This window comes from Thalassophryne amazonica, chromosome 13 (genome assembly GCF_902500255.1).
Source record: "Thalassophryne amazonica chromosome 13, fThaAma1.1, whole genome shotgun sequence".
Taxonomy (NCBI): domain Eukaryota; kingdom Metazoa; phylum Chordata; class Actinopteri; order Batrachoidiformes; family Batrachoididae; genus Thalassophryne; species Thalassophryne amazonica.
This window is the reverse complement of record NC_047115.1, coordinates 95,807,331-95,933,704: the sequence shown is the minus strand read 5'-3', so window position 1 is coordinate 95,933,704 and position 126,374 is coordinate 95,807,331. Positions and strand designations below refer to the sequence as shown.

The following is a 126,374-nucleotide window of genomic DNA, read 5'->3' as shown; positions in this document are numbered from 1 at the left end:
CAGTACCTCCTCTTCAGCGGCCCACACAACAAGACCTCATATTCAGCGGTATTAATATTCGCGTTTACATTATGAATATGTACATATATGTACGTTATGTATTAAAATAGTGGTATTTAATTTGCGACCTTGTTTAAACTCGTGAAATTCGCATAATAAATCCCACGTGAATATTTGCACCTTTACAGTAATTGCAACAGGAAGGAGAGCTCCCTTTATTTCTCAGCTTATACATACAAACATGTTTTACAAACCAGACAAGTGTAATTGTGTGTCTACATGGGTATTTACAAGCCTACTAATCTGTTTGGTATCCGAGGAGGACAGGGACCAGGGAGCAAAAATTCTCAACCCCCATGGGAAAAGTTTATCTAGCAGTTTCCCCCTTCATCACTTAAGGGCAGTGATTTCAACCTTTTTGAGCCGCGGCACCCTTTTTATATTTACAAAATCCTGCGGCACACCACCAACCAAAATAATGTTATAATGCTATTAGCTGTTGTACGGCTGGGGGTGCCTGCTGCCTTTTGTTTCTGTCTTCTGTTCTGTCTTTTGTTTTTCCTTCCAGGTGGCTTGCGTTCAGGACTGAGTGGCTGTGTGGCCGAGTTATTAGGACCTCACCCTGATCACCTGAGGCTGGTCATGTGCAGCTCGTCAGGACTCACAGCTGTGGTGCATCTCTATGGATTGGGGCATGGTTGCATTTAAGGCTGGAGTACACAGTGTGTATTTGCCAGAGACTCGACCTTGTGACCAGACGGGTGAGATCGTCGTCTCGAGAGCCATCTCATCATCATGGATGCAGAGACCGTACCAGGTTTTGATGCCATGGTCTGTGAAAGAGGAGGGAGTGAGGTCTCACGCTCGTCAGCACACTTCTGAGGTACAGTAGGTTTTGTGACTAACATTAATACAGTCAGTAAATGTGGTGTCCCTCACACCTTATTATATTGAGCTGTTATGTTAGTCGTTTAATCAGCTTCCACTGCAGTGGATAATGTGAACTGGGTGTTCCATGCCTGCAGGGTGGGAAGCTGATTAGTGATTAAGCCAGGAAGTGTTTGCTGTTTATGTACACCTTTGAGTGGTCTCTCTGTGTGTGGAGTGTGGACTCACATGATGGTTTCTTCTTTCACAGACTCGGTTTGTCGCAGCCACCTGGGGGGTGTCGACGGGGTCCTTGGGTCTGAACTGTTTCTGGCTCCGGACCGTTGTGCTGCTGGGAGCGCACCGTAATTCCACCTCGCCAGACCGCGCACTCATTTGTTTATAATTTAACACATGACTGTTATGTTATTAAATTCTGTTATCCTTTGTACCGTGCTTCTGCTTATTTTATACTGGGTCTTACTTCAAACGCTGGTCGGTACTCCGCCCGCGTCCGACACATAACAATTACCTCTGGTTTTGGCGCAAAACCCAATTATCGCAGTAGAAAATCGATACAGAAAACACCGCATTTCGAAAATCCTCAAGCATTTTGCACTCTGATCTCAGTAGGGCTGTCACGATTAGGAATTTCTGGAGACGATTATTTGTCAGACAAATAATTGCGATTGACAAATATATTGTCTATTTTTTTTTTCTTTTTTTTCCCCCTTCTTTATATTCTACTATTGTAGTATAATTACACAACTCTGGAAGAAGTTTGGGTTCTGTGAGTGGAGAACTGGGAATGGTGCAACATTTTATTTTTATCTTCATTTTACATAAAGTCCCAACTTTTTCTGATTTGTGGTTGTTTCTGTTGCATTTCTGAAATTGTTTCTCCTCATCAGTCATGTTTTGTGCTTAAAACACTGCATTAAGCTCAAGATTGAACAAATAAATACCTTGGAAAATAACAGCTGTTAAAGTTCAGAGTTCTCACCTGCTTTTTGTGATCTGTGCGTCTGAAACATTGTTTTTTTTTTTTTGTGCTCAGTTCATTCATATATTCTCATTTTTTTAAATATGTTTTTAAAGATATTGACCTTTTATTTCATCTCATGATCTCATAAATTCAGCACACGACGCGCACATGGTGTGAACAGGATGGTAACGGCAGAATCACACCTTTAGAGAAAGTTCAGAGAGAAGTAACGGCAGCTTCACGTTTCCGTTTTGTTAACGTTCACTCGGGTTAAAATCCTCTCTCTGCTCCGCGCTCGCTGCGCACTGAACGTGTCCGCGCCTGCAGTCAGGAATCTCCCTCACGCACCCCCTCCCTCACAGTCTGCAGCCTGTTAACTCTGCGCGCGCAGCACACACAGGCATAGACACAGACACACCACAGCCGACAGCTCCGCATTTTAGACGGCTTTTGAAGAAGACGGCACTGTTTTAATCGGCCGTCAGCCTCCTTGTTATTGTCCCGCCTTAAGACGAGAGCGAGGCTGCAGCACGTTAGACGGCAGATTCTGAGTCGTTTATGCTTTGTGGATAAAATAAATAATTCACGGTAATCGCGAATATGAAAAATAATCACGAATATGAAAAAATACCCACGGCACCCCTGATGATCAATCACGGCACCCTAGGGTGCCGCGGCACCCCGGTTGAGAATCACTGACTTAAGGGATTACTCTGGGCAGAGGAAATTGAAACTTGAGGGTGTGTGATAATAGCTGTGTAAACAGTTAGTGCTTGTTGCTTATTATCAATGAAAAGAAAATACATAACATTGATATCCAGATCAGAAAAAAATCAGCAGAATTCTCGGGGGGGGGGGGGGGCCCTCTATATACGGGCATGAGTAAAACACCCGCATACATATGACCCATGATGCAGTACACAAATTACAGGTATTTCTCTGTTGTCATACTTTATTGGCTATACATCATGTTGAGCTGTAAAAAGTCTTTGTCCATTGTTCAGATTGTATCCAGACATTTTTTTTTTTTTTTTTTTGCATGTAATCTTGCTCAGATTTATTCCTCTACTTTCCATGTCCAGGTTTGTGATCGTCAGCAGCAAAAGGCCCACGACATCATCTCCTGTGGAGACCATGTCACCAGAGACCCAAAGCCCACCCATAGATTATTTCACCCGTCTCAAGTGCCAGCCTGCCAAGGCCATGACAGTTTTCACCACCTATGAGTGAGTGATCATAAATAAACGCTCTTGAATCTAAAATCCTTTCTCCAGCATCCTTCGTAAGACCACATGAGCAACAAACTGTGTTGTCATCATTTATCTTATTCAAGGCTCCAGAACATAAAGGGATATTGTTCAGTATAGCTGTGTTATTAAGGGCTTTTGTGATTACATGTTCTTCAACGGGGTGCGAGGTGGCACAGTATCTGCACGTGGATTGTAGTGTTGGGCCAGTCTGGACCAAAAAGTCCAGGGCCATATTTTGCTCCAATCCAACCCTGTTGCAGCCCCCACCCTTAATTGTCAGTGATTTGGCCGGTCAGGGCTGAAAAACTGCTATGTCCACCTCTTCTGCCATGTTCTGTAGTAGTCAGACGACGTCCCGGATCAACACAGCGTTCAGTTTGGAAATGATCTGGTCGTTTCAGCCTGTCGATCGCCGCTCGGAGCGGGGGCGTGCCCTCCGCCACACCATCTTTAAACCAGTTGTAACACTCCTTAATCTGTGTGATCCCCATAGAATCGTCCTGAAAGCCGTCTGAATCTTCCGAATGGTTTCCACCTGGCTGTCCTCTCACAGTTTCTGGGAAAATTTGATGCAGCAAAGCTCCAAATCGTTCATTTCCTCACAATAAAAACCGACGAGGGTGTGTGACCAGTGCTCACTTTCAAAGCCTGCCCACAGGTGAATGATGCAACCGACAAGGCGTGAAAAAAAAATCAAGCATGCGCACGAAGGTTCAAGCTTGGCTGATGCAAGCGCACATGATCAACTCCATATAGTTTTTTTTTTTAAATAAAAAGGTTGGATAGTTTTCTAACAGACTTCAAGTAAGCTCACTGGTGTGGTTAGTCTTTCACCAGATGTTTGTGCCTTGTGCCACTTTCCACGCTGTACCTGTGTGCCATAGTCCTGCCTGCCTCCTTGTGTGATTTCCCTAGGTTGCCAACCGTCCCTTGAAAACGGAATCGTCCTTATTTGGAAATAAAAGTGTGCGTTCCGTATTGACCTGAACGGGACGCAGTTTGTCCCGTATTTCTGTGAGAATCAAAAAGTCTGGCGCTTTATATGGAAACATACGGTAAATTTGATCCCAGCCTCTCTCCTGTTCTTCACCAATGAGCTGACAGACACGAGTTGACGATACAGAATCACTCTTATCTCATTGGTCGAGGGACATCTGCTCGTAAGAAGGTGTCCCTTATTTATTTTTCAGAGAGTTGGCAACCCTAGATTCCCCCCCCCCCCCCCCCCATCCCTGTCTGCATATATAGTAATGGTAAATGCCACACTGGCAGAACTATTTATATACATACACTCAACAAAAATATAAACCACAACAATTTTGGTTTTTGCTCCCATTTGGTATGAGATGAACTCAAAGATCTAAACTTTTTTCCACATACACAATATCACCATTTCCCTCAAATATTGTTCACAAACCAGTCTAAATCTGTGATAGTGAGCACTTCTCCTTTGCTGAGATAATCCATCCCACCTCACAGGTGTGCCATATCAAGGCTGATTAGACACCATGATTAGTGCACAGGTGTGCCTTAGACTGCCCACAATAAAGGCCACTCTGAAAGGTGCAGTTTCGTTTTACTGGGGGGATACCAGTCAGTATCTGGTGTGACCACCATTTGCCTCATGCCAACACATCTCCTTTGCATAGAGTTGATCAGGTTGTCAATTGTGGCCTGTGGAATGTTGGTCCACTCCTCTTCAATGGCTGTGTGAAGTTGCTGGATATTGGTAGGAACTGGTACACGCTGTCATATACGCCGGTCCAGAGCATCCCAAACATGCTCAATGGGTGACATGTCCGGTGAGTATGCCGGCCATGCAAGAACTGGGACATTTTCAGCTTCCAAGAATTGTGTACAGATCCTTGCAACATGGGGCCGTGCATTATCCTGCTGCAACATGAGGTGATGTTCTTGGATGTATGGCACAACAATGGGCCTCAGCATCTCGTCACGGTATCTCTGTGCATTCAAAATGCCATCAATAAAATGCACCTGTGTTCTTCGTCCATAACAGACGCCTGCCCATACCATAACCCCACCGCCACCATGGGCCACTCGATCCACAACACTGACATCAGAAAGCCACTCACCCACACCGCCACACACGCTGTCTGCCATCTGCCCTGGACAGTGTGAACCGGGATTCATCCGTGAAGAGAACACCTCTCCAATGTGCCAAACGCTAGTGAATGTGAGCATTTGCCCACTCAAGTCGGTTACGACGACGAACTGGAGTCAGGTCGAGACCCCGATGAGGACGACGAGCATGCAGATGAGCTTCCCTGAGACGGTCTCTGACAGTTTGTGAAGAAATTCTTTGGTTATGCAAACCGATTGTTTCAGCAGCTGTCCAGTGGCTGGTCTCAGACGATCTTGGAGGTGAACATGCTGGATGTAGAGGTCCTGGGCTGGTGTGGTTACATGTGGTCTGCGGTTGTGAGGCTGGTTGGATGTACTGCCAAATTCTCTGAAACGCCTTTGGAGACGGCTTATGGTAGAGAAATGAACATTCATACACGAGCAACAGCTCTGGTTGACATTCCTGCTGTCAGCATGCCAATTGCACGCTCCCTCAAATCTTGCGACATCTGTGGCATTGTGCTGTGTGATAAAACTGCACCTTTCAGAGTGGCGTTTTTGTGGGCAGTCTAAGGCACACCTGTGCACTAATCATGGTGTCTAATCAGCATCTTGATATGGCACACCTGTGAGGTGGGATGGATTATCTCAGCAAAGGAGAAGTGCTCACTATCACAGATTTAGACTGGTTTGTGAACAATATTTGAGGGAAATGGTGATATTGTGTATGTGGAAAAAGTTTTAGATCTTTGAGTTCATCTCATGGGAGCAAAACCAAAAGTGCTGCGTTTAGATTTTTGTTGAGTGTAAATACACATATATGCGATTTGTTCTTGCAAGACAGATAGTATGTAGTGTGTGAGTGAACATGGTGTGTGTGTGTGAGACCCCCATCCGCCCTTCCCAATCAGCCTACAATATCGTACTCAAAGCCAACAGACAACTTCTATCAGGAGGGACCGACCACCAACAACATGAAGACAGACAAGAATGAAAGACAAGTGGCGACAGCAATATCCGTGAAGTGATGAAAAGTGAGACACCAAGGAGACGGGACCCCAACCATACATACTAGGACAAACAACCATGCATGAACAAGCAGTGACAGCAACGGTCTGTGTCAGGAATTTGGCCAGGTCAGGGCGCAGAGCCCATGTTTTCCCCCTTTTTGTGTGTTTCCCGTCTGCTTCAGCTTTGATTTATTAATATTTATTTTCATCATGATTTATTCTGTTATGTTTTCTTGTCACTTTGTTCTTTTTGTTATGATTTATGTTAGTTCTACATTCTGTAGTCAGTTGTGTTTTCCTTTATTGTTCATTAATTTATCATTTTCATCAGCTTTTTTTTTTTTGCTGTTTTCATTTCTGTTATTCGTAATATTTTAATGTCAGGTTTTGTTATCACTTAGTTTCTGTTCTACTTATAGTTTATGTCTACCTGTTCCAGTTTAGTTTTGTCGTGTTTAATTTCTTATAATTCTCTGATCAGTTTGTAGGTAGTTTATCCTCTAGTTTGCTTTTCTGTCCTGTTCAAGTCCGTATTGCCAGTTCATGTTTAGTTTTGTATCAGTTCTCATGTTCATGTTTGGTTCCTGTTCACAGTAATATTATATTCAGTCATAGCTTTGTTGCTATTTCTGTTTCACTCCACGTCCTGCACCTGCATTCATGTCTTCGTCTCTCACACTCAGTTAATTATGTTCACACCTCTGCACCTGCCCTGTGTCTTTGTCTTTCCTTTTGTTTCTGTCTGCTTTGTCACGCATCACTGTAGCTTACATCACTTCTCTTTGAGCACTCTCTTCCTTCCCATCTTGCACAGCATCTAATCTTTGTTCACTAGCCACGCCCCCATTTTTGGAGTCTTCCTCTCACGTGCACCTCGTTGACACCACCTGCCCCTTGTTTCACTCTAATTAGTTCACATGCATTTATACCCCACAGTCCTGCACTTCACTGCCAGATTGTTGTCGCCTTGTGCACACTCTCCAGCCTCCTTGTTTCCAGTCCTGATTAGTCCTGCCGTGTACCAGTACCTTGATCTGTATTTTTCGACCATGCCTTTTTGCCTCAACCTTTATGCCAGTTTTGCTTGTGCCTCTGACCCCTGCCTGGAGATGACTATGTTTTTGCCTCACCCCGCTTGTACCTCTGCTCCGTGATCTGATCTGTGTACTGAACCTCCGCCCAAAATAAACCTGACGACTGCTTCTACCTCAAAGCCTCGTTTGGGAGTTTGCATCATGGGTCCACCCACTCCTGGTGTCAGGCAGCCATCCACCCTGACAGTCTGTTGTCTAATTAGTGAGCATTCATACCTTAATCTAGGACACCAGAGTCTTGATCTCCTTGAGAGCACTCAAAACCGAATCGTGCTGACGGCTACAAACGCATAACTATCCACACACAGAGACCCAGATCACAGCTAAATATCCGATTGCTCCTGTGGCTGGTGTGTTGGGCCAAAACAAAAGTACAGAACCTTACCATATGACGTGGACCGCTCTGGCATGTCAGGAGCCATACGGCTGATTGCACCCAACAGACGGAAATGGGTCTAGGATGCAGGGCCCCAGGAGATGCAAGGATAAAAGGGACAATAGAAGGGCACCCACCAGAGCCACTGGGGCAAACCACCAGGGGAACAGCCCAGGTGGGCCAGAATGCACCCCCACACTGCTCCCCCCCCCATGGAGGCACAAGGAGCAACCCCACACACCAGAGGGAGCACACAGGTTGCCGGCATAGGCCCACAAAAGGGGATGCCCCAAAACCACACCACACGGGCCACAAACCCCAAAGGTAGGAGCAAGCAGTGAAAGGGACAAGGGGACAAGGAGCCAGCATGACCAAACCCAAAGCCCGTGCACAGACCACTGAGCCCAACCAGGGCAGGATCCAGCCCCCAGACAAGGGGCAGGACCCCCCGCGGTACCCACCCCAAACACCAAAACCTTGTTTGGGTGGTCAGGAGACCACCCAAACAAGAGTGGGACAACACCCCACCCCACGGACATCATGGTCCCCATCCCCAGCAGTCGTCCACCCCCCACCTCAGCATTCCAGGCATCCCCGGCCATCCAGGGCCGACCCCACATGCCACACTCACCCTACCTAAAGCCCCTGTCACGGTGGCGTATTCGTAGAGCTGCTCATTACAGCGTATCATCTACGCTGTAATGAGCAGCTCTCCGCCCACTTCACGAGGAGTTTTTTCTTGATACTCAGCAGTATTTTGAGGGCTACGCATGTAGGACGGAAGAAATTAAACATGTTTAATTTTCTTCAGTATACAGCACAGCATGGAGCCTTCACGCAAATACATGCAGTGCCATGCGCTGTCTGCGCTATTGTGAGCCCGCCCACACAACACAGTACTGTGCGCCACTTCACATCTCCCTGTTGTTCTTCTGGAGCTATAAATACTGCAAGATCGTTGCTTCACTTTATCATACAGGACTCATTATCTGGAATGATCTAAAGATGGATTTAAAGCAACATTAAAGTCCCCTCCAATGATGACAACTGCTGAATTGGCCATTAAATTACAAAAATAAATTATACGCTGAAAATTCAGCAGCTTTTGTTGATTCCAGTTCTGATGCTAAGTTGATGTTGTCCTCTCTTGTCAGGTCCCTGCACCTCAGACTCTCTGGTGGTGCGCGCTGTGGATGGCCATGAATCGGGTTGTATTACTCTCAGGACTCAGTCCGTTTCTATGATTGTGTCGGAGAACCACTCAGAATTAATCAGCTTTCACGTATTTGATAATATGACTCACCCGATAATCCTGGGGCGTCCCTGGCTGCAACAACACAGTCCTAACTTTAATTGGTCTAAAGGTGAAATTGTTTCTTGGGGGCCTGCCTGTAAAAAGCCCTGATTGTTAAAACCCGCTTGTTCTCAGCCAGATTCCAAACCCAATCTCGCGGGATTGCCGCCATGCTATCATGATTTGGCTCCAGTATTCAGCAAAAGCAAAGCTAAATCTCTGCCTCTGCACCGGGAATAAGATTGGGAATACTATTGAGCTTCTCCCCGGGGCAAGCCCACCTCGAGGGAAGCTTTTTTTTCTGTCCGCACCTGAATTAATGAATACATACAGGCGTCTTTGGCGGCGGGATTGATTAGGGGTTCTTTTCTTTGACAAAAAAAGATAAGACGCTGCGCCCGTGTATTGATTATCGTAGGCTTAACGACATTACAGTTAAGAACCGCTCTCCTCTGCCACTCATTTCTTCGGCATTCGAGTTGTTACAAGGGGCCAAAATCTTCACCAAACTTGATCTGTGTAATGCTTATCATCTAGTCAGAATAAAGCAAGGTGATGAATGGAAAACTGCTTTTAACACCCCGTCTGGTCACTACGAATATTTAATCATGCCTTTTGGTCTCACCAATGCTCCCACTGTTTTCCAGAATTTAGTCAATGATGTGCTGTGGGAATACTTAAATTTGTTTTTGTATACTTGGATGACATACTTATTTTCTCTCCCAGTCCAGAAACCCACACCGGTCATGTGTGCACCGTATTACAGACTTTGCTGCACCATAACCTCTTTATCAAAGCCGAAAAATTTGAATTTCATAAACTACTGTTTCATTCCTGGGTTTTGTTATAGCAGAGGGAGAGATGAAGATGGACCCAGATAAGGTGGTGACTGTGTAACGGAGGCAAGCAGGTGTTGCTGTGCAGATGTAGTTAGTAAACCTCACTCCCAACAGCTCAAAAAGGATTCTCTGGTCACAAGGCCAGAGCCCTGGGTTTTAGCCTTCTGGTTAGAGAGTCCGACTTCCATGCCAGAGATTGTGAGTTTGCGTCCCGAGGGGAGCGAATGGGTGGAGTCATAACAACACAATGCAGAGTGCAGCTGCTACAACTGTGCATGACTGGGCAGTTCTGACCTTGCGGAAGGAGGCACAAAGATTCCTGGATTTCGCCAACTTCTACCATAAATTCATTTGTAACTTCAGCACCGTCGCCACTCCACTGCATGAAGTCACATCGTCCCTCCGGCCGTTTGTCTGGACACCGGAGTGTGACGAGGCTTTTAGGGTCCTAACGAAATGCTTCACTGCAGCCCCGTTTGTCACGATGTTGCGTTAGCACACAACTTGCCGCCATGCTACGCTAACACTTCATCCAATAAGCCTTTTCACACTCTGGGAATGCACATGCGCGACCAGATTGGTTCAAAGGTTGAGAGGTGTAAAAACGTGAACAGACACTCGTCAGTCAGTGACAGCGTCAGTCAAACAACTGTCTAAATCCATAATAAATTAATAAATCCAGAATTTTACAGGCGCTTATAAGAAGGAGTGAAAATGTAACTGTTTTACCAAGACATTACAATATAATATGATAAAAAAATTACCTTTGAGATTATCCCAAATGCTTTTTCCACCCCAAGAAGCACACAAGAAAAGCTGCTGGAGAAAATTCCTCTGTGCTTCCGGGGTGATTAGAGATGTTTTTATCAGTCAATCTCTGAGAGCAAGTGATTAATCTGCTACAAAATAATTATTTTATATCACACAGCATCCAACGGGTCGCATGGGCCCAGCGAATTGTGCGGCAGTGCCATCGAGTCATGCTGCTCTCATCCAGCCAGCCGGACTTGAGTTCAGATATTGGGTCGGGGAGTGATTTGCCATTGTCATCTGACATTTTATTTTATTCTTCACAAATTTATTTCACACTCTTGGAAATAAGAATGTAGTGCAGGAGAGTTATAGAGGTCCACAAAGCAAAACAGTGATCAGCTGATTCTTTGTTTATGAACAGACTCTGGGTCGTCAGTGGGTCAAGTTGGCAAAACCTGAATTTTCAGTTCATGTGCAGCATAAGCTTCAGTTTTTCTTCCTTGGACACCAAAACCACATTTTCACAAAAAAACTTTCAAGGAATCAACACTCCAATGGGAAAAATAATCAAAATCTCAATTTAGTGCAGCAGATAAGCAAAGGAACACTTCAGTTAATGATGCAAGCAAGAAATTTTGCACAATAGCTCAGTAGAACCTTCTCTTTCAAAAAGTTTGGGTACCCACAAAAAATTTCAAGATGGCTGCCATTTTTCAAGACGGTCGCCGGCTATACTAATTTATGATGATTTCTGCACACAATGGATGAAACAAATGCACCATTTCTTAGCTAAAGTGTGTTTTTGGGCTTGTACAATAGTTAAAATCATCAACAGTATAAGAAATCATTTTGAAAAGCATATTGTTCAAATTGCTGTGGCAAAATCGTCTTTTTAGCAATTACGATTTCAAGCAATAGATTGAAAATTTCTGATGTATCTGCATATCTCACATTATAAGGTTTTATCAAATAAAAATATAAATTATATGGACACATATATATCATATATACATGTATATGTATACTTCAAATCATGTGTGTATATATATATATATATGTGTGTGTTGTGTGTGTGTGTGTTTGTGTATGCAAATTCCTCTTTCAGATGTGTTTCTAGATATATATAGAAATAAAAACGTACCTACAAATATAGACTCAGACTCAGATTGGAAGTGAATTGGAGTCAATTGCATTGCCATTCAGGTGTATATTTGTTGATCTGTACTGTAGTGATAGACACAATTTTGACAAAAAATATATAAATAAAGAAACTTTTGACCATCTGCTACAATGATACATTGCTTATATTGCAAAGAACTCGACAAGATAAAGAAAGCTTTGGCAGTTCCAAAGAAAAAAGAGGATCTCCAAACAAGTGACTCAGAATTAGAAGAGGATCAATACGAATTGTGAGAGCACATTAAAAAAGTAGATACATGGCTACCAAAACGAGATTGTGAGGCTACCTACACATCACACTTGCAACTACACAAACCTGTGCAGAGAAGCCCAAGTCTGTAGCACTTACACCTGCCACTACAGCGAGACTTACAGCCACACTTTGTCAGCTGTTCACAGCTCTTTGCTATTGGGGAATTGGCAGTCCAGAAGACTTTCCATTGATCCCCATCCTTCTCCCAACCCAGTCAGCTGGACTTTCTTCTTCTGGCTGGCGCAGAATTGCTTGGGCCCAGACACAACCTGCCTGATATGCCGAGCTTTTGTGTGTTGAAGCAGAGCTGCTCTAGTTGGAGGGATGGCTTCATATGGCCTCTGCTTTCTGGCAAACAGGTCAAGTCTGGCCTCATCCACACTATGGAGGTTGCTGGACCTGTCATACATGAGAACCACAAACCTCTGCAGGATATTGAGATCATTCTCTTCGATCACTGGTGGGTACTGGCTCAGTTTGGAGAAGACTGTGGTGGCCTCTGGGAATATATCCCATGTCTGCCAAGCTGTCTTCTTGCCCTTGTTTCTGAAGGCTGAGACCACATCGCAACCTGTAAAAGCATGGAAGAACAACATACCTTTGGCCTTCTCTTGGCCAATGCTGTTGTACAAGTTGTGAATCCCAATCCATCGAAGGCTTACGAAGGCCGAGGGGCTATCCTTTTACCACCTTTGTCAAGTATGCACATTGATGTATGGGATACAACTAGGTTCGGTTACCCTACACCTAGCCCGATCATTCATCCAATGTCATTTAAGTCCCGTGTGATCTGTACACCATCTGGGTAAGTACATGGGTAACCCATGTATAGCCCCTCACCCTTGGCTCGGCTCTCCCGCCTGGCACACCCTGTCAATTCAGGTGCGGCTGTCTAACTAAATCTACCAACTACTTTCTACTAGCTAATTGATTTGGGGCTGCTAGACAGCATTTGGGACACTATTCTATGCTAAACTACACTACAACTAGCGCTAGCATACCATTTTGGTGTTAGTAATACTACGTGTGCTGTGTTGAACAGCAGTGAAGTCACCAGTGTGCCCTGGTTGTGCATTGACTTTCACTCTTTTAAATATATTATAATACAAAATCAGCAACTTCACACCAAACTGAATTGTAAACCAATTGTGTGTGACATATTTAATGAAATGAACACTTCTGCATGACATAAAAACATCGCCAAGAGCCTTGTAATCATTCATGTGTTCTGATCGGAAATATGGCTGCCATATTTGTGTATACTTGTAAATCTATATACTATATTAATCAGTATACAAAATCCAGCATATATTTGCTTGGGTGTAGATTGAAAATAAAACCAATACAAACGCTTAGAAACATGACAAAAGTTGCGAGAGTTGCGATATGGAAAGTCGACTGCCATCTTGAAAAATAGCGGCCATCTTGAAATTTTGACTGGGTACCCATGAATTTTCACAAGTACACTATGGGGAATATCTGTGCCAAATTTTTTGCTTGCATCATTAACTGAAGTGTTCTAGTGAAAAATTATGAAAACTTGCTGCACTAATCATTCTTGCTGCCCCACAGTCAGTCATGATGTCTCTTGCTCTTTGACCTTGTGCATCAGATCCGGAAGTGTGCGAGACTGTGAAAAGGCTTATACTGAATATTCACAACATAGTTGTGATTTTCCTTTCAGGAATGTTTAAAACATATTTGTTTTAAACAAAGTAAGGCACTTTTTTGTGACAGTAAAGCTAATGCTAATAGCGGCCTTTGGAGTAAGCTAACGCTGAAGTTGCCACTTTACTTTCAGTAACTTTTCATCAGGAAGCTGTTTTGAAATGTCAAATGTGGAAAACAATAAGATAAATGATTGTAGTGTTTCATTATAAATTTGCTGATAAATTTGCTGAACTCACATACTGTGACATCACTAATGTGTAGCTTTCTGCTTTTTTCAGCTCCTCTTGTTTTGCTAGTTAGCATTGTGGTTATCGTCTACACTTTTTCCAGTTAGCACACTCGTTTTTCTAACGTGTTCTTCCTCCGTCTTTCTTGGGGACGGTCGACGTCGACGGGACTCTGCTGAGAAGTTCTCCTATGATCCGACACAGATGTGTGAGCTGCCTGTGAGTTTAAAGAGGCACGCGGAAAGATGTGGATTGCACTTTGTTGTCTGAGGGCGTCAGTTTGAATCCCTCTGATGTTTCCTCCTAGGTGCTGCAGAACTGCTGCACATTCTAACAGTACGCACTTTGTTCTCCTCCACTTTCTCTGCTCTTCTGTTCTTCTCTCTGCTGCAGAAACCCAGCGAGGTCCATCGCTTTGTGACGTTACGTGTGCTCAGCAACTGGGGTCACGCCGAGAACACGTGCATTTACACAGACGTCACATGATGTTTGAAACTGCCCAGAACAACGCCTGTATTTTTTATTGTACATTTATTCTGTATTTATTTTTAAAAAATAAATAATGAATTGGTTTTAAAGAACAAACAGTGGTGTTGAGTCTTCATCATGTGTTGGAGTATCAGTTCAAACTTTTCATGCAGCACGCCGGCCCTTTGTGGACTTTTATGACTCTACAGGTTCGTCTTGAAACAGATCACAGTGGACTCCTTTAATGCACCCCCCCCCCCCAACACAAACCCATTATAAAGTGTTTTTTTTTTTTATTGTGGGTGGAGTATTCATACATTTGTCTTTGTGTATGTTGATACTATGTACATTTATGTCCACAATTGTCGCTACAATTCTATATCCGCTCACATCTGACGAGTACATTACTTTTGGTCTTTTATTCTTAGGACCTTACATGGGGCACCAACACCAATCCCCTTGTGAAAAGGCACAGCAGCGTCTGTACTTTTTAAGGTCACTGAGGAAGGTCAACCTGTCCCAGGAACTGCTGCTGTCCTTCTATAGGTGTTCTGTAGAGAGCGTCCTCACCAACAACATCTTGGTGTGGTACAGGAGCTGCTCTCAGGCTGACAAGAAGGCTCTGGAGAGAGTCAGGAAGTCACCCAACCACTAACGATGAATGAAAAAAATGGTCAAAGCATATGTCTAGGAAATAAATCTATGGCTGGATAGAACTCTAAGGGTTGAAGTTTTTTCATACCAATGTCAATATTGGCCCTGCATTTTGTCATTAGCATAAAGTCGCTGCACCTGTTTGACACTCTTGGTCTGGTGCCAAAACTCAATAATTTTTGTTTGCTGTAGTATGGTTAATCTTGGCATTTTCCTGTGTCTTGCTTGGCATCAACATAAACTTCAGGGTATCTGCAAGTAAAAAAGAAACTAAGTGATTAAGTTTGTAGCATTTAAGTGTCAGAGTGTTTTAAATGTCTATTTTTTGGGACACCCTATATATCAGTGGGGAAATAAGTATTTGAATCTGTCATTTTTGCAGATTTTCCCACCTACAAAGAATGGAGAGGTCTTCAATTTTTATTGTAGGTTCACTTCAACTGTGAGAGACAGAATCTAAACAAAATCCAGTAAATCACACTATATGATTTTTAAATAATTAATTTGCATTTTATGCATAAATAAGTATTTGACCCCTTAGAAAAACAGAGCTTAACAACTGCTTCAGAAACATTTGTCTGCCATTACAGAGGTCAGATGTTTCCTGTAGTTCTTGACCAAATTTTCACACACTGCAGCAAGGCTTGTGGTCCACTCCTCCATACAGATCTTCTCCAATCTTTCAGGTTTGGAGTTTCAGCTCCCTCCAAAGATTTTCTTTTGAGTTCAGGTCTGGAGACTGGCCAGGCCACTCCAGGACCTTGAAATGCTTCTTACAGAGCCCCTTCTTAGTTGCCCTGGCTGTGTGTTTGAGGTCACTGACATGCTGGAAGACCCAGCCATGACCCATCTTCAATGCTGTTACTGAGGGAAGGAGGTTGTTTGCCAAAATCTTGCAATACATGACCCCATCCATCCTCCCTTCAATATGGTGCAGTCGTCCTGTCCCCTTTGCAGAAGAGCACCCCCGAGTATGTTTCCACCCCCATGCTTCACGGTTGGGATGGTTTTCTTGGGGTTGTTCTCATCCTCTATACATGGTAAGTGGAGTTGATTCAAAAAAGCTCTATTTTGGTCTCATCTGACCACATGACCTTCTCCCATGCCTCCTCTGGATCATCCAGATCGTCACTGGAAACTTCAAACGGGCCTGGACATGTGCTAGCATGAGCAGGGGGACCTTGCTGCCCTGCAGGATTTTAAACCACGACATCATGTGTTACTAATGTAATCTTTGTGACTGTGGTTCCAGCTCTCTTCAGGTCAGTGACCAGGTCCTCCTGTGTAGTTCTGAGCTTTCTCAGAATCATCCTTAATCCCACAAAGTGAGATCTTGCATGGAATCCCAGACCGAGGGAGATTGACAGTCATCCTGTGTTTCTTCCACTTTCTAATAAATAATCAGAACAGTTGTCTTCTAACAAGCTGCTTGCTTGTTGTCCTGTAGTCCATCCCAGCCTTGTGCAAGTCTACAGTTTTGTCCCTGGTGTCTCTTAGACAGCTCTTTGGTCTTGACTATGGTGGACAGGCTGGAGTGTGAGAAAAGGTGTCTTTTATACAGGTAACAAGTTCAAACAGGTGCAATTAATACAGGTAAAGAGTGCAGAATAAGGGCTTCTTAAAGAAAAATTAACAGGTCTGTGAGAGCCAAAATTCTTGCTGGTTGGTAGGTGTTCAAATACTTATTGTATGAATTTTATTGTATGTATCTTATTGTATGCTTATTATATGGTTTTCTGGATTTTAGTTTTTTTTAGATTCTGTCTCTCACAGTTGAAGTGTACCTACGATAAAAATTACAGACCTCTACATTCTTTGTAGGTGGGAAAACCTGCAAAACTGACAGGAGGTCAAACGCTTATTTTCCCACTGTGTGAATGTGTGTAATATATATATATATATATATATATATATATATATATATATGTGTGTGTGTGTGTGTGTGTGTATGTAAAAATTATATTGATACTGATTTATATAAATTTTCATTTTCTCTGATATATAACATATCTATTGTTGTTTTATATAGAAATATAATGACAGTATAATTAGTAATATTCCAGTATTATATATTGTAATTATTAATAATTAGAATATTATATAATTAGTCAGAATTCTGTTATATCCAAATATTTATATATAGCCTAATCATATATTGCCTCTTCAAATTACTAAAATAGTTGACTTTACTGCCACTATCTGCTTCTCGATCATATATTATTGTGTGTTTATATATGTGTAATGTGTGATTCCAGTGTTTGCAAAATACCTGTCTACAGTTTAGGTTATATCAGAATATTCTATTACCGTTAATCCCACTATGAATGTTAAAATGGGACAAACCATTTGTCCTGTATCATAGCTACATGTGATGTTTGCAGAAAAAAAAACATGTGAAAATCAGTTTAGTATTCAGAGAGTTATTGAGTGGAGCGGGTCAGATGACCGGTCTGATGGTGGCCCTACAGCTCGCCAGCGCCAATAGGCAGTAGCGGTCGATGCGTCTACTCTTTATAATGTCTATGGGGACATGTGTCAGTGGACTCTAGTTCTCATATGGCGTTCTGTGGTACAGAAGAAACTTTCTATTTTTGTGCATGTGCAGACAGAGTGTTGTGTGCTGGGGTGTTTGGCTGACTTGGTTTTTTGTTTTTTGTTTCTCCCACCAGGTGGTATGCATTCAGGACTGAGTGGCTGAGTATTAGGACCTCACCCTGAACACCTGAGGCTTGTTTTCATGTGCAGGTCATCAGGACTCACAGCTGTGGTGTATTCTGTCTTGATCAGAGATTGCTGCACTTAAACCTTGAATGCACAGTGTGTGATTGCCAGAGACTCGACCTTGTGAGCAGACGTGTGAGATCAGCATTGGGAGAACAATCTCACCATTACGGACGCAGAGACCGCTCCAGGTTTGACGCCACAGTCTGTGAAGGAGGATTGGGTGAGGTCTCACGCTCTTCAGCACACTTCCTGAGGTAATTTGGTTTTGGTGACTTTTATGAAGTAATGACAGTGGATTTGGTGTCCCTCACACCTTGTGTTAGTGAGCTGTCACGTTATGCTAATAGTCTAATCAGCTTCTGCTGCAGTGGAGATTTGAACTGAGTTGTTCTGTGCCTGCAGGGTGAGAAGCTGATATATATTTAAGCCAGGAAGTGTTTGCTGATTGTATGCACCTTTTGAGTTGTGTCTCTCTGGGTGGAGAGTGTTGGACTCACCTCATATTTTCTTTCTTCACAGACTTGGTTTGTCGCGGCCACCTGGGGGGTGTCGGCGGGGTCCCTGGGTCCGAACTGCTGTGGCTCCGGACCGTTTGCGCTGCTGAGAGCGCGCCGTGTTTTCACCTCACCAGACCGCGGTCATTTTTGGTTGTTTATCACTAAACTCACTATGATTATTAAATTCTGTTATCTTTTGAACCGTGCTCTGCTTATTTTATGCTGGGTCCTGTCAAACGCTGGGTCGGTGCTCCGACCGCGTCCGACACATAACACAGAGAATATACATGTCGGGTACGAGGTAATGTCAGTATGTGACATCTTAAATGAAAGCCCTGTAAACATCTTGTATTAGTCATACCTGGGGAAAAAAAAAATCTTTTTTGACTTACCATCAGATTGTTACGTTGCTGTGGTTTTTTGTAAAATATATTACAGATTAGCCAAAAAATAAAACTCAAAATGAGTGAATTTTGAAGTAAAAATTGTACTTGTTTCTTCCACTGGCAGATCTGCTTGTTAGTGTTTTTAACTTGAAAAACGTAATTATATTTTACTGAAATTTGACTCAAGATATTCTGTCTTATATTAAGTGTATAATTAGATAATTGGCTTTTTCACAGTTTTTGACTAAAATAAATGTAGTGAACAAACCTGCTCTGTTTCAGCGAACCTCAGGCATGAAAACAACATCCAGGACTTTGAGTCGTTTCTTCTCTTCTTTAAAACACTGGTTTCTTTTTGGTCCTCTTCGATTATTTTCTTTCATAGTAACTCAAATCTCTCTTCATTAGCAGCAGTTAGCCGCTGTTTCAAACTTCTCAGCTGTTGGACTTTTTGCTCGAACTTCGTCCTTCTTGCGGTCTGTTGCCTGTTTTTGGAGGCCCTTTAAGAAATATGTTCGCGGTTTACAGAGTGAAGATTAAGCTTTTCACATGAGGCTGTTCAACATCTCCAGCTAACTAGCTACAGCTTCAAAGCTAACAGGAAACCACTCATCCGTTTTGTTTCTCCAGAAGGAAAACATCCGGCCTGAAAGTTGATTACTGCCACCTCGTGGCTGGAGTGAGGATAGGGAATTTAAACGAACCGTGAATTACAGCAAAATGTTTTAACATGTTGGCCAGCGCCCACTCACAGCCTGTGATTTTACCTTTAAAGGAATCTACAAACCCTTTTTTTTGGTGCACTAGAGTACAAAGAAAACATTTGTCAGGTCAACCAGCTAAAACCGTTGGTGTTGCTGGAGCAGGAACTGCTGCATTTACCCTTTGCAGATCCTGAACAAATTCTCCATTCATCTGGTTAGCCTTCATCTCCGAGACTTTTGATTTGAAAAAAGTGGCGTGTGCACTCATGATGTTGTTGACAAATCAGGAAGAACTTATAAGATGACAGATGCAATTATTCACTGTGATTGAAGGGATTGAAGGGACAACACAGCAGCCCACACTGGCTGCAGCCCTGGAAGGAAACACAGGGGATCCTCCAGCAGGTCACAGTCAAAAGAGTCCACAACACTCGGGATCAACAGAATCTCATGTTGTTGAGATATAAAGGAGCATATCGGTGTCAACATCCAGGACAAGACATGTCCTACACAGGTCCAGAAGCCCATCAAGCCAGTGCTGATCCTTGACTGATGCAGAAGAGAGTCCCTGACTCCCCCTGAGTGGGACACCAGTCCACCACAGGTTACTTACTCTCAAGCTTGTACCCATTTACAACTGGGGGACAATGCAGCTGAGGTGGAAGATCCATGCAGCCAAGAAGGTGTATGGAGGGAAGATGGAGGAGCTGGCCCAGAACAACGTCAGAGACGTGTGGAGATGCCTCAAGACCGCCTCCAGATTTGGGCAGTGTGCAAGCAGGACTGCAGATGAAGATTCTCGGTTCACAGAGGAGCTAAACAGCTACTTTAACTGTTTTGGCTCCTCCACACCTGCCCCCCTGCCTGCTCCCGGCTCTCCACATGTCTCCAGCAGCCAGCCCTCCAGTCCCTCTGACCCCCCACCTTCTACCCCCCAGTCACCTCCACTGCACCCCAGACCTTGTCCCTACCTCTCCCTGGACTGTATTCAGCACCAGCCCACCTCAGCTTCCCCCTCCCTCCCCCCTCACTGTAACGCCGACTGAGGTGAGAGGCCAGCTCCTGCGGCTGAAGCAGAGGAAAGCAGCAGGACCTGATGGGATCCCCCCGAGGCTGCTGAGGACCTGTTGCAGATGAGCTCTGTGAGGTCCTCAGCCACATCTTCAACATGAGCCTCAGCCTGGGGTGGTCTCCACCCTGTGGAAGACCTCCTGTGTGGTCCCGGTTCCCAAAACACCACACGCCCAAGGAACCAGCCCACTTCAGACCAGTTGCCCTGACCTCCCACCTCATGAAGACCATGGAACGGCTCATCCTGTCTCACCTCCGCACCGTGTGTGAGCGACACCCTGGACCCACTGCAGTTTGCCTACAGCCCAACATCAGGGTAGATGACGCTGTCATCTACCTACTGCAGCGAGTGGCTCACCCACCTGGAGGACCGGCGGGAACGCTGTGAGAGTCATGTTTGATTTCTCCAGTGCTTTCAACACCATCAGAGCGGCGCTGCTGCGGGGGAAGCTGGAGGACGCAGGTGTGGATGGACACCTCGCCCCCTGGACCATCGACTACCTCACTGACTGCCCGCAGTACATGCAGCTGTCAGTCTGAAATGGTAAGATGCAGCACCGGGGCCCCCCAGGGCACCATCCTCTCACCTTTCCTCTTCACCCTGTACACCCTCGGACTTCACCTACAACACGGACATGCTGCCACCTCCACAAGTTCTCTGATGACTCACGTCATTGTGGGTCGTGTGTCTGAGGGGAATGAGCGGGAGTACTGGTCGGTCATCACAGACTTTCGTGGACTGGTGTGAGCGCAACCACTTGTGTCTCAACACCAGTAAGATGAAGGAGATGGTGATCGACTTCAGGAGGAAACCACCACCTCAGCCACCAGTGAACATCCAGGGGGAGGACATAAAGACTGTGGACAGTTTTGAATACCTGGGTGTTCACCTCAACAAGAAACTGGACTGGGACTCACACACTGACACCCTGTACAAAAAAGGTCAGAGTTGCCTCCACCTCTGATGAGACTGAGATCCTTTGGAGTGAGCAGGCCACTGCTTAAGACCTTCTACAACTCTGTCGTAGCTCTGCTCTCCTCTATGCTGTCGTCTGTTGGGACCCAGGCAGCACAGAGCGGGAGAGAAGAGAGCTGAACAAGCTGGTCAGGAAGTCCAGCTCTGTCCTGGGCTGTCCTCTGGAACTCTCTGGAGGAGGTGGCAGAGAGGAGGGGGTTAACAAAGCTCAACTCCATCATGGACAACTCCTCTCACCCTCTGCACCGGACTGTAGTGGAGCTGAACAGCTCGTTCAGTGACAGACGAGGCACCCTCAGTGCAAGAAGGAACAATACCACAGGTCGTTCCTCCCTGCTGCTGTCAGACTGAACAATAACACTGTGAATAACCACATGCAATAATATGTCCACAAATTACGTGCAATATTAATATGTCCACAAATCACGTGCAAGTTAATATGTCCACAAATCACGTGCAATGTTAATATGTCCACTATTAATATGTCCGCATTAAGATGCTCCTATCTCTTTTTCCATCCCAATCATGTTTATACACATGTACATATACATGTGTATGTGTATAGGTATATAGTGTATGAGTGTATGTATGTATATGTATGTGTATGTATATGTGTATGTACATGTAGTAGTAGTAGTAGTAGTATACTTTATTTCAAACTCGAAGTCCATAAAAATTAAAAAATTAAAATAAAATAAAATAATAATATATACAATACAGACAATAACACACAAAACATACAGTTTATAAAAGCCTGTTGTACCAGTGCTTCCACAGAGCTGACTGGTAATGCACAGAACTGACATAGGGGCTCCACCAGAGTCTGTACAAGGGACTTCTTACAATTATTTAGCCGGCACACAAATCTGTACATTAAATTTCTCATCAGCGCATCAAATGAGTTGACACGTGCCAGACAGAACAGCAGGCCTGGCACTGCTGAACCTAGGCTGGATGCGAAAAGCATCATATAGGCAACTTTAAGTTTTGTAATGTTGTCTTCCTATATTTGCACCACAATGGTGCTGTGTAGAGTGGTGAGCAATAGGTCCTGAACAACTGGATTTTTACATTTTCTGTGCACATGTGAAATTTTCTCACCAAAATATTGGCTTGGGCTAAAGTGTTCGGTGCTGGCGACTGATATCATCCTCATCACAAAGCTTATCTGTTATAAAGTGACCCAGTAGTTCGTGGTCACCACAGACTCTTAGTATTTGTCCAGAACAACTAAAAGTCTGAAAACAAAGGTCCTTGTCCTCTTTGGATCTACAAATAGTACAGTACTCTTTTTTGCATATACTTAATATCACATTCAAGCCCATAATCCGAGCAGACATTCAGCAAGCTGTTGAAAAACAGCAATGCTTGGTGAAAGGACGACCAGATCATTGGCATACATGTAATGATTGATCAGTTGTTACCAATCATACAACCTGTTTTACAGTGATTTAAGCGGCTTGGACAACTCATCATATACAGATTAAATAAAGCAGGAGACAACAGCCCCCCACCCCCCCCCCCCCCCCCCCCCCCCCCCCCCCGGCGGATGCCATTTTTGACACCAAAAGAGGCTGAGATGGTACTTCCCCACTTAACCTGCATCTTCTGACAAGAGTACCAGTAAACAAGTATTCTTATAATACTATCGGGCACATTCCTTTGCTTTAGTTTTACAAATAATTTTGAATGATTCACTCTGTCAAACGCTTTGGATGCATCAATAAACCCTAAGAGCATAGATGAGTTTTGTCTAAGATATGTCTGTGCTGTCTCCTTCAAGATGTAAATACATAAATCAGTCCCCAACTTTGATTTAAATCCAAACTGATTGTCAGATGTACTTATACAATGGCTCAGGCGATCCAGCAGTATATTTTCAAAAACTTTAGATATGACACTTGCTAAAGCTATTGACCTGTAATTGTCCAGACTCCCAACTTTACCAGCCTTATCCTTAATTACAGGCACTAAAGTGACAGACATTAAGGAGTCAGGAAGAAATCCATGGGTCAAAAACCTGGTAAAGCAGAGGGCCAACAGGACAGCAGCTTTCGGGCTAGCATATTTCAGGTGTTCTGCTGTATTTTATCAGAGCCGGTAGCCTTGTATTAGAAAGTTCATCTATTGCATCCTGGACTTCACACCAAGTACACTCAACAAAAATATAAACGCAACACTTTTGGTTTTGCTCCCATTTTGTATGAGATGAACTCAAAGATCTAAAACTTTTTCCACATACACAATATCACCATTTCTCTCAATATTGTTCATAACCAGTCTAAATCTGTGATAGTGAGCACTTCTCCTTTGCTGAGATAATCCATCCCACCTCACAGGTGTGCCATATCAAGATGCTGATTAGACACCATGATTAGTGCACAGGTGTGCCTTAGACTGCCCACAATAAAGGCCACTCTGAAAGGTGCAGTTTTATCACACAGCACAAGCCACAGATGTCGCAAGATTTGAGGGAGCATGCAATTGGCATGCTGACAGCAGGAATGTCAACCAGAGCTGTTGCTCGTGTATTGAATGTTCATTTCTCTACCATAAGCCGTCTCCAAAGGCGTTTCAGAGAATTTGGCAGTACATCCAACCAGCCTCACAACCGCAGACCACGTGTAACCACACCAGCCCAGGACCTCCACATCCAGCATGTTCACCTCCAAGATCGTCTGAGACCAGCCACTCGGACAGCTGCTGAAACAATCGGTTTGCATAACCAAAGAATTTCTGCACAAACTGTCAGAAACCGTCTCAGGGAAGCTCATCTGCATGCTCGTCGTCCTCATCGGGGTCTCGACCTGACTCCAGTTCGTCATCGTAACCGACTTGAGTGGGCAAATGCTCACATTCGTTGGCATTTGGCACGTTGGAGAGTTGTTCTCTTCACGGATGAATCCCAGTTCACACTGTTCAGGGCAGATGGCAGACAGCGTGTGTGGCGTCGTGTGGTGTGAGCGGTTTTCTGATGTCACTGTTGTGGATCGAGTGGCCCATGGTGGCGGTGGGGTTATGGTATGGGCAGGCGTCTGTTATGGACGAAGTGTTGGGAAAGTGTAGTGACACGGACCCACAACAGGGGGCGCAAATGAACGGTCAATAGATGAGCCAAAAGGTAACAATTTAATGTTGTGAATGTGCACAACGAATATACAGACAATCTCAGAATATCATTACAGTCAATCCACAAAGGTGACGTGTGGGCAGGCTCGAGGATAGAAGACGTCTGTCCTGAGAAGAGCCGGAACCACACGATTTCTGCCGCCCCAGAACCTGGTGAATACTGGAGCCGCCAAGTCCCGAATTCCCAGGTGATCACCGTCCCCGACTGTCGGATCTGGTACTGCTGGCGAAGAACAAAGACAGTCAAGTGCGGGTGTGTGTACACCCAGTAACAACAACGGTGGGAATGCCACCTCCACCTCTCACTCAATATGGTGCAGAGTACCGCAGTGATTCCTCAGGGGAAAAGAGTGCCGTCCAGCACTCACTCAGCCTCCACAGAAAAAGGAACCGGTACTCCTGCAAACACTCACAATATACAGATATATTGCAAAAAACACAAACGGCTGAGGATATTACCTCCAATGAAGTATGATATCTCGGCAACGAGGTGGAGATGACGTCTGGTCTTTCTTTATGGAGTGAGATGATGTTGAGTAGATGGGTGACAGCTGTCAAGAGGTAATGAGTGACAGCTGTCACCCCCGGCTGTGTCCATGGCGGCAGCGCCCTCTCGTGCCTGAAGCCCGCACTTCAGGCAGGGCGCCCACTGGTGGTGGGCCAGCAGTACCTCCTCTTCCGGCGGCCCACACACAACACGAAGAACACAGGTGCATTTTATTGATGGCATTTTGAATGCACAGAGATACTGTGACGAGATCCTGAGGCCCATTGTTGTGCCATACATCCAAGAACATCACCTCATGTTGCAGCAGGATAATGCATGGCCCCATGTTGCAAGGATCTGTACACAATTCTTGGAAGCTGAAAATGTCCCAGTTCTTGCATGGCCGGCATACTCACCGGACATGTCACCCATTGAGCATGTTTGGGATGCTCTGGACCGGCGTATACGACAACGTGTACCAGTTCCTGCCAATATCCAGCGACTTCGCACAGCCATTGAAGAGGAGTGGACCAACATTCCACAGGCCACAATTGACAACCTGATCAACTCTATGCAAAGGAGATGTGTTGCACTGCATGAGGCAAATGGTGGTCACACCAGATACTGACTGGTATCCCTCCCCAGTAAAACAAAACTGCACCTTTCAGAGTGGCCTTTTATTGTGGACAGTCTAAGGCACACCTGTGCACTAATCATGGTGTCTAATCAGCATCTTTATATGGCACACCTGTGAGGTGGGATGGATTATCTCAGCAAAGGAGAAGTGCTCACTATCACAGATTTAGACTGGTTTGTGAACAATATTTGAGGGAAATGGTGATATTGTGTATGTGGAAAAAGTTTTAGATCTTTGAGTTCATCTCATACAAAATGGGAGCAAAACCAAAAGTGTTGCGTTTATATTTTTGTTGAGTGTATATACACGAGGTCTGTGAGAAAAAGTATCCGCAGCCGCTCATGGCGCGAGACAAACAACACCTCCGTGTTGGAAGTCCCACAAGTTGGAACATGCCCAGCTGTTAAACAATTTCTCGGATACTCGACTGAAAAGCCACCGAAAGCCGTCTGAATCTTACGAATGGTTTCCAACACAGAGGTGGGCCGACGCGCGAAATCCTCCGCACGTCTTTCATTACAAATTCTCCTATAACTGTTGTGAAAGTGTAATGACACAGACCCACAACAGGGGGCGTAAATTAATGGACAATAGATGAGCCAAAAATACAACACTTTACTGTTGTGAAGCGTGCACAACGAAATACAGACAAATACAGAATTTGGACAGAGTCAAATGTACTAAGGTGACGTGTGGGCAGGCTCGAGGATAGAAGACGTCCGTCCAGAGAAGAGCCGGATCCCACACGATTTCCACTGCCACCGAACCCGGAGAATACTGGAGCCGCCAAGTTCCGAGTCCCCAGGTGGCCACCATCTCCGGCTGTCGGATCTGGTACTGCTGGCAGGAAGCAGAAACAGTTATGTGTGGGTGTGGGTACACCCAACAAATATAAGCAGTGTCAGTTCCTTAATGGTGGGTAAGACACCTCCACCTCCAAAACAGGAACACAAAAACAATACCAGTAGCACCTACTGAACACGGCTGAGAGTTTTACCTCCAAAGGCAAATGATATCTCGGCGACGAGGTGGAGATGTCGTCTGGCTTTTGTGTGTGTGGCTGATGACGAGGAGATTGGTGACAGCTGTCATAGTTGATGAGTGACAGCTGTCACCCCAGCTGTTCCTGAAAGGCGGCAGGGCCCTCTCGTACCTGAAGCCCGCACTTCAGGCAGGGCGCCCTCTGGTGGTGGTGGGCCAGCAGTACCTCCTCTTCAGCGGCTCACACAACAGTAACAGTGGAATGTGCCGCAAAAGTGCTATGTCCAGCTCTCTTGCCATTTCTGTGGTAGTCACATGATGTCCCGGATCAACACAGCATTCAGTTTAGAAATGATCTGGTCGTTCCAGCCTGTCGATGGCCGCTCGGAGCGCTGCGCGCCCTCCGCCGCTGTGGGCCATCTTTAAAAAGGTTTTAACACTCCTTAATCCGTGTGACGCAGACAGAATCGCCACCGAAATCCATCTGAATCTTTTGAATGGTTTCCAACTGGCTGTCTCTAACAGTTGCTGAAAAAAATTTCATGGAGTAAAGCGGCAGCCTCTCAGCCATTTCACTGACAATAAAAATCCGACAAGGGGGGTGGACCAGTGCTCACTCAAACCCTGCCCACAGGTGAATGACGCAACTGACAGGCGTGAAAAAACTCATGCATGCGCACGAAGGTTCAAGCTTGGCTGATACAATCACACGTGATTCAAATCCATATAGTTTTTGAAAAAAATAAAAAGGTCGGATAGTTTTCTCACAGACCTCGTATATATATATATATATATATATATATATATATATATATATATATATATATATATATATATATATATATATACAGTGAGGAAAATAAGTATAACACCCTGCGATTTTGCAAGTTCTCCCACTTAGAAATCATGGAGGGGTCTGAAATTAACATCTTAGGTGCATGTCCACTGTAAGAGATATAAACTAAAAAAAAAAAAAAAAAAAAAACGGAAATCACAATGTATGATTTTTTAAAATAATTTACTTGTATGTTACTGCTGCAAATAAGTATTTGAACACCTACCAACCAGCAAGAATTCTGTCTCACACAGACCTGTTAATTTTTCTTTAAGAAGCCCTCTTATTCTGCACTCTTTACCTGTATTAATTGCACCTGTTTGAACTTGTTACCTGTATAAAAGACACCTGTTCACACAATCAATCAATCACACTCCAACCTGTCCACCATAGCCAAGACCAAAGAGCTGTCTAAGGACACCAGGGACAAAACTGTAGACCTGCACAAGGCTGGGATGGACTACAGGACAACAGGCAAGCAGCTTGGTAGAAGACAACAACTGTTATGATTATTTATTAGAAAGTGGAAGAAACACAAGATGACTGTCAATCTCCCTCAGTCTGGGATTCCATGCAAGATCTCACTTTGTGGGGTAAGGATGATTCTGAGAAAGCTCAGAACTACACAGGAGGACCTGGTCAATGACCTGAAGAGAGCTGGGACCACAGTCACAAAGATTACATTAGTAACACATGATGCTGTCATGGTTTCAAGGATTCAAAGGAATTTTATTGTCATATGCACAGAAGAACATGTTCCCTGCACAATGAAATGTGTCTACTGCATTTAACCATCCTAATTGCCAGTAGGAGCAGAAGTCGCCATTAGGCGCCCGGGGACCAGCTCCAGATGTACATCCCTGCCTTGGGCAACAGCAGGGTTGATCAAACCAAGACCGACCCATAACAAACGACACACACACAACACACAACACACAGGCCGGCCCGGTACATAAACATATATTGAAAAGCAAAACACGAGGCAAAAGGAGAAAAAAAAAACCCTCATAGCCGCTGCATTACACAGCAGCAATGAGGAAAAAAATCCCCATCAGCACAGAAAAACAATAATCACACAGACAAAACAAGGACGCAGGATGACAACCAAGATTTGAAAGGTCCAGTTTATCAGAACACTCCGGAGGCAGCCTATTTGGCACCGTCAACGGCCTTGTCCGACAGTCCTGGAGGGGGAGGAGCTCAGCCCCGAGCAGTCCACTGTCACAGTCAACGTCAGAGCTGGAGAAGCTGAGGGGAGGGGGGAAGACCAGCGAGGGAGGCTTAAGTGTTGATCTTCTAAGGTGGTTTTATCACAGCGATCTTGAAGTGCAGCTGTGTTAGGGAGGCCAAATGAATAGCCAGATTAGCAGATGCCGGAAAAGATTCCACAGTTCTGAGAACAGAGTGGCTCTCAATGCATCTGAATGTAGAATGTGGTCTTCACAGACGGTCAAAGCGGGTTTCCAGGGCTGCGATTCTGCTCGAGATGTTTTCCAACGCGCGGTTAACCCCCGCCGACTGCGCAGCCACTGCCTTCCCAATCGAATCAATCATGTAGGGCAGCCTGGAAGGACCAATCAAAGCTGCTTCCACTTTCTTGATTATCCGGTAAACCAGCGCCATGCCCGCTCCACACAGCAGAAAGCCGGTCACCACCAAGCCGAATATATACACATCTTCGACGTCCTCCACAGAAAGCATGTAAAGGCACATGACCTGCCATCTCCTCCACGAGTCCATCACGTAACCCATCACATGCGTCCCGGCAGGACAGGTCGGGTCCTCCACCCCCGAATGTCTTGTAGAAAAAATAGTGTCAATTGCATTCAGAGACCACTTTAACAGATCCATTTTTGTCGTTTTCCAGAAGAGCAAAGCTGCAGCCTCACAGACAACATGCCACAGAAGCAGGAAAGATAAGGAGGGAGGGAGAAGAGAAAAGTGCGTCCGTCTCGGCCGAAGTGCAAGCTGGCAAAAAAAAAAAACCCCACGTGATTCAAATCCATATAGTTTTTTAAAAAAATAAAAAGGTCGGATAGTTTTCTAACAGACCTCGTATGTCGGTGAGCTGATGAGCTGCAGGTGCAGTGATCAGCTCCACGGCACGCCACCCGGAAGTCAGAGAGCAAGAGAAAGACAGGATCAGGCAAACACCAAGGCAGCACACAACAACTCTCACCATTTTTGATCATTTTGTTCTACCTATAATGATGTCCCCCAAATCAAGTCACCAGAGTTCAAGTGTTTAAACATGTCAACACACCAACACCCCCAGAGTCCAGTTTGTTCATGAAGGACTTTGATCTAACAACATAACTGATACGTCTGCTTTACATATTTATGTCAGACGGTGTTTATGGTTTATTGTCCTTTCAACAGTTTCACATTATGCAGTAAAAACTAATGAAACACTGATTAATTACTGTTACAGTAACAGGGCTGTATACAGGAATGTGAAAGGGGGGTTCAAATCCTTGATTTGGGGGTCCAGTGGGTCGCAGGGCCTCTGGTGGGGTCGAGGGGCAATGCCCTCATGGGGGGCTTAGGGGGGCAAAGCCCCCCGAAGCAGAAGCTTTTTGAGGATTTCGAGGGGTAAAAAGCTACATAAATTTCATTTGAAACCCAAAATGTATCATTTTAGGAAATACATTTTTATATACAAATAGTCCTTGCTTGGGATTGGATCAGTTGCCATAAGAACCACCCAGGAAGAACCAAGATAACATTAATGCAAACTTTATACCTGCCTGTCGGTTGCGAATGACACAACCAACAGGCGTGAAAAAACTCACACATGCACACAAAGGTTCAAGCTTGGCTGATGCAAGCGCACATGATTCAAATCCATATAGTTTTTGCAAAAAATAAAAAGGTCAGATAGTTTTCTAACAGACCTGTTGTGAAAGTGTAGGAACACGGACCCACAACAGGGGGCGCAAATGAACGGACAATGGAGGAGTCGAATAACACTGCTTTTACTGCTGTGAAACAGGCACAACAAATACAACCGATTACAATATTGAAATGGAGTCCAATTACAACGGTGTCGTGTGGGCAGGCTCGACGATAGGAGACGTCTGTCCAAGTCGAACCGGAACCAACCCGATTTCCTCTGCCTCCGAACCCCGGGAATACTGGAGCCGCCAAGTCCCGAATTCCCAGGTGGCCACTGCCTCCGCTCGTCGGATCAGGTACTGCTGGCAAGAAACAGAAACAGTCAGGTGTGGATGCGGCTGCACCCAGCAACACGGAGGGTGGAGAGTCCACCTCCACCTCTCGTCAACAACAATGTAGGAAGGTGAGTACTTATCCGAATGTTGTCTAGTAGTCAGCTGTCCTACAGATAATCAAACGAGAATACAATTAAAGTTACACGTGTGTGCAGGCTGAGATGGTTACCTCTTTGGTAAGGCGATATCTCGGCAAATGAGGTGGAGATGCCGTCCTGTTGATATACCTCCTTGTTAATTGGGATCAGCTGTCTCCAGTGATGGGTGGCAGCTGTCATCCTGGCTGCTCCTGTAAGGCGGCAGCGCCCTCCGGTGCCTGGAGCCCGCACTCCAGGCAGGGCGCCCTCTAGTGGCAGTGGGCCAGCAGTACCTCCTCTTCAGCGGCCCACACAACAAGACCTCATATTCAGCGGTATTAATATTCGCGTTTACATTATGAATATGTACATATATGTACGTTATGTATTAAAATAGTGGTATTTAATTTGGCGACCTTGTTTAACTCGTGAAATTCGCATAATAAATCCCACGTGAATATTTGCACCTTTACAGTAATTGCAACAGGAAGGAGAAGCTCCCTTTATTTCTCAGCTTATACATACAAACATGTTTTTACAAACCAGACAAGTGTAATTGTGTGTCTACATGGGTATTTACAAGCCTACTAATCTGTTTGGTATCCGAGGAGGACAGGGACCAGGGAGCAAAAATTCTCAACCCCCATGGGAAAAGTTTATCTAGCAGTTTCCCCTTTCATCACTTAAGGCAGTGATTTTCAACCTTTTTTGAGCCGCGGCACCCTTTTTATATTTACAAAATCCTGCGGCACACCACCAACCAAAATAATGTTATAATGCTATTACTGTTGTACGGCTGGGGGTGCCTGGCTGCCTTTTGTTTCTGTCTTCTGTTCTGTCTTTTGTTTTTCCTTCCAGGTGGCTTGCGTTCAGGACTGAGTGGCTGTGTGGCCGAGTTATTAGGACCTCACCCTGATCACCTGAGGCTGGTCATGTGCAGCTCGTCAGGACTCACAGCTGTGGTGCATCTCTATGGATTGGGGCATGGTTGCATTTAAGGCTGGAGTACACAGTGTGTATTTGCCAGAGACTCGACCTTGTGACCAGACGGGTGAGATCGTCGTCTCGAGAGCCATCTCATCATCATGGATGCAGAGACCGTACCAGGTTTTGATGCCATGGTCTGTGAAAGAGGAGGGAGTGAGGTCTCACGCTCGTCAGCACACTTCCTGAGGTACAGTAGGTTTTGTGACTAACATTAATACAGTCAGTAAATGTGGTGTCCCTCACACCTTATTATATTGAGCTGTTATGTTAGTCGTTTAATCAGCTTCCACTGCAGTGGATAATGTGAACTGGGTGTTCCATGCCTGCAGGGTGGGAAGCTGATTAGTGATTAAGCCAGGAAGTGTTTGCTGTTTATGTACACCTTTGAGTGGTCTCTCTGTGTGTGGAGTGTGGACTCACATGATGGTTTCTTCTTTCACAGACTCGGTTTGTCGCAGCCACCTGGGGGGTGTCGACGGGGTCCTTGGGTCTGAACTGTTTCTGGCTCCGGACCGTTTGTGCTGCTGGGAGCGCACCGTAATTCCACCTCGCCAGACCGCGCACTCATTTGTTTATAATTTAACACATGACTGTTATGTTATTAAATTCTGTTATCCTTTGTACCGTGCTCTGCTTATTTTATACTGGGTCTTACTTCAAACGCTGGTCGGTACTCCGCCCGCGTCCGACACATAACAATTACCTCTGGTTTTGCGCAAAACCCAATTATCGCAGTAGAAAATCGATACAGAAAACACCGCATTTCGAAAATCCTCAAGCATTTTGCACTCTGATCTCAAGTAGGGCTGTCACGATTAGGAATTTCTGGAGACGATTATTTGTCAGACAAATAATTGCGATTGACAAATATATTGTCTATTTTTTTTTCTTTTTTTCCCCCTTCTTTATATTCTACTATTGTAGTATAATTACACAACTCTGGAAGAACGTTTGGGTTCTGTGAGTGGAGAAACTGGGAATGGTGCAACATTTTTATTTTTATCTTCATTTTACATAAAGTCCCAACTTTTTCTGATTTGTGGTTGTTTCTGTTGCATTTCTGAAATTGTTTCTCCTCATCAGTCATGTTTTGTGCTTAAACACTGCATTAAGCTCAAGATTGAACAAATAAATACCTTTGGAAAATAACAGCTGTTAAAGTTCAGAGTTCTCACCTGCTTTTTGTGATCTGTGCGTCTGAACATTGTTTTTTTTTTTTTGTGGCTCAGTTCATTCATATATTCTCATTTTTTTAAATATGTTTTTAAAGATATTTGACCTTTTATTTCATCTCATGATCTCATAAATTCAGCACACGACGCGCACATGGTGTGAACAGGATGGTAACGGCAGAATCACACCTTTAGAGAAAGTTCAGAGAGAAGTAACGGCAGCTTCACGTTTCCGTTTTGTTAACGTTCACTCGGGTTAAAATCCTCTCTCTGCTCCGCGCTCGCTGCGCACTGAACGTGTCGCGCCTGCATTCAGGAATCTCCCTCACGCACCCCCTCCCTCACAGTCTGCAGCCTGTTAACTCTGCGCGCGCGCACACACAGGCATAGACACAGACACACACACCGACAGCTCCGCATTTTAGACGGCTTTTGAAGAAGACGGCACTGTTTTAATCGGCCGTCAGCCTCCTTGTTATTGTCCCGCCTTAAGACGAGAGCGAGGCTGCAGCACGTTAGACGTCAGATTCTGAGTCGTTTTATGCTTTGTGGATAAAATAAATAATTCACGGTAATCGCGAATATGAAAATAATCACGAATATGAAAAATACCCACGGCACCCCTGATGATCAATCACGGCACCCTAGGGTGCCGCGGCACCCCGGTTGAGAATCACTGACTTAAGGGATTACTCTGGCAGAGGAAATTGAAACTTGAGGGTGTGTGATAATAGCTGTGTAACAGTTAGTGCTTGTTGCTTATTATCAATGAAAAGAAAATACATAACATTGATATCCAGATCAGAAAAAAATCAGCAGAATTCTCGGGGGGGGGGGGGCCCTCTATATACGGGCATGAGTAAAACACCTGCATACATATGACTCATGATGCAGTACACAAATTACAGGTATTTCCTCTGTTGTCATACTTTATTGGCTATACATCATGTTGAGCTGTAAAAAGTCTTTGTCCATTGTTCAGATTGTATCCAGACATTTTTTTTTTTTTTTTTTTGCATGTAATCTTGCTCAGACTTATTCCTCTACTTTCCATGTCCAGGTTTGTGATCGTCAGCAGCAAAAGGCCCACGACATCATCTCCTGTGGAGACCATGTCACCAGAGACCCAAAGCCCACCCATAGATTATTTCACCCGTCTCAAGTGCCAGCCTGCCAATGCCAGGACAGTTTCACCACCTATGAGTGAGTGAGTCATAAATAAACGCTCTTGAATCTAAAATCCTTTCTCCAGCATCCTTCGTAAGACCACATGAGCAACAAACTGTGTTGTCATCATTTATCTTATTCAAGGCTCCAGAACATAAAGGGATATTGTTCAGTATAGCTGTGTTATTAAGGGCTTTTGTGATTACATGTTCTTCAACGGGGTGCGAGGTGGCACAGTATCTGCACGTGGATTGTAGTGTTGGGCCAGTCTGGACCAAAAAGTCCAGGGCCATATTTTTGCTCCAATCCAACCCTGTTGCAGCCCCACCCTTAATTGTCAGTGATTTGGCCGGGTCAGGGCTGAAAAACTGCTATGTCCACCTCTTCTGCCATTTCTGTAGTAGTCAGACGACGTCCCGGATCAACACAGCGTTCAGTTTGGAAATGATCTGGTCGTTTCAGCCTGTCGATCGCCGCTCGGAGCGGGGCGTGCCCTCCGCCACACCATCTTTAAACCAGTTGTAACACTCCTTAATCTGTGTGATCCCCATAGAATCGTCCCTGAAAGCCGTCTGAATCTTCCGAATGGTTTCCACCTGGCTGTCTCTCACAGTTTCTGGAAAAATTTGATGCAGCAAAGCTCCAAATCGTTCATTTTCCTCACAATAAAAATCCGACGAGGGGTGTGGACCAGTGCTCACTCAAAGCCTGCCCACAGGTGAATGATGCAACCGACAGGCGTGAAAAAAAATCAAGCATGCGCACGAAGGTTCAAGCTTGGCTGATGCAAGCGCACATGATTCAAATCCATATAGTTTTTTTTTTTAAATAAAAAGGTTGGATAGTTTTCTAACAGACTTCATATAAGCTCACTGGGTGTGTTAGTCTTTCACCAGATTGTTGTGCCTTGTGCCACTTTCCAGCTCTGTACCTGTGTTCCATAGTCCTGCCTGCCTCCTTGTGTGATTTCCCTAGGGTTGCCAACCGTCCCTTGAAAAACGGAATCGTCCCTTATTTGGAAATAAAAGTGTGCGTTCCGTATTGACCTGAAACGGGACGCAGTTTGTCCCGTATTTCTGTGAGAATCAAAAAGTCTGGCGCTTTATATGGAAACATACGGTAAATTTGATCCCAGCCTCTCTCCTGTTCTTCACCAATGAGCTGACAGACACGAGTTGACGATACAGAATCACTCTTATCTCATTGGTCGAGGGACATCTGCTCGTAAGAAGGTGTCCCTTATTTATTTTTCAGAGAGTTGGCAACCCTAGATTCCCCCCCCCCCCCCCCCCCATCCCTGTCTGCATATATAGTAATGGTAAATGCCACACTGGCAGAACTATTTATATACATACACTCAACAAAAATATAAACACAACACTTTTGGTTTTGCTCCCATTTGGTATGAGATGAACTCAAAGATCTAAAACTTTTTCCACATACACAATATCACCATTTCCCTCAAATATTGTTCACAAACCAGTCTAAATCTGTGATAGTGAGCACTTCTCCTTTGCTGAGATAATCCATCCCACCTCACAGGTGTGCCATATCAAGATGCTGATTAGACACCATGATTAGTGCACAGGTGTGCCTTAGACTGCCCACAATAAAAGGCCACTCTGAAAGGTGCAGTTTCGTTTTACTGGGGGGATACCAGTCAGTATCTGGTGTGACCACCATTTGCCTCATGCAGTGCAACACATCTCCTTTGCATAGAGTTGATCAGGTTGTCAATTGTGGCCTGTGGAATGTTGGTCCACTCCTCTTCAATGGCTGTGTGAAGTTGCTGGATATTGGTAGGAACTGGTACACGCTGTCATATACGCCGGTCCAGAGCATCCCAAACATGCTCAATGGGTGACATGTCCGGTGAGTATGCCGGCCATGCAAGAACTGGGACATTTTCAGCTTCCAAGAATTGTGTACAGATCCTTGCAACATGGGGCCGTGCATTATCCTGCTGCAACATGAGGTGATGTTCTTGGATGTATGGCACAACAATGGGCCTCAGCATCTCGTCACGGTATCTCTGTGCATTCAAAATGCCATCAATAAAATGCACCTGTGTTCTTCGTCCATAACAGACGCCTGCCCATACCATAACCCCACCGCCACCATGGGCCACTCGATCCACAACACTGACATCAGAAAGCCACTCACCCACACGACGCCACACACGCTGTCTGCCATCTGCCCTGGACAGTGTGAACCGGGATTCATCCGTGAAGAGAACACCTCTCCAATGTGCCAAACGCTAGTGAATGTGAGCATTTGCCCACTCAAGTCGGTTACGACGACGAACTGGAGTCAGGTCGAGACCCCGATGAGGACGACGAGCATGCAGATGAGCTTCCCTGAGACGGTCTCTGACAGTTTGTGAAGAAATTCTTTGGTTATGCAAACCGATTGTTTCAGCAGCTGTCCGAGTGGCTGGTCTCAGACGATCTTGGAGGTGAACATGCTGGATGTAGAGGTCCTGGGCTGGTGTGGTTACATGTGGTCTGCGGTTGTGAGGCTGGTTGGATGTACTGCCAAATTCTCTGAAACGCCTTTGGAGACGGCTTATGGTAGAGAAATGAACATTCAATACACGAGCAACAGCTCTGGTTGACATTCCTGCTGTCAGCATGCCAATTGCACGCTCCCTCAAATCTTGCGACATCTGTGGCATTGTGCTGTGTGATAAAACTGCACCTTTCAGAGTGGCGTTTTATTGTGGGCAGTCTAAGGCACACCTGTGCACTAATCATGGTGTCTAATCAGCATCTTGATATGGCACACCTGTGAGGTGGGATGGATTATCTCAGCAAAGGAGAAGTGCTCACTATCACAGATTTAGACTGGTTTGTGAACAATATTTGAGGGAAATGGTGATATTGTGTATGTGGAAAAAGTTTTAGATCTTTGAGTTCATCTCATGGGAGCAAAACCAAAAGTGCTGCGTTTAGATTTTTGTTGAGTGTAAATACACATATATGCGATTTGTTCTTGCAAGACAGATAGTATGTAGTGTGTGAGTGAACATGGTGTGTGTGTGTGAGACCCCCATCCGCCCTTCCCAATCAGCCTACAATATCGTACTCAAAGCCAACAGACAACTTCTATCAGGAGGGACCGACCACCAACAACATGAAGACAGACAAGAATGAAAGACAAGTGGCGACAGCAATATCCGTGAAGTGATGAAAAGTGAGACACCAAGGAGACGGGACCCCAACCATACAACATACTAGGACAAACAACCATGCATGAACAAGCAGTGACAGCAACGGTCTGTGTCAGGAATTTGGCCAGGTCAGGGCGCAGAGCCCATGTTTTCCCCCTTTTTGTTGTTTCCCGTCTGCTTCAGCTTTGATTTATTAATATTTATTTTCATCATGATTTATTCTGTTATGTTTTCTTGTCACTTTGTTCTTTTTGTTATGATTTATGTTAGTTCTACATTCTGTAGTCAGTTGTGTTTTCCTTTATTGTTCATTAATTTATCATTTTCATCAGCTTTTTTTTTTTTGCTGTTTTCATTTCTGTTATTCGTAATATTTTAATGTCAGGTTTTGTTATCACTTAGTTTCTGTTCTACTTATAGTTTATGTCTACCTGTTCCAGTTTAGTTTTGTCGTGTTTAATTTCTTATAATTCTCTGATCAGTTTGTAGGTAGTTTATCCTCTAGTTTGCTTTTCTGTCCTGTTCAAGTCCGTATTGCCAGTTCATGTTTAGTTTTGTATCAGTTCTCATGTTCATGTTTGGTTCCTGTTCACAGTAATATTATATTCAGTCATAGCTTTGTTGCTATTTCTGTTTCACTCCACGTCCTGCACCTGCATTCATGTCTTCGTCTCTCACACTCAGTTAATTATGTTCACACCTCTGCACCTGCCCTGTGTCTTTGTCTTTCCTTTTGTTTCTGTCTGCTTTGTCACGCATCACTGTAGCTTACATCACTTCTCTTTGAGCACTCTCTTCCTTCCCATCTTGCACAGCATCTAATCTTTGTTCACTAGCCACGCCCCCATTTTTGGAGTCTTCCTCTCACGTGCACCTCGTTGACACCACCTGCCCCTTGTTTCACTCTAATTAGTTCACATGCATTTATACCCCACAGTCCTGCACTTCACTGCCAGATTGTTGTCGCCTTGTGCACACTCTCCAGCCTCCTTGTTTCCAGTCCTGATTAGTCCTGCCGTGTACCAGTACCTTGATCTGTATTTTTCGACCATGCCTTTTTGCCTCAACCTTTATGCCAGTTTTGCTTGTGCCTCTGACCCCTGCCTGGAGATGACTATGTTTTTGCCTCACCCCGCTTGTACCTCTGCTCCGTGATCTGATCTGTGTACTGAACCTCCGCCCAAAATAAACCTGACGACTGCTTCTACCTCAAAGCCTCGTTTGGGAGTTTGCATCATGGGTCCACCCACTCCTGGTGTCAGGCAGCCATCCACCCTGACAGTCTGTTGTCTAATTAGTGAGCATTCATACCTTAATCTAGGACACCAGAGTCTTGATCTCCTTGAGAGCACTCAAAACCGAATCGTGCTGACGGCTACAAACGCATAACTATCCACACACAGAGACCCAGATCACAGCTAAATATCCGATTGCTCCTGTGGCTGGTGTGTTGGGCCAAAACAAAAGTACAGAACCTTACCATATGACGTGGACCGCTCTGGCATGTCAGGAGCCATACGGCTGATTGCACCCAACAGACGGAAATGGGTCTAGGATGCAGGGCCCCAGGAGATGCAAGGATAAAAGGGACAATAGAAGGGCACCCACCAGAGCCACTGGGGCAAACCACCAGGGGAACAGCCCAGGTGGGCCAGAATGCACCCCCACACTGCTCCCCCCCCCATGGAGGCACAAGGAGCAACCCCACACACCAGAGGGAGCACACAGGTTGCCGGCATAGGCCCACAAAAGGGGATGCCCCAAAACCACACCACACGGGCCACAAACCCCAAAGGTAGGAGCAAGCAGTGAAAGGGACAAGGGGACAAGGAGCCAGCATGACCAAACCCAAAGCCCGTGCACAGACCACTGAGCCCAACCAGGGCAGGATCCAGCCCCCAGACAAGGGGCAGGACCCCCCGCGGTACCCACCCCAAACACCAAAACCTTGTTTGGGTGGTCAGGAGACCACCCAAACAAGAGTGGGACAACACCCCACCCCACGGACATCATGGTCCCCATCCCCCAGCAGTCGTCCACCCCCCACCTCAGCATTCCAGGCATCCCCGGCCATCCAGGGCCGACCCCACATGCCACACTCACCCTACCTAAAGCCCCTGTCACGGTGGCGTATTCGTAGAGCTGCTCATTACAGCGTATCATCTACGCTGTAATGAGCAGCTCTCCGCCCACTTCACGAGGAGTTTTTTCTTGATACTCAGCAGTATTTTGAGGGCTACGCATGTAGGACGGAAGAAATTAAACATGTTTAATTTTCTTCAGTATACAGCACAGCATGGAGCCTTCACGCAAATACATGCAGTGCCATGCGCTGTCTGCGCTATTGTGAGCCCGCCCACACAACACAGTACTGTGCGCCACTTCACATCTCCCTGTTGTTCTTCTGGAGCTATAAATACTGCAAGATCGTTGCTTCACTTTATCATACAGGACTCATTATCTGGAATGATCTAAAGATGGATTTAAAGCAACATTAAAGTCCCCTCCAATGATGACAACTGCTGAATTGGCCATTAAATTACAAAAATAAATTATACGCTGAAAATTCAGCAGCTTTTGTTGATTCCAGTTCTGATGCTAAGTTGATGTTGTCCTCTCTTGTCAGGTCCCTGCACCTCAGACTCTCTGGTGGTGCGCGCTGTGGATGGCCATGAATCGGGTTGTATTACTCTCAGGACTCAGTCCGTTTCTATGATTGTGTCGGAGAACCACTCAGAATTAATCAGCTTTCACGTATTTGATAATATGACTCACCCGATAATCCTGGGGCGTCCCTGGCTGCAACAACACAGTCCTAACTTTAATTGGTCTAAAGGTGAAATTGTTTCTTGGGGGACCTGCCTGTAAAAAGCCCTGATTGTTAAAACCCGCTTGTTCTCAGCCAGATTCCAAACCCAATCTCGCGGGATTGCCGCCATGCTATCATGATTTGGCTCCAGTATTCAGCAAAAGCAAAGCTAAATCTCTGCCTCTGCACCGGGAATAAGATTGGGAATACTATTGAGCTTCTCCCCGGGGCAAGCCCACCTCGAGGGAAGCTTTTTTTTCTGTCCGCACCTGAATTAATGAATACATACAGGCGTCTTTGGCGGCGGGATTGATTAGGGGTTCTTTTCTTTGACAAAAAAAGATAAGACGCTGCGCCCGTGTATTGATTATCGTAGGCTTAACGACATTACAGTTAAGAACCGCTCTCCTCTGCCACTCATTTCTTCGGCATTCGAGTTGTTACAAGGGGCCAAAATCTTCACCAAACTTGATCTGTGTAATGCTTATCATCTAGTCAGAATAAAGCAAGGTGATGAATGGAAAACTGCTTTTAACACCCCGTCTGGTCACTACGAATATTTAATCATGCCTTTTGGTCTCACCAATGCTCCCACTGTTTTCCAGAATTTAGTCAATGATGTGCTGTGGGAATACTTAAATTTGTTTTTGTATACTTGGATGACATACTTATTTTCTCTCCCAGTCCAGAAACCCACACCGGTCATGTGTGCACCGTATTACAGACTTTGCTGCACCATAACCTCTTTATCAAAGCCGAAAAATTTGAATTTCATAAAACTACTGTTTCATTCCTGGGTTTTGTTATAGCAGAGGGAGAGATGAAGATGGACCCAGATAAGGTGGTGACTGTGTAACGGAGGCAAGCAGGTGTTGCTGTGCAGATGTAGTTAGTAAACCTCACTCCCAACAGCTCAAAAAGGATTCTCTGGTCACAAGGCCAGAGCCCTGGGTTTTAGCCTTCTGGTTAGAGAGTCCGACTTCCATGCCAGAGATTGTGAGTTTGCGTCCCGAGGGGAGCGAATGGGTGGAGTCATAACAACACAATGCAGAGTGCAGCTGCTACAACTGTGCATGACTGGGCAGTTCTGACCTTGCGGAAGGAGGCACAAAGATTCCTGGATTTCGCCAACTTCTACCATAAATTCATTTGTAACTTCAGCACCGTCGCCACTCCACTGCATGAAGTCACATCGTCCCTCCGGCCGTTTGTCTGGACACCGGAGTGTGACGAGGCTTTTAGGGTCCTAACGAAATGCTTCACTGCAGCCCCGTTTGTCACGATGTTGCGTTAGCACACAACTTGCCGCCATGCTACGCTAACACTTCATCCAATAAGCCTTTTCACACTCTGGGAATGCACATGCGCGACCAGATTGGTTCAAAGGTTGAGAGGTGTAAAAACGTGAACAGACACTCGTCAGTCAGTGACAGCGTCAGTCAAACAACTGTCTAAATCCATAATAAATTAATAAATCCAGAATTTTACAGGCGCTTATAAGAAGGAGTGAAAATGTAACTGTTTTACCAAGACATTACAATATAAATATGATAAAAAAATTACCTTTGAGATTATCCCAAATGCTTTTTCCACCCCAAGAAGCACACAAGAAAAGCTGCTGGAGAAAATTCCTCTGTGCTTCCGGGGTGATTAGAGATGGTTTTTATCAGTCAATCTCTGAGAGCAAGTGATTAATCTGCTACAAAATAATTATTTTATATCACACAGCATCCAACGGGTCGCATGGGCCCAGCGAATTGTGCGGCAGTGCCATCGAGTCATGCTGCTCTCATCCAGCCAGCCGGACTTGAGTTCAGATATTGGGTCGGGGAGTGATTTGCCATTGTCATCTGACATTTTATTTTATTCTTCACAAATTTATTTCACACTCTTGGAAATAAGAATGTAGTGCAGGAGAGTTATAGAGGTCCACAAAGCAAAACAGTGATCAGCTGATTCTTTGTTTATGAACAGACTCTGTCTGGGTCGTCAGTGGGTCAAGTTGGCAAAACCTGAATTTTCAGTTCATGTGCAGCATAAGCTTCAGTTTTTCTTCCTTGGACACCAAAACCACATTTTCACAAAAAAACTTTCAAGGAATCAACACTCCAATGGGAAAAATAATCAAAATCTCAATTTAGTGCAGCAGATAAGCAAAGGAACACTTCAGTTAATGATGCAAGCAAGAAATTTTGCACAATAGCTCAGTAGAACCTTCTCTTTCAAAAAGTTTGGGTACCCACAAAAAATTTCAAGATGGCTGCCATTTTTCAAGACGGTCGCCGGCTATACTAATTTATGATGATTTCTGCACACAATGGATGAAACAAATGCACCATTTCTTAGCTAAAGTGTGTTTTTGGGCTTGTACAATAGTTAAAATCATCAACAGTATAAGAAACATCATTTTGAAAAGCATATTGTTCAAATTGCTGTGGCAAAATCGTCTTTTTAGCAATTACGATTTCAAGCAATAGATTGAAAATTTCTGATGTATCTGCATATCTCACATTATAAGGTTTTATCAAAATAAAAAATATAAATTATATGGACACATATATATCATATATACATGTATATGTATACTTCAAATCATGTGTGTATATATATATATATGTGTGTGTGTGTGTGTGTGTGTGTGTGTGTTTGTGTATGCAAATTCCTCTTTCAGATGTGTTTCTAGATATATATAGAAATAAAAACGTACCTACAAATATAGACTCAGACTCAGAATTGGAAGTGAATTGGAGTCAATTGCATTGCCATTCAGGTGTATATTTGTTGATCTGTACTGTAGTGATAGACACAATGTTATGACAAAAAATATATAAATAAAGAAACTTTTGACCATCTGCTACAATGATACATTGCTTATATTGCAAAGAACTCGACAAGATAAAGAAAGCTTTGGCAGTTCCAAAGAAAAAAGAGGATCTCCAAACAAGTGACTCAGAATTAGAAGAGGATCAATACGAATTGTGAGAGCACATTATAAAAAAGTAGATACATGGCTACCAAAACGAGATTGTGAGGCTACCTACACATCACACTTGCAACTACACAAACCTGTGCAGAGAAGCCCAAGTCTGTAGCACTTACACCTGCCACTACAGCGAGACTTACAGCCACACTTTGTCAGCTGTTCACAGCTCTTTGCTATTGGAGAATTGGCAGTCCAGAAGACTTTCCATTGATCCCCATCCTTCTCCCAACCCCAGTCAGCTGGACTTTCTTCTTCTGGCTGGCGTAGAATTGCTTGGGCCCAGACACAACCTGCCTGATATGCCGAGCCTTTTGTGTGTTGAAGCAGAGCTGCTCTAGTTGGAGGGATGGCTTCATATGCCCTCTGCTTTCTGGCAAACAGGTCAAGTCTGGCCTCATCCACACTATGGAGGTTCCTGGACCTGTCATACATGAGAACCACAAACCTCTGCAGGATATTGAGATCATTCTCTTCGATCACTGGTGGGTACTGGCTCAGTTTGGAGAAGATTGTGGTGGCCTCTGGGAATATATCCCATGTCTGCCAAGCTGTCTTCTTGCCCTTGTTTCTGAAGGCTGAGACCACATCGCAACCTGTAAAAGCATGGAAGAACAACATACCTTTGGCCTTCTCTTGGCCAATGCTGTTGTACAAGTTGTGAATCCCAATCCATCGAAGGCTTAACGAAGGCCGAGGGGCTATCCTTTTACCACCTTTGTCAAATATGCACATTGATGTATGGGATACAACTAGGTTCGGTTACCCTACACCTAGCCCGATCATTCATCCAATGTCATTTAAGTCCCGTGTGATCTGTACACCATCTGGGTAAGTACATGGGTAACCCATGTATAGCCACCTCACCCTTGGCTCAGCTCTCCCACACTGGCACACCCTGTCAATTCAGGTGCGGCTGTCTAACTAAATCTACCAACTACTTTCTACTAGCTAATTGATTTGGGGCTGCTAGACAGCATTTGGGACACTATTCTATGCTAAACTACACTACAACTAGCGCTAGCATACCATTTTGGTGTTAGTAATACTACGTGTGGCTGTGTTGAACAGCAGTGAAGTCACCAGTGTGCCCTGGTTGTGCATTGACTTTCACTCTTTTAAATATATTATAATACAAAATCAGCAACTTCACACCAAACTGAATTGTAAACCAATTGTGTGTGACATATTTAATGAAATGAACACTTCTGCATGACATAAAAACATCGCCAAGAGCCTTGTGAATCATTCATGTGTTCTGATCGGAAATATGGCTGCCATATTTGTGTATACTTGTAAATCTATATACTATATTAATCACTATACAAATATCCAGCATATATTTGCTTGGGGGTGTAGATTGAGCAAATAAAACCAATACAAACGCTTAGAAACATGACAAAAGTTGCGAGAGTTGCGATATGGAAAGTCGACTGGTGCCATCTTGAAAAATAGCGGCCATCTTGAAATTTTGACTGGGTACCCAATGAATTTTCACAAGTACACTATGGGGAATATCTGTGCCAAATTTTTTGCTTGCATCATTAACTGAAGTGTTCTAGTGAAAAATTATGAAAACTTGCTGCACTAATCATTCTTGCTGCCCACACAGTCAGTCATGATGTCTCTTGCTCTTTGACCTTGTGCATCAGATCCGGAAGTGTGCGAGACTGTGAAAAGGCTTATACTGAATATTCACAACATAGTTGTGATTTTCCTTTCAGGAATGTTTAAAACATATTTGTTTTAAACAAAGTAAGGCACTTTTTTGTGACAGTAAAGCTAATGCTAATAGCGGCCTTTGGAGTAAGCTAACGCTGAAGTTGCCACTTTACTTTCAGTAACTTTTCATCAGGAAGCTGTTTTGAAATGTCAAATGTGGAAAACAATAAGATAAATGATTGTAGTGTTTCATTATAAATTTGCTGATAAATTTGCTGAACTCACATACTGTGACATCACTAATGTGTAGCTTTCTGCTTTTTTCAGCTCCTCTTGTTTTGCTAGTTAGCATTGTGGTTATCGTCTACACTTTTTCCAGTTAGCACACTCGTTTTTCTAACGTGTTCTTCCTCCGTCTTTCTTGGGGACGGTCGACGTCGACGGGACTCTGCTGAGAAGTTCTCCTATGATCCGACACAGATGTGTGAGCTGCCTGTGAGTTTAAAGAGGCACGCGGAAAGATGTGGATTGCACTTTGTTGTCTGAGGGCGTCAGTTTGAATCCCTCTGATGTTTCCTCCTAGGTGCTGCAGAACTGCTGCACATTCTAACAGTACGCACTTTGTTCTCCTCCACTTTCTCTGCTCTTCTGTTCTTCTCTCTGCTGCAGAAACCCAGCGAGGTCCATCGCTTTGTGACGTTACGTGTGCTCAGCAACTGGGGTCACGCCGAGAACACGTGCATTTACACAGACGTCACATGATGTTTGAAACTGCCCAGAACAACGCCTGTATTTTTTATTGTACATTTATTCTGTATTTATTTTTAAAAAATAAATAATGAATTGGTTTTAAAGAACAAACAGTGGTGTTGAGTCTTCATCATGTGTTGGAGTATCAGTTCAAACTTTTCATGCAGCACGCCGGCCCTTTGTGGACTTTTATGACTCTACAGGTTCGTCTTGAAACAGATCACAGTGGACTCCTTTAATGCACCCCCCCCCCCCCAACACAAACCCATTATAAAGTGTTTTTTTTTTTATTGTGGGTGGAGTATTCATACATTTGTCTTTGTGTATGTTGATACTATGTACATTTATGTCCACAATTGTCGCTACAATTCTATATCCGCTCACATCTGACGAGTACATTACTTTTGGTCTTTTACCGGAAGTGTGTTTTTGTTCTTGTTTGCTGACTTGACTTGCCCCCAGTTTCTGCGACAGAATGTGTTTAAACCTGCATCAAACCAATTTTTTTTTTAATTATCTGGCCTAAATGAAGTTTTGTAAGATCTGTTAATCACTATGTATGTTTTTTTTTTGTTTTTTTTTTTTTTTGTTTTGTAATCATTGCATTTTTCACCTTTAGTTCACTCTGGAACACACAGTTTACATTGCAGACTCTTGTAAGTTCACATATAGCCAGAGGTGTCAAATCCGGCTTCTGAAAGTAAAAACCCTCCCATGTGTTGCTCCACCTGTGCACCTAAACCAGGTGATCTTAATAATTAGTTCATCCACCTGCCTGAAGAGTTGAACTAATTACAATCAGCTGGTTTATTGGGAAGATGGAACAAATATGTGGCTGGATTTTTAATTTCTGAAGCTGAATTTGACACCTCTGCACATAGCAGTCCTATGGAGATACCTTTCAGCACACAAAAGGATCAAGGTCAAGGTCACGGGAAGGTCAAACACTAAAATCACTAAAACAACTTTCCTAGTCACAATATGTGCTTTTTTGCCTCCACATTTGGCATGAATATAGTGAATGACCACACCCATAAGCCATTACCTGGAATAAGCGATCGACCCTGACTTTCAGGGTTTACCTTGAGGTCAAAGATGACCTACAAATAGGTCAAATTTCATATGTGAGTAAAACATGTTGTGTCATACACCAAATTAAAGGGCTCCAGAATATATCAAAAGTTTTAAGTTATGACATCATGTAGTGACATCACGGCGAAAAAACTTGCAAACTTTTGAATTTTTGAGGGTGTGGAAAAAGCATGCAAATAATCATTGCAAACTCTTGTAAGTTCACATGTAGCAGTCCTATGGCGATACCTTTCAGCACACAAAAGGGCCAAGGTCAAAGGTCAAGGTCACAGGAAGGTCAAATGCTAAAAATCACAAAAAAAACCTTTGCTGGTCACAATTTGTGCTTTTTGCTTCCAAAGGTGCCATGAATATAGTGAGTGGCCATGTCCATCAGTCCCTCTTCATGGTGGCTGTTCCTTGTGATAGTCTCTCTTGTTCACCTTTTGGCAAGATACCCATCATCCTCAGGGTGACTGTTTTCAAGAGGCAACAGAGACAAGAGGCAAACGTTTACACAATTTTCAGAATCAAATCAATAAAATAAGGGGGGAGATAGAAAGAACTAGAGAGGAAGAGGTCACACAATTCTTAACAAAGCATTGAAGAGAACAGCAAAACACCCAGTGGCTCTCTGTGATCAGGGTCACAACCACGTCATCATAAAGTGAAGAAAATACGACAAGAAGAGATGTTCACGCTTCGAATTTACAGAAAGGACAGAAATATCACCCAGAAGTAGCAGAAGCTTGTGGGATTTTACCTTAACTATTTTTATTGTATTTTTCAGAACAACAATAACAAAAACAAACAAAAAACAAACCAGTGCCATGATAGTCTCTATATAATCAGGTAGAACCAAACCTAATCCGCTTCCATTCACATCTTCTTAATGAATGAAATGAAAGGCCTCCAGATATCTTCAAATTTGTGCTCTTTGTCCTTTAACATATATGTAATCCTTTCCAGTGAGACAGTCAGTGGCATTAGTCGTAGCCATTGTTCCAGTGTTGGTCTGTAACGTTTCTTCCATTGTAGGGACATCTCTTAGGTAAGGCTAAATCCAAAAGTGTCTGTTCATTCTGAGTGTAACTGTGCTTCTCAGGGTAGAGGCCAAATAAAATCAACTTAAGGTCCATTATCACACATTGGGAAACAATATTTTCCATCACATCTCTTATCTCTTCCCAAAAGAGCATTATTATTTTTTTTTACAAAACCACATACAATGTATCAGTGCTCCTCTGTGTTATCTTGAACATACATCAGGTACATCACCATTACATCTATTTATGTACTTGATCCCCTCAAGGCTGCGTTCTTTCTCCTCTACTCTTCTCCCTGTACACCAACGCAGTCCTGGCCAACCCCATTACCCTGTGTGACTTCCCAGTCACCATTGTGGAGTCCTTGTGGTCCTGGGTGATCCCCAGGACCTCAAGTGGGAGCTGAACATCAGCTCTCTCACCAAGAGAGCACAACAGAGGATGTACTTTCTGCTGCAGCTAAGGAAGTTCAACCTGCCAAAAACAATGATGGTGAACTTCTACACTGCCATCACTGAGGCCATCATCTCCTCCTCCATCACCGTCTGGTACTGCTAAGGACAGGAGCAGACTGCAGCGTATCATCCACGCAGCAGAGGTGATCGACTGCAATCTGCCATCCCTACAGGACCTGTACCTCCAGGGCCCTGACGGGAGCAAGGAAGATAGTGGCCGATCCCTCTCACCCGGGACATAAACTTTTTGTTACCCTCCCCTCTGGCTGATGGCTGGGGTCCATCAGAACTAAAACCTCAACACACAAAAACATCTTCTTTCCATCCTCAGCTAGACTAATAAATAATGCGTGAGACCCCCATTTAGCCTGCCCCCCCACCCCCACAAAGTACAGATTGATCATCCCTGCACTGAAAGGTACTGTACATCTGCATGTCTTTGCACAGCCCCATTCCACTATGTTATATTTATTTGACAGTGAACATAGTTTTGCCCATTTTATTTATTGGCTCCTTCACTTCTTACAGAAATATTTTTTCCTTTTATTTTTATTGTTGTTTATGCACCAGTGACACCAGATCAAATTCCTTGCATGTGAGAACTTACTCAGCAATAAGTTTCATTTTGATTCTGATTCTGTACATGCACCCACATCAACCATTTAAACTGAATATCATTAAGTTATAAAAATCAGAAATTACACCTTTTTTCCAATACGCCCTTTGTCAGCATTTTCTCTAATATTGTTTGGGCTGGTTTTGACAGTTGATAATTTTGACTCGTTGTAAAATTTATGATTTGGAGATATTTTAATGTACATTTTTTATTCAGGTGGAATTTATTTTGAACTCCTGGAAGCTCATTAGAACCTCCGAATCAGGTAGAAGCTTGTGGAATTTAGTCTGATTCATCCTCCGAACCAGGAGGTGGCAACAATATTACAAGTAGGCACTGACCGCCGTTGAATGAAAAGAAGAAGAGTTATTATTTAGGGATGCTAATTGTTAGCTAGCTAATGGAAAGAGTTGTAAATACTTTGTTTCATCATATGAGAGGTCGCAGTGATGGCTGCACAGTTTTCTCAGACGTTTAAATCGCTGCATCACGGCAGAGAGTGGGTGACTTTAGAACCAGCGCCTCGTGTTCCAACTGGACTGCAGCGGCACAAAGTAAGTCTGTACCGGGAGTTTGTGATTTCTGTTTTCCCAGTTTTGTGAACTGGAATTCTTTTTAATATTTTCCATGTCGCTGACATTAATGAGTGACATGAGTGATATATACACATTAATGTGTATATATCATCAAACAGTAATTTAAAATTGAATAATTGTTGCAGAATCTCAAAGTAATGATAGGCAATGTCGATATGATTTTTTTACAGCAATATTGTGCCATTTACGGTTTGTGGCTTCGTCTGGGTGGTGGTCTGCTTGAGCTAGAAATTATAAAGTACTCTTTAGCAAAGTCCTTAATCTGCAGAGTGGCAATCTCTGATTTCAGATGGACCAACACATCCCCAGAGTGGCAGTCTCTGATTTCAGATGGACCAACACAACCCCAGAGTGGCAATCTCTGATTTCAGATGGACCAACACAACCCCAGAGTGGCAATCTCTGATTTCAGATGGACCAACACAACCCCAGAGTGGCAATCTCTGATTTCAGATGGACCAACACAACCCCAGAGTGGCAGTCTCTGATTTCAGATGGACCAACACAACCCCAGAGTGGCAATCTCTGATTTCAGATGGACCAACACAACCCCAGAGTGGCAATCTCTGATTTCAGATGGACCAACACAACCCCAGAGTGGCAATCTCTGATTTCAGATGGACCAACACAACCCCAGAGTGGCAGTCTCTGATTTCAGATGGACCAACACAACCCCAGAGTGGCAGTCTCTGATTTCAGATGGACCAACACAACCCCAGAGTGGCAGTCTCTGATTTCAGATGGACCAACACAACCCCAGAGTGGCAGTCTCTGATTTCAGATGGACCAACACATCCCCAGAGTGGCAGTCTCTGATTTCAGATGGACCAACACAACCCCAGAGTGGCAGTCTCTGATTTCAGATGGACCAACACATCCCCAGAGTGGCAGTCTCTGATTTCAGATGGACCAACACAACCCCAGAGTGGCAATCTCTGATTTCAGATGGACCAACACAACCCCAGAGTGGCAGTCTCTGATTTCAGATGGACCAACACAACCCCAGAGTGGCAGTCTCTGATTTCAGATGGACCAACACATCCCCAGAGTGGCAGTCTCTGATTTCAGATGGACCAACACAACCCCAGGGGTGCAGACTCTGATTTCAGATGGACCAACACATCCCCAGAGTGGCAGTCTCTGATTTCAGATGGACCAACACAACCCCAGGGTTGCAGACTCTGATATCAGATGGACCAACACATCCCCAGAGTGGCAGTCTCTGATTTCAGATGGACCAACACAACCCCAGGGTTGCAGACTCTGATTTCAGATGGACCAACACATCCCCAGAGTGGCAGTCTCTGATTTCAGATGGACCAACACAACCCCAGGGTTGCAGACTCTGATTTCAGATGGACCAACACATCCCCAGAGTGGCAATCTCTGATTTCAGATGGACCAACACATCCCCAGAGTGGCAATCTCTGATTTCAGATGGACCAACACATCCCCAGAGTGGCAGTCTCTGATTTCAGATGGACCAACACAACCCCAGAGTGGCAATCTCTGATTTCAGATGGACCAACACAACCCCAGAGTGGCAATCTCTGATTTCAGATGGACCAACACAACCCCAGAGTGGCAATCTCTGATTTCAGATGGACCAACACAACCCCAGAGTGGCAGTCTCTGATTTCAGATGGACCAACACAACCCCAGAGTGGCAATCTCTGATTTCAGATGGACCAACACAACCCCAGAGTGGCAATCTCTGATTTCAGATGGACCAACACAACCCCAGAGTGGCAATCTCTGATTTCAGATGGACCAACACAACCCCAGAGTGGCAGTCTCTGATTTCAGATGGACCAACACAACCCCAGAGTGGCAGTCTCTGATTTCAGATGGACCAACACAACCCCAGAGTGGCAGTCTCTGATTTCAGATGGACCAACACAACCCCAGAGTGGCAGTCTCTGATTTCAGATGGACCAACACATCCCCAGAGTGGCAGTCTCTGATTTCAGATGGACCAACACAACCCCAGAGTGGCAGTCTCTGATTTCAGATGGACCAACACATCCCCAGAGTGGCAGTCTCTGATTTCAGATGGACCAACACAACCCCAGAGTGGCAATCTCTGATTTCAGATGGACCAACACAACCCCAGAGTGGCAGTCTCTGATTTCAGATGGACCAACACAACCCCAGAGTGGCAGTCTCTGATTTCAGATGGACCAACACATCCCCAGAGTGGCAGTCTCTGATTTCAGATGGACCAACACAACCCCAGGGGTGCAGACTCTGATTTCAGATGGACCAACACATCCCCAGAGTGGCAGTCTCTGATTTCAGATGGACCAACACAACCCCAGGGTTGCAGACTCTGATATCAGATGGACCAACACATCCCCAGAGTGGCAGTCTCTGATTTCAGATGGACCAACACAACCCCAGGGTTGCAGACTCTGATTTCAGATGGACCAACACATCCCCAGAGTGGCAGTCTCTGATTTCAGATGGACCAACACAACCCCAGGGTTGCAGACTCTGATTTCAGATGGACCAACACATCCCCAGAGTGGCAATCTCTGATTTCAGATGGACCAACACATCCCCAGAGTGGCAATCTCTGATTTCAGATGGACCAACACATCCCCAGAGTTGCAGACTCTGATTTCAGATGGACCAACACATCCCCAGAGTGGCAATCTCTGATTTCAGATGGACCAACACATCCCCAGAGTTGCAGACTCTGATTTCAGATGGACCAACACATCCCCAGAGTGGCAGTCTCTGATTTCAGATGGACCAACACATCCCCAGTGTGGCAGTCTCTGATTTCAGATGGACCAACAACCCCAGGGTTGCAGACTCTGATATCAGATGGACCAACACATCCCCAGAGTGGCAGTCTCTGATTTCAGATGGACCAACACATCCCCAGAGTGGCAGTCTCTGATTTCAGATGGACCAACACATCCCCAGGGTTGCAGTCTCTGATATCAGATGGACCAACACATCCCCAGAGTGGCAGTCTCTGATTTCAGATGGACCAACACAACCCCAGGGTTGCAGACTCTGATTTCAGATGGACCAACACATCCCCAGAGTGGCAATCTCTGATTTCAGATGGACCAACACATCCCCAGAGTGGCAGTCTCTGATTTCAGATGGACCAACACATCCCCAGAGTTGCAGACTCTGATTTCAGATGGACCAACACATCCCCAGAGTTGCAGACTCTGATTTCAACACATCCCCAGAGTTGCAGACTCTGATTTCAACACATCCCCAGAGTTGCAATCTCTGATTTCAACACATCCCCAGAGTTGCAATCTCTGATTTCAACACATCCCCAGAGTTGCAATCTCTGATTTCAACACATCCCCAGAGTTGCAATCTCTGATTTCAACACATCCCCAGAGTTGCAATCTCTGATTTCAACACATCCCCAGAGTTGCAATCTCTGATTTCAACTCATCCCCAGAGTTGCAATCTCTGATTTCAGATGGACCAACACATCCCCAGGGTTGCAGACTCTGATTTCAGATGGACCAACACATCCCCAGGGTTGCAGACTCTGATTTCAGATGGACCAACACATCCCCAGAGTTGCAGACTCTGATTTCAGATGGACCAACACATCCCCAGAGTTGCAGTCTCTGATTTCAGATGGACCAACACATCCCCAGGGTTGCATACTCTGATTTCAGATGGACCAACACATCCCCAGGGTTGCAGACTCTGATTTCAGATGGACCAACACATCCCCAGAGTTGCAGACTCTGATTTCAGATGGACCAACACATCCCCAGAGTTGCAATCTCTGATTTCAGATGGACCAACACATCCCCAGAGTTGCAATCTCTGATTTCAGATGGACCAACACATCCCCAGAGTGGCAATCTCTGATTTCAGATGGACCACCACATCCCCAGAGTGGCAGTCTCTGATTTCAGATGGACCAATCCATCCCCAGAGTGGTAGTCTCTGATTTCAGATGGACCAATCCATCCCCAGAGTGGTAATCTCTGATTTCAGGTGGACCAATCCATCCCCAGAGTGGTAATCTCTGATTTCAGGTGGACCAACACATCCCCAGAGTGGCAGTCTCTGATTTCAGATGGACCAACACAACCCCAGAGTGGCAATCTCTGATTTCAGATGGACCAACACAACCCCAGAGTGGCAGTCTCTGATTTCAGATGGACCAACACAACCCCAGAGTGGCAGTCTCTGATTTCAGATGGACCAACACATCCCCAGAGTGGCAGTCTCTGATTTCAGATGGACCAACACAACCCCAGGGTTGCAGACTCTGATTTCAGATGGACCAACACATCCCCAGAGTTGCAGTCTCTGATATCAGATGGACCAACACATCCCCAGAGTGGCAGTCTCTGATTTCAGATGGACCAACACATCCCCAGAGTGGCAGTCTCTGATTTCAGATGGACCAACACATCCCCAGAGTGGCAGACTCTGATTTCAGATGGACCAACACATCCCCAGAGTGGCAATCTCTGATTTCAGATGGACCAACACATCCCCAGAGTTGCAGTCTCTGATTTCAGATGGAACAACACATCCCCAGAGTGGCAGTCTCTGATTTCAGATGGAACAACACATCCCCAGAGTGGCAGTCTCTGATTTCAGATGGACCAACACATCCCCAGAGTGGCAGTCTCTGATTTCAGATGGACCAACACAACCCCAGGGTTGCAGACTCTGATTTCAGATGGACCAACACAACCCCAGGGTTGCAGTCTCTGATATCAGATGGACCAACACATCCCCAGAGTGGCAGTCTCTGATTTCAGATGGACCAACACAACCCCAGCGTTGCAGACTCTGATTTCAGATGGACCAACACATCCCCAGAGTGGCAATCTCTGATTTCAGATGGACCAACACATCCCCAGAGTGGCAATCTCTGATTTCAGATGGACCAACACATCCCCAGAGTGGCAGTCTCTGATTTCAGATGGACCAACACATCCCCAGAGTTGCAGACTCTGATTTCAGATGGACCAACACATCCCCAGAGTTGCAATCTCTGATTTCAACACATCCCCAGAGTTGCAATCTCTGATTTCAGATGGACCAACACATCCCCAGAGTTGCAGTCTCTGATTTCAGATGGACCAACACATCCCCAGGGTTGCAGACTCTGATTTCAGATGGACCAACACATCCCCAGAGTGGTAATCTCTGATTTCAGGTGGACCAACACATCCCTAGAGTGGCAATCTCTGATTTCAGGTGGACCAACACATCCCAATAGTTGCAATCTCTGATTTCAGATGGACCAACATAACCCCAGAATTGTGGCCCAGCCAGAGCCCAGACCTGAATCTGATTGAGCATCTCTGGAGAGATCTGAAAATGGCTGTGCACCGACGCTCCACATCCAACCTGATGGCGCTTGAGAGGTGCTGTGGCATCATATTCAAGAATACTTGAGGCAGTAATTGCTGCCAAAGGTGCATCAACAAAGTATTGAGCAAAGTGTGTGATTTCTTTTTTTTAAATTTTTTTATTTTTAAGAAATTTGCAGACATTTCAAAAACCTTTGTTCATGTTGTCATTACGGAGTGTTGGAAGTAGAATTTTGAGGGGCAAAAAATTATTTTACTCCATTTTGGTAAAAGGCTGTAACATAACAAAATGTGGACACAGTGAAGTGCTGTGAATACTTTCTGGTTCCACCGTACATGTTGCCATTTACCATTAAGCTTTTCTGAACTTGTGTCTTGCATCCCACAGGTATTGTTCTATGATAACATGCTTACAAGTGTGACATGTGACAACCCCCCAGCCGCTGTCATAATTGAGAAGCTGCTGCGCAAATCAGACAAGCAGCAGAACACGAACAGGCCAATGAGCAACATCAAGTTCACCATCATTTCTGAGGAAAGGATGCAGGCTGCAGTGACACTGGCCAAAAGAGATTTGAGACGATGGCGTCTTGAGGCTGTGAAGAAATCCTCAGTTATATCTTCACACGAAAACTCTGTTCTTAGTGTAGATGAGATGGATAGTTGCCAGGTATTTGATGTGAATTAATAATACATACATGCAACATTTATTTCCTTCACATTCCTTGTATGTCCTCAATGAGTTGCCCCTTCATTTAAGAACAGAAGTGGGTGTCATCTTGGTCTTTCCAGGATCCGTCAGATGCTACTGGAAAGGCAGAGATGAAGCTGTCCAATCCAGAACATATGGCAGTCAGATGTGGACCTGCAGTCATCTCTGATTACCATTCAACAAGCCAGTCACCCCCAACCACAGACCGTTGCCCAAAGCAAGTGGATGGACATCAGCAGCATCACTTAAAACAACAGATCCAGAAGCTGCATAATGAATTGGAAACCTATATTGAGAAATTGGAAAAAATGGCTGATTTAGGTGAGCCACAAAACCAGGATCTTACAGTAGTCTGGATTTTTTTAATCACCTATTAACCTGCCAGTCTTTAGCTCAGTAGGCTATCGTTTTTGTTCATGTTTGTGTTTTAGGTTGTTAGTAGGATTGCTCAACAACTAATTGGATGATGAAGTTAAACTTAAGTGAAAGGGATGACTCTGGCCTACTGTTAACTTTGTGGGCACTTCTTGTAAAAGGAATGATGTCAGTCAAATTTCTAATATTTGACTTTGCAAGATGGCCATTGTGAGTCTCTGTAGAGCTATGTGATGTAATAAATGCCTGTACAGTTTTGCATTTAATTGTTTACTCTACAAAATGCTGGTAAACAATGAGGAGACTCCACCTTCCCAGTGTCCACGAGGTATAGTTTTATGTTTCATGATCTGTTGATGTTTAATCAGCAGACAAGGAAATGGAGGAGCCTTTGGATTGTAATGAACTAAAGAAGATAGAACTCTGCAAGCAGATGCAGGCAGCCCGCTCAGCACGTATGATCTATGTTGTCCAACAGCAGGTATGGAAATATGTTCAATATTTCAAAGAAATCTTCGCTAAATTGTTAATTTATAGTCTTCTGCAAACAAAAACACTCTTCTACTCTTTAACAGGTTAATCGAATACAAGAAGACCTTGAGAAACCATGTAGCCAGCAAATGTGGGCGAATAAAAAGGTGTGTCTTCATCACCATCATCACAGGTTTTTATTGCTCCAGCTCTACTACTCAGTTAAAACTAGTGAATATATGTTTCCATTTCAGCCAGAAATGAACTGAATTATTCTTGCTGTCCCAGTTAAGGGCAATTGAGAGACTTTCAGCTGCCCACCGTGGGGCAGTTAGGGTCTTGAAGGTCATAATCCCTCAGCTCTCAGACCTGTCTCACAACGAGGTTCCTCCTTATTACAAAGAGCTGCAACAGCTGATTCGCCGGCTGTCTTTGTGTTCAGCTGAGTTGGAAGGGGACCAAGGATCATCTGTTTCTGAACAGACTCTGAACATCATACAGAAATTAGAGGTAAGGCACATACTTGCATTCAAAAGAACCCCATCTTCATGATCTGTGGTGCTCGGTTCAAGTCAGGGGTGGGCAGCGAGGGCTGAGACACCGCAGGTTTTCCTTGCAACCAGCCAGCTCAGCAAGTGGGCTGCTGATGAGCTTCTCCCCTGTACATAAACACCTGATCGTCAATGAAATCACCTGCTGAGCCACCTGATTATTAATGAAATCACCCGCTGAGGTGATTGGTAGTCAGGAAATCCTGCTGTGTCTCAGCCCTTCATGGCACATGATTGCCCCCCCGGTCTAAGCCCATAGTACAAGTGTATTCGGGGGATAGTCCACATTGCTGTTGAGAGGGCACATAATCTGTGTACAAAGCAGGGCACAGGTTCCAAAGGGGTTCTATTTTAACAATATATTGAAGTTGTTTAGGTGATTCAGGTGTCAAGTCCACGTTTAATGTCTTGTCATTCTTCTCCTTTTGTCCCTCTTTTAGACTTGTCATTCTGCCTTAAACAGACAAAAGATGATTCAACAGATGCCCATCCAAACACGTAGCTCCTCTCCTTCACGCTGGAAGTCCCCCAAACATCCTGCACCACCGTTGAATGAACTCATGGATCCTGTCACAAGTCATAGAGGACCTCGCAAAGCACAAACCTCCAAAACAAGTAATCGCGGTCAGTGCTTACGACACATATTATTAGAATGAACCCATATTTCTTCAGAGTAGGGTTTGGTAGAGATGTTTTCCATCTCTACCAATATAGTCTAACTTTTGCAGGAGCTAAAGGTTTGTCCAGTTCAGCATCACTGCTGTGGTCCAGTTTCAACATCTGTAAGTCACCTGTAGGGTGCATGGGTGACAAATTTTAGGGATGTTTACTAAAAATTTACAAATAATGGTATGCTGCTGAATCTCATATTAAAAAAAAAAAAAAATTAATGTAAAATACTTTTCCATGATTAAATAGTACCTCATTTGTTTAAAATTTAGGTGGCCTCCTGGATTCGATAAGAAAACCTAAAACAATTTAGTTATTTATTGATTTATTTTTCCCCCGTTTAACTGATGGTTGTTGACTGTTATTTGCTCTGAGACACAGGGCAGATAGTTGTCCTCAGACTTTGAGAACAGACTGTTTTGAAGGAATTTGCACACAGTCTGGGGAGGTGACTTTGCAAACATGGACAAACAAATGTCTGTAATGTGGGGCAAGACCTTGGAGACAGCTGGGGGGTTACATTGGAGCCACTTTTGTTCACAAAGGGATCTGTTTCTTCTCAGAGGACTCTCTGAACATCATTCAGAGCCATCACAGCACACAGTTTATTGACTGTTCTCCCTACCGCATATTGTCACATTTGAGCCACCATAGGGGGCACTGTTATTATTCACCTTATTTTCCTGAGATTTACAATCAACTGTACGTCCAGTCGCTCTGTAAGTGTTAAAAATACAGCAAATAAGTGTCAACCAGAATGGACAAACTCAGTAACAAATAATAAATGTATACCTTGCAGCACAACCAGATCCCGCTGATTTTTACTTTTCCTGAAGCGGCACACAGCAACCTGCGCTGGGTGCTATGTGCAGAATTCGACTGCCAACATTACCTTTGTATTGTTTTATTCTTTCATTTGTCCAAAAACAATAATCTGGGAAGTAAAGACATCGCTAACAGCTTCATAGTGCCCTGTCCTCGGCACAGCTGTTCTGTTTGACTCACTAACCCGCTGTCACGATCACTGTCAGTCTGCATGTTCACACTCTTGCAAAGTTGGATAAAATTGCCCGGCTTTCCCGTAGACACATAAAAAATATTGATGTCCAACACAGTAAAGAATGGGATCAGCAATTTGGCTGACTGGAGGTGGATGTTGATGATGAAATGCATTCTGGGTTATCCCTATATGCTGTATTGAGAATTCCACCTGTACTGAAAACTGAGAATTTGGGCTGTGAAGGTACTGTGGATAGACAGGGAGGCATTTTGCTGAAGGAAACTGAACAGGTAATGTGCCCTCTGGTCAGTGGTCTCGTGACATTTGATCTGGTTACAGTGGAACTGAAGTAGAGGTTTATTTGTGGAGTACACTTTATGAGTTTTCTTTATGGTTTGTATTTTGATCATACTGTGTTAACCAGACTTTATCATCATGAATATTGTGAAACTACCAGATTGAAAAGCAGTACAGTATCTTTAAAACTAGTATTATTACTAAAATCTTAATGATACCCATTTCTACTTTGTTCAACGCCTGCATGAGTGTTAGTTAAGGTTGTGGAGTCGAGGCAGATTTGTCACTGGGGTCAGGTTTACTGACCTTGACTTTGCAGACAATGGTAAATGGACTGCACTTACATCACACCTTTCCATCTGAATCAGAAGCTCAAAGTGCTTTACAGTGATGCCTCGCATTCACCCACTCTCTCTCTCTCTCACACAAACACACCAATGTCAGGATGCTGCCATGCAAGGTTCTCATTACACACCAGGAGCGACTGGGGGATTAAGGACCTTGCCCAAGGGTTCTTAGTGATTTTTCTGGTGTGGCAGGGATTTGAACTGAGGATCATCTGATCTCAAGCCCACTGCTTAACCACTAGGCCATCCCCTCTCCAGTGTTGTAATCTTATGTCATGGGTTAAAGTTCTCCGTCACCACGACTGATTTCCGTCATTTGGAAAATTTAACCGCACATACGCGCGCACGCGTGGTGTTATGCATGTTTTGGGGCCGAAATATGATAGTCTCACTGTCAAAGCAGCATCCCATTCTGCGCTAATCAAAACAGCAGCAATGTCAGTGTGGACTGTGGAGGAAGGGACTGTGTGAATTTTCACTCCTCTCCGCTCTGTTTCCTGCTTGCTATGAGCCACAGTCCTTCTCCTCCCTGTCTTTGTGGGAACATTTGGCAGACACTCCACAAGTAGAGCGGGGCGTGGCTTTGCTTTGAACCAGTGAAGCAATGCTTTGATCTGCTGCTTCGGTTCTTTGTTTTATTTCGCTTTATCTTAATTTTCCCTCGCTAAAACCCTAAAGAGCATATGTCTGTGAGTAATATTTACCTTTTTATGTTAAACCGACCTGTTATGGTCTTCTGAAACAGTTGATAGATGTATTTTATAACTTAAAAATGGGACCGATGCTAATATGTTAGCATGTCTATGGCATTTTCAATGTTAAAGTTAGCATTAAGCTGTAAAAGTCAAATGTATTACAAATTGTAATATTTTATTCACTTATTTTTATTTATATATCAATAATAATAATAGTAACAACAATATTAGTAATAATAACTAACAATGCCACAATACAGTTTTAGAGAAACAGACAAAAAGAATCTGATCAAACAAAACAAAAGATTAAACCAACTAACAAGGAACATAAATAAATAAATAAATATAGAAATAACTGTTTCCTGTGAACACTTAGTGACTCTTAAACCTCCACTTCATCCCTGTTTTATTTAAGTTTAATGACAATTTGTTTTGGTCAAACCACATCTAAGCTGTGTTTTTACACAAGAAAAAATAAAATGCAGTAAACTGCACATTTGTCTTTTTTCATGAAAATAACTTATTAAATATAACATATTACACTTTAGTCAGGGCTTTAAAATACTTTTGTGGACTCTTGCTGTAATATGTTGTCAGTTGTTGAGATAGCTGCTGTAGGCATCTAAAAATGCTCATAATCGGGTGAAACCTGATGGAAATCTCTTTGGTGTGTCAGTGATGTATGTACAACCCCTGGGAAAAATTATGGAATCACCGGCCTCGGAGGATGTTCATTCAGTTGTTTAATTTTGTAGAAAAAAAGCAGATCACAGACATGACACAAAACTAAAGTCATTTCAAATGGCAACTTTCTGGCTTTAAGAAACACTATAAGAAATCAAGAAAAAAAATTGTGGCAGTCAGTAACGGTTACTTTTTTAGACCAAGCAGAGGGGAAAAAAATATGGAATCACTCAATTCTGAGAAATAAATTATGGAATCACCCTGTAAATTTTCATCCCCAAAACTAACACCTGCATCAAATCAGATCTTCTCATTAGTCTGCATCTAAAAAGGAGTGATCACACCTTGGAGAGCTGTTGCATCAAGTGGACTGACATGAATCATGGCTCCAACACGAGAGATGTCAATTGAAACAAAGGAGAGGATTATCAAACTCTTAAAAGAGGGTAAATCATCACGCAATGTTGCAAAAGATATTGGTTGTTCACAGTCAGCTGTGTCTAAACTCTGGACCAAATACAAACAACATGGGAAGGTTGTTAAAGGCAAACATACTGGTAGACCAAGGAAGACATCAAAGCGTCAAGACAGAAAACTTAAAGCAATATGTCTCAAAAATCGAATATGCACAACAAAACAAATGAGGAATGAATGGGATGAAACTGGAGTCAACGTCTGTGACCGAACTGTAAGAAACGGCCTAAAGGAAATGGGATTTACATACAGAAAAGCTAAACGAAAGCCATCATTAACACCTAAACAGAAAAAAACCAGGTTACAATGGGCTAAGGAAAAGCAATCGTGGACTGTGGATGACTGGATGAAAGTCATATTCAGTGATGAATCTCGAATCTGCATTGGACAAGGTGATGATGCTGGAACTTTTGTTTGGTGGCGTTCCAATGAGATTTATAAAGATGACTGCCTGAAGAGAAGATGTAAATTTCCACAGTCATTGATGATATGGGGCTGCATGTCAGGTAAAGGCACTGGGGAGATGGCTGTCATTACATCATCAATAAATGCACAAGTTTACGTTGATATTTTGGACACTTTTCTTATCAAATCAATTGAAAGGATGTTTGGAAATGATGAAATCATTTTTCAAGATGATAATGCATCTTGCCATAGAGCAAAAACTGAAAACATTCCTTGCAAAAAGACACATAGGGTCAATGTCATGGCCTGCAAATAGTCCGGATCTTAATCCAATTGAAAATCTTTGGTGGAAGTTGAAGAAAATGGTCCATGACAAGGCTCCAACCTGCAAAGCTGATCTGGCAACAGCAATCAGAGAAAGTTGGAGCCAGATTGATGAAGAGTACTGTTTGTCACTCATTAAGTCCATGCCTCAGAGATTGCAAGCTGTTATAAAAGCCAGAGGTGGTGCAACAAAATACTAGTGATGTGTTGGAGCGTTCTTTTGTTTTTCATGATTCCATAATTTTTTCCTCAGAATTGAGTGATTCCATATTTTTTTCCTCTGCTTGGTCTAAAAAAGTAACCGTTACTGACTGCCACAATTTTTTTTCCTGATTTTTTTTTTATTTTTATAGTGTTTCTTAAAGCCAGAAAGTTGCCATTTGAAATGACTTTAGTTTTGTGTCATGTCTGTGATCTGCTTTTTTTCTACAAAATTAAACAACTGAATGAACATCCTCCGAGGCCGGTGATTCCATAATTTTTGCCAGGGGTTGTATGTGCAAAATAAAACAAAACACTACTCCAAGTATGTTTTTGACGAGAATATAACATCATAACTTTGTTACAAGGTCAAACGTTGATGTTGCGTGATAAAGGCCTTTTAATAACTCGCTTAAAGAAATAATGGCAAAACTCACATGTAAGTAAAAAACAAAAAATAAACAACGATTAATTAAAAAATAATCAGCCGATTACTAAAATAATCGTTAGTTGCAGCCCTAGTTTGTTTTACGAGTGAGAGCATTTTACCGATTAAATGTGAATAAGCCAGTTTTGAGTTTCTCAGTGCACATGCGTTTTCAAAACGGGTGACAGTGTTACTTTTTGCACAGCAGAACAATGTTGTCATTTGCTTTAGGCCCTAATTTTGTTTTTTATTGACTGTACAGCCAGTGACACAGCACCCTTTTGGCACATTAACCGGAATGGAACCGATCAGAATACTACAGAAGACAAATAATTTTTACTTGACAGTTTGAAGTGAGTTTTCTTTAAGAGCGCTTCATACTCATTAAAATTCACTAGAATATACAAAATTTAACTTGCTTTTTTAAAAAATTTCTGGAGGAGATGCCCCAGACCCCCCATAATCAATACTATGTTTTTACTTGACAGTTTGAAATGAGTTTTCTTTGTTTCAGAGGGCTTCATACCTATTAAAATTCACTAGAATATACAAAATTTAACTTGATCTTTTAAAAAATTTCTGGGGGAGATGCCCCAGACCTCCATAGTTTGAAGTGAGTTTTCTTTATTTCAGAGGGCTTCATACCCATTAAAATTCACCAGAATATACAAAAATTGACTTGTTCTTTTAAAAATTTTCTGGGGGAGCACCCCCAGATCCTCCAGAATCAAGGCTACACCCCCCCCAACACCCTTCCATGTACCTTTAAGTTCAGGTTTTGCATTCGTTTTATGCTTTGCCTCTCTCTCCTTAGAGGCTATTTAGAATAGATTTCTTTACTGTATAATGTATTTATTGTATTTATTGAGGAAAAAACAGTGTGTGCCCCCACTACGCCACATTTTAGGGAATTGCAGGCATTGATTTTTGCCAGGAAAAAATTTCATTCAGATGAAAATTTATTGCTTTAACCCATGTCTTATGTGGAATCAGTGGCTCATGTGGCTGCAGCACTAGAGAACCTCAGTGAATTAATGAATGGGTTTGCAGCTGTCACAGATAAAGACTAACATTTAGGATTTCATGGAGTTCTTAGACTGTGATAAGGCCTAGTCCAAAAATAATGAAGCCTAACTGCTGATTTGCATTGCATTTGTCATGAACAAGCCATTATTTTATTTAGCACCATCCAGATTTATCTGTGAGTTGCCTATAGTTTCTTTGACAGGTACTGAAAATTTTATGGAAAAATTCCGCAGGGTTCCAGAGATATGCATGAAATTTACCCCAAAAATAGCACTTTTTTTCCATCCATTTTGTGTGACATTGATATTTAGCGTTATCCTTTAAAGTTGAATGTTAAAGAAATAACCTTGTATTTTGACAGTTTTGTTGTGTGGGCCGCCAGAAGAGGAGGTACTGCTGGCCCACCACCAGAGGGCGCCCTGCCTGAAGTGCGGGCTTCAGGCACAAGAGGGCGCTGCCACCACGGACACAGCCGGGGGTGACAGCTGTCACTCATCAACTCATGACAGCTGTCACCCATCTACACTTCATCATACTACTCCATAAAACCCGGACGTCATCTCCACCTCATTGCCGAGATATCATCTACCTGTGAAGGTAATATTCTCTGCCGTACTAAGTAATTATAACTTACGTGTGCTCTGTTAGCAGCCGTTGTCCTGTGGTGCCTTGTCAGTTGGGTTGGCGGTTTGTGAGAGTGCCGACGTCTTCGCCTCTCACTCCTTCCAGATAAGTGCTATAACAGGAGCTGCATGAGTGTGTGATTAGAGGTGGAGGTGATTTTCCTCCTTCTGACTGTTTTTGTTACTGGGTGTGCACACACCCACATCTCACTGTTTGTGCTCCTCGCCAGCAGTACTAGATCCGAGGGACGGTGATCTCCTGGGAATTCGGGACTTGGCGGCTCCAGTATTCACCGGGTTCTGTGGCGGTGGAAATCGTGTGGTTCCGGCTCTTCTCAGGACAGACGTCTTCTATCCTCGAGCCTGCCCACACGTCACCTTTGTGGATTGACTGTAATTCGATTCTGAGATTGTCTGTATATTCGTTGTGCACATTCACAACATTAAATTGTTACCTTTTGGCTCATCTATTGACCGTTCATTTGCACCCCCTGTTGTGGGTCCGTGTCACTACACTTTCCCCAACAAGTTTGTTTGTGCTTCATACTAACACACAGTAATACATTTTTGTAAAGGTAGAAATGTCATTTCCTAGAAAAAACATAATGTTTCTAAAGCAAAGTAAAACTGTCGCAAGCGTAACGCTGAGAATAAGTCCTTGATTTATTTGTGCAAAACCTTAGCTATATCTCCTACTCTGCTTCAGTAGAATAATTATATTACCTGTTCAATAATACCAGGAACTAATGGACAGAATTTCTTTGTTTCAGGCTTCTGCAGACTAAAGAAGATACCTCCAACTGTTGTCGCAAGCATTACGCTCTAGCACAGCACTGATAATTTCTACCAATGACTGAACCGAGACCAATAGAAATATTGAAACTCTGATATATAACCATACCTAATATGATAACATTTCACAAAAAAGACCACTTTTAAATTTTGATGGTTATGTCACACTTTGGCTTCATTATTTTTGAACTAGGCCGTAAACACGTCTTTCTTAAAGCTCTGATTCTGAGGAAGAAAGACATCTGGGATAAGCTTAGGGACTCATGAGGTTGCTGAAAAGTGGTGTATAGATATTCCAATACCTTTGCCTGACCATGAACATTTAAGTCTTTAGAATCCATGTGCTTCCGGTCTGGTCTTGGTCTATGGGTGTGAGACCTGTACGCTGTCCAGTGCCCTAAAATGATGACTTGGTGCTTAGTATGTTTCTGCAAAAACCCCCGAGGTACTGCTGCAGTGACTTTGTGTGAAATAAGCAGTTCTGTACAGTAGTAAGGTCTACCACTTGTATGACGACATCAGTTACAGCCCTGTGTTTGCATTTTCCTGAGCGTGATCCAGGTTGCAGGTGCCTCAGTATTGAGTAGCACAGTAACTGGATGAAGACAGCAGAATGCTCACCTCCTATCCCCTGGTTCCTGCAGATACTTGGCTACTTTTGGGAGAGGATTTACCTCTGGCCTGCCAAGCTGGTTGCCAACTGTGACCGAACGGTCCGCCCTAAAATTCACTCCACCCTGCCTTCACTGAGCATGCGTCATTAGCCGCGGTTCATGGATTATAGCCTAGTTTCTACTGAAAACTGCACTCCAGTCATCATCTCTCTCAGCGACAGATATCTGAAGCTTTTGTACAACAATCATTTCCACATAAATTCAGCATTATTTCGCCATAAAAGACGGAGCAAGCGATCAGAGCGCCGCAGCTAAACTAGCTGCTGCATTCACTGCATGTCTGTCATTTCAAAGTGTCACAGATTTTCGCCTCACTTCTGCTTAAAACTGACTTTAGAATGATGTAAGAGGTTTTACCTTTATCATCTGATGGTTAATTATCACATTAATCCATTTGATCGCTTTGGGTGAAGAGACTCAGTCTCAGACGAGCTACTGAGCTCTGAAATGATGCATGTGCAATGGAGGCAGGGTGGACCAGTTCAGTCTGCGACACCGGTTGAGTTGTACATGTGGTGGAGGGTGTGGCTGCCTCATAGACCTGATCTGTAAATATTTGGTTTTTATCTCGTGTTTGGATTGTGTTACCCAGAAGTGTTCTCAGGTTGCCACCATCCAAAGTGATTGCTCAGTTGTGACCAGTAAGGACTCACATTAATGCCTGTTGTCTTTCTGTTTATATCCAGTTGTCTTGCATCAGAACTGACTGATTTAATGACTCTATTTTTGTGTCAACAGGTCAGAGACTGGCTTTACAGAATCACAGAACTACTCATTTCCAAACCACACAAAGGAGAGAATTGCTGCAGGCTGGACTGCAGAGCCTCATGGAGCAGAGGGAGCGAAGAGCAACGCAAAAAGGAGCCCAGAAAAAAACTAAAGCACGGCTCCCGCTTCTCTCAGAGAGGACGAGAGCCGACATTAAGACGGTACTGCATTTGGAAAATGGCTTCAGGCTACAGCAGATTTCAAATTTTGTTTATTTATTTCCCTGTATTTCAGTGCATTATAGTTCAGCTTTCATCAGCACAGAGTCCCAAATGATGGGTGCAGCTTCAACAAAACTGACAGGGCTAGAGATAAAGTCATTGCTCCTGTTTGACTGCAGCTAACAAAGTAGACGACACATTTCAGTCAGTATTTTGTGAAGATGTGGTGTGTAAGTGAAGAGCCGATTACATTTTATAGCAGAATGGGATCAGATTCAAAATATCTTTACTTTTGTTTAATTTCTGGCTCAGTATTTGATGATCTGGCCTCATGACATCAAAAAGATCAAAACATGCTGCACAAACACCACAGACAAAAGTTTAAAACCCTACTGTAGATATGGACAGGTTACTGGTTTCTGCATTTACAGTGGATTAAAAATACTACGGCTCCAAAATGACAGTTTCCTGTTCCTGCATAAATAAACATTCCACGTGGATCAGTTAGTTAGCGCTGCATAGCTAAAAGGAGCAGGAAAGCCAAAACAGCACAGCTAAAGTGTCTATACTAGTTACTTTCCGCCGGTGCAGTCGTCATTTTTATGCATTGAGGCCATGACCTCACACGCACTCATGTAGGCGTGTTGGTCTAAAAATGTATATATATAAAAGTGGTTGGTTGTTTGCATTTGTACTTGCCATGCTGGCTGCTTTGATCTTTGTCATTCTTAAACTAATTTTTCAAAAGAGGATTTCCCACAAAGTAATCATCAAATGTGTGGACAGCACCCAGAGATTTGGTTGCAAACCATTAAAAAAAAAAAAAAAAAAAGAACTTTGCCTTTAAATCTTGAGTTTTAGATATCTTGGTAAAATCAGATGAGGTGCACTTTGTTGACCAGTTATGGTAATTTAGACTTATCTCATCTCATCTTCAACCACTTATCTGGGATCAGGTTGTGGGAGCAACAACTCCAGCAGGGGACCCCCAATCTTCGCTTTCCTGGGCCAGTTAAGAATTATTAACTAACTAAATAAATAATAACAAATTAAGTATGAGTAGACATTTTAAAGAGCTAAAATTAATCAGGTACTGATTTCATTTTCCGTGATACTTTATGACAGACGTCATGATTTTCCAGTTAACTCGACTTTGTCCAGTCCTACATAGTGCATGTAATCTGCTGTTATTTTTGTCTGTGTATTCTTATATTACACTAAAAATCTAACTGTGACTTGTCTAAAACTTTAACATGCTGTTTTTTTTCTCCTCTACAGCATAAGCAGAAGAAAGAGGCACATTTTGGGCAGCCTACAGTGTCTTCACAGCTTAAAAAGAATGAGATCCCTCAGAAGGATAACTCTGTCCCATGGAGACCTGCATCCCATCACTTTCCTCCCCAACAGTAAGAATTTTTACCTGTGTGCTTAGCTGGTGAGAAATTTATTATTTGTCTTACAAGGGTCCTGCGATACACTGTCCTGGATGTACCCCGCCTCACACCCTATGACTGCTGGGAGTGCTCCCTGTGACCCTTAACTGGAGTACAGTACATCCAGAAAGTATTCACAGTGCTTCACTTTTTTGTTATGTTACAGCCTTATTCCAAAACGGATGTGAAAAAAGGAGATTTTGCAGAAGAAGTCTCATGTACATAAGTATTCACAGTCTTTGCCGTGCATCTCAAAATTGAGTGCAGGTGCCTCCTGTTTCCACTGATCATCCTTGAGATGTTTCTACAGCTTTAATTGGAGTCCACCTGGGGTAAATTCAGGTGATTGGACATGATTTGGAAAGACACACACCTAACCCTAACCCTATAAGGTCCCACAGTTGACAGTCAGAGCACAAATCAAGCATGAAGTCAAAGGAATTGTCTGAGGTGGGGCTGGATCCACATGCTGGATTAGATGATTTCTGTAATGAACATGGAACGGACTCTGCTGCAGGATCAAATCCATCGAGTGGCTCAATGCCCCCTGCCTCCCCAACCTCCCCGTCGGTGGACTGGATGCCTGCATGGACTCTCATCAATTGTTGTGTTGTGTTCTGTGTTGTAAACCTTTTTGGTAGCATAGCCTACACAGAGAATCATCCCTTTGAGTCTGGTCTGCTTGATGTTTCTTCCTCAAATCATCAGAGGGAGTTTTTCTTTACCACTCTCACCTGTGTTCTTGCTCTAGGGGTTGGTAAGGTTAGACCTGACTTGTGTGAAGCCCCTTGAGGCACCTATGTTGTGATTTGGCGCTACATAAACTGTATAAATTAAATTGAAATTGTCTGTATACCTCAGAGACAGCTTTGTCTCGAGACACAAATCTGGGGAAGCGTACAGAAACATTTGCTGCATTGAAGGTCCCAATGAGCACAGTGGCCTCCATCATCTGTAAATGGAAGACGTTCAGATCTACCAGGACTCTTCCTAGAGCTGGCTGACCGTCTAAACTGAGCACCTGGGGGAGAAGGGCCTTAGTCAGGGATGTGATCAAGAACCCGATGGTCACTCTGTCAGAGCTTCAGCATTTCTCTGAGGAGAGAGGAGAACCTTCCAAAAGGACAACCATCTCTGCAGCAATCCACCAATCAGGCCTGTATGGTAGAGTGGCCAGACGGAAGCCACTCCTTAGTAACAGGCACACGGCAGCCCACCTGGAGTTTGACAAAAGGCACCTGAAGGACTCTCAGACCAGGAGAAACAAAATTCTCTGGTCTGATGGGACAAGGATTGAACTCTTGGGTGTGAATGCCAGGCATCATGTTAGGAGAAAACCAGGCACCATCCCTACACTGAAGCATGGCTGTGGCGTCGTATTCAAGAAGACCTGAGGCTGTAACTGCTCCCATTGGTGCATTAACAAAGTATTGAGCAAAGGGTGTGAATAATTATGTACAAGGGCGCAATTTAGAACTAGAAATTGGGGGCACAAAGTGCGAGGCCCGCGGGGCCGAAGACCATAGCCCGGGGGTCTGGGGGCCGCTTTAGGCCCCCAGAAACCAATGGCTTCTAGATGAGCTCAGATGCATTCTGAGCATCCAGAACAGTAATTTTAATGTTTTGAGAAGACCATAAAGTGGACACCATTTGACTTATGCAATTTGAAACTGGATATACACTCAAAAATATAAACGCAACACTTTTGGTTTTGCTCCCATTTTGTATGAGATGAACTCAAAGATATAAAACTTTTTCCACATACACAATATCACTATTTCCCTCAAATATTGTTCACAAACCAGTCTAAATCTGTGATAGTGAGCACTTCTCCTTTGCTGAGATAATCCATCCCACCTCACAGGTGTGCCATATCAAGATGCTGATTAGACACCATGATTAGTGCACAGGTGTGCCTTAGACTGCCCACAATAAAAGGCCACTCTGAAAGGTGCAGTTTTGTTTTATTGGGGGGGATACCAGTCAGTATCTGGTGTGACCACCATTTGCCTCATGCAGTGCAACACATCTCCTTCGCATAGAGTTGATCAGGTTGTCAATTGTGGCCTGTGGAATGTTGGTCCACTCCTCTTCAATGGCTGTGCGAAGTTGCTGGATATTGGAGCATCCCAAACATGCTCAATGGGTGACATGTCCGGTGAATATGCCGGCCATGCAAGAACTGGGACATTTTCAGCTTCCAAGAATTGTGTACAGATCCTTGCAACATGGGGCCGTGCATTATCCTGCTGCAACATGAGGTGATGTTCTTGGATGTATGGCACAACAATGGGCCTCAGGATCTCGTCACGGTATCTCTGTGCATTCAAAATGCCATCAATAAAATGCACCTGTGTTCTTCGTCCATAACAGACGCCTGCCCATACCATAACCCCACCGCCACCATGGGCCACTCGATCCACAACATTGACATCAGAAAACCACTCACCCACACGACGCCACACACGCTGTCTGTCATCTGCCCTGAACAGTGTGAACCGGGATTCATCCGTGAAGAGAACACCTCTCCAACGTGCCAAACGCCAGCGAATGTGAGCATTTGCCCACTCAAGTCGGTTACGACGACGAACTGGAGTCAGGTCGAGACCCCGATGAGGACGACGAGCATGCAGATGAGCTTCCCTGAGACGGTTTCTGACAGTTTGTGCAGAAATTCTTTGGTTATGCAAACCGATTGTTTCAGCAGCTGTCCGAGTGGCTGGTCTCAGATGATCTTGGAGGTGAACATGCTGGATGTGGAGGTCCTGGGCTGGTGTGGTTACACGTGGTCTGCGGTTGTGAGGCTGGTTGGATGTACTGCCAAATTCTCTGAAACGCCTTTGGAGGCGGCTTATGGTAGAGAAATGAACATTCAATACACGAGCAACAGCTCTGGTTGACATTCCTGCTGTCAGCATGCCAATTGCACGCTCCCTCAAATCTTGCGACATCTGTGGAATTGTGCTGTGTGATAAAACTGCACCTTTCAGAGTGGCCTTTTATTGTGGGCAGTCTAAGGCACACCTGTGCACTAATCATGGTGTCTAATCAGCATCTTGATATGGCACACCTGTGAGGTGGGATGGATTATCTCAGCAAAGGAGAAGTGCTCACTATCACAGATTTAGACTGGTTTGTGAACAATATTTGAGGGAAATGGTGATATTGTGTATGTGGAAAAAGTTTTAGATCTTTGAGTTCATCTCATACAAAATGGGAGCAAAACCAAAAGTGTTGCGTTTATATTTTTGTTGAGTGTAAGTACTTTATTCTGAGAATAGCCAACATTGATTTTATTGACATCCTGGTGTAAATAAGGTACACCACATGTGTAGAACTCAAAAAGAATGAGTTTGAGTTGAGTTTTCATTAAAAAAACAACTGCAATGTGGTAAAATGTGTTCATAAATATGAAAGAACAGGCTCTTAATAATTATTAACTATCGCATACTGTATTTTGTTTCTCAAGATTTGTTTTTGCATAAGTTTGAAAAAACAACAGATCATAAGTTTGTGACAAACAAGAAACAGGTGTTGCAAGTCAATGCTGCTAAAAATACAAACTTGCAGAAACAAAGATACTATTCTGACATGGTTTGCACATAAGACTGACATGGTTTGCACACAAGACTGGCATAGCATGTTTCAAGTACACATATGTCAGAAGGTGGGGGGGACATACTATATTCTGTGCCCCCTGGTTGAAAAGGTGGTGAGGACATGTCCCCCCCCTATCCCCCACCAAATTGTGCCCATGCTTATGTACATGTGATTTCTTTTTTATTTTTAATAAATTTGCAAAAATAAAAAAACAACTTTTTGTTCTTATTATGGGATACTGTGTGTAGAATTTTGTGGGAAAAAATGAATTTACTCCATTTTGGAATAAGGCTGTAACATGGTAAATGGACTGCATTTATGTAGCACTTTTCCATCTGCATCAGACACTCAAAGCGTGCCTCACATTCACCCCGAAGTGAGGGTGCTGCCATAAAAAGCGCTCACCACACACCGGGAGCAATAGAGGATTAAAAACCTTGCCCAAGGGCCCTTAGTGAGGCTGGGATTTGAACCGACATACAAAATAACTAAACATAACAAAATGTGGAGAAAGTGAAGCGCTGACTACTGATCATCTCTGGAGGCTTTTTCATAGATGATTGAGATTTTTAAGTTGAGGGGCAGAGCTCACCAGTAAACCACCTGCTGAGGTGGTCAATGGCAAGGAAAACCTGCACAGTCAGGCAGCTGCTTTGTTATTGCAGGTATGTGAATCCAAAGGGACTGCCTGAAAGTTCAGAGTCTCCAGTAAAGACGTTACCGAGCCCTACAAAGAAGATGCCCACTGGTTTTTGGGAGGAGCTATGCCTTAGCGCCGAGAAGAGGAAACCACCTGAAGATGAAGCAAAAAGGTAAAACCTATATCCAATGATCCAATGTATTTTTTTTCCCAAGTCAGTTACCATAACATCATTGTATATAACCAGGTGTGCACATAACTGGTACTCATGGTGTTTGTGCGTGCTAAAAATAAATGATGTGCAGCAGAAAACACAAGGAAAGTGTTTCCCTCTGCTGTGCATCAGTGATGTTTAGCACACACGGGCATGATGAAAAGTTATGTGCACCTCTGTATATATCATTGTATATATTTTTTTTCTTTCTTCAGTTTACCCATTTTCATTCTCCCATAAACAAGGTTATGGCAACATGGCACAGGTTTTGTGAACAAAGTCAAAGTTGGAATGACAAAAAACTAAAAGTTGTACACTATTCTGAGTTTGTGGGTGCAGGATGGTTAAACCTTCTCCCAGGGGAGTATACCTCAAAAAAAGTTAAAGTTTTGTATCTTGTGGAGCTAACATCAGCTAATCTATGATACCTGCTAATGTGTTAACATTGCGAACATGATTTACAGGAAAATTTTGCTCAGTGGAAATACTGGAGTGCACACTTCTTAGATCTTTGAAAAATGAACTGCACAACAAGCTGTGTTCTTAGATATCTGCAATAAAATCCCTGCAAAGGAGCCACTCGTCGTTAGCATCACAGTATGTGATCCTAGTAATATCTAAAAGATGTCACTGTTTTCAAGACAGGTGAGTGATTAAACCCATAGTGAATCACTGCTTTCAGGTCCTGCCCTTATGCAGGCTATTAGTTGCGGCCTGAAAACAAATCTAAAATTTCAAAATAAATAAAAGTACCAGCTTTAAAGGTGCATACCGCCAACTACTGTATTGAAGTGTGTGGAATCATGGGATTAATGCGAAACAATAAAATGAAAAATAAAATAATTCAAACATATAATAAAAGTCTTAACACTATTGGAAAACACCGCAAGTTTGACAGCTTTAATAAAATCACACTGCACTTCCAAAAGACTCACTTATATAAATGGTGACGAATGACTAATTAAACTTGGTTTCTTTTTTCAAAACTTAAATGGCAGCAACTTCAGTAATTCTGTTACATTTGGCATTTAACATTCGGGGAACCTTTTCTGATGAAGATAAATGAATACGAGTATCAATCAAATCAAATCAATTTCATTTATAGCGCCAAATCACAACAAACAGTTGCCCCAAGGCGCTTCATATTGTAAGGCAAAGCCATACAATAATTACAGAAAAACCCCAACTGTCAAAACGACCCCCTGTGAGCAAGGACTTGGCGACAGTGGGAAGGAAAAACTCCCTTTTAACAGGAAGAAACCTCCAGCGGAACCAGGCTCAGGGAGGGGCAGTCTTCTGCTGGGACTGGTTGGGGCTGAGGGAGAGAACCAGGAAAAAGACATGCTGTGGAAGAGAGCAGAGATCAATCACTAATGATTAAATGCAGAGTGGTGCATACAGAGCAAAAAGAGAAAGAAACACTCAGTGCATCATGGGAACCCCCCAGCAGTCTAAGTCTATAGCAGCATAACTAAGGGATGGTTCAGGGTCACCTGATCTAGCCCTAACTATAAGCTTTAGCAAAAGGAAAGTTTTAAGCCTAATCTTAAAAGTAGAGAGAGTGTCTGTCTCCCTGATCCGAATTGGGAGCTGGTTCCACAGGAGAGGAGCCTGAAAGCTGAAGGCTCTGCCTCCCATTCTACTCTTACAAACCCTAGGAACTACAAGTAAGCCTGCAGTCTGAGAGCGAAGTGCTCTATTGGGGTGATATGGTACTATGAGGTTCCTAAGATAAGATGGGACCTGATTATTCAAAACCTTATAAGTAAGAAGAAGAATTTTAAATTCTATTCTAGAATTAACAGGAAGCCAATGAAGAGAGGCCAATATGGGTGAGATATGCTCTCTCTACTCTAGCTGCAGCATTTTGAATTAACTGAAGGCTTTTCAGGGAACTTTTAGTACAACCTGATAATAATGAATTACAATAGTCCAGCCTAGAGGAAATAAATGCATGAATTAGTTTTATTAGCATCACTCTGAGACGAGACCTTTCTAATTTTAGAGATATTGCGCAAATGCAAAAAAGCAGTCCTACATATTTGTTTAATATGCGCACTGAATGACATATCCTGATCAAAAATGACTCCAAAATTTCTCACAGTATTACTAGAGGTCAGGGTAATGCCATCCAGAGTAAGGATCTGGTTAGACACCATGTTTCTAAGATTTGTTGGGCCAAGTACAATAACTTCAGTTTTATCTGAATTTAAAAGCAGGAAATTAGAGGTCATCCATGTCTTTATGTCTGAAAGACATTCCTGTAGTTTAACTAATTGGTGTGTATCCTCTGGTTTCATGGATAGATAAAGCTGAGTATCATCTGCGTAACAATGAAAATTTAAGCAATGCTGTCTAATAATACTGCCTAAGGGAAGCATGTATAAAGTGAATAAAATTGGTCCTAGCACAGAACCTTGTGGAACTCCATAATTAACCTTAGTCTGTGAAGAAGATTCCCCTTTTACATGAACAAATTGTAATCTATTAGATAAATATGATTCAAACCACCGCAGCGCAGTGCCTTTAATACCTATGGTATGCTGTAATCTCTGTAATAAAATTTTATGGTCAACAGTATCAAAAGCAGCACTGAGGTCTAACAGAAGAAGCACAGAGATGAGTCCACTGTCTATTTAAGATTGAAGCATTAAATAATGGTAGGGCTTCCTTGAGCAGCCTGGTAGGATTGGGGTCTAATAGACATGTTGATGGTTTGTAGGAAGTAACTAATGAAAATAACTCAGACAGAACAATCGGAGAGAAAGAGTCTAACCAAATACCGGCATCACTGAAAGCAGCCAAAGAGAACGATATGTCTTTGGGATGGTTATGAGCAATTTTTTCTCTAATAGTTAAATTTTATTAGCAAAGAAAGTCATGAAGTCATTACTAGTTAAAGTTAAAGGAATACTCGGCTCAATAGAGCTCTGACTCTTTGTCAGCCTGGCTACAGTGCTGAAAAGAAACCTGGGGTTCTTATTTCCTTCAATTAGCGATGAGTAGTAAGATGTCCTAGCTTTACGGAGGGCTTTTTTATAGAGCAACAGACTCTTTTTCCAAGCTAAGTGAAGATCTTCTAAATTAGTGAGACGCCATTTCCTCTCCAACTTGCGGGTTATCTGCTTTAAGCTGCGAGTTTGAGTTATACCACGGAGTCAGGCACTTCTGATTTAAGGCTCTCTTTTTCAGAGGAGCTACAGCATCCGAACTTGTCCTCAATGAGGATATAAAACTATTGACGAAATATTCTATCTCACTCACAGAGTTTAGGTAGCTACTCTGCACTGTGTTGGTATATGGCATTGGAGAACATAAAGAAGGAATCATATCCTTAAACCTAGTTACAGCGCTTTCTGAAAGACTTCTACTGTAATGAAACTTATTCCCCACTGCTGGGTAGTCCATTAAAGTAAATGTAAATGTTATTAAGAAATGATCAGACAGAAGGGAGTTTTCAGGGAATACTGTTAAGTCTTCAATTTCCATACCATAAGTCAGAACAAGATCTAAGATATGATTAAAGTGGTGGGTGGACTCGTTTACATTTTGAGCAAAGCCAATCGAGTCTAATAATAGATTAAATGCAGTGTTGAGGCTGTCGTTCTCAGCATCTGTGTGGATGTTAAAATCGCCCACTATAATTATCTTATCTGAGCTAAGCACTAAGTCAGACAAAAGTTCTGAAAATTCACAGAGAAACTCACAGTAACGACCAGGAGGACGATAGATAACAACAAATAAAACTGTTTTTTGGGACTTCCAATTTGGATGGACAAGACTAAGAGACAAGCTTTCAAATAAATTAAAGCTCTGTCTGGGTTTTTGATTAATTAATAAGCTGGAGTGGAAGATTGCTGCTAATCCTCCGCCCCGGCCCGTGCTACGAGCGTTCTGGCAGTTAGTGTGACTCAGGGGTGTTGACTCATTTACACTAACATATTCATCCTGCTGTAACCAGGTTTCTGTAAGGCAGAATAAATCAATATGTTGATCCATTATTATATCATTTACTAACAGGGACTTAGAAGAGAGAGATCTAATGTTTAATAGACCACATTTAACTGTTTTAGTCTGTGGTGCAGTTGAAGGTGCTATATTATTTTTTTCTTTTTGAATTTTATGCTTAAATAGATTTTTACTGGTTGTTGGAGTATATATATATATATATATATATATATATATATATATATATATAATAGGGCATGTGTTTGTTTGTTACTAAGTTGGGAATTACTGGGCGTAGAAAAAAAATTGAGCTGACAAAATAGTAAAGTAAGTAAGTAAACTTTATTTGTATAGCGCTTTTCACAGACAGCAGTCACAAAGTACTTCAGAGTGGTGAACATTTATAAAAGCTCATACAGTGAAATACATAATATAGAATGCAGCAACACAGCCCGGGGTCGGTTTAGACTAGCTTGCACATGGGCCCTGGATGGCAACCATGCAGGCAGACAACCAATCCATTCCCACATCTCTAAAATAACGATTTTTCTGCCACAGATAGGTGAAATGTGGGCGCCCTCTTGGCCTCCTCTAGCTACTGGGGTCCTCAACACTCAGGCACCAGTGTGCTGGATCATGCACAGAGAAAGGGGCTACGTGACCAAAATGTCACAGCTGACTCTCCCGCACAATGCAAATGATTCTCCACCATACCTCCGCCAAGAAAACACTTTGAACTTGGTAACTACAGGGCAAATATAAGCACATGGTTGTTAAAGGCTGTAAATATACAGTAGTGTTCAGAATAACAGTAGTGTTATGTGACTAAAAAGATTAATCCAGGTTTTGAGTATATTTCTTATTGTTACATGGGAAACAAGGTACCAGTAGATTCAGTAGATTCTCACAAATCCAATAAGACCAAGCATTCATGATATGCACACTCTTAAGGCTATTAGTAAAAAAAAAAAGTAGAAAAGGGGGTGTTCACAATAATAGTAGTGTGGCATTCAGTCAGTGAGTTCGTCAGTTTTGTGGAACAAACGGGTGAATCAGGTGTCCCCTATTTAAGGATGAAGCCAGCACCTGTTGAACATGCTTTTCTCTTTGAAAGCCTGAGGAAAATGGGACGTTCAAGACATTGTTCAGAAGAACAGTGTAGTTTGATTAAAAAGTTGATTGAAGAAGGGAAAACTTATACACAGGTGCAAAAAATTATAGGCTGTTCATCTACAATGATCTCCAGTGCTTTAAAATGGACAAACAAAAACAGACGCGTGGAAGAAAATGGAAAACAATCATCAAAATGGATAGAAGAATAACCAGAATGGCAAAGGCTCACCCATTGATCAGCTCCAGGATGATCAAGTTAGAATGATGACAGTTATGAAGATGATGAAGATGACCAGTTAGAAGACGCCTGTGTGAAGCTAATTTATTTGCAAGAATCCCCCGCAAAGTCCCTCTGTTAAATAAATGACATGCAGAAGAGGTTACAATTTACCAAAGAACACATCAACTGGCCTAAAGAGAAATGGAGGAATATTTTGTGGACTGATGAGAGTAAAATTGTTATTTTTGGGTCCAAGGGCCGCAGACAGTTTGTGAGACGACCCCCAAACTCTGAATTCAAGCCACAGTTCACAGTGAAGACAGTGAAGCATGGTGGTGCAAGCATCATGATATGGGCATGTTTCTCCTACTATGGTGTTGGGCCTATATATCACATACCAGGTATCATGGATCAGTTTGGATATGTCAAAATACTTGAAGAGGTCATGTTGCCTTATGCTGAAGAGAACATGCCCTTGAAATGGGTGTTTTAACAAGACAATGACCCCAAGCACACTAGTAAATGAGCAAAATCTTGGTTCCAAACCAACAAAATTAATGCCTCGCAGATGTGAAGAAATCATGAAAAACTGTGGTTATACAACTAAATACTAGTTTAGTGATTCACAGATTGATAAAAAAGCAGTTTGAACATAATAGTTTTGAGTTTGTAGCGTCAACAGCAGATGCTACTATTATTGTGAACACCCCCTTTCTACTTTTTTTTTTTACTAATAGCCCAATTTCATACCCTTAAGAGTGTCCATATTATAAATGCTTGGTCTTGTTGGATTTGTGAGAATCTACTGAATCTACTGGTACCTTGTTTCCATGTAACAATAAGAAATACAACCCCTGGCAAAAATTATGGAATCACCGGTCAGTTGTTTGTTTAATTTTGTGGAAAAAAGCAGATCACAGACATGACACAAAACTAAAGTCATTTCAAATGGCAACTTTCTGGCTTTAAGAAACACTATAAGAAATCAAGAAAAAAAGATTGTGGCAGTCAGTAACGGTTACTTTTTTAGACCAAGCAAAGGAAAAAAATATGGAATCACTCAATTCTGAGGAAAAAATTATGGAATCACCCTGTAAATTTTCATCCCCCAAATTAACACCTGCATCAAATCAGATCTGCTCATTGACATTGACCCTATGTGTCTTTTTGCAAGGAATGTTTTTGCAGTTTTTGCTCTATGGCAAGATGCATTATCATCTTGAAAAATGATTTCATCATCCCCAAACATCCTTTCAATTGTCCAAAATATCAACATAAACTTGTGCATTTATTGATGATGTAATGACAGCCATCTCCCCAGTGCCTTTACCTGACATGCAGCCCCATATCATCAATGACTGTGGAAATTTACATGTTCTCTTCAGGCAGTCATCTTTATAAATCTCATTGGAACGGCACTAAACAAAAGTTCCAGCATCATCACCTTGCCCAATGCAGATTCGAGATTCATCACTGAATATGACTTTCATCCAGTCATCCACAGTCCACAATTGCTTTTCCTTAGCCCATTGTAACCTTGTTTTTTTCTGTTTAGGTGTTAATGATGCCTTTCATTTAGCTTTTCTGTATGTAAATCCCATTTCCTTTAGGCCGTTTCTTACAGTTCGGTCACAGACGTTTCCTCCAGTTTCCTCCCATTCGTTCCTCATTTGTTTTGTTGTACATTTTTCGATTTTTGAGACATATTGCTTTAAGTTTTCTGTCTTGACGCTTTGATGTCTTCCTTGGTCTACCAGTATGTTTGCCTTTAACAACCTTCCCATGTTGTTTGTATTTGGTCCAGAGTTTAGACACAGCTGACTGTGAACAACCAACATCTTTTGCAATATTGCGTGATGATTTACTCTCTTAAGAGTTTGATAATCCTCTCCTTTGTTTCAACTGACATCTCTCGTGTTGGAGCCATGATTCATGTCAGTCCACTTGGTGCAACAGCTCTCCAAGGTGTGATCACTCCTTTTTAGATGCAGACTAACGAGCAGATCTGATATGATGCAGGTGTTAGTTTTGGGGATGAAAATTTACAGGGTGATTCCATATTTTTTTTCCTCTGCTTGGTCTAAAAAAGTAACCGTTACTGACTGCCACAATCTTTTTTGTTGATTTCTTATAGTGTTTCTTAAAGCCAGAAAGTTGCCATTTGAAATTACTTTAGTTTCGTGTCATGTCTGTGATCTGCTTTTTTTCTACAAAATTAAACAACTGAATGAACATCCTCCGAGGCCGGTGATTCCATAATTTTTGCCAGGGGCTGTATACTCAAAACCTGGATTAATCTTTTTAGTCACATAGCAGTACTATTATTCTGAACACTACTGTGTATATATATATATATATATATATATATATGCCCATTGAGATTGAAACCTCTTTTACAAGAGTGGCCCGGCCAAGAAAGGCAGCAACACACATCATGAGACAACATCAAGAGAACGTTAAAAACAAATCAAATACAAGCAATATACAGATAAAACAATCAGCTTGGTCATAGTAACAACATAGAAGCAAAAACAGTTTAAAATTTAAAAACATAGGGACTGTGCAAAAGCGTTCCATTCACAGTCTCTTAAAATGGAGCAGTAAGCATTCAAAGAAATCAACCCAGAGGGTTATAATTCAGATTGGAGGGTATTCTAATCAGAGGGAGCAGATAAACTAAAAGCTTTCTTTCCTGCTTGAGTGTGAACATGAAGTACATGAAAGTACACCGTCATTTCAGTGCAAAGCATAATGCTTTCAGATCTCCAAAGTATACTGGATAAATAAATCGGAACCAACTCAATAAGAGCTTGTAAACCAGAGTCATCCAATGTGTATATCACCTTCCATGGAAAGAAGGCATGCCAGCATTAGCATACAACTCACAGTGATGGGGGAGGCGGCTACAACCAGTGATTAATCTCAAAGCACAATGATACAGCGAGGTCAAGGACTGTAGATAACTGGTTTAAGCACACACATACATGACATCACCATAATCCAGTGCAGGCAAGAAAGTAGCAGTTATCAGGTGCTTTCAGGCTCTTAAGGAAAAACATGACTTATTTCTACAAAGTAAGATGAGCGTCACTCTTAATTTGGAGATCAAGTGTTTAAGATCAACTTTAAAAGAAAGCTCTTTGTCAATAGTTAATCCCAAAGACTTGTAACTGCTGAGTAGCTCAAGAGTTTTATCTTTGACCAGTTTTAATTAATGGTATATTCTCCAAGGAAACAGGTGACTTTGGAAAAAAACGCTATTTTTGGATTTGTCAGTATTCAAGACCAGTTTGAATTTCTCCAGACGGCACTGCGTTACATTGAAAGTTGACTGCAAAAATTCAAAGGCCTGTGTAACTGAGTTTGAACAACCATAGATTACAGTGTCATCTGCATAAAGATGATAGGTGTTTGATAAGTGTACACACAGATCAGTAATATAAATTGTGAACAAAATAGACCCTAAATCTTAACCTTGAGGAACACCTTTTGTGACTTCAAGGAAGATGGAGCTAGCACCAGCCATCTGAACACACTATGTCCTACTTGCCAAATAATCAGCAAACCAAGAGACGCGTGGGGACACCATGTTTGCAAAGAGTTTCTAACAAGACAGTGTTCCACAGTATCAAATGCCTTCGAAAGATCAAGAAATAGTGCATCACAAAACTTTTTGAATCCAGTGCCTCAAACAGATCATTTAAAACTTTTAACATAGCAGTAACAGTGCTCTGCTGCTTCCAAAAAACAGACTGAAGAGGGAATCCAACATCTTCAGCACCCTACAGACCTCAGAAACACACAGGTTTAAAATTAAATGAACACTCAACAGGAGGACTGCTTACAACAGCAGATTCACTATGTAAGACAGTTTTTTTTTTTTTTTTAATCACTGTTGAGGGAATCAAACACGTGCCCTGCTTTAATGAAATGTTCATTAAAATAATTTAACATGGCACATTTATCAGATTTTTAGAATCTTTGACCAGGAAATTAGGCAGTTCACTAGGAGATGTAGCACCAGAAGCAGATCTCGCAACCTTCCATAACTTCTTGGGATCGTTAAAGCACGTCTCACGTTTTTTTAACATCCCAGTTAGCAGGACAACATAAAAGTACTCATGACTGTAAGTCTCTCTGCACATACGTATGTGGTAATAATTAGTGATTTCTGATATATTTTATTCCTCTCACTCTGAGCGTTAGCAGGTGCATTTCCGGAAAACCTTTTGCTCAGCAATTGTCTGCCTTTTTCAGCGTGTGACGCACATTTTAGAATGAACAGAAACATCCCGATAACTGACAGACAGAGGGAAACAAACCTGCTCCATCCGAAAACGAAGCTTCTGAACTGCCGTTCGAAAGTGATGGCTCGGATTTACAGACAGGAGACGACACACTTCACCCCGAAACGCTTAACTTTTTCAGAGTGTCGGATTTTGGAACCTAAAGTGTGGAGACATGCTGTGTTGTGTGACGTGCTGTATGGATGCTGGTTACTGAAGCTGTGGTCATGGACATGGGGGCATCTCCATGTCGCTATTTTTTTAACAGACTTCCTAACATAGAGATTGATTTGTTACATTGGGGAAAGAGCCATAATATATTATTTCCAGGAGATAATGGATATTATTTTATGTGCCACAATCATGAGAGAGGCAAAGCTGCGGCGGTGATCGCACGCGCGTACGTGCTTCTTTAATTGTGTGGAGTTTACATTTGGAAAACAGTATAACACGGTGAGTCTGGCTTGTTCAGGATTTTAACCCTTTTATGTTTTGTGGCAAGCTTTTTTTTTTTTTTTTGCTTTGATGAGCGTGAGTGAGTGAGTGAGTGTGTGTGTGTGTGTGTGTGTGTGTGTGTGTGTGTGTGTGTGTGTGTGTGTGTGTGTGTGTGTGTGTGTGTGTGTATATCTATCTGCTGCTGCTTGTTGCTCCTCTTAGCTCGCTGTGAAAAAGAATGTTTTTTTTCCCCCCGGTAGCAGATGTATTTTTTTTAGATTCTATTGATGACAACACTCATAATTAATCGTGCACAAAGCTGATCCTGGAGCAGAGATGGTTATTGACAGGCTGCAATTATGACTCATGGCCGTGCAGCTGCACAGAAACCTTCTCAGAGCTGCTACTTTTATGGTGACTGCATCAAAATTAACAGTTATCACTTAAAAAGGAGTTGTCATAACACAACATCACACTTATGTCAACTTTGGAATTAATCTGTGCCTCAGTTTTTAATGTTAGCAGCTGTGTTCCTTTGAAGCGCACAATGGAATGCTTCTAATAGCTACGTCACCTGATGGAAACACATGCGTACTCACAAGTACTTGGATGTCTCCGTAGCTGTTTGCTGTGAATGCCGTATACTTTGAAACTGGTCACGGAAGTGCACAAAGTAATCATGTCGGATCATGGGATGGTCACTAACAGCCTAAATCTAAATTGTTATGATTTTGGTGCGACATGTCCTTTAAATTTTCTGTGATTTTAGATAAATAAAATTCACATTTAGCCTTCTTAATTTAGAAGGTGCATTTGTTGCAGAGCTGATGAAAATGTTATCCAATCAGCCTCTGTTTTCATGTTTTGTGCCAGGGACGATGACTGGTCCCTTTCTTTTAAAAGGTTTCCAGTCTCAGTGGAAAACCAAGGATTGTTCTGCACCTTTATTCTAAATTTACATATTGGGGCATGTTTATTAATTAGCTTCAAGACTTCATCCTCAAAAATTGCCAGGCCAACTCAATATCAGCAAAGAGAGAGATTCAGTTCCACTCAAAAATAGACAGATGCAAAGGCTTATTTATCTTTTCCCTGGGTGAAGCCAGGTTCCTCTGTTTATTCGTGTGAGTATAAAATCTAGTCTTTGGAAGCGATACTGCTCCACCTGCTAAATGTCAAAATTGCAGTCTGTTCAACAAAACAACAACACAAAGACGCATGAATAAGACAGTTACAGGACAACACTAAGATCATATTATGCAAATTGGAATCTCATCATCATCTGAGGCAGTTGAAACTGGAGATGTCAAATAAAAACAAACACACAGCGCAACATGCACCAAACGGCACACAAGGCTCTTCAGAGAGGAACTCAAGAATCGACTGCAAATGACACCAAGCTAACACCAAAACACCAAATCACACGGAGATGCAGAACCTGTGGGGGCGGGTCTTTTTTTTTGCCATGTTTGTTTCTTTTCTTTTTTTTTCTGTGTATCACTGCTGAAATTGAGTGGTGTCTATTCCAGATTACACTCATACCAAGATGAGCACAAATGGATTTTTTTTTTTTTTTGAAAATGTCTTCATTTTCAAATAATAACAATGCCTTTTTACACAGTTTCCCTTCAAAATGTAATGTAATTCCACTACAAGCCCACACTTTCAACACATTTGCAGCATATCTGGTAATCAGTTCGACAGTCAAACTGCTTAATCAGCAACAAATTACTGTAGTTTTAAGGTGTCTTTGTGTTTGCAGTCAAGTTAAGAGCTACTTTAATGTCTGTTCTGATGAGGGCCGTGTTGATGTTTTTAATTTGCAGACTGGAATTTCTGATTGATGGAAAGGAGCAGCAGGTCAGAGAGATGGTAAAGCTGAACTTGAATGCGTCCCAGGTACGTGGCGCTTTTCTGCACAAAGCACAAGTTTCACTTTTTTTTTCTTGCTTTTTTCTTTTCCATTAAAAATGAGAGCATTTACTCTTTGAAGTGTCAGCTGGAAGTCGTGGCATTTTAATTTAATTTAATTTCTTTATTGTGAGTACCTCTGGGGTTTTTTGTTTTGTTTTTGAAGGATTATGATATGGGTCTTCTGTTTTTTGTGAATGTTGTCATCAACAGGCAGCAGAGAGTGCTGAGCAGCTGGCTGAGGCTCTTGTAGAAGGTCAGATGGAGTACACTGCAAGGACGCTGCGTGTGACTGATATTCACACACAGTTGGAGGGTTTGGCTCCGATTCAGCTGCAGGTCTCAACTTTGGACAGGATTCTCCTCCGCATGGAGGAGATACAGGTAAGACGTGCTTCCAAATGTGCGCCGCTGCAGAACGTGTCCTACAGATGATTTATGGGCTGTAGTCTGTTTTGTGTGTCTCACACTTGGCAGGTAGATGATGTTCTCATAAAATTTATATTTCATTATACAAATCTGTGTATCTGAGCAGAGGGATCAGGAAGAAGTGAGGAGACGTCTCGCTTCCATCCATTATTCAGACCCTCTTTACTGTGACCAACTAGAGAGAGCAGGTAAAATTAGAAGGACACAGAATGAGTGTGTACCTCTGGCAAGAAGTGTGAGTGTGTGTGTGCTTTTCTTTCCCCGTTCCACCACACCTGTTCAGACGGTCGCCTTCTCTTTCTCTCTGCTCTTTCCAGGACCACAGAGTGGTGCTCTGACCTCCAGTCCGGCCTCTCCTCAGCCGATGAGGCTCACAAAGCCTGTGCTCAGTCAGAGCTCCGCGGCACAAGTTATCCTGGAGAAACTGGTGGATGATTGGTGAATTAGTTTTTTTTTTTGTTTTTTGTTTTTTTACACTTTTTAACACACAAATTAAGTCTGTTTTCACAACTGGTTGATGGTTTCTGCTAGTGATGGGATGAACAACACTGGTGCGTCAACACTGTGGCGAGCACACAAGAGTGAAACCCCGTATCGGTGCGCATATCGCTTTAAGAAAAAATCATGTGACCGATACAGGAACTGTGTCATTCGGCTGCGCTGTGCCAAATTGTGTTTATAAGGAAACAAACTGTATCGACATGTTGCGGATTTGTTGGATGGAGTTTTGCTGTTGGGTTTTTGCTTGCCCTCACCTTGTTCCACTGACTGCATGGATCGTTCAAAGACGTTTCCCCAGTCTGGAATAATTTTGATCTTTTGATGCCAAATAAGGTAAATCTTTTTCTCCTTTGGGCATTGTTTACTGTTATTTTTCCAATTAGATATGTTTGTACTCCTTTACAATACTGGAAGAATGACCAGAAAACATATCCACACCTTTATCAACTCGCACTGAAATGTTTATGTTCACCATCTTCATCTGTACTGTTGTGTGGGCCGCCAGAAGAGGAGGTACTGATGGCCCACCACCAGAGGGCGCCCTGCCTGAAGTGCGGGCTTCAGGCACGAAAGGGCGCTGCCACCATGGACACAGCCGGGAGTGACAGCTGTTACTCATTATGTCCTGACAGCTGTCACTCATTCTTCATCATCCCACTCCATAAAACCCAGACGTCATCTCCACCTCATCGCCGAGATATCGTACTTCAATGGAGGTAATATCCTCAGCCATTTGTGTTTACTTATAAGCTGTATATTGTGAGTGTTTGCAGAAGTACCGGTCCCTCTTCCTGTGGAGGCTGAGTGAGTGCAGGACAGCACTCTTTTCCTCTGAGGGATCACTGTAAATTCATCAGCATATTGAGTGAGAGGTGGAGGTGGCATTCCCACCGTTATTGTTACTGGGTGTACACACACCCACACTTGACTGTCTTTGTTCTTCGCCAGCAGTACCAGATCCGACAGTCGGGGACGGTGATCACCTGGGAATTCGGGACTTGGCGGCTCCAGTATTCACCAGGTTCGGTGGCGGCGGAAATCGTGTGGTTCCGGCTCTTCTCAGGACAGACATCTTCTATCCTCGAGCCTGCCCACACTTCACCTTTCTGGATTGACTGCAGTCATATTCTGAGATTGTCTGTGTATTCGTTGTGCACCTTCACAACATTAAATTGTTATATTTTGGCTCATCTATTGACCGTTCATTTGCGCCCCCTGTTGTGTGTCCGTGTCACTACACTTTCACAACAGGATATCTCGGCCAGCGTCATGGATCCAGAGAGGCGTCATCCATCTGTTGGACAGCCAATGGAAGAGCAGGGTGCACAGGCGTCTGCAGGAGGCGTGCTCAGTGAGTTGCAGCAAATCCTCACCGCCTTTACCGCTCGGCTGGATTTGATGTCCGAGCAAAACATCATCCTTAATCGCAGGATGGAGGCTCTCACCGCACAGGTGGAAGCGCGCGATCAGAGCGCTGCTGCGGCTCCTCCTCCTGCCGACCCGGTGCCGGGTATTAACTGTTGTGAAAGTGTAGGAACACGGACCCACAACAGGGGGCGCAAATGAACGGACAATGGAGAAGGTAAATAACAAGTTTTACTGTTGTGAAACGAGCACAACCAATACAACAATCAACAATTTGGGATTAAGCCGAATTCTGCTGGTGTCGTGTGGGCAGGCTCGAAGGTAGGAGACGTCCGTCCGAGTCGAACCGGAACCACCCAGATCTCCTCTGCCACCGAACCCTGGAAATACCGGAACCGCCAAGTCCCGAAGTCCCAGGTGGCCACTGCCTCCGCTCGTCGGATCCGGTACTGCTGGCAAGAGAGAACAACAAACACACAGGTGTGGATGCGGCTGCACCCAGTAACACGGAGAGGGAAGAAGCCGCCTCCACCTCTCGTCACGTTAAAACAGGAAGGTGAGTACTTATCCAAGCAATTGGCTTTCGGTAGTCAGCTGTCCTGAAAGGTTTAACACGTATTATCAAATATACAGAATATGCTGCAGAGTAGTTTACCTCTATCTCAAGGCGATATCTCGGCACTGAGGTGGAGACGCCGTCCTGCTGATATACCTCCGTGCTGAGTGGAACAGCTGTGTCCAGTGATGGGTGACAGCTGTCACCCTGGCTGCTCTCGTGAGGCGGCAGCGCCCTCTGGTGCCTGGAGCCCACACTCCAGGCAGGGCGCCCTCTGGTGGTGGTGGGCCAGCAGTACCTCCTCTTCAGCGGCCCACACAACAATTAACATTCCATTGGTCGTTCAACAAACCCCCCCTCCATCCCCTGAAGCATACATAAGTCCCCCTGAGCCGTACGGGGGTTGTGTGGAGACGTGCGCGGACTTTCTGATGCAGTGTTCGCTCGTCTTTGCACAACGACCCGTGATGTACGTGTCTGACGCCAGCAAGGTGGCTTATGTTATTGCTTTGCTTCGGGGTAAGGCACGCGCCTGGGCTACGGCGCTCTGGGAACAAAACTCACCGTTGTTATCAGCATACACTGGGTTTGTGGGGGAGTTCAGAACAGTGTTTGATCACCCTAACAGAGGAGAGACCGCTTCAACAATGCTGCTGTCAATGCGACAGGAGCGCCGGTGCGCAGCCGAATATGTAGTCGACTTCCGCATCACGGCTGCGAGGTCCGGCTGGAATAACGTTGCGCTCCGCGCCGCCTTCATAAACGGACTGTCATTGGTCCTGAAGGAGCATCTGGTAGCTAAGGAGGAACCGCGGGATTTAGATGGGCTTATCGATCTCGTTATACGGTTAGACAATCGGTTGGAGGAACGCCGTCAGGAGCGAGGCGAAGGACGTGGCCGGATACGCGCCGTCTCTCTCCCTTCCGGGTTCGAAAAGGGGCCGCCCTCCCCACGCTCCACAGCCGCAGCGCTCCGTGGGGCAACAGCTCCCCCTGTTGACGTTGTTAGGGAAACGCACAGGGCCAAAATGAGGAGGCTGGTCCGCGGGGAGTGTTTTCTCTGCAGCTCAAAGGAGCACATACAGAAAAACTGCCCCAAACGGCCACAACAACAACCGCCCTCAGAGACTGGGCTAAGCGGGGGTCAAAACATTCACGTGGGACACACACAGATTGCCACACGACTCCCAGTTACAATCCTGAGCGGGGATTTAACCCTTCAAGCCCCAGCACTGGTGGACACAGGGTCAGAAGGGAATTTGCTAGACAGCAGATGGGCAAGGGAGGTAGGGCTCCCTCTGGTGGCACTTCCTTCGCCATTGCAGGTGCGGGCACTAGATGGCACCCTCCTCCCTTTAATCACACACAAGACACAACCAGTAACTCTGGTGGTGTCTGGAAACCATCGGGAGGAGATTGAGTTTTTTGTAACTCCTTCTACCTCCCGTGTGATTTTGGGCTTCCCATGGATGTTGAAGCACAATCCCCGGATTGATTGGCCGTCTGGGGTGGTGGTTCAGTGGAGCGAAACCTGCCATCGGGTGTGTTTAGGATCCTCGGTTCCTCCCGGTTTAAAGGCTAAGGAGGAGGTCAAAGTCCCTCCCAATCTGACGGCAGTGCCGGTTGAGTACCACGATCTTGCTGACGTCTTCAGCAAGGATCTGGCACTCACCCTTCCCCCACACCGTCCGTACGATTGTGCCATTGATTTGGTTCCAGGCGTTGAGTTCCCGTCCAGCAGGCTGTACAACCTCTCACGACCTGAGCGCGAATCAATGGAGACCTACATCCGGGACTCATTAGCTGCCAGGCTGATCCGGAACTCCACCTCCCCGATGGGGGCAGGTTTCTTTTTTGTGGGCAAGAAAGATGGCGGACTCCGTCCATGCATTGATTACAGGGGGCTGAATGAGATTACAGTTCGCAACCGATACCCGTTGCCATTGTTGGATTCCATGTTCACCCCCTGCATGGAGCCAAAATCTTTACTAAGCTGGATCTTAGAAATGCGTATCACCTGGTTCGGATCCAGAAGGGAGACGAATGGAAGACGGCATTTAACACCCCGTTAGGTCACTTTGAGTACCTGATCATGCCGTTTGGCCTCACCAACGCCCCCGCGACGTTCCAAGCCTTGGTTAACGACGTCTTGCGGGACTTCCTGCACCGATTCGTCTTCGTATATCTGGACGATATTCTCATCTTTTCTCCGGATCCTGAGACCCATGTCCAGCATGTACGTCAGGTCCTGCAGCGGTTGTTAGAGAACCGACTGTTTGTGAAGGGCAAGAAGTGCGAGTTTCACCGCACGTCTTTGTCCTTCCTGGGGTTTATCATCTCCTCTAACTCTGTCACCCCTGATCCGGCGGCCAAGGTTGCGGCGGTGAGAGATTGGCCCCAACCAACAAGCCGTAGGAAGCTGCAACAGTTCCTCGGCTTCGCTAATTTCTATAGGAGGTTCATTAAGGGCTACAGTCAGGTAGTTAGCCCCCTGACAGCCCTGACCTCTCCAAAAGTCCCCTTCACCTGGTCGGATCGGTGCGAAGCCGCGTTCAAGGAGTTGAAACGACGGTTCTCTACTGCACCAGTTTTGGTGCAGCCCGACCCTAGCCGCCAGTTCGTGGTTGAAGTGGACGCCTCTGACTCAGGGATAAGAGCCGTGCTATCCCAGAGCGGAGAGACTGATAAGGTTCTTCACCCGTGTGCCTACTTTTCACGCAGGATGACCCCGGCTGAACGGAACTATGACGTCGGCAATCGAGAACTCCTTGCGGTGAAAGAGGCTCTTGAGGAGTGGAGACATCTGTTGGAGGGAGCGTCTGTGCCGTTCACGGTTTTCACTGACCATCGGAACCTGGAGTATATCAGGACCGCCAAGCGGCTCAACCCCAGGCAAGCCCACTGGTCACTGTTCTTCGGGCATTTTGACTTCCGGATCACCTATCGCCCCGAGACCAAGAACCAGAGGTCGGATGCCTTGTCCCAGGTACACGAAGAGGAGGTCAAAACTGCACTGTCGGATCCACCGGAGCCCATCCTGCCTGAGTCCACTATCGTGGCCACCCTCACCTGGGACGTGGAGAAGATCGTCCGGGAGGCCCTGGCACGAAGCCCGGACCCGGGAACTGGACCAAAAGACAAGCTTTACGTCCCACCAGAGGCCAGGGCTGCAATCTTGGACTTCTGTCACGGTTCCAAGCTCTCCTGTCATCCAGGGGTGCGATGGACCGTGGCAGTTGTCCGGCAGCGCTTCTGGTGGGCGTCTATGGAGGCCGACATCCGGGAGTACATCCAGGCCTGTACCACCTGTGCCAGGGGCAAGGCTGACCACAGGAAGTCCCATGGTCAGCTTCAACCGCTTCCTGTGCCTCATCGCCCCTGGTCCCACATCGGCCTGGATTTTGTCACGGGTCTCCCACCGTCCCAGGGCAACATCACCATCCTCACGATAGTGGACCGATTCTCCAAGGCGGCCCACTTCGTGGCCCTCCCGAAGCTCCCTACGGCCCAGGAGACAGCGGACCTCCTGGTCCACCACGTTGTCCGTCTGCATGGGATACCCACTGACGTAGTCTCGGATCGTGGTCCCCAGTTTTCCTCTCACGTCTGGAGGAGTTTCTGCAGGGAACTGGGGGCCACCGTGAGCCTCACGTCCGGGTACCATCCACAGACGAACGGACAGGCAGAGCGGGCCAACCAGGAGCTGGAACAGACCCTCCGCTGTGTAACATCCGCGCACCCGACGGCCTGGAGTAACCATCTGGCCTGGATCGAGTATGCGCATAACAGCCGGGAGTGACAGCTGTTACTCATTATGTCCTGACAGCTGTCATTCATTCATTCATCATCCCACTCCATAAAACCCAGACGTCATCTCCACCTCATCGCCGAGATATCGTACTTCAATGGAGGTAATATCCTCAGCCATTTGTGTTTACTTATAAGCTGTATATTGTGAGTGTTTGCAGGAGTACCGGTCCCTCTTCCTGTGGAGGCTGAGTGAGTGCAGGACGGCACTCTTTTCCTCTGAGGGATCACTGTAAATTCATCAGCATATTGAGTGAGAGGTGGAGGTGGCATTCCCACCGTTATTGTTACTGGGTGTACACACACCCACACTTGACTGTTTTTGTTCTTCGCCAGCAGTACCAGATCCGACAGTCGGGGACGGTGATCACCTGGGAATTCGGGACTTGGCGGCTCCAGTATTCACCAGGTTCGGTGGCGGCGGAAATCGTGTGGTTCCGGCTCTTCTCAGGACAGATGTCTTCTATCCTCGAGCCTGCCCACACGTCACCTTTGTGGATTGACTGTAATCATATTCTGAGATTGTCTGTGTATTCGTTGTGCACCTTCACAACATTAAATTGTTATATTTTGGCTCATCTATTGACTGTTCATTTGCGCCCCCTGTTGTGGGTCCGTGTCACTACACTTTCACAACATGTACCCTGTGAAAGAGTTTCTTCTAAGGCAGGGGAACTGGTGTATAAGAGGAGAAATAGCCTTGGAGCAAAGACACTTCAGAAACCTTTGTTCCTCAATAAAAATGCATATATGAATCTATTTTCAGTCTTTTATTTCTGCTTATTACTGCTTTAACACTTAACAAATTTCCATACATAAGTTACAAATTTTAACTCTGAATTTTATTAGACAAATTTGCTATATTTTACAAACCAACTCAGTTTAGCATTTACACAAACAAGGTTTTAAGCAAATTTTAAACTCTTCTCATAAACACTTAACTCGACACACAAATTGAGCACATGAAATTATGCAATGATCAAATCAAATCAATTTTATTTATATAGCGCCAAATCACAACAATCAGTTGCCCCAAGGCGCTTCATATTGCAAGACAAAGCCATACAATAATTACAGAAAAACCCCAACTGTCAAAACGACCCCCTGTGAGCAAGCACTTGGCAACAGTGGGAAGGAAAAACTCCCTTTTAACAGGAAGAAACCTCCAGCAGAACCAGGCTCAGGGAGGGGCAGTCTTCTGCTGGGACTGGTTGGGGCTGAGGGAGAGAACCAGGAAAAAGACATGCTGTGGAGGGGAGCAGAGATCAATCACTAATGATTAAATGCAGAGTGGTGCATACAGAGCAAAAAGAGAAAGAAACACTCAGTGCATCATGGGAACCCCCCAGCAGTCTAAGTCTATAGCAGAATAACTAAGGGATGGTTCAGGGTCACCTGATCCAGCCCTAACTATAAGCTTTAGCAAAAAGGAAAGTTTTAAGCCTAATCTTAAAAGTAGAGAGGGTGTCTGTCTCCCTGATCCGAATTGGGAGCTGGTTCCAGAGGAGAGGAGCCTGAAAGCTGAAGGCTCTGCCTCCCATTCTACTCTTACAAACCCTAGGAACTACAAGTAAGCCTGCAGTCTGAGAGCGAAGCGCTCTGTTGGGGTGATATGGTACTATGAGGTCCCTAAGATAAGATGGGACCTGATTATTCAAAACCTTATAAGTAAGAAGAAGAATTTTAAATTCTATTCTGGAATTAACAGGAAGCCAATGAAGAGAGGCCAATATGGGTGAGATATGCTCTCTCCTTCTAGTCCCCGTTAGTACTCTAGCTGCAGCATTTTGAATTAACTGAAGCCTTTTCAGGGAACTTTTAGGACAACCTGATAATAATGAATTACAATAGTCCAGCCTAGAGGAAATAAATGCATGAATTAGTTTTTCAGCATCACTCTGAGACAAGACCTTTCTAATTTTAGAGACATTGCGCAAATGCAAAAAAGCAGTCCTACATATTTGTTTAATATGCGCATTGAATGACATATCCTGATCAAAAATGACTCCAAGATTTCTCACAGTATTACTAGAGGTCAGCGTAATGCCATCCAGAGTAAGGTTAGACACCATGTTTCTATTTGTGGGGCCAAGTACAATAACTTCAGTTTTATCTGAGTTTAAAAGCAGGAAATTAGAGGTCATCCATGTCTTTATGTCTGTAAGACAATCCTGCAGTTTAGCTAATTGGTCTGTCTCCTCTGGCTTCATGGATAGATAAAGCTGAGTATCATCTGCGTAACAATGAAAATTTAAGCAATGCTGTCTAATAATACTGCCTAAGGGAAGCATGTATAAAGTGAATAAAATTGGTCCTAGCACAGAACCTTGTGGAACTCCATAATTAACCTTAGTCTGTGAAGAAGATTCCCCTTTTACATGAACAAATTGTAATCTATTAGATAAATATGATTCAAACCACCGCAGCGCAGTGCCTTTAATACCTATGGCATGCTCTAATCTCTGTAATAAAATTTTATGGTCAACAGTATCAAAAGCAGCACTGAGGTCTAACAGAAGAAGCACAGAGATGAGTCCACTTTCTGAGGCCATAAGAAGATCATTTGTAACCTTCACTAATGCTGTTTCTGTACTATGATGAATTCTAAACCCTGACTGAAACTCTTCAAATAGACCATTCCTCTGCAGATGATCAGTTAGCTGTTTTACAACTACCCTTTCAAGAATTTTTGAGAGAAAAGGAAGGTTGGAGATTGGCCTATAATTAGCTAAGATAGCTGGGTCAAGTGATGGCTTTTTAAGTAATGGTTTAATTACTGCCACCTTAAAAGCCTGTGGTACATAGCCAACTAATAAAGACAGATTGATCATATTTAAGATCGAAGCATTAATTAATGGTAGGGTTTCCTTGAGCAGCCTGGTAGGAATGGGGTCTAATAGACATGTTGATGGTTTGGAGGAAGTAACTAATGAAAATAACTCTAACCAAATACCGGCATCACTGAAAGCAGCCAAAGAGAACGATATGTCTTTGGGATGGTTATGAGTATTTTTTTCTCTAATAGTTAAAATTTTCTTAGGAAAGAAAGTCATGAAGTCATTACTAGTTAAAGTTAAAGGAATACTCGGCTCAATAGAGCTCTGACTCTTTGTCAGCCTGGCTACAGTGCTGAAAAGAAACCTGGGGTTGTTCTTATTTTCTTCAATTAGTGATGAGTAGAAAGATGTCCTAGCTTTACGGAGGGCTTTTTTATAGAGCAACAAACTCTTTTTCCAGGCTAAGTGAAGATCTTCTAAATTAGTGAGACGCCATTTCCTCTCCAACTTACGGGTTATCTGCTTTAAGCTACGAGTTTGTGAGTTATACCACGGAGTCAGACACTTCTGATTTAAAGCTCTCTTTTTCAGAGGAGCTACAGCATCCAAAGTTGTCCTCAATGAGGATATAAAACTATTGATGAGATAATCTATCTCACTCACAGAGTTTAGGTAGCTACTCTGCCCTGTGTTGGTATATGGCATTGGAGAACATAAAGAAGGAATCATATCTTTAAACCTAGTTACAGCGCTTTCTGAAAGACTTCTACTGTAATGAAACTTCCATACCATAAGTCAGAACAAGATCTAAGGTATGATTACAGTGGTGGGTGGACTCATTTACATTTTGAGCAAAGCCAATCGAGTCTAACAATAGATTAAATGCAGTGTTGAGGCTGTCATTCTTAGCATCTGTGTGGATGTTAAAATCGCCCACTATAATTATCTTATCTGAGCTAAACACTAACTCAGACAAAAGGTCCGAAAATTCACAGAGAAACTCACAGTAACGACCAGGAGGACGATAGATAACAACAAATAAAACTGGGACTTCCAATTTGGATGGACAAGACTAAGAGACGAGCTTTCAAATGAATTAAAGCTCTGTCTGGGTTTTTGATTAATTAATAAGCTGGAGTGGAAGATTGCTGCTAATCCTCCGCCTCGGCCCATGCTTCGAGTATTCTGGCAGTTAGTGTGACTCGGGTGTGTTGACTCATTTAAACTAACATATTCATCCTGCTGTAACCAGGTTTCTGTAAGGCAGAATAAATCAATATGTTGATCAATTATTATATCATTTACTAACAGGGACTTAGAAGAGAGAGACCTAATGTTTAATAGACCACATTTAACTGTTTTAGTCTGTGGTGCAGTTGAAGGTGCTATATTATTTTTTCTTTTTGAATTTTTATGCTTAAATAGATTTTTGCTGGTTATTGGTGGTCTGGGAGCAGGCACCGTCTCTACGGGGATGGGGTAATGAGGGGATGGCAGGGGGAGAGAAGCTGCAGAGAGGTAAGACTACAACTCTGCTTCCTGGTCCCAACCCTGGATAGTCACGGTTTGGAGGATTTAAGAAAACTGGACAGATTTCTAGAAATGAGAGCTGCTCCATCCAAAGTGGGATGGATGCCGTCTCTCCTAACAAGACCAGGTTTTCCCCAGAAGCTTTGCCAATTATCTATGAAGCCCACCTCATTTTTTGGACACCACTCCGACAGCCAGCAATTCAAGGAGAACATGTGGCTAAACATGTCACTCCCGGTCCGATTGGGGAGGGGCCCAGAGAAAACTACAGAGTCCGACATTGTTTTTGCAAAGTTACACACCGATTCAATATTAATTTTAGTGACCTCCGATTGGCATAACCGGGTGTCATTACTGCCGACGTGAATTACAATCTTACCAAATTTACGCTTAGCCTTAGCCAGCAGTTTCAAATTTCCTTCAATATTGCCTGCTCTGGCCCCCGGAAGACAATTAACTATGGTTGCTGGTGTCGCTAACTTCACATTTCTCAAAACAGAGTCGCCAATAACCAGAGTTTGATCCTCAGCGGGTGTGTCGCCGAGTGGGGAAAAACGGTTAGAGATGTGAACGGGTTGGCAGTGTACACGGGGCTTCTGTTTAGGGCTACGCTTCCTCCTCACAGTCACCTAGTCGGCCTGCTTTCCCGGCTGCTCGGGATCTGCCGGGAGGGAACTAACGGCGGCTAAGCTACCTTGGTCCGCACCGACTACAGGGGCCTGGCTAGCTGTAGGATTTTCCAAGGCGCGGAGCCGAGTCTCCAATTCGCCCAGCCTGGCCTCCAAAGCTACGAATAAGCTACACTTATTACAAGTACCATTACAGCTAAAGGAGGCCGAGGAATAACTAAACATTTCACACCCAGAGCAGAAAAGTGCGGGAGAGACAGGAGAAGCTGCCATGCTAAACCGGCTAAGAGCTAGTAGCTGCGCTAAGCTAGCAGATTCCTAAAAACACACAAAGTGAATAATGTTTAAATAATTTAGAGGTGATTCAGCAGAGGGAGTGCTTTAGTTAAGGCACGTGAAGATTACACTGTGAAATAAATCGTTATCTAGTTAACTAGATCAATCTAACTGCGCAGAGTAAACAGCTAACAGATACAGCAAAACACCGCTGTGCTCCGGAACAGGAAGTGATACAATACCGCAGTGAGAGCCAACCAATGATGAGATCATATTTTAAATAGAGGACTGGCGATTGATTATTTCACAGGCTGATGCTGCAGTTGCAGCACGTTAGCTTTTCCATTTTATTTTCATTTTATTTACCTGCAATGATTTTATAACTACTGCAGGGGTCACTATTGAGCGACCAACACCGTGTCAACAAAAATTTTGGGTTCTACAGGAATCTCTGTCCATGGATTTTATAAGTACAACACCTTCCCTTCTAAACTGGTTGGTGGGTTACACTGAAACTTCACACAGTGGTAGTTCAGCATGTGAAGATGTGCAGGAATTAAATTAACTTGGGTCCAACATCTTCAAAGGGTGATGTTTTAGCTTTTTTCTAAATGCATCATATTTATCCTATTTCTTCTCATTACACTTGAAATTGGTCTCGAGAGGAATTTGCAAGGAGGAGGAAGAAGGGTGTTGTGACTGCAGGGCGTGGCTGTGGACACATGAGCACTGTCTGCTCATCATGATGTTTGTTTTTACTGCTTTTGACTAAGTGGTATAGAATAGGGATGTACTGATCCACATTTTTCTCCGATCCTGATACCTCAATTTGGATATCTGCCAATATGATACTGTTCCAATACCAGAGCTCTGTTTGCTTTAATATTATTATTATTATCATTGTTGTTAGTTTTATATAAAGATATTCTTTGTCCCCAGTTATACAGCTTCATGATGAAGTGGCGCAGAGGAGGCTTTTCATAAAAAGAGTTCCTGAAAGTTCAGCTACAATTTGCCAAAAGGTACATCTGAGATGCAAGCCTAGATTTAATCTGTTCTGGTGAAAGAATATCCTCTTCAGTACCACTTCATCATGAAACTGTATAACTGGTGATACAAAACGCAGAATTTGCACTGTGCACAATTTCTGCAATCACAGCCACAGAAGCCTTTAACTTCGTCTGGGTTGTCTGGGTGGCTTTCCTCACCCTTCTCCTTCTTGCACAGTCACTCAGTTTTTGAGAACTGTCTACTCCACACAGATTTACCATAGACTGTCATACAGTTTGTATTTCTTCATAACTGATGTAAATAAAGTTCAGGACATTTTCAGTGACTTGGAAATGTTCATGTATCCATCCCCTGACTTGTCTGACAAAAACTGGCAATATAACTGATTATTTACAGGTATTTACCAAAGTGTTCCATTGCTTTTGACAACCCATCATCTTGGTTTTTATATTTTTAATTAATTTATATCAAGTTGTAGAGATTTGCTTTCAGTTTGAGTTTAAGGGAGATCATTTTAGAAATTTCTATTGTTTGTATTTTTTCTATTTGAAATGGCATAAACACATTAAAATCTGAGAAATACCAAGTGTTCCAATACTTTTGGAGGGCACTGTATATCTTGGCTGCAGGTGTTCATTCAGGCTGTGAAATCCTTCGTTTTCTATTCCTGATAACGGCTGGTCATCAACTCCAGTGAAGTCGAGCAATTTCTCTGTAATCCTTTTAGCTTTCACGTTGTCTGGTGGACGTTTACCTTGTTTTTGGAATGACTCCAGATGTTATTCCTGCCGGCTGGCTCCTTTAGGTTTCTGCAAACAAACCTTGTGTTCTTTAATGTGGTGCTTTTTCAGATGTTTAGTTAAGTTTGGTGTATTGTAGGTCACGATGGAGCTTCCACTTCTTTGTACAATGGCTTTGCAAACATTACATGCTGCTGTCTTGCTTTATGGTGTTTCTAGTGTAAAATATTTTCACACAGTGGACATGTTGGGATGAAAATTGTTGGGATCGGAAAATTTCTGATCCGTGAATTATGTTGGTATCACAACCTGATACTGATATTGGATCGGCTCAGCCCAATCCCTATTATAGAAAGACATGCCATGGGCTCAATCTAATGTCCAGCAAGTGTAACCTGTGCTGCATTGTCCCTCAGTTGTCTTGAATTTATAATCCCTGGCACGGGAGGCAGCCGGTCTAACCATGAGGCAAGAACCCTAGAGCAAACACTAGGGGGAAGGTTTACCTCACTACACAGCACCTCCTGCTGGCTGCCGTTACACGTCATTGCTTGTTTCTGACCATCATAACTGCCATTTTCACACTTAACCCTCACATTTGTTCAGGGTCTACATGAATAGTACATGCTGAGACTGGTATGAAAAGACAATCACTTGACTTTGGGTGGTGCTGCATCAGTCAGTATAACAATAAGAGAGCTGCTGCATGAAGCAGGCAGAGCGGATGATAACGTCTGAACACATCTAGCTGAGCTCCTGGTCAATCTGTGCACAGTGCAGGTAAGCGAGTGGTGCTCTGTGGTGCACATCGTTCTGGCTCAGGCGTCAGTAAATGAGTTTGTGTTTTCTCAATAATCACAGTTGCAGTGTGAAACAGATGTGTTGATGTAATGACGGTACTTTACCTGTGTGCCTCACCACGTGAACTTTTCTTCTATTTCCTGTGTCTAGTGCTGTGTCTGAAGAAAGCCTGATGGAGGAGGTGTCCCGAGATGAACAGCTGCCCAGTAAACCCCACGTGATCCCGAGAAGCACAGGGACTATTGTGTCTGTGCCAGGAAATGTGCTCAGAAACATCTGGCAATACAAGGAGGAGTACGAGGCCTACCTGCAGGGTGTGGAGCATGTACACACCTTTGACCCCTGGTTCATTGCAGACAGGTAAAATAAAAGCATGACAGAAATGGCACTAAAGGTTTTTACAACTGTCCCCCCAACCAGTCTGAATAGTAAACTGAAGTTCAGAGGGGCTGAAGGAAGGCAGCACTGGACTGTGGTCCTTCTGAAACTTTTCTCTAATTCATAAACAGCAAATTAATTTCCAGTCAGCAGTTCAGTCATGATCTGAGAGATAGCAGAATTTTTGCTTTGTTTTTTCTTTTCATAGTTTCCTCATACAAACCTAATTCCAATGAAGGTGAGACGTTGTGTAAAAACCAAGCGCATTATCCAAACCACATTATCAGGTTGTCCTAAAAGTTCCCTAAAAAGCCTTCAGTTAATTCAAAATGCTGCAGCTAGAGTACTGACGGGGACTAGAAGGAGAGAGCATATCTCACCCATATTGGCCTCTCTTCATTGGCTTCCTGTTAATTCTAGAATAGAATTTAAAATTCTTCTTCTTACTTATAAGGTTTTGAATAATCAGGTCCCATCTTATCTTAGGGACCTCGTAGTACCATATCACCCCAATAGAGCGCTTCGCTCTCAGACTGCAGGCTTACTTGTAGTTCCTAGGGTTTGTAAGAGTAGAATGGGAGGCAGAGCCTTCAGCTTTCAGGCTCCTCTCCTGTGGAACCAGCTCCCAATTCAGATCAGGGAGACAGACACCCTCTCTACTTTTAAGATTAGGCTTAAAACTTTCCTTTTTGCTAAAGGTTATAGTTAGGGCTGGATCAGGTGACCCTGAACCATCCCTTAGTTATGCTGCTATAGACGTAGACTGCTGGGGGGTTCCCATGATGCACTGTTTCTCTTTTTGCTCTGTATGCACCACTCTGCATTTAATCATTAGTGATCGATCTCTGCTCCCCTCCACAGCATGTCTTTTTCCTGGTTCTCTCCCTCAGCCCCAACCAGTCCCAGCAGAAGACTGCCCCTCCCTGAGCCTGGTTCTGCTGGAGGTTTCTTCCTGTTAAAAGGGAGTTTTTCCTTCCCACTGTAGCCAAGTGCTTGCTCACAGGGGGTCGTTTTGACCGTTGGGGTTTTACATAATTATTGTATGGCCTTGCCTTACAATATAAAGCGCCTTGGGGCAACTGTTTGTTGTGATTTGGCGCTATATAAAAAAAATTGATTGATTGATTGATTGATTGACTTGGCCACCACCCCTGCTGCAAATCCTCTTCAACCTATAATCAATTGAATACACCACAAAGACAAGATATTTAATGTTCAAACTGATAGACTTTATTGTTTTTGTGCAAATATTTGCTCATTTTGAAATGGATGCCTGCAACACGTTTCAAAAAAGCTGGGACAGTGGTATGTTTACCACTGTGTTACATCACCTTTCCTTCTAACAACACTCAATAAGCGTTTGGGAACTGAGGACACTAATTGTGAGTGTCATGATTGGGTATAAAAGGAGCATCCCCAAAAGGCTCAGCCGTTCACAAGCAAAGGTGGGGCGAGGATCACCACTTTGTGAACAACTGCATGAAAAAAATAGTCTAAAAGTTTAAGAACAATGTTTCTCAGTGTTCACTTGCAAGGAATTTAGGGATTCCATCATCTACAGTCCATAATACAATCAGAAGATTCAGAGAATCTGGAGAACTTTCTACACGTAAACTGCAAGGCTGAAAACCAACATTGAATGCCCGTGACCTTTGATCACTCAGGCGGCACTGCATTAAAAACCGACATCATTGTGTAAAGGATCTTACTGCGTGGGCTCAGGAACACTTCAGAAAACTATTGTCAGTTAACACAGTTCGTCGCTACATCTACAAGTGCAAGTTAAAACTCTACCATGCAAAGTGCATGTCAAACATCAACAACATCCAGAAACACCGCCACCTTCTCTGGGCCTGAGCTCATTTGAAATGGACAGACACAAAGTGGAAAAGTGTGCTGTGGTCTGATGAGTCCACATTTCAGATTGTTTTTGGAAATCATGGATGTGTCCTCTGGACAAAAGAGGAAAAAGACCATCCAGATTGTTACCAGTGCAAAGTTCAAAAGCCAGCATATGTGATGGTATGGGGGTGTGTTAGTGCCCATGGCATGGACAACTTACACATCTGTGATGGCACCATCAATGCTGAAAGGTACATCCAGGTGTTGGACCAACACATGCTGCCATCCAAGCAACGTCTTTTTCAGGGACGTCCCTGCTTATTTCAGCAAGACAATGCCAAACCACATTCTGCACGTGTGGCTTCGTAGTAAAAGAGTGCAGGTACTAGACTGGCCTGCCTGCAGTCCAGACCTGTCACCCATTGAAAATGTGTGGCGCATTATGAAGCACAAAATACAACAACGGAGACCCCGGACGGTTAAACAACTGAAGTTGTACATCAAGCAAGAATGGGAAAGAATTCCACCTACAAAGCTTCAACAATTAGTGTCCTCAGTTCCCAAATGCTTCTTGAGTGTTGTTAGAAGGAAAGGTGATGTAACACAGTGGGGTAACATACCACTGTCCCAGCTTTTTGGAAACATGTTGCAGGCATCCATTTCAAAATGAGCAAATATATCAGTTTGAACATTAAATATCTTGTCTTTGTGGTGTATTCAATTAAATATAGGTTGAAGAGAATTTACAAATCATTGTATTCTGTTTTTATTTACATTTTACACAACGTCCCAACTTCATTGGAATTGGGGTTGTATTAACTGCTAGATTTTTTTTTTCTTTTTTTGGAGTGGAGCACTGAGATACACCTTGTGGTGCAACCTGGAAGCATTTTCAGTGAACCGGGGTCACGGGTGTTTCGGGTCTAATGGCCCAGTCACACGGCACACGACGATTCCTGAACAAAGGGAAAAAGTAAAAAAACGTTACAATTCCTTGAGAAAAGGTGGACGAAAGAGCTTTTATCACCGAACAGTCTGCGAAGCAAGAGCGCAAAAGCGACGAAAGAGGAACTTAAAACCGAAGCTCACGATCTCAACAAAACGCGCCTGGAGCCACTGCGCTGGAACGGAGCTCATAGCGCCTGAGTCCTGGAGAAACTGCAAACAGAATCTGTGGAGATGTCGATGGACCACCTGCTCTGGTTCCTTGCCCAGAACAGAAGAGGGATCATCTCCATCATCATCAGAATCCACAGTCTGCCGTGGTCACTGCTGTATCACAGTATTATGTTCTAAGACATATATATTGATTTATAACAGAAAACTGTCAAAAGGGGGAATAAATATAAATATAAGTGTAAAGATGATTGAATATATCAGAGCAGTAAATTAATCGGTGCGCGTGAACGCGCGCATTGACTCGTGCGGTTATTTCCACCAGCTGATCACTGATCCACAACGTGAATTCTTCCTTCCAGAACAGCTCTTTATATCATTTTGATTCATCTACCTGTTACCACATGTACAGAAGGACTGGATTGTCATTCCTACACTTATATTGTTATGTTTAATACAAAATAATAAGCGCACGCAGCAGCTCCTGCTGTCGCTGATGCTGCATTCAAGTACCGTCGGAAATTACACAACTTTTTCGTTGTTTCAAATTCAGCAGTTGCTTGTGGCAAAATAATTAATTATATCCACACAAAAGATTAATTCTGGCCTATGTAATGTGCCTCAGCCCATTGAAGCTGCCCCCCCCACACAGATACAAAAATCCACTGTAATTTCCGACGGTACATGAAGCAGCAGCAGCCTCAGCGCTCACAAACCGGCTTCTGCACTGTGTGAAAACGTTCAGCTGCTCCAACGAAGTCAAATTAAACAATAATGTTACAAAAACTACACAAATGCTTAAAAAACGTCAAGAACGACAGCAAAACGAAACACAGATGAACTGAGGTTTTCGTTGCCCTTCGTTCAAATTTTTCAACAGTTTAAAAATCCAGATGAAGCGCCAGCTGCAGGAACGAGGCTGTGTGAAGGTTAAACAATGTCAATGACAGTCAACGAAAGTCCAGATTTCTTGTTTCATTCAGGTCTTCGTCACCCTTCGTTAAGTGCTGTGTGACTGGGCCATTACATCACCACCCTTATCCAGGTGACTCAGCCAGGGGGGATCAAGCCCAGACCTGTGTCCAGGTACTGCACTACGCTATACATCCCCCCTCCTCAACCAGAGCCAACATGAAGCCTTTTTAGCAGCTTCCATTATGTTTTTCAAGGCTCTTTGCCTATGCAGTCCACAGATCCCTAGGAATCCCAGGACCCGATGTAGAGACTGGCCTGCAAAGCCCCTGCAGCCCACTTCATTGGGCTCGCAGCGGACCTCCATCTATTCCTACGACACTCGGCCACCCGGTCTCCATACTTGGCCCTCTTCTGCTCCTGAGCTTCCTCCATCCGATCTTTCCAAGGGACAGTTAGCTCCAGTAGCACCACCTGCTTGCTTGCCCTGGACATCAACACCCTGTCTGGTCAGAGTGATGTTGCCACAATGATGTCTGGGAATCTCAGCTGTCTCCCTGCTCAAATGAATGTGATGGTACACTGGAAGGGGTGTTGCCACTTGCTGTTGCTAATGCCAATGCAGATGGTGTCTGCTACTGCCCGCAGAACCTGGTCATGGCACCAACGATAACAACCATCTCCTGGGCCTTTGAGCAGCAGCTGACGATGTGTTCTAAAGATCCCCTTTTCTGGCAGACCTGGCATGCAGGTGAGTCCACCAGGCCCCAGGTGAACAGGTTGACAGGGCTCGGGAGGACGTCATACACTGATTGGACTAGGAACTTGAAGTCGTGTGGCTCCATCTTACAGAGTTCTGCCCATGTGATCTTACAGCCAGCTGAATGCTCCCACTTGGTCCCACTTGCTGTATTTGTATTTAGACAGTGGCACAGTTTTTTTGTCTTTTTGCCTGTGTGCATCATCACAATGGAGTTAAAATGAAACTGTCAAGATGTCCTTGTAATATCGACTTTCAGTGTTGATTCAAGGGGGATTTTGCAAAAATACCACATCACCAATTTAGGAAATACAGCCATTTTTGTACACAGTCCTTCCATTTTCAGAGGAAAACATGAACATTTCTAAGTCACTGGATGTCTTGGACTTATATCATGAATAAATACAAACAATATGGTTCTGTCAGGTAAACATGTCTGCAGTAGGTAGTTCTCAAAAACAGCACCAGTGCATAAAGGTAAGCTACCAAGACATCCAATACAAATCAGGAGGACTCATGGGTTTCTGTGGCTGTGAGTGAAGAAACTGCATCCTGCATATTTCATCTGTTGCATCACTAATTATACGGCTTCATGGTGGTGTGGCACAGAGAAGGATGTTTCAGCAACATTACGGTCACAACTGTTACGTATAAGCAACTATTCCATCATTTTTGTTGCACGTGAGAGAATCTTCAAGTGGATTGGCTTTTTCACCTGAGCTTGAATTGCTTTTAAGCATTTTTTATTCTGCTGGCAAATTATTTCAGATAAACAAAGCAGCACAGTTCAGTGTTCATTTGGATGAAATTTGTCTTTTGCTTAGTTTTCTCATTAATACAATAAATGTGTTGAAGATTATTCATAAACATATACCTATCACTAGATGTAGCTGGATTGCCAGTCTACCTGGGTAGTTTCATTATTTGGAGGATTGTGTGAGGTGGTGGATGTAGCAACACCAGCACATGCCTGTAAACCTGTTCAGATCACAGAATTAATCGTATGACTGTTTATAATAAGTCCTCATCTGTCCCACTGTCCACATCTGCCAGCTCTGTTACTGTCACCTTAGTGGTAGAGAAACCGTCGTAACGGTCATTCCAGCTGCAGGCAGTAAATCATAGCTGTAACTTTACATTCTTAGACTGCCAGTATTTGTGCTTTGTTCAACACTGTATTAAAACACAAAGATCTGACTGGAATTGTTCTTTGAAGAACTGACTTTTTGTGACATTACATCAAGCCTTTCCTGTTTGACACAAAGCCAGTCATCTCTGCACCAAAGAAATTCATCTCATTGCTGTATGTTTTTGACTATCATTCATGATAAACATTCAGTTTGTCCTTGCAGATCATGGAAAAAGTTACATTTTTACCTGAGGTCGCTCACTGAAACATTGCAGTGTGTGGTGCCCAGTGTCACGGCCAGCGGTGGCAGTTTGCCATTCTTGAATTGAAAGTAAACAGCACATGTGGTTTAACAGTCTGCTGCAGGCTGCTTGTGTGTCTCTGCTGCCTGGTTTTGAAGCTGAAAAATGTCTTTTCCTCTGTCCTTTCTCATCTGACAGACTGGCAGATGAGTTGCTGTCCGAGGTGACTGGTGAGGTGGCCGCAGAGTTTCAGGACATCATGGATAAGTGCACCGAGGCCGTCTTCACCGCAGAGTTCCACTCGCCACCTCATTCACCGTCAACTTCAGCTCTAACCATTAAATAGTTTACAGCATCGGGGATCAGTCACACGATCAAATGGACTTATTACAATATGCTGGATTATTAAATATGTTTATTTTTGGAATCTTTTTTCCCAGACTTGTGTTTTATACTTCTGGCTAGTGCCTGTCTTTCCTCATGCTAACCCTGGATCATCCCTGTTGATCTAGGATTGGAACCAGCATCAGGTTAGATTGCACTTTAAAGGAAAAGAAAAGTTAACATAATTGTACGATTGGGTTGGTATGTTATGATATTGAGAGCCCATATGAAAAGTTGTAGGCATGTGTGATCACTTATGTTAAAGTTAAGAGTGTTTTTGTATGGCTGGTCTAAAGCCACCAGCAGGCGGCCATGTTGGCTGCTATAACAGTGATGTGTGACGTCACTTGGACACAGAGGTTCAAAGCTCCGCCAGTGTCGTCCTTCAGTATAGAAGAGGAGAAGGTTAGAGGTCTCAAACCCATTCCAGAAAGGGCGGAGAGGGTGCAGGCTTTCTTTTCAATCATCCTCCCCAGCAGGTGGATTAAGCAAGGACATTCCACAGTGCATTCTCAATGTTGAACACAATATGAAATAAAAATGGTGTCATGAAGCCAATTATTTTGCTTTCACAATTCCTCCCTTTTGATCAAATATGATCAATCAAAGCAAAGCAAAATAATAAGATCATAACAGAGCATCTGTATTGTCACACCTTTGCAAGTTTAAGACAATGCGTCATAGGATTACATTCTTCAAAATCATAGACATTCCCTAGGCAAAAGAATAATTTCAGAAAGCATTTTAATCAAGGTAAACACAATACTGGTTCTGTCTCAGAATCATCCATATCTTGAGGAAAAGGGAACATGTCTGGTTCTCCTTCATTCAGTGCAGTTATACTCATGGTTTTAGATAAAAGCATACTGTATATGCAGAAGGCCTGGGTTCACCTATTGCTTTATACAGTGCATCGCAAGATCAAAGCTCGAATACAGGGAACACAACAACCACAAATTGTAAACAGGCATAAAAACACTGTTAGGGATGTAAGGACTGCCATAGCCAACTTATTCCATCTACTGATGTAGTTGGCAAACAGGCCTTCTAAAGGGTTGATTATGCCAGAATGTTCTTCCATCTCGATGGACAATGTGCGCAGTCTGCTGAGTTCTTTTGTTAGACTTCCATCTGGGGCTGTGTTGTTTGGGATGAAGTTACAGCAATCTCATCCAAACATAGCACAAACACCTCCCTTTTCTGCCAAGAGCATGTCCAGAGCTAATCTGTTTTGGAAACCCATAAGGGAAGTGGCTGCTAATTGTTCGTGTATGGCAGCTACAGCATCCCTGGTAAAATTTGATAATCTTTGTACATTAAAGTGTGTGTAATTTATCCTGTCTACATTTTTGTTGATTGTTACGGGAAACAGTGCATGCAGAAGTGGGAAGGACTCAAATCCTGCTGCGACATTATCTACAAGTTTGTACTCATTCGGAACTCCACGTAGGACTCCTATAGCATCGATGTATACTGGGGAACCCCCCAGCGGATCCACAGAGCATTTACCGTGGTGGTAATAGAAGTTGCCAAATCTGTGATTAATTTATCCACTGTTTCCACAATCACTACCGAGGTTATTAAGGAAATCAAAGCCCGTGTACCATACCAGTTTGGACCTAGCCATCCTTTAAGAGTTATGCCACTGCAATACCACCATATATCAGCTCTAGCGATAACTAGTTTACCTGCAATGATGTCTCGTCAGGTCAACATAGGTGGAGCAATGGCCATAGAGAAATTGTCCCATGAGTCTACTTGGCTTGCTCACAGAATTCCGGGTGAACCAGGTGTTAAGGATTTTATATATATATATATATGTTATCACTGTTAAACATTTGTACCTTTTGTCTTCTTTCTGATGAGAACGGTGTTGTGCTGTTTGCACCTAACCCCGAGAATGTATGTGTTATTCGACCTTGTTTTAGCATGCTGGGGTCAATCTGAACTGGGAATGAGAAGCTGGATGTACTTATTATTATTCTGATTGTGATGTGATGCTTAGTGTTCCAGGCAGATGCAGAACAGCTGATAACTGCGAACGAGATGTGCTGACCTTCGACGATAAGAGTAAAAGAAAGAAACTTTTGCTTACAGCTGCACTTATTGACGTGTGTGTTTATGTTACGGGAAGAAACTTGTCTTGCGTCATTCCCCCCACCCTTAGGACAAGTTTTTGTTTATGTGATGAGGGATTCACTAATAAAAAGAGCGAAGCGCAGGCCAGACTTTAGTGTAGCTTTGGTGTATAGCCTGACTGCACTCCGCGCGTAAAATTTGACTTTCTGTCTCACTGGTGTTTCTTGACTCTGTTTGTCTTATCAAAGGTTTTAAGAATGTTTGGAGGAGAAAATACCCAACATTGACTGGGGGCTCAGTCCGGGATCTCAACAATACCGGAGGTGTCCAGCGGAGGTCGTCAAGTCCAGACGTAAATCCTTGGCCAAGGTCCGATCGATTGATCGTGTCTGCAATTGTCGACCACCGTTGGCATCGTCTGGTTGACGAGATTTTCCCGAAGAAGACAGACAGGAAGTGGAGTCAGTGAGTAGAATTTCTTTGTAAATAGTACTGAGTGAGTGGTGATCAGATCACATAAACAGTTAAATTCCGCAAGCGATGATACAGAATCGTCTGTTAATGCAAAGCAGTTAAACTCTGTAAGGAGGGCGGACTCCTCTACGGTTGCGAGGGACGCACGTAGTTAAATTCCGGAAGGAGGATACGGACTCCTCTGTTTTAATACGTAAAGGAAATCCCGGGTAGAAATACGTGCACTGTAAAAAAGCAGTTAAATTTGGCAGGGACGGCGGAGTCCCCTAATGCAGGACATTAGTTAAATTTCACAGGAGGGTGAGCTCCCCTGGCATAAGAATACGCGTACGATTATTAAAAGTGTTTCTATGTGTAAATAGTGTTTTGTGTAAGTGTAAATAACTGTGTGAAAGTGTAATACTTTGGACAACGTTAGTGACAACCGTGCGTGTGGAAGCAGCAGGCAAGTGATTCCGCTTCCTACGGGGAGGTGAAAGGAATCAACCACACGACGGCAAATTAATTGTCACGTCCAAAGAAAGTGTGAAAACTTCAGATTTAGAACACCCTAGGTGTGTCCCCGTCTGAAGTCCAAATTATAACAAGGGATAATAAAATGGGGGGTAAGACGTCTAAAAATAAGGGAAATTTATCAACTGACGACTGGAAATTTATGGAAGCAAAAAATCCAAAAGCAACAAAGAAATTGGAGACCTGGATAAATAAACATGACTTTGACGGACGACTGAACCTGATCAGTATACAGAAGCTAAAGAAGGAGTTAGAACAGCAACATAAAGGTGATGAGAAAAAGATGCAGAAAGTAGGGGCAGATTTAGTGGCATTTTGGGAGGAGGAAGCAGAGAACAGACAGAAGGGAGCAGAGAAGCGACGATTAGAGAAAGCAAGGAAAAAGAAAGTTGTAGGTAAGGCAGAAGAAGATGTGATAATTCAGCACAGAGAACCAGAACAGCCTCAACAATCACCGCCAGCTGGATCGTCGGTGACAACAACACCTTTATATCCTCTACCAGAGGATGACGATGTACCGCCACCACAGTGTGATTTGGCAGTAAAACCTAAGGTAAAAAGTGAAAAACCAGAAAAACCACAAACACGCAGTCAAGCGAAAGTGCCTACAGCCCCTCCCATGGTGGAACACAGTGACCAGGGAGGTGCCTATCCTATGATAGAAGTACCAAATCCTCGTGCAGGAACAGCAGGATATCGATCAACCATGCTCGTATATCGAACATGGAATGCTGATGATATCAAAGCAGCAGTCGACATGATACCATCGCCACATGTTGATATTGAGGGATTTATGCAGGATATAGAAAACATTAGAAGTTCTTACCACCTTAGTGGACCTGAAGTCCAACAGGTGTGGATGAAAGCATGTGGCCCTAAATGGAGTCAGATACGCGGAGACTGGAATCCTGCAGACCAACAAGGCGTACCACTGACACATGATGATCTAGTCTTAGAAACAAGAGTGGAAGCTATGATTACACGGGCAAAAGGTGTGTTAGGACCAAAGATAAATTATACTGAAATTACCAGGACAACTCAGAAAGAAGGAGAACCATGGATAGAGTTTAGATGCAGATTTGAGAATGTATTTAGAGTCCATAGTGGCATATTGCCAGGAACACCAGTGTATGAAAACAAATTGAAAAACATTTCACCTGTGAAGCTGACAATGACCGATTTGATTCATGATGGCAACTCAACAGCTGTCATAACAGTAACAGGTGCCACTGAAGATGTTTTAAAATTGAGATTCACAGGTATGCCATTACATGTGTCACTTTGTAAGACATATTTGACAGAATGGCAAGAATTGGGACTGACAGTCATAACAGCTTTGTCAGCCACTGATTGGAGCAGAGTTGGACCACGAACGGAGTTCAGTCCATCAACTAAATTGTATAAAGTGCCAGTTAATGTCTCATTGGTGCTGACAGCTGGAACACACATTGATGTGTCCACTTCACAATCCTGAGTGTTTCAGTTGAGTCCTGAAGAGGATGATCTTCTCTCTTCTGTACCATCAGGATTGTGGACAACAGGTCCTTCAGACGTAGGACTGATAAAAAATGCACAACCTGTAGTTATAAGACCAAAAACAGAATACAGACCATGTGTAAGACAGTATCCATTGAAACCTGATGCAATTGAAGGAATCAGGCCAGTAACAGAGGATTTGTTAACAGCAGGAGTAATAGTGCCATGTCCAGATTCACCATGTAACACACCCATATTTCCTGTAAAAAAGGCTCCGCCCTCAGTGGGATGGAGAATGATTCAAGATCTGCAGGCAGTAAATGCTGCTGTGATTAAAAGAGCACCATGTGTACCAGATCCACACACACTGTTAAGCTCATTGAGATTAAATTCTAGTTGTTTTTCTGTAATAGATATCAGTAATGCATTTTTTTTTTCTGTACCAGTACACCCAGATAGTCAATTCTGGTTTGCTTTTACCTTTAAAGGACAACGATATACATTCACCAGATTACCGCAGGGTTACGCAGAGAGTCCAACTATTTATTCTCAAGTCATGTCAGCATGTTTAGCTAATTTTGTTCCCCGGCAGATAGCCAACTATTAGTGTATGTCGATGACATTTTGATTGCCTCTGACACACGAGAAAACTGCATAACTGACACAGTAGCATTATTATGTTTCTTATTTGATAATGGCCACAAAGTGAGTAAAAACAAAGTTCAGTTGTGTAGGGATAAAGTAAAATATTTAGGACATGAATTATCAGCCACAGGGCGCACGATCCTGTCTGACAGGAAGGAAGCAATTTTACAGGCTCCAAAACCACAAACCAAAAAGCAGATGATGTCATTTCTTGGACTGACTAATTACTGCAGGGCATGGATTCCCTGCTATGCAGAATTGACTAGTCCACTTTCTGATTTGATGTACAAGGATGATATTTCAATGTCAACCGTGCTGGAATGGAACAAAGATGCTGAGGAAGCTTTTGTAAAAGTAAAGCAAACATTAGTGTCATCCACAGTTTTGGTACTACCAGATTATAGTAAACCATTCATTCAAACAGCTGATTGTAAGAATAAGTTCATGACTAGTGTTTTGGTTCAAGTGTATGGCTCAAAATTAAGGCCAGTTGCCTACTACTCATCTAAATTGGATGCAGTAGCAAGTGCTTTACCACCATGAGTACAGGCTGTTGTTGCAGCCTCTATGGCTGTTCAAAGTAGCAGTAATGTTGTTCTATTCCATCAGTTGACACTGAAAGTTCCACATACAGTCTCTGCACTTCTGTTGCAGACAAACATGAGCCTTTTGTCCCCAGCAAGACATCTTTCGTGCATGTCCTTGCTATTATCACAGCCACATCTTACGGTAGAGCGCTGTACAACATTGAATCCATCCACATTGATACCTTTACCTGAGGATGGTGAGCCGCACAATTGTCTTGATGTAGCTACGGTCTGTACGAAAGCACGCCCAGACCTCCAGGACACACCCATCCCAAACAGTACAATTGTGTATGTGGATGGTTCTTCCACTAAAAACGCTTATGGACAAACACAATCTGGATATGCTGTTGTCACAAATTCAGAAGTATTGGATTCTGCTTCATTGCCATCCTCATTTTCAGCACAAGCAGCTGAATTAGTTGCTTTAACTGCAGCTTGCTATCTGTTTAAAGGTACGGCTGTAACAATTTATACAGACAGCCAGTACGCTTTTAGCACAGTGCATGTGTTTGCAAAACTGTGGGAAGAGCGTGGAATGGTGACATCATCTGGAAAGCCAGTGACTCATGCCACTCTCCTAACTGCACTAATGAAAGCTGTGAAATTGCCTAACCAAATTGCTATATGCAAATGTGCGGCTCACACCAAAGGCTCTGACAGTGTTTCAAAAGGAAATTACGTTGCTGACAAAACCGCAAAGGCGGCAACAGCTCTTTCTATTTTTCTCCTATATGACACCCCTCCGGATATGACCACAAAAGAAACCCATATTGCCAAAAAATATGTTTAAATGGGCAGCTATTATGAGCCATGGCGTGACGCATGTCTCATCAGGGGGTATGATATCGCAATTGCAATCTATTTTTTGTCTTTATGGGTTCGATGCATATGCAAAACAGCATTGTAGAGCATGCATGACATGTGCAAAACACAACTCACAAGGCAATTTGAGACCCCAAAGAGGCAAATTTCCAACACCACAATATCCCTTTCAAGTGATTCATATGGATTATATACAGCTGAGTAAACATGAAGGGAAGGAATTTTGTTTAGTCATAATTGATGCCTTCTCAAAATGGGTAGAATTGTTCCCTACAAAACATGCAGGTGCACTTACAGTGGCTAAGGCATTATGCAAAGACATCATTCCATGATTTGGAATACCAGAAACAGTCTATTCAGATAATGGAGCGCATTTTGTTAATACAATAGTGCAATACGTAGGAGAAGCGCTACAGGTCAATCTAAAAAATCATTGTGCTTATCATCCACACAGTGCCGGATTAGTGGAAAGGACAAAGGGCACAATAAAAATAAGATTAAGGAAATGTATAGAAGAGACAAAACGAACCTGGATTGAATGTTGGACCTAGTAAAATTGTATATGAGAATAACACCAACACCATCAGGGTTAACACCATTTGAGATACTTTATGGACGACCATATCGTCTACCAATTTTGACATGGATACTAAAACAGCAGATGAGGAACAAACATTAGCAAATTTTATGAAAAAGACATTAACACAGAAAGAGATAACTTAAACACATTTACTGCTGAATAATTTTGATCTTCCACAGGACGGCCTTCCAGTAGTCTAGCCAGGAGACTGGGTGTTCATCAGAGTGATTAAGAGGAAGAACTGGTCCAGTCCTCGTTGGGAAGGTCTATACCGAGTGCTGTTAACAACACCAACTGCAGTAAAGATAGCGGAGAGATCAACGTGGATACATCACTGTAAGATACAGCGTGTGTTGGCGGCCTCCACAGTGTAAGGGGAAGTCTGGCTACAAAGGGAGTCTATTTAATTAGCAATAGATTGTCTCAATGCCAGTGAAGCAGGGAGATCCTTGCACTATTAGGTGAGGTGGTTAACAACACTGTATCCTAGCAATCATGACTGAACTACAGCAGACCCCGGAGCGGCGTGCTCAGCGCCGCCGCTGCCGGACTGTTGGTAGGGCAGCCGGTTGCGTTGTGATCTTAGTGTGTTTCGTGCTCCTCGGATTCCTGGCCTGGTGGTTGACCCAAGAATTGCAGCTCACTGTGGACCAAGCCAGAGAACAACGCAAGCAACGTCAGAAGAGGTTTATTCATAATGTGAATGAGACAGATGGACACCCTCATATATACCATACTAATATGTGGTACAGATATGTTCATTTATTGGCTATGGAATTACGTTACTAATTGTTATGTTTGTTCGCAAATACCTATATCCTCAACACACCCAGCTCTGACGGCTAAACCGTACCCTGCTAGGGTGACAGAATGTCTTATCATACGGATGCATAATCAAACTGTATTTCGGGGGCAGCAGTTCTCAGCAAATCTGATAAGATGTAACACCACTTGCCTCAGTGCAACCACTTATATGATAGGGATTTCAACAGAGGACGTACAAGCGTGCCCAAGTGCTGCTCCATTGACTAGACTGAAGGGAAACGCAAAAATATCATCACGTTAAATTGTCATCACAACGGCCATTCCCAATTTGCTTTTACGGGACAGGGAATAAAACTGTAGGTAAAATTAAGAAACGTCTGTGTACCCAAACGTATGTTTTATCAAATAATTTAAGCCTAGCCAAAACATAATATGTGGATGGTACTTATCTTCATCACATTGGACGGGGATGTAATTATACAGGCTCCTGTCCATGGGGAACGGATGAATCATGTGCTTATGTTAGTAAGTTTTTGCTACCACCTGTAAATGGTATTCCGGTGTATGATGACATCTATTGGCTTTATGGTTCCAGACTGTACATGAGTCTCCCACCAAATTGGGGTGGTGTGTGTGCACCTACCCAGGTGACTGACCATACATATGTGGTAAGACCTCCACAGAGAAGAATGGCAGCACCAGACGGAGGAGATTGATATACCCAGATGTGTTACCACATAATCACATGTGGGGCTCGGATGTACTAAAGGACCAAAAAAAATTGTGGTCTGTAGGAGATAAAATAGCACATTCATTGTTCCCCTGGATAGGAGTGGAAAAAAAAAATTCATTAATGATTGAAACTCTGAATTATCGATTGGGTCTGTTCATGAATGTAACTAAAAAAAAAAATAGTAGCAGCTCAAAACACTGAAATAGATGCTTTACGTACCATGGTGATGCAAAATCGCATGGTTTTAGACTTGCTTACTGGTTCACAGGGAGGAGTTTGTGTTCTGCTGAACACAACATGCTGTACTTTCATCCCAGACTCCATTCATTCAGTGGATATGCAGGACGCATTGGAAGAGCTGAATAAACTTCGTGATGCAATGCATAAAGACACCCTAGCCGTGAACCGGTGGAATCCCTGGTCCTGGTTGACTTCAGGACCATGTTGGCAGTTACTATTGAAAATGGTGACACCAGTTATTATAGTCCTAATTCTGATTGGACTTTGCATGTGTTGTGTGATCCCTTATATCAAAACAATGGTTGGCAAAATGGTGTCAAATACATTTGTACAGTGTAATCTGGCTTTCCAACAAACTATGCCAAAATATCAAGCATTGAAACAGTCAGACCTTAGTGGAGAAAACTGTAATGACTGTACTGAGAATTATGATGATATTGAAAAGCTCACAACTCCAGTTCAAGCTTGAACTGTTGACGTGATGAGTTAACACACTCTTAGCCTATGAAGCTTTAGCTGAAAAAGTAATAAGACAAGTGGTGTAGTCGAATAATACAGAAAAACGGTTCATTTATACCAGTCGGTAGGAGTGATGTATGGTGGTGGTGTGGTGATAACAGAATCTTTGACAGACTGCCACGAAATGTGTCAGGTTATTGTGCATTAATATCATTATTGTTACCCATGACCCCTGAAGACGTTACGACATATGCAGCCTCTCTTATTCCTGAGGATTGGCAGAAAGGCATAGCCAGACATAGAGTAAAAAGAGATTGGAAAGGAGTAGGAAATCCAACATATATTGACGCAATAGGAGTCCCCAGAGGAGTGCCTGACGAGTATAAACTGGTTGATCAAATAGCAGCTGGATTCAAATCTTCCATCTGTTGGTGGTGTTCAATTAATAAAAACGTGGACAGAATAGATTAAGTTAATAAACTAACTAACTAAGCTGGGTGATGCCTACTGTATGTTTAACAGGTGATAAACAGGTGGGAAATGTTAAGGATTTTATATATATATATATGTTATCACTGTTAAACATTTGTACCTTTTGTCTTCTTTCTGATGAGAACGGTGTTGTGCTGTTTGCACCTAACCCCGAGAATGTATGTGTTATTCAACCTTGTTTTAGCATGCTGGGGTCAATCTGAACTGGGAATGAGAAGCTGGATGTACTTATTATTATTCTGATTGTGATGTGATGCTTAGTGTTCCAGGCAGATGCAGAACAGCTGATAACTGCGAACGAGATGTGCTGACCTTCGACGATAAGAGTAAAAGAAAGAAACTGTTTTGCTTACAGCTGCACTTATTGACGTGTGTGTTTATGTTACGGGAAGAAACTTGTCTTGCGTCATTCCCCCACCCTTAGGACAAGTTTTTGTTTATGTGATGAGGGATTCACTAATAAAAAGAGCGAAGCGCAGGCCAGACTTTAGTGTAGCTTTGGTGTATAGCCTGACTGCACTCCGCGCGTAAAATTTGACTTTCTGTCTCACTGGTGTTTCTTGACTCTGTTTGTCTTATCAAAGGTTTTAAGAATGTTTGGAGGAGAAAATACCCAACACCAGGTGTAATTTCCCGCTAGTATAAGAGAGAAGTAAGGTGTGGTGGCATTTCGCGGAGTCAGAGGATAAATTGTATCATAATGTTTGCAGGGAGCACTTGGATTCTCTGCAGACACTGAGTCTAACATGCAAACAATGTCAGGCATATTTGAGACTGACTCACCCTGTCCTGTATACTCCAGTGATGATGGGATAATTTTCCGATTAGGCTGTGGGCCTGCACAAACTATACAGTTACTTTTATTAGATTGTAAAGCACTTCGGTGTGCTAATTTCATTTCATTTCATTAGCTTGTAATGCACCAAATCGCTGCAAAAGCCATCTCAAGGCACCTTACATAAAACAAGTCGACATAAAATTTAATAAATAATTAAAAATGAATAAAAAAAAAACTATTCATAAGAAAGAGAATTAAAAATAGGTTTTCAGTCTTGACTTAAAATGTACACGGACTCTGACTGTCTCATGGTCGCAGGCATCTATTAATAACCATCTATTGAAAAAATAATAACCTGTTTCCGCAGCCACAGTTTCTTCCATATCGAAGGAGTCGGCGTCATATGCTACAACTCCTTTCCCTTGGGGAAGGGTATCCAACACCCCGGACCCACGCTGCGTCCTGGTAGGCTTAGCTGTGGGCATGAATACTTGCTGTATCACAACTGTGATGGCTAGGTCAGTTCCTAATGCATATGCCCACATTTCTAGGTATAGAGTACCGTTAGGAGGTCTTTTTTGCACTACGCGGTACTTCTTTGTGGTAACTGCATATCAGTTATATTGCATGTGGTTAGGTCAACTGTAATCAATACATACCAGCCATCCTGTCCTCCTGGCTGTATGACCCCTCGAGAGACACACAAATAGGTGGAAATATTGCCCTATGGCGGCATGCAAGTTGGCGTCCAGTCAGTTCCTGAATAAGAGAAAGTGCAGTCCCAGGTTTTAAAGTGCATTGGGTTCAGGTAGAAATCTGCCAGAGGGTGATAGTTACAATCAAAGTACTTGCAAACATCTACCTGAAAGGTTACCTTAGTATTACCAGGAACAGTTAGGCATATTGGTTGCCACTGATAGTCACAACAACCGCATCGTTTGAGTGGGACAGCCAAACCTATACTTTGTTTGCATCACCAGAGCTGCTGGTGCACTGATTAATTTAGAGTTGTGGGTGGTTTACCTAGATACTTGTTTGATCTCTTAGAGGGCCCTCTCTCTTGTGTGGCGATAGTGTAAGACTCATTCACTGGTTGTTGAGCATAATTCCGGCTATAAAAGTTTGATTGACCTGCTGGTGTGTGTCACCTCAATATATAGGGATGATTGCAAAGAACTAAAAGCCCAGAGGGAGCCATATGACCTGGATGTTGGGAAGCTTTTTTATTTAAATTTTGTTTTTAATGATTTTCTTGATTTTTGAACAAAAGAAAGAACAGAAGATGAAATTACAGAACATACAGACCACATTTAACAAACATTCAGAGCAAATAGGATGGTTGACGGCTTTTTGAGATCAAGGGGAATAAAAATAAATAACTATGTACAAGCCATTGCAAAACCATCAGATAAGAGGGAGAAGAAAAAAAAAAACCTACACTGCTCATACTGATGGTTCAAAGATGACGATGTCCTCTGATTCACATAAATACCCCATTTCTTCCAATATTCCTCAGATTTGTGAGCTGCAAGTCTTATTGAAAAGGTCAGTCTCCCATTGTGTGAATCTCTTTGACAACCTCTATCCAGTCCAACGATGAAGGTGGATCCACACTCAACCATTTGTGAGTTATGGCTTTCTTTGCACCTACTAGTAGGATTAAAAGATATCTGTCAGATTTCATCAACCCTTGGGATAGATTACATAAGTAAAATAAAATAAAATCACAGGGTAAGTTCAGGCCCATTATGGTATTGTTTGCTGTTATCACCTCTGACCAGTAGGATGCGATCTTAGTACATTCCCAGAAAATGTGATAATGCCCTGCTGAAATACTCCCACAGTTCCTCCAACATTGGGCCTTTTCAGGGTCATTACATTGTCTACTTTTAATACCAGGGATAATAAAAAAAAATAGGACCATGTTTTTCCATGCAAATTCCCTCCACATACCTGAGCTTGAAGTAATGAGCACAGTATTGCATATATTTAACCAGTTATCATCCTTTATTATAATTTTAGCTTCTTTTTCCCATCTAATTTTAATGTGTGTTGTATTAAGATTTCTCCTCATTTGTAAACAGGAGTATAATCTGGATATCTGTTTCTTTGGGGCGTTTCCTTTGCATGAGTTGAGAAGGATCTTAATGGGGCCTGTTTCATCCTCTTCTAAGAACTTTAAATTTTTATTGTAATGGTGTCTTAACTGGAGGTATCTAAAAAAAAAAATGTTTTTGCAAATTATAGATTTTTTGAAGTTGCAGGAAGTCTTTCAGTACATTTTTATCAGAAATTCTCCAATATCTTGTTAATCCCCTTTGTGACCACTGTCTGAAGCTCTTGTCCATGTCTGCTGGTGAAGAATTTGTATCATAAGCAGGCCATCGCAAACTCCGGGCACTCCTTTCAATTTTTGTGTGTTTTAATATTTTTTGCCATATATTCATTGATACATTAATCCACATTGGGAACAGGTCTGTCTCTATATATCTTTTAATAAGAGATTGATCTCCAAGCAATGACTGGAGGGGTGTCTCACTGTAGGACTGATCTATCACTTTCCATTTGGTCTCATTGGTTGTGCACCAGCGAATCACAATTCGCATCTGCACTGCCCTATAATAATCCTCCAAGTGTGGCAGAGCCAGCCCGCCCTTTTGTAGTTGTAACGTCTGAAATTTTATTCTTGTTTTTTTCTTTCTCCAAATAAAATTTGACATTATCCTATTCCATTCATTAAATTGCTTGGAGGGCACATGAACAGGCACTGCCTGAAAAAGATAAGCCTTGGTAGAAGGTTCTTTTTTATTATATCTATCCGACTGTGCATGTTCATGGGTAATGATGACCAATGCTGTAAATCCGCTTTAATTTCTGAAGTTAGTGGGACATAATTATGTTCGAAAAGGTTGGTTAAATCCTTAGATATTTGAACTCCTAAGTATTTTATAGAAGTATTATTCCAATTAAATTTGGACATTTTTTGAACGTCAGGTGATGGCTGATAATTACGTTGGGAAGCTTTTGATGCCAACAAGCCACGATGGATGGAGTGGGGTTGGTTGAAGTCTCTTTAAGTTGTCGGGGAAGGGAATCGATGGAAGGGGAGGGATCAAGAACAAGGGCCAGTTCTTTCAGTACTTTTTTGCACGTCAATCTTTCAGCGACCTTGATGGCAGTGTGCATCGTCAATTACACTTGGAAGAGGCCTATCCAGCAATGATCGTTTCAGCGCTTCTTTCTCAGATTCTTTGCGATCACAAAGTCTCCAGGATGGATATCATGGAGTGGTTGTTCAGCTGACAACTGAAGGGCTGCCTTCACTCAAGATCTGAACACAGAAAGAGCTTGTGAAAGCTTAATGCAATAAGACACAAAATTGTGATCAATAAACACTGCATCTTCCCCTGTCAACACCTTGGGATGGAGTCCTGTGTGGGTGGTCTTCCAAACAGGATTACAAAGGGTAACAGATTAAGTCTCTGTCATGTGCGAAATCTCATTTTGCCAATTTGTTTTTAATGTACCATTCTCCCTCTCTACAGCTCCTCCTGATTGTGGATGATAGCTGCAGTGATTTTTTAACCTGTTTCCAAGACAGCGTTCAGCTATTTGATCACTTCATTCACAAAGTGTGTACCATTGTCTGAAGAAAGTTTTTCTGGAACTCCCCATCTGGGAACAATGTCTGTCATTAACATTTTTGCTACTGCCTTTGCTGACGGGTGTTTTGTTGGAAAGGCCTCAACCCATTTGTAAAACATGTCCACTATTTCAAGGCAGTATTTCTTCCCCTCTGCTGGGGTTAATTCAATGAAATCCATCATAAAACATCATCTTGGGACTCCGACGAGGGCGGTTGCATCTCCTCCACTCTCCCTTATTTCTGCTCTCTGCTTTAACCTTCAAGTCCCTACTTCACCAGACTGTGAATTTCTCAAATTACATTGGATTCTGGATCTATTGGACTACTATTGGATTAACCATGGAATTGATCAGCTGGTCTCTGAACCCGCTTGACACCATCTTTTCTACAAGTAGGTCAGGACTGGGGGATCCTACCTGCCCAGATGGAACGCATAGTGCGGGCTATGTTCTTGACTCTTGGGGGTCTTGGTGTATTGCATGCTTGGCGCCATTCTCCGTTGAAGATGTCGAGGATTTATTCATTTTTGGTCTTATGGTAGCAGGGCTGGTACTTTCTGGCCGGGGAATATTCTTAATTCAGAATTGGGAATATTCTTAATTCAGAATTGGGAATTGGTTGTTCAAGTGGAACTGTAAAAAGTGAGTTCACTGCTCAAACAACAACACAGCAGGCTTATCAAGCCTGAAGGACAAATTGCCCGACTGTTTTCCTCCAGAGGAATGTCTTCAGGCCTTGGTGATTATTTGGCTCTTTTCTTATCTCAACCCAAGACAATAAACTGTTTTTCATAGGACTGAAGTATGCTCCACTCCCTCTCCCCACCCCCCCAACTCCCATCACACACCCCCCACTCCAGCTTCTGCTCACGTCACCCCCCTTCCCTTCTGCGGGGGCGGCGCGATTTTAGCTGCTGCTGGTCCCCCCCCCCCAGGTTGACGGTGGTGCAACTCAGGGTTGCTGCGCGACCTTCACCCACTTGTCTCAATTCGGATAACGGACTTCTTCAAACTTAGTGCACATAAACAATGTCAAATGTGTATGTGCTCTTTTTAATTCTGATGTGTGCCATTATTACGGTAAACAAGTAATAATTGTGGACTAATTGCTGTCTGAGGTAACTGGAGTGTAAACATAATTTCTCCACTGTGAGATCAATAAAGTATATCTCATCTCATCTCATAAGGTGTTGGAAAGGACCCAAAGGGTGGGTGGGGGGGGGGGCACCCACAGAAGTCAATGGAGTAGTTTTACCTGAATTGTTTTGGGCACAGATCAAACATCTTTTACAGAAGTCAGTTGCATAGGCCACAAAGTCTTTAGTGAACCAAAATTTGTGAATGTCAGCACACATTCCTCCTTTGGACACATGGTCATGATTATGTGACAATTTAGCATGAATTTGGAGAAGGCCTCTAAGAATGCAAGGTGTAGGGGCTCAGACGAGAGATGTGGACCATACCAAATTCCATCAACCTTCTCAGCACCAGCTTTGCGCCAAAGAGAGACATCAGTGGAAGTCACAAGGGATGTGAGTGAACCAAGATCAGCCTCCGGAGTGGGAGGAGCAGAAACAGACACGAGGGTAAGAGCAGGGGCCCGAAGGATCCAGAATACCCAAAGTGAGAGTGGTCTGTAAGGCCTTTTTTAATGCAGTGAAAGTCGTCTCCACATCAGGAGACCAGTGTAATCTGATGGGAGCAGAAAACTTCACCATTGATCTCAATGGGGCTTCCATGCAGGAATAATCAGGAATGAAATTCCTACAATAGGAGCACATCCCCAGAAAAGACATTCTCAGCATTCCCTCAGCATTTGTGCGTGTGCACGTGTACGCTTCTCCCCTGACACCTCCAAGATCAGTTCTCTGCTCACAGTCTGAAAAAAGCTTTTGAACACAAACTTTCCCTGTTTCTCATTTTGACCAATGAAAGTAACTTCAGACTTTACAAACTGTAATTTTTTTAGTGACACCTTATGTCCCCTCTTTGCCAGGTGTGAAAGAAGCAACGTGTTGTGATTACACTGCTCCTTAGAAGACGCAATCAGAAAATCATCCACATACTGCAAGAGGGCGGTTCCCCGTGATAAGGTCAAAGAGGTCAAGTTGTCAGCCAAAGCCTGACAGAACAGGTGAGGGCTACTAGTGACCCCTTGGAGTAGGCTGGTCCAGGTATACTGTTGACCCTTGAAAGTAAAAGCGAACCAGAATTGAGAATCTGGATGCACAGGAACAGAAAAGAAAGCATTACAGAATGAGACCGACCTTATTACTGTGCAGGGCCCTCATGTACAGTAGTGTTCAGAATAATAGTAGTGCTATGTGACTAAAAATATTAATCCAGGTTTTGAGTATATTTCTTATTGTTACATGGGAAACAAGGTACCAGTAGATTCAGTAGATTCTCATAAATCCAAAAAGACCAAGCATTCATGATATGCACACTCTTAAGGCTATGAAATTGGGCTATTAGTAAAAAAAAAAAAGTAGAAAAGGGGGTGTTCACAATAATAGTAGCATCTGCTGTTGATGCTACAAACTCAAAACTATTATGTTCAAACTGCTTTTTTAGCAATCCTGTGAATCACTAAACTAGTATTTAGTTGTATAACCACAGTTTTTCATGATTTCTTCACATCTGCGAGGCATTAATTTTGTTGGTTTGGAACCAAGATTTTGCTGGTTTACTAGTGTGCTTGGGGTCACTGTCTTGTTAAAACACCCATTTCAAGGGCATGTCCTCTTCAGCATAAGGCAACATGACCTCTTCAAGTATTTTGACATATCCAAACTGATCCATGATACCTGGTATGTGATATATAGGCCCAACACCATAGTAGGAGAAACATGCCCATATCATGATGCTTGCACCACCATGCTTCACTGTCTTCACTGTGAACTGTGGCTTGAATTCAGAGTTTGGGGGTCGTCTCACAAACTGTCTGCGGCCCTTGGACCAAAAAAGAACAATTTTACTCTCATCAGTCCACAAAATATTCCTCCATTTCTCTTTAGGCCAGTTGATGTGTTCTTTGGCAAATTGTAACCTCTTCTGCACATGTCTTTATTTAACAGAGGGACTTTGCGGGGGATTCTTGCAAATAAATTAACTTCACACAGGCGTCTTCTAACTGTCACAGCACTTACAGGTAACTCCAGACTGTCTTTGATCATCCTGGAGCTGATCAATAGGTGAGCCTTTGCCATTCTGGTTATTCTTCTATCCATTTTGATGGTTGTTTTCCATTTTCTTCCACGCATCTCTGGTTTTTTTTTGTCCATTTTAAAGCATTGGAGATCATTGTAGATGAACAGCCTATAATTTTTTGCACCTGCGTATACGTTTTCCCCTCTCCAATCAACTTTTTAATCAAACTATGCTGTTCTTCTGAACAATGTGTTGAACTTCCCATTTTCCTCAGGCTTTCAAAGAGAAAAGCATGTTCAACAGGTGCTGGCTTCATCCTTAAATAGGGGACAACTGATTCACATGAGCGCCTTGGGGCAACTGTTTGTTGTGATTTGGCGCTATATAAAAAAAAAAAGTTGTTTGATTGATTGATTGATTCACACCTGTTTTTTCCACAAAACTGATGAACTCACTGACTGAATGCCACACTACTATTATTGTGAACACCCCCTTTTCTACTTTTTTTACTAATAGCCCAAATCAAAAAAGGGCGCTTGTGTTTAAATAGTTTATTCGTGAAATTGTTGTGAACGAAAACCAGGCACATTTGGGCATGTGCGCATTCAAATATATTATATTTATTAATATTAATATCTTTTTTTATTTTTGCTTGAAGGTGAGCTGCAGAGCTTCTTAACAGGTTTCCTTTGTTCAGTATTTGTCAATAAACACGTGTGTAAATTGTGAATGTCACACTGTCAGTGGAGGCGCGCCTCACCTTTATAACGTCAGTGTGCGCACACTGTTCTGCATGTCGGCCTCACACACTCATGCTCTGTAGCTTCCACAAACATTTTTTCCAGTTTCATGATTAATCCGTTTAACGGCATACTGACTAAACTGTCCCTGCATGTCTCCACATCATTTCCAGTCATCTATAGTATAATTTCTTTTCTGTATTCATTTTGTCTGATGTGACGTCATGAGGAATCCCTGCTCAAAGGGCCTATTTACATATAATTGCATATTTAAATGGGGCATGGCCAGAGAGGAGTTTGGTTCCACGCTCAATTCCATGTTCAGTGGGATGTACAAACAGAATGTGCGTGAATTCATTCCTACACACACTTTCATACATCTGAATATATTTGTGCTTACGCCTGATTCAGGGTTTTGGCGAACGACAACTTTTAGTAGCAAGTCCACGCAAGTCTTTGGACATGAGGCCTCAGAACTACAGCTCAGAGATGGAAGATGGCGCCGCCTGGTGTTAAAACAGAAAAGCACCGCCATGTTATTACCTGTTATGGCGCCGCCTGCTGGAACATACCACAACTCCAGCTGGCCCCTCACAGAGGCCTGTACCCTCCCACATCTTGATATGATATGTAGATTTGTAGCCCACGCTATGATGAGCCGCACACCATCATGACGACGCATATACACCAATAACACCAGTCCACTGACCATTTCATTTATATTGTGCCAAATCAAAACAAAGCTGCCTCAAGGTGCTTCACACAAGTAAGGTCTAAACTTACCAACCCCCAGAGCAAGAACATAGGCGACAGTGGTAAGAAAAAACTCCCTCTGATGATTTGAGGAAGAAACCTCCAGCAGATGCAGAATCAAAGAGGTGACCCTCCGCTTAGGCCATGATACAGACACAATTTACAAACCAATTTGACAAAAAAAACAAATATGCAGGAAATTTTGCTGGTGCACAGGACGGGAGGGTTACAGAAGAAGACACCACTCCCATCTCTGGATGGAGCCGCATCTCAAACAGAGAGAAAAAACAGAATCAGGCATCGGAAAGACAACAAATACAGTATAATTTATCAGCATTAAGCAACAAGAAAAACAGTAGAAATACTAAGGTGATCGCTGACCACTAGCCCTAAGTGTCAGGATGTGAGTTTCTGCCTGGTTTTGTTTTCATGCTTTTGCCACGTTTCTGTTTCATTTTAGGCTTATTCTCTTGTTGGGGTTTTTTCCTGCTTGGGTTATCTGTCCCTGTCTCTCTTGTTTGTCTGTCCTGTTTCTTGGTGGTGGGCGTTTCCCTCTCTCTGGCCACACCCTCATTCTGGTGCGTTCCACGCACACCTACTTCCAATCTGCACCTCATCACCTGGGTGTATTTAAGATCCTCTTTTTGCCTTGCTTCTTCACCAGATTGATGTGCTCTATGCCTTCTCTTCAGCTCTGTAGTTCTCCACCTGCTTTCCACCTGTGTTTTTTGACCCCCTGCTTGTACTCTCGACCACGCGCCAGCCTCATGCTCTTGCTTTTGTTTGTCTTGTTGGGCTGCCTACCTGTGTACCAGACCCCGTTTTCCATCCAAGTAAACTGCTTTTACTTACAGAGCCTTGAGTCCGAGTCCTGCATTTGCGTCCTGCCACAACCGTTTACCAGTTGTGATACTAAGCTTCACTAAAAGACCCAGACTTTAGATAAAGTTGAGGCCGCGGCACACTCCGTTTACTAATAAAATTAATTTGAAAGAGTAAAAAGCATAGTACCATACTATGTCAGTATGCTAGCCATACGAAAGGGAAAATAAGTTCGTCTTAAGTCTGGACTTGAAAGTCTCTATAGAATCTGATTGTTTTATTGATGCAGGGAGATCATTCCACAGAACAGGGGCACAGTAAGAGAAACCTCTGTGACCCACAGACTTTTTATCCACCCTAAGGACACAAAGTAGTCCTGCACCCTGAGAAAACAGAATCTGGGCCGGTACGTAAGGTTAAATTAGGTCAGCTATGTAGGGAGCTGCCAGTCTGTGAATAATTTTATAGACTAGTAACAGAACCTTAAAATCTGATCTCACTGGGACAGGAAGCCAGTGAAGAGACGTCAAAATGGGTGTAATGTGGTCAAACTTTCTGCTTCCTGTCAAAGGTCTGGCAGCAGCATTTTGAACCAATTGGAGAGCCCTAATGCTGGACTGCGGTAAACCAGAAAATAGAACATTGCAGTAGTCCAATCTAGAAGAGATAAATGCATGGATCACGGTCTCAGCATCAGTCATAGACAGGATGGGACGAATTGTCACTATATTTCGCAGGTGGAAGAAAGCAGTCCTAGTAATATTTCTAATGTGGAGGTCAAAGGACAACGAAGGATCAAAAATTACCCCAAGGTTCCTCACTTTGTCAATGTGATGTATGACACGAGCCGAGGCTACCAGTAACCAGTTTGTAACAGTTTATTACTAGATTGTAGAATTCTAATATCAAAAAGAAACAAAGAAAAACAGATGCTTGCATTTATGTGTTGACATGAAATGTAAGGGCGGAACCTTCCCCCACCAAATTTGTTTGGTTTCGCAAATTTGCAGTCGTCTACGTATATAATGTTACCCCACTTTCACTCAGTCACGTGCTCTAAATATAAGTCTCATTCATTCACCTTTGCCTCCCTGATAACTGCACAGAACTCTGCTTTCCTCGGCTGTTCTGTTCTCCTGTTCTGTTTTCGTGACTGACAGTCAGCTGGTGCCACCTGCTCCATCCTCTGCTGAAGCCCCTGTCACAGGAGGTTAATCACCAGCTGTGGGCGGTTTGTTCTCACACCAGACATTTACAGTCATTCTCCATGAAATCTGGGCAAATAGTAAAAATGATGATTAAATCCTTGGAAAGTTTCTTTACTTTCATTCACGATGTGTGACAGAGGATTTTTCAACATTTTGTTCAATAAATAAAAGCTGTGTTCTTTAATTTTCTGTTCACAATTCGAGTCCTGTTG

The 126,374-nt window shown here is 43.3% G+C and overlaps 1 protein-coding gene across 2 annotated transcripts; it reads left to right on the top strand.

Annotated features, from left to right (window-relative positions):
* Positions 1-48,975: 48,975 nt before the first annotated feature.
* Positions 48,976-107,009, top strand: kiaa0753 (KIAA0753 ortholog). 2 transcript variants are annotated; one of them, XM_034185340.1, is made up of 16 exons: positions 48,976-49,174; positions 54,929-55,210; positions 55,333-55,573; positions 55,999-56,108; positions 56,203-56,265; positions 56,387-56,608; positions 57,090-57,273; positions 66,026-66,216; positions 67,495-67,622; positions 71,915-72,061; positions 83,932-84,004; positions 84,230-84,400; positions 84,552-84,633; positions 84,763-84,883; positions 98,589-98,798; positions 105,016-107,009. In XM_034185340.1, the coding sequence occupies exons 1-16, from the start codon at positions 49,070-49,072 to the stop codon at positions 105,161-105,163; spliced, it is 2,478 nt and encodes an 825-aa protein (XP_034041231.1). In that variant the 5' UTR covers positions 48,976-49,069; the 3' UTR covers positions 105,164-107,009. The 2 variants fall into 2 exon arrangements, with proteins under 2 accessions (XP_034041231.1, XP_034041230.1); XM_034185339.1 differs by having other exon boundaries at positions 55,306-55,573.
* The last annotated feature ends 19,365 nt before the right edge of the window (positions 107,010-126,374 follow it).

Bases quoted from the DNA above. Each gene is read 5' to 3' on its own strand.
- kiaa0753 (XM_034185339.1), top strand. From the start codon at position 49,070: ATGGCTGCACAGTTTTCTCAGACGTTTAAATCGCTGCATCACGGCAGA. The intron at 55,211-55,305 runs GTATTTGATGTG...ATTTAAGAACAG, and splicing joins ATGAGATGGATAGTTGCCAG to AAGTGGGTGTCATCTTGGTC. The intron at 56,609-57,089 runs GTAAGGCACATA...TCCCTCTTTTAG, and splicing joins ACATCATACAGAAATTAGAG to ACTTGTCATTCTGCCTTAAA.